The sequence below is a fragment of the Anabrus simplex genome, chromosome 1, assembly GCF_040414725.1.
Source record: "Anabrus simplex isolate iqAnaSimp1 chromosome 1, ASM4041472v1, whole genome shotgun sequence".
Lineage (NCBI taxonomy): Eukaryota > Metazoa > Arthropoda > Insecta > Orthoptera > Tettigoniidae > Anabrus > Anabrus simplex.
The window spans coordinates 1,058,192,422-1,058,336,600 of NC_090265.1; the positions used below are offsets into that span (position 1 = coordinate 1,058,192,422).

The following is a 144,179-nucleotide window of genomic DNA, read 5'->3' on the forward strand; positions in this document are numbered from 1 at the left end:
CAAAAGCTAAGTAAAACACATTTTTTCTCGAAACTGATTTTGAGTTCTTTTCACGAATTTTGAACCTACAGTTTATTTTGGTTTTCTTAGGGCAGTTTCTTTTTTTGTGTTACGATCAAAGTATTTATAACAATATACTCAAATATCAACAGTTCACACTTATCCCTGCACTGGTTTCTTTAAATATTGACGTACTGCCAATAATAATATAACCTGCACCAGTTTGAACGTCATTCCGGTTACGGTATCGGAATTTTCCATTACTTCTGAGGCACCTCGTACTTTGCTGTCACTTTCATTACTTTCAGGAATAACTTCCTCGTCGGAATTAACACAATAATCCCTGTCACCATCAGTACTGTCGCTAAGATCTTCGGAAATCAAGTGCTCGATTTCAGAATAGTCAACAAAGCGGGCTGCCATCTTCATTCTAAGAACATATGAAAATACTTTCACTTCTACAGCTAAATGAACTTCTCCATACTGTTGCTTGTTTTTCAAAGACTTTAAAAAGTGAAGATAAAAGTATCAGTATTTAACTGGTATCTATATTGGTGCCATCTTCCAGAAAGACGGTCCGCAGTTCTAGGGTTTAATGAAGCACTCTAATTGTGCTTCCTCTCTTCTCACTAGTCCAGGTAGGAGTCATGCTAGTTGGTTTGTTTACTGGCATTTTTCTGTTTCTGTTGACATCATCAGCTTTCATTGAACTGTTATTATTATTATTATTATTATTATTATTATTATTATTATTATTATTATTATTATTATTATTATTATTATTATTATTATTATTATTATGAAGTGATAATCTTAATGATGAAGTAAATGTTAATAATAGTCATCAAATCAGTTTTTAAATTACAATTTAAAATAAATATATATTAATACTAATAATTAAAAGAGTAATAATATGTCATTTGGTTTTAATTAAATTAAATATTTTTCAGATATAATCTTTTTCAGATATTTTCTAATTTTATTTATCTTGAATTAGTTTTGGCAGCCTGAAGTGGCTTCCACTATAACAAACTAGATGTATCTGTCAATATTCCATAAGTTGAATAATTATGGCAACATTGTCAGAGGCATTATACTCTTTTCTTTTAAGACTAATCCAAGTAAACCTTGCACTGCTGTCATACAAATAATAAACACTACATTTGCTTCTAAATCTGAAATATTTAACCCGTAGTTGTAAAAGAATGTGATACCTAGTTCTAGCAACAATTTTCTTACAGAATATATTGTAATTAAAAATATACAAAATATAAATAAAGGTACACATAATGTTTTCAGTCCTTTTATTTTTATTTCAATGATAGGATGCAAGATATCCACTAGCATAATGACTCCAAAGATGTTGTTGACAGTAATAGCAAGGGGCCAATGGGAAATCTCAAGCTTGGGGAAGAGTATGACCCAGAAATAAATAGCCAAAGAAAAGTTGAACACGTATGAAGCATAACCCCAAGTATTATATGTCTTTTCCAGTGACTCCTTGGCTTCTCTGTTGACAGAAACCACAGAATGAAATGTGATATATAAGGCACTCACAATTGGGATGCATGCTGTGATCAGGAATGGAAACTCTTGGTATTTCAATATAAAGTAAATATTTGCAGCCAATTGAGCTTGGATTATGCTTATCAGTAACAAATAGACTATATTCATGCGGGAGAGGTCTTCTTCTGTACTTTCAGTATTTGGCCTGGAACAAGAATAGGTATTTCTATTTAGTAACTTACATCAAGAACTGTCATTTTTAAAGATGAAAGGGCATGAAATCAAAAGCATAATGAAAAAAGTGTTACAAGAATGAAGGTTGTTTTAAAAATATACAGCAAAATTACAAGATTGAATTTCTCTTATGTAGAGGAGAAAGAAGTTTATATGGATGTGAAAATTCATAATTACTAAGGTATTAGACTCTTGAGTATCGTAAGCAGGAACATTATCTGCTAGAATGTAATCTGAGTTTCCTGCAATGATGCACTCTGTTGATTACCTCACAAGAAATGTTTGAAATTACAACTTTCTGTCCTACTGCACTCTCCTGCTCATCATCTTATTATGTTATGAGCACACGCTCAAAAGTGCCTGGTGTCATAAGTATTGTTTGACAAGCCTGTACAATTCTTCCACAAGGTATTGCTTCATCCTCCACAGCAGTCATGTATACCAACAGCTTTAAGTGCCACTGCGCAAAGAAGTTGAATGGGCTTAGATCAGGTGAGTATGGAGAGTAAGCAACATTGGTCCACATTTGTCCGGTCATCAGGATGATGTGCATTAAGGTGCTCACAGACATAAAGACAAAAATGTGCAAGGGACCCGTCATGAAGTACATCCTAACAAATGACATTCCGGTTTATGATACTTGCGAGTATGATATCTCAAAAATGACAAATTTCCAGATCAATTTTCATATAATCCTTTTGTCTGTTCCACATAATTATGAGGAATCCAACCCTGCCATGTATTTTCAAAACATCCTGTATATGAAAATATCAATAATAAAATAATAATTATCTTTTCTACAAACTAAAAGCACCATAATAGAAAGAAGAAAATTGGTAAGATGAGTATAACCTAGTAGAATACCTCTGTAAAGTAAGAACTTAAAAATGTAATTTCTACATTAATTCAACTTTAATCAATGTCTCTTTTAATTTTACTGTTTGCTTTACATTACACCAACACAGATAGGACTTATGGTGATGATGGGATAGAAGGAAAAGGCTAGGAGTAGGAAGGAAGTAGCCATGTTTTAATTAAGACACAGTTCTAGTATTTGCCTGGTGTGAAAATGAGAAAACATAGAAAACCACCTTCAGGGCACGAGAATGGAGTTTAAACCCAGTATCTCTCAAATGCATGCTCACATCTGCGTGCCCCTAACCTCACGGCAAACTTGCTTGGTAATCAATGTCATTTGAGAAGTATTGTTACAATTTTTTACAAGCAAACAAAAATACTGATTATAGCCAAACCAGGCAAGTAATCAAGAACTAGTAAAAGTGTAGTTGTTCTGCATTATATATTAGGGTGTCCCTTATTTTTCAAAGTTTTAATTTTGCAATGCATAGCTTATTGTTTTATTCATTTGGGCCTAAAATACCTAAAAACAATTTTTTTCCTTATTTGGAACAGTGCAACCCATGCCGACTCGCGCGCAAACATGTCCATACAAGTTGCGTCATAAGAGTGGCGCGCTCCCATTGTTATTGTCACTTAGTTTTCACTTATCGGGTAGCTAGCATGGATTGTTTTATATTTCAAAGATGTCAGTGGAACTAAGGAGCAATTAAAAAAGCATTTTCTTGGTTGGTGAAGTAAATCGCCAAATAACAGGCGCAAAATTACCATCTAATCGTCAAATTCTCGCAGTTCTATTTTTCAACATACGTGAGGTTAAGTTGACTGTTAGTGAAAGTGCAAATCTTGTCATTTGGGAGTGCAATATATTCTGGGAAAAGGCTAGAATACCTACCAGAGCTGTGCCTAATTGTGTTAAGAAGTTAGTGGATCTTTATCAGGTCTGGCGAGAACTGCAAAAAAGTAGCAAGAAGATTCAGGCACTGCGAAGAGAACTTTCAACTTGCATTAGATAATTTATTCAATATTGCACATGCTGATGCTCTTGAAAGAATAAAAATCGGGTGTTGACAAAAAGTTGGCTGATATTGAAGAAAGGGCCAGGCTGAGAAAACTCACAGAAGATAAAAAGAGACTAAAGCAAATGCCTTCCACGAGCTCATTGGAATATGCAACTTTTGATACACATGAAGATGTAGAAGAACAATCCACAAGCTCTGAAGAAAGCCTGGAAGAATCTCTGCCATCCACATCTCAATCTGTAAGTTCTTTAGCTACGTCGACAAGAAGAGGAAGAAAAGATTTTATCACATCTAAATTAGTTGCAACTTTAGACAGATGTCAACTAAGCATCAGAGATTCTGTTTATATAATTCAGTCTGCAGTAGAAGCACTTGGTCTTAGTTCTGACAATTACCCGATCAACAAATCTTCTATTCAATGCATTCGAACACAAATGAGAAAAGATAGAGCGAGATCCATTAAATCCGATTTTCAGAATAACGTGCCTGAAGTAGTTACTGTTCATTGGGATGGAAAATTGTTACCTGCTCTGTACGTAAGAAGTTCTAAAGAAGAACGCCTACCAATTATTATTTCATATGACGAGGAAGAACAACTTCTTGCTGTGCCGAAGTTAGACAACTCTTCCGGTAAAGAGCAAGCGAAAGCAGTATCAAATGCCCTTCATGACTGGAACCTGGATGATAAGGTACAAATAATGTGCTGTGATACAACAGCATCTAATACAGGACGCTTGAATGGAGCTTGTGTGCTTTTAGAGCAAACACTAGAAAGAGAGTTGTTACTCTTTCCTTGCAGCCATCATATTTACGAACTGGTGCTCAAAAGTGTGTTTGAATCAAAGATCCAACAAATCACTAGCAGTCCTGATATTCCACTGTTCAAAAAGTTTAGGGACAACTGGAAGAATATCAATCCTAGTGCCATCGAACCGTGCACTGATTTTGTCCAAAAACATCTCTGTGAGGCAAATATTATTGAATTGGTGATGTTTTTTTTTTTTTTTACAATGAGCTGGCAAAATCGACTGTACTAGTTGATCATCATGAGCTTATTGAGCTCGCTATTGTTTTTATGGGTGGAGACATTAAAAATAAAATAAAAATCAGACCTCCTGGTGCAATGCATCAAGCACGATGGATGGCAAGAGCTATTTACTCCTTAAAAATGTGTTTACTGAAGTTCCAGTTTAAAATGATCGCTATGGACAAACAAGCTTTACAAGATGTTTGTTTATTCATTGTGACAGTTTACGTGAAGCCCTGGCTTGGATGTAGTTTGGCGATAAAAGCGCCGAATCAAGATTTTTGTTTTTTTTAAACCTTAAAAGATTACGAGAAAGTTGACAAGTTGATTTCCAATGCGTCTTTAAACAAGTTCAGTCAACACTTGTGGTACATGTCAGAGGAAATAGCCATCCTTTCAATTTTTGATAATGAAGTTTATGAGCAGACTAAAGGAAACATTGTATAAAACTTACAAAAAGAAAGCTTTGGTGATTCCGGAAAGAGATATGTTCCATCGAAAGAAGAGATGTCTGGCTCTCTATATGGTACATAGTAGACTAGTAGTGTTTAATCTGGTATTTAATTTAGAACTTATTTGTTTTATTTATAGGCACTGCAAGTATTTTTTATCTTGTTTCAGGGAAATCTTTGAGTGATTTTGTTTCTGTCAAGAGTAAAGATTTATTTTCACGACTGAAACTTGACAGTGGTTTCCTTCAAGAAATTGTATCTTCATGGAAAGACAACATGGCATTTGTGGAAGCTAAAAAGAAGGTTTCTACCTTAAAAGCAGTTAATGACACAGCTGAAAGAGATGTTAAACTAATGACAGACTTTCATGGTTTGATTACTGCAGATGAAGAACAGAAGCAGTTCTTATTACATTGTGTGCAAGAACATAGAAAAATTTACCCAGACTGTAAAAAAGGGACTTTGAAGAGGAAATATCCAAATGAATAACTATAAAAATTGTATCTTTTTTGTTACTTACAAGAAGAGCATTATATAAATTTCTGTTTTCATTTATAATTTTCGAAAATAATTGTTTTGAGTGACCATCTACAACTACATTTAAGAGACCGTTTAAGCAGCTATTTTCTAAAACTTTTAGGCGCCGTCAGCATGGGTTAAAATTAATGTAAGAAGTTGAAATTCTGTACTTGGGTAACTAACAGACTAATACACACAATAACGGGGTATGCGTTTCAATAAATGAAAAAAAAAATTTTTGCCCTTTTAAGGGACACCCTATTATACATGCACCTAGGAACCATGGGAAATTATATCATTTCAAAATTGAATTTTAAGTAAATCATAAAAACACTTCAGACAAAATACATTTGAATCACACAGTATGGTAATAAAGAATTTTTACAATTACACTGAACTACTTAAATTATGAAACTTTATTGTAACTGCATGAAACTAATGATTTTACAAGAATTATTGTACATTTTAAGTAAAAACATGCATGGATTAATGCTATAGCAAGATCCGTACTGAACTCATTCAATGACTGCTGCTTTTCAGATCCTGAAGTGAAGGCGTGTATCAGAATAGATTGCTTAGGTTTTGAGTTGTAAAGTTCAATTTTCTTTACATGATTGCTGTAATGGATGTGCTGGTTTATTCTGTTTCTTTGTTGCTTGTCATCAATTGCAATATTTACTTCGCAGGTGGCACATCGAAGAATGATGCCATCAGTTTAGATAAATTGCAACTCAAGAACAGGAGCAGTTCTTATTACATTGTGTGCAAGAACATAGAAAAATTTACCCAGACTGATGCATTGTTGGATGCGCTTGAGAACAGTTGGCTGTTGAGAGCTCTTGCATTATTGTAGTGATAAAGTAGTGAAAACCTGTTGAAATAGCTTCATTTTGTGTATATCTCATTCATTTAGTGCTGTTTACATAGTGGTGTTTAGTGCTTGTTGGTAGAAATTGGGAGTAGTAATAATTATTTAAATTTTGTAACAAGTAATTCAGTTGGTCTTCAGTAAATTACGTTTTCTAGGTTAAGTAGGCTAGCTAGGTGCACCTTGTTTCGAATTTAGGTTTAGGTAATACTTTAGGTACCGGTAACAATATTAACTTGAAAAATATTTGTAAATACCGGTATCTGTAGGTTCGTTGGTTGTACTTACAAAGGCAGATTATCATAAGGAATAGTACCGTAACTTCTGCAGCAACTTCTCCGGTATTTCGTATAGATATACGTTCAAACTATTGCGAAGGTAATAATTTACTACATTAAAAAACACGATACGCCTGTAAACTTCCATTTAAAAAGAAGTTAAAGAGATTACACGGTAATAATTAACAGTCGTATTGTTATTGATTATTGTCGCTCCTCATATTCAAATATTGCATTGTTGGCTACAGTCGTGAACAAAGGGTGTAGTGTAGTCAAGTAAATATAAATAAAAATCAGCTGACCTTGTATTCCATTCATTTGTACTTCTGAGTAGGTAGTTAGTATCCGTAATTTATATTTCGCTCCCTCGATCTTTCAGTATTTATGAGCGGTTAGCCAATAATAATAAAGTTCATATATCCCAGTAATTGCAGTTCAAGTCCCTGGAGTAATAGTAGTAGTAGTTTTGACAGAAATATTTGAGAAATTATTGTAGACAACCTCGTATTTCTCAGTAGGCCTAATTAAGGACACTTTTTTTTTTCTCCGTCCCGTAGAGTAGGGAAAATAATAGTAATCCACCAGCTGTAATAATCACATAACCACATTTCAGTAGAATTGTAGTGAAGATAAGGTATAATATATTAGATAGTATCTTGCCAGTTATATTCGTGTTTTTCTTCGTGTACGGCAATCCTTTTGATACTTAAGCATTTAACCAAACGCAGTATAGTGTAGTGTAGATACATTGTAGTATAGATACAGTAGGGTACATTTTGATAGTGCCGTATCTTGCCTGCTATATTCGTGTGTATCTATTAGACCCTAATACTAATAATAATTTGTCTAAGCATTTAGCTTCATTGGTAATCTTTGAGTACAGTAGTTCTTGCAAATTTCATTTCTGTTGTGCTTAGTAGTGACATACGGTACGGTACCGGTATCGTAATTAGGATACGTCTGAAAGTAGTTTAAAAATTACTGTAGTGTACTGTACAGTAGTATACGAGTAATATCCTATTAGAATTTAGTGTGCTTATTTTATTATTGTAAAATATTTGTGTAGTACTGGTGTAGTAGAGGTATCCGTAGAAACTCTTACTAAAATATTGTTGAAATTAGGATAGGCTTAATTGCAGTTTGGAATTGTGTAGTTCTTGTGTATTACTTTCGATATTCAGTAATTAACAGCAGTTTTTATCCTGTTAGAGGTTGTAGGATAAAAAAAAAAATAGAGCACGACTAAGTAGTATTGTAGTGTAGTCGTATATTAATTAACTTATTGTTGTGTACTATCCCAGACAATATATCCCTCCGTTCATTTATTTTTTTGCAAATAAGTAACTTATTTTTTTAATTTATAATTTTCCCCCCGTTAAGAATGGCTAAGGAGCGCGAGTGTACTTATTGTGGGTGTGGTGAGGCATTGAGGGGTATGAGGGAGGAGCTGGAAAGTTTGAGGGAGATAATTAGGATTCTCACAGAAGACAGGAAGGAAGATAGGACTCCCTCAAACAATGTACAGGTTACAGTAGGTGTACAAGAGGGAGGGGAAGGAAAGGGAGGAGTTGTAGAAGACAGGTGGTCTAATGTTCTAAGGGGAAGGAGATTGCAGGCCAAGGGCTCTATTCAGGATCAGAATTCAGGACAGGTGTCTGTGCGAAATCGGTACGAGTCACTCCAGGTAGAACAACAGAGGGAAGATGAGGGGCAGGGAACTGTTGCTGAGATGCATGGAAGTAGGAGGAAGGGAAAAGGTAGGAAAGGGAAATGTAGAGTAGAGGATAGGAAAAGACAGGTGGAACAGGGTCATGGGAAGGAGAAAAGGGAGGAGGAAGTAGCTTCTGCAGCTATCAGGAAAGATAGGGCTGACCAGGAGGGGAGGGGATCAAATGAGGTGGGTAGGGTTGAGGCTCTGGTCATGGGGGATTCCATCGTTAGACACGTGGGGAAAGTGTGTGGAGGAAAGGGAACCAGGGTAGAATGTTATCCAGGAATTAGGTTGAGGCAGATGTTGAGGAAAGTAGAAGAGAGGGAGGAGAGAAAGGAGAAGGTGGTAGTGTTTCACGTTGGTACCAACGACGTAAGGCAAGCTGATATAAGTACCAACATAGTTGGAGATGTGTGGGATCTGGTAAATGCAGCACGGGTGAAGTTTAAGAAAGCGGAGATTGTTATTAGTGGAATACTGTGTAGGAGGGATACTGACTGGAGGGTGATTGGGGATTTAAATGAGACTATGGAGTGGGTATGTGGGAAACTGGGAGTGAAATTTCTAGATCCTAATGGGTGGGTAGGAGATAGGGATCTGCGCTCGGATGGCCTTCATTTAAACCGCAGTGGTACGTATAAGTTAGGAAATTTGTTTGGAAGGGTAATAGGGAGGTACATTCAGGGAAACGGGATGGCCTAGGGAGCGGTGATAAGGGAACAGGGAACTGGAAATCAAGTAGGGATGACATAAAATTGTTAGTGCTGAACTGTAGAAGTATTGTAAAGAAAGGAATAGAATTAAGTAATTTAATAGATATATATTTACCAGATATTGTAATAGGAGTTGAATCATGGCTGAGAAATGATATAATGGATCCAGAAATTTTCTCACGGCACTGGAGTGTGTATCGTAGAGATAGGATAGGAAAGGTGGGAGGGGGAGTTTTCATTCTGGTGAAAGAAGAATTTGTAAGCTACGAAAAAGTTAAAGATGAGACACATGAAATTCTAGGTTAAGGCTCATTTCTAAAGATAATAGGCAACTTGATATATTTGGAGTGTACAGATCGGGAAAGGGTAGCACTGATGCGGATTCGGAATTATTTGATAGGATAGTCAGCTATGTGGGAAACGACATGGAAAGAAATGTGATTGTAGCGGGAGATCTGAATTTGCCAGATGTCAATTGGGAAGGAAACGCGAACGACAGGAAGCATGACCAACAAATGGCAAATAAGTTAATATGGGAAGGACAGCTGATTCAGAAAGTAATGGAACCAACCAGAGGGAAAAATATCCTGGATGTGGTGCTGATAAAACCAGATGAGCTCTATAGGGAAACTGAAGTAATAGATGGTATTAGTGATCATGAAGCTGTTTTTGTGGTAGTTAAAAATAAATGCGATAGAAAGGAAGGTCTTAAAAGTAGGACTGTTAGGCAGTACCATATGGCTGATAAAGCAGGTATGAGGCAGTTTCTAAAAAGTAACTATGATCGGTGGAAAACAGTAAATAAAAATGTAAACAGACTCTGGGATGGGTTTAAAGAAATTGTTGAGGAATGCGAAAACAGGTTTGTACCTTTAAGGGTGGTAAGGAATGGTAAAGACCCACCTTATTATAATAGAGAAATAAAGAGACTAAGAAGGAGGTGCAGACTGGAAAGAAATAGAGTTAGAAATGGCTGTGGAAGTAAGGAGAAATTGAAGGAACTTACTAGAAAATTGAATCTAGCAAAGAAGGCAGCTAAGGATAACATGATGGCAAGCATAATTGGCAGTCATACAAATTTTAGTGAAAAATGGAAGGGTATTTATAGGTATTTTAAGGCAGAAACAGGTTCCAAGAAGGACAGTCCAGGAATAATTAATGAACAAGGGGAGTGTGTATGTGAGGATCTTCAAAAGGCAGAAGTATTCAGTCAGCAGTATGTAAAGATTGTTGGTTACAAGGATAATGTCGAGATAGAGGAAGAGACTAAGGCCAAAGAAGTAATAAAATTTACATATGATAACAATGACATTTACAAAGAGATACAAAAGTTGAAAACTAGAAAAGCGGCTGGAATTGATCAGATTTCTGGGGATATACTAAAGACAATGGGTTGGAATGTAGTACCATATCTGAAGTACTTATTTGATTATTGTTTGGTCGAAGGAGCTATACCAGATGAATGGAGAGTTGCTATAGTAGTCCCTGTGTATAAAGGAAAGGGTGATAGACATAAAGCTGAAAATTACAGGCCAGTAAGTTTGACATGCATTGTATGTAAGCTTTGGGAAGGCATTCTTTCTGATTATATTAGACATGTTTGTGAAATTAATAACTGGTTCGATAGAAGGCAATTCGGTTTTAGGAAAGGTTATTCCACTGAAGCTCAACTTGTAGGATTCCAGCAAGATATAGCAGATATCTTGGATTCTGGAGGTCAAATGGACTGTATCGCGATTGACATGTCTAAAGCATTTGATAGGGTGGATCATGGGAGACTACTGGCAAAAATGAGTGCAATTGGACTAGACAAAAGAGTGACTGAATGGGTTGCTATATTTCTAGAAAATAGATCTCAGAGAGTTAGAGTAGGTGAAGCTTTGTCTGACCCTGTAATAGTTGAGAGGGGAGTTCCTCAGGGCAGTGTTATCGGACCTTTATGTTTTCTTATATATATAAATGATATGAGTAAAGGAGTGGAATCGGAGGTAAGGCTTTTTGCGGATGATGTTATTCTCTATAGAGTGATAAATAAGTTACAAGATTGTGAGCAACTGCAACGTGACCTCGAAAATGTTGTGAGATGGACAGCAGGCAATGGTATGTTGATAAACGGGGCTAAAAGTCAGGTTGTGAGTTTCACAAATAGGAAAAGTCCTCTCAGTTTTAATTACTGCGTTGATGGGTTGAAAGTTCCTTTTGGGGATCATTGTAAGTATCTAGGTGTTAATATAAGGAAAGATCTTCACTGGGGTAATCACATAAATGGGATTGTAAATAAAGGGTACCGATCTCTACACATGGTTATGAGGGTGTTTAGGGGTTGTAGTAAGGATGTAAAGGAGAGTGCATATAAGTCTCTGGTAAGACCCCAACTAGAGTATGGTTTCAGTGTATGGGACCCTCACCAGGATTACCTGATTCAAGAACTGGAAAAAATCCAATGAAAAGCAGCTCGATTTGTTCTGGGTGATTTCCGACAAAAGAGTAGCGTTACAAAAATGTTGCAATGTTTGGGTTGGGAAGAATTGAGAGAAAGAAGAAGAGCTGCTCGACTAAGTGGTATGTTCCAAGCTGTCAGCGGAGAGATGGCGTGGAATGACATTAGTAGACGAATAGGTTTGAATGGCGTTTATAAAAGTAGGAAAGATCACAATATGAAGATAAAGTTGGAATTCAAGAGGACAAACTGGGGCAAATATTCATTTATAGGAAGGGGAGTTAGGAATTGGAATAACTTACCAAGGGAGATGTTCAATAAATTTCCAATTTCTTTGAAAGCATTTCGGAAAAGGCTAGGAAAGCAACAGATAGGGAATCTGCCACCTGGGCGACTGCCCTAAATGCAGATCAGTATTGATTGATTGATTGATTGATTGATTGATTGATTGATTGATTGATTGATTGATTGATTGATTGATTGATTGATTGATTGATTGATTGATTGATTGATTGATTGATTCTTCTGAAAGTGCATACAGCTTCTCCTCCTTAACCTTCAGCATGATTTTATGTTGCAAAAAAATATGTCCTGGTCTGAACTTGTAAAACACCAACATGGCCAACAAGAGAGAACATAGTCGATAGATGGAACCATTAAATTCATGCCAGTACTAACTGAACTTAGTTTAAATTGTTGCAGCATCATTGTTTAAATTTTAATTTGATTTCACAGCTGCAGGTTTGCCATTTTTGCTGGGATATGAATTAGTGGTGGTTTCAATAAATTATATTTGAAAATTTATTGACTGATCAAGAAGAGATAAGAATAAAATAAAAACACAGATAAAAATAGGTGGGAAAAGTTGCTGAAGCATGAAATAGAAGGGAAAAGAAGGCAAAATGTAGTAATCTCATAAAATGGTGCAAAAGATGCAACAAATTTTGACCAATCTGTATGAAAATAGCTATAGTTTTGGAAAGGTGATGTATCTTATAATCCTTAGACTAGTTATTGTAATCGTGTTGAGCATAATACAGCAAAGCTGTAAACAATGCTTGCCTTGGCTGTCTCTTGTAAAACTGGAACATGCTCCTCACAAAAGAGCTGCACCAAATTATTTTAAAATAATGACAGCAATAAAAATGTATGCCAAAATATAATATTTTATTTAGGAAAGATACTTTCTTGATGTGTAGTGTACCTAGATTGTATTGTATACAAAGTTTCCTGAACATGTAACTTTTGTCACACTTTTTATCGACAACAGTGTTTAATACCAATAAGATGTTTCAAACGAGCTCTCTTTGCGCAAAGTTAATAATAGGCTTATCAGTTGTGTGGTGTGATATTTTTCAAATTTTAATTGAAGAGTTTTAAATATAATTTTGTTTGTATAGTTTTTGTGCTGTAATCAAATAAATTATCATAACAGAGACTTTAGTATCGGTTACAGAGTATAGTTCTGTACTTACTAAAAAATGTAACTAATTAAAGGTAAGTACAAACATCTAAGTGGTGCTCAAAATAGAAAGATGAAGTGAGAGTTGAAAAGCAACAACCAAAAATTAGTGAAAATAAGTCATTATTTCAGTAAAACAGTTACAGATGACACTCTCTTTTGCAGTGTCACAGAGGAGTGGACTTATAAAGTGAAAAATTATATAGAAATGGATAGTCATAGTGACAGCAATTGTGAAAGTGAAAAAAGAAGATTGTGGCAAAATCCCCATAAATATAATTAAGCCTGTCAATATCGGGGAGTATCCAAACGATCGTAAAGATTATCCCTTTCAGACCGTGTACGCACAATTGTGCGGGTTCGTATTTTAGTTATCCCTGACCGTATTTGATGTTTTTTCGGCGCTAGACCAGACTACTGCAGGACATGTGGCGTGTATTTCAATTGCTTTTAGTATGCGCTTGAGCGCCAGGGCGAAGGAAGAAGAGTTTAAAAAGCACAGTTGATCGGCGAGATGGCAGGAGGCAGTAGAGCCAAAAGTAAGTATTTATTTATTGCGTTTATATTAATCTAGAAGCTTTACTGAATACCGGAATATGTTCAATGAAGTGTGTACATTGGTTAGTGAATGTAAATTTTGAAGATACATCATCGTATGTGATACAAGGAGGTTTTGAATTTTGATACGCACAATTGTGTGGGTTCTGTTTTTCGGATGTTAGTTTTTATTTTGTAAAATAAACTATCAATATGTGTATTGAGGAGCATTGTAGTCAGTTTTTGACATACAAAAAAAATTCACACCTCCAGTTTTCTTTCAGTTCTGAAAGAGTTATGAAACTAAACAGCTCTTTGCTAGACAAAATCTGTATCAGCCTGTGGGTCCTTACCCTAAAGACATTAAACAGGATAATAGCTAATTTTCCATTAAATATTTCAAAAAGTTTACATTGAGAGGGCAATGAATTTGGAGAGATTGGTTGTATTACCGAGATTGTTTCCCATCTCTGGTAATAAATTGCACTAGTATCTTGCCTTAGGAAAAGCCACATCGCTACTGTCGATCGTGCTCTATATGATGTCCCTTCATATGACTAGAGCTCTGCACCTCATTTTCTACTGAGGAAGACTTCTACAAAGCGCAGCTATGTCCATCTGTTCCCACTCTTCCTTACAGGTGTTTTACAAGTCTTCTGCAGTACAAGGATGCCTGTTTCCTAATACCCTATTCAGAAGTCCAAATGCACAAAAGTCCATAGGAGAAGCATCAGGTGATTTCACTGGAATGTCACTGAAGGCCATAGTGTGTTTTCCTATTTCTTGTTCCATTCACTCTAAGAATACAAGGGCTGAACTGAACATGTGATTTGATGCCTTGTCTTGATGCACCCATACTTTGTGCCTGTACCATACAGAGATAAATTGGAGTCAGAACTTTAGTTTCATAGTGAAAAATGAAAATCCACAGCCTGTTTCCAGTCATTTGACTGGGTGAGGAATGGAATGAATGAAGCCCCCTTCTAGCGGCGAGGATGGGAATTATGCCGGCTGCCGAGGCCTGTCGCACTCCTCTGGGGCAACGATTAATGAATGATTAATGAAATGAAATGGTATTGGAGAGTGTCGCTGGAATGAAAGATGACAGGGAGAACTGGAGTACCCGGAGAAAAACCTGTCCCACCTCTGCTTTGTCCAGCACAAATCTCACATGGAGTGACCGGGATTTGAACCATGGAACCCAGAGGTGAGAGGCCAGTGCGCTGCCACCTGAGCCACGGAGGCTCCTTAGTTTGATAGTATAAGGTATTAAATTTGGCCGTTTGAGAAACAATATATGTATATACACTGACTGACAGAGCAAATGCAACACCAAGAAGGAGTGGTTCGAAAGGGATGAAAGTTGGGGAAAAAACAGAGATGGCACGGACGAATAATTGATGTTTATTTCAAACCGATATGCAGGTTACACAATGCGCACGGCATCGACTCAGTAGGATGTAAGACCACCGCGAGCGGCGATGCACGCAGAAACACGTCGAGGTACAGAGTCAATAAGAGTGCGGATGGTGTCCTGAGGGATGGTTCTCCATTCTCTGTCAACCATTTGCCACAGTTGGTTGTCCGTACGAGGCTGGGGCAGAGTTTGCAAACGGCGTCCAATGAGATCCCACACGTGTTCGATTGGTGAGAGATCCGGAGAGTACGCTGGCCACGGAAGCATCTGTACACCTCGTAGAGCCTGTTGGGAGATGCGAGCAGTGTGTGGGCGGGCATTATCCTGCTGAAACAGAGCATTGGGCAGCCCCTGAAGGTACGGGAGTGCCACCGGCCGCAGCACATGCTGCACGTTGCGGTGGGCATTTAACGTGCCTTGAATACGCACTAGAGGTGACGTGGAATCATACGCAATAGCGCCCCAAACCATGATGCCGTGTTGTCTAGCGGTAGGGCGCTCCACAGTTACTGCCGGATTTGACCTTTCTCCACGCCGACGCCACACTCGTCTGCGGTGACTATCACTGACAGAACAGAAGCGTGACTCATCGGAGAACACGACGTTCCGCCATTCCCTCATCCAAGTCGCTCTAGCCCGGCACCATGCTAGGCGTGCACGTCTATGCTGTGGAGTCAATGGTAGTCTTCTGAGCGGAGCGGACGCCGGGAGTGCAGGCCTCCTTCAACCAATCGACGGGACGGGAAATTGTTCTGGTCGATATTGGAACAGCCAGGGTGTCTTGCACATGCTGAAGAATGGCGGTTGACGTGGCGTGCGGGGCTGCCACCGCTTGGCGGCGGATGCGCCGATCCTCGCGTGCTGACGTCACTCGGGCTGCGCCTGGACCCCTCGCACGTGCCACATGTCCCTGCGCCAACCATCTTCGCCACAGGCGCTGCACCGTGGACACATCCCTATGGGTATCGGCTGCGATTTGACGAAGCGACCAACCTGCCCTTCTCAGCCCGATCACCATACCCCTCGTAAAGTCGTCTGTCTGCTGGAAATGCCTCCATTGACGGCGGCCTGGCATTCTTAGCTATACACGTGTCCTATGGCACACGACAACACGTTCTACAATGACTGTCGGCTGAGAAATCACGGTACGAAGTGGGCCATTCGCCAACGCCGTGTCCCATTTATCGTTCGCTACGTGCGCAGCACAGCGGCGCATTTCACATCATGAGCATACCTCAGTGACGTCAGTCTACCCTGCAATTGGCATAAAGTTCTGACTACTCCTTCTTGGTGTTGAATTTGCTCTGTCAGTCAGTGTATATATATATATAATAACAATATCCAGCGATAACCGTAAATCCCCTGGAAAGAATTTCTGTACATACTGAGTACCATTTTTTATGACCTTCTTCACCTTTTGCCCGATAGTAAATCACATGGGGTTTGTTGCAGTCTCTTAGATAGACATACACTTTATCTAATGTGACCAAAATTTTCCATTGTTCTTGTGCCAGATGATTCTATAAAGTTATTTTCTGTTTGTGTACCATCCTGCTATGTGACAATCAACAGCTTGTGAACCCTGTTCTTTTTATGTTTCTCTACATTCATAACCTGGTTGATGATAGTGTTAACAGTTTTTAAAGAGGCTTAAGTTGAATTTCATAAAACAGCAGATTATAATTTTATATTTAGCTTGACTGTAATACATAGAACATGTCAACATAACATACTGTTCAACAACCAAGTAAAATTGAAAGAAGGCAGCTGCGACAAAGATATAATAATACAGGTGGCATGAAACATTTATTGCTGCAAGGTAGGGACAGGCAGCATGAAAATAACATGCTGCTGTTATCATCATGTTCTCGTAGGTTGCAAGAGGATTAGTTTTGAGACATTAAACTCTCAAAATATCCACTGATCATAATAACTGGTGGAGGTCCTTTAAGTTAAACTCTCCCCATATACAGTACAGTATATGATATAACTTTGACTTTTTGAGGAAATTTCATTGCTTTAATTCATTAAAAGTCATTAAATGTATTCAAGTTAACATCCGTGTGATTTATATAGCATTAAAACTTCCTTACTAGTCAAAATGACTGATATGGTCTTTCTAGTGGTAACGACATGGTTACGGACAACAGATGCATAACTGTGAGCAAAATGTCACAACTGCTGGGACTTCGGGAAACGCGTGTACAAAACACTGAAATAGCTTGGGCAGAAAAAGGTTTGCTCTGGGTGAGTCCTAAGGATATAGACAACTGCTCACAAAGAAACAAGAAAGACTGTGTACAGCAAACTCTTGGTGTGGTACGAAAATAATGATGACCTCCTTTCAAGAATTGTAACATTTAATGAAATATTGCTCTACCATTCTGAACTGAATACAAAGAGGTAATCAGTGGAGTTGAATCTTGCGAATTCACCCAAAACAAGAAATATGAAGTGGAGTCTTCAACAAAAAAAGTGACTTCCATATTCTGAGATCTGATCATGGCTCAAGGAAGGGTCTTGAACTACAATGCACATGTGGCTACCCTAAAGAAATTTCATGCTCATCTGTATCATATTTAACCACATCACATGAAATGAATTTCATTACGGTTCCGTATTATTATATAATTAAACTATGTTATATAACTTGAAAAAATTAGTATAATTTTCCACCTAGTCAATATATTTTTTTAACTTATTTAACCTCATCAATATTGGTAGAATAGTTTGCTGTTATATGACAATGCCCAACTGCACATCAGTCAGAAAACCAAGGACAAGGATGGATAACATTGCTACACCCACCTTACAACCCTGATTTGGCACTCTCTGATTACTATCATTGGTAAACTGAAGGATTTGCTTTGTAGAAAGAGGTTATGACACGGCAGTTTAGATATGCCAGGCTGGATTTTATCATGCAGGCATAAAGCGCTCACTTTGAGGTGGTGTATGACAGGTGAATTGGGCAAAGATTATATAGAGAAGTGACATTATGTGTCTAAAGGACATAGCAATATACTGTAAAAGTAACAAATAATTAGAATAAAAATTATCAATATAAATATAATGCATTAGTTTGGGCATGACCCTTGTAACATTAGTGACAGACTTTACATGATGGTGTAACCGTAAAACAGGGTTACAGATTCAATTCAGTATTTATTATTATTATTATTATTATTATTATTATTATTATTATTAAACCTATTCATTAGATTTTATATTCTGTTTTCTCATCATTTAGACTGTAATAATTAGGCATCATGCATATTATTGTATTTAATCATAGGTTAAGTGAAATTTGTTTGTAATTATTCTGTATTGTAGTAAGTGAGATTTGTTGGTTTCATATAGTCAGGCTGTGGCTTGTAACTCTGGCTAGATGAGCTGGCATGGTATTTTGCAATCGAGGCTATGTTTAACTGAGAATGTTATGTGCAAGTAGATTTCCCAGTGACGCATGGAACTAAGTCATCTGCAATCCGCTTGGGCACGCTTAGACAACACTTGACTGATGACATCAGTGCGTGGGCACGTGATTGCGACCAAGTGTCAGTATTCGCCAGCTACTGTATGTTGAAGTGGAAGGGATGAACAGAGAGTAGGGAGATGAGTCGTCATCGCAAGGTTATAAAAGTCGATGCAACGGTGGTGAGAGGTATTCAGATCATATCGTTCAGATCATATGTAACAGTCAGATGTATCAAATGGAAGAAGTGGTCTTAGAGTGATGGTCAGAGCTAAGAGTTGTGTTTTCAAGAGGTCTTGTAATAATCGAGGAGGTCTAGAAGTGGTGGTTGTATCCGAGCAGAGACGGGTACTATGCTGATAAAGAAACATCATCTTCTTGTGAGGATGGACTTCACAAGATGTTTCAATAATATTGTCAATTACTTATAATATATTGAGTGGACGTAATTACATTGGAGCTCCCTACACGCGTACATGGTATGTAGGCCAACTCCTTGTTATAGAAGAAGATAAGAGCAGACGGCTCCCGACTTCAGCTCATAGGTTTTCCCAAGAATTTCAAGTTCAACAGCGGTGTATGCAGACATCAGGTAATTAAAGCATCAGACATGTTATGCATTCATAACATGAAGAAGAATGTAATCAGCGGCGATATCACATCTCACTTCAAGTTCATGCCAATAGCTTTTTTTGTTTAGATTAAATTTTCCTTTTATTAGTACCGCAAATCTCACTATATACATTTTTTGTGAAATTAAAAGACATCAATGATTGTTCATTGTGATGTAAATTATAGTCATAAACTCAGTCTTAATTATAATAAGTGATTCCAGCTCCATGTACAATCCTCAATTGTGGAAATACAACGGTAATTTAATATTGTCCTGATCCATATCCCTGTATATTGCCAAATATGTGAGTTTATCACCTCACGCCTTGAGATAATTGATATAAGAGGTATGCTCTACCGAATTTTGTTGTTTTTCTTAAAAAAGCAACTGGCGCTCAAACAAATGTTATTTATATTGTGTGGAAGATATGAAGGTATAAGAGTAGTGGTTGGAGTAGCAACAATGGATAGCACATAAACATTTGAACCTTCTGTTAATATTTTTACTACTCTTCCTTTATATTTATTTGTTTCCTATTTTGTGACAGTGTTTATCTTTATAGATTGCTTTGAAGTTTGAGAATGAAGAAGTCTAGTAAACATTTACTTATTTGTAGCTGTTTTTATATGGAGGAAATATCAGTCATATCTATCCAAGTTTCTTTGAATTCAGTACAGTTATTCAGACTCTCAAGCAACATCCCAGCTAGAAATAGTTTAACATTAAAGTAGCATAACATGCAATATTCATTTGTTGTTTTACATTTAATTACCTTGTCTTTGATGATTCACTTTCACTTTCTACCCTTGTATATAAATGGGGCTCAACATGTATACTTCTAAACAGAAGAAAGAATGCAAGCCAGCGTGAGGGAGCATTGGGAAGACTGGATTCAGAACTTGTTCCTTTGTTTTCCCTTAACAAGAAAGCAAAATAAAAATCATTATGATATTAATATTATAGTAATTTGCAGAAATACTTTCACAAGGCAAGAATTCCAAAAAACATACATACATACATACATACATACATACACTGACTGACAGAGCAAATGCAACACCAAGAAGGAGTGGTTCGAAAGGGATGAAAGTTGGGGAAAAAACAGAGATGGCACGGACGAATAATTGATGTTTATTTCAAACCGATATGCAGGTTACACAATGCGCACGGCATCGACTCAGTAGGATGTAGGACCACCGCGAGCGGCGATGCACGCAGAAACACGTCGAGGTACAGAGTCAATAAGAGTGCGGATGGTGTCCTGAGGGATGGTTCTCCATTCTCTGTCAACCATTTGCCACAGTTGGTCGTCCGTACGAGGCTGGGGCAGAGTTTGCAAACGGCGTCCAATGAGATCCCACACGTGTTCGATTGGTGAGAGATCCGGAGAGTACGCTGGCCACGGAAGCATCTGTACACCTCGTAGAGCCTGTTGGGAGATGCGAGCAGTGTGTGGGCGGGCATTATCCTGCTGAAACAGAGCATTGGGCAGCCCCTGAAGGTACGGGAGTGCCACCGGCCGCAGCACATGCTGCACGTAGCGGTGGGCATTTAACGTGCCTTGAATACGCACTAGAGGTGACATGGAATCATACGCAATAGCGCCCCAAACCACGATGCCGCGTTGTCTAGCGGTAGGGCGCTCCACAGTTACTGCCGGATTTGACCTTTCTCCACGCCAACGCCACACTCATCTGCGGTGACTATCACTGACAGAACAGAAGCGTGACTCATCGGAGAACACGACGTTCCGCCATTCCCTCATCCAAGTCGCTCTAGCCCGGCACCATGCTAGGCGTGCACGTCTATGCTGTGGAGTCAATGGTAGTCTTTTGAGCGGAGCGGACGCCGGGAGTGCAGGCCTCCTTCAACCAATCGACGGGAAATTGTTCTGGTCGATAGTGGAACAGCCAGGGTGTCTTGCACATGCTGAAGAATGGCGGTTGACGTGGCGTGCGGGGCTGCCATCGCTTGGCGGCGGATGCGCCGATCCTCGCGTGCTGACATCACTCGGGCTGCGCCTGGACCCCTCGCACGTGCCACATGTCCCTGCGCCAACCATCTTCGCCACAGGCGCTGCACCGTGGACACATCCCTATGGGTATCGGCTGCGATTTGACGAAGCGACCAACCTGCCCTTCTCAGCCCGATCACCATACCCCTCGTAAAGTCGTCTGTCTGCTGGAAATGCCTCCGTTGATGGTGGCCTGGCATTCTTAGCTATACACGTGTCCTGTGGCACACGACAACACGTTCTACAATGACTGTCGGCTGAGAAATCACGGTACGAAGTGGGCCATTCGCCAATGCCGTGTCCCATTTATCGTTCGCTACGTGCGCAGCACAGCAGCACATTTCACATCATGAGCATACCTCAGTGACGTCAGTCTACCCTGCAATTGGTATAAAGTTCTGACCACTCCTTCTTGGTGTTGCATTTGCTCTGTCAGTCAGTGTATATACATGCCCTACTTGACTTATTTCCTTTGATTTCTAGATGGAATATAGGCCCTCAATGAAGTTTCTCCAGCTCGTTCTATCTACTGCCAATGCTTTCACCTCTCTACATGTCTTGTTGACTCCAGCTATCTGTCTGTCTATGGGTCTTTCCCAGGTAATCCTCAGTCTGCCGAGCCTGCAACTACCTTGTAGATTCCAGTTCAATGTCTGACTTGTGATACTTTCTTGTGGTGTTCTCAGGGTGTGGCTGATCTGCCTCCATTTCCTTCTCATTATCTGTTGCTGTATGGGACTTTGACTTGTGGTTTCCCAAAGGTCATTGTTTGAGATGGTCTTTGGCCACCATATTCTCATAATGTATCTCAAGTAACAATTTATAAAAGTCTGTAACCTTGTGGAAATGTCTTTGGTCACTTTTCAGGTCTCACTTCCACACAATAAAACAGATTTAACACTTGAGTTGAATATAATAAACTTCATTTTTATGCAAATGTGAGAGGATTTCCATATTGGTCGTAACTATGTAAAAGCTCATTTGACTTTGTTTATATGACTCACCACATCTACATCCTCCATCCCGGCAGACCATACTTCCTAAATAGCAAAATTCCCCTACCCTATCTATATCAATTCCATCTAGAGTCAATCTAGAATTGTTATAATGGTCTATATTTTAAGTCATTCAGTTTGATTGCCATGTCCCAAAAAAATTCTGCAAGAAGACAGAGATGATCTGCACAATCCAGTTTCTTCAACCGGTTATTTAATCCTCACTGAATGCCCTGCCAAATGGTATTGTTGGTGTGCCAGCCTCAGAAATCTGAATAAACAGACAAGTGGAATTTCCTGTTTGTTCATACGCTGTGTCTGATGGTGTTGTGAGCTATGCTCTGGCTGACTGCCACAGATGCTTGCTTGCTGCTGTGTAGCTGCTGTATTGTCTATATCAGCACGGAATGAAAATCATTAATTGATATTAAGACATTTTGACAATTGCTATATGTACTCTACACACTCGTAAACAAACAACTGCAGAACAATAACCAATGGTTTCAGAAATGCAGGGCTGATGGTTAGTTACTTAGGAAATACATCACTTACCAGTGCACTTACCAGAAACCACAAAGACTTGACATTTGTATGGTATTTTCAAAGTTCATTCATTCGGTACCTGTGGTACCATCATCAGTAACAGATGTGAGACAATTTTAAAGAATCAATTAATACAAATAAAAAGCCTTAAAATGACCTACATGTACAAAAACATTAAGTAGTCATGGTTTTGATCTGTATTGAATTGTGATCACAATAATCATTATTAAACTAATGTCGTAATGGTCCACCTTTTCAATACTATAATATGCAATTTTTGAATGACATTTATAAACTAGGGACTAGTTTCGGCCTTGGCTGGCCATCATCAGCCTTAATGTAATACATCTAATAACTAAAACAAATGTACAAACACACAATTGACATTAAAAAGCTGGGATGAACTATGTGTAAAATATGACAAAATTAAATTAGGCTCTAAATTCTTTGCATCATGTTAAAATGTTCCCATAGTGCTTGTTGTTAAAATCATGCTGAAATGCTGTTGGACATTGTCAGGGCGGTACACGAAGATATTGTTAAAACTGACACATTCTTAACTTGTGGCTGGTATAAATTTGCAATTCATTGCAATGTCCATGCAGTTAACCTGAATAAATGATAGATAAAAGTAATGAACTGAAGGAAAGAGCATGTTAGTCAAATGGCATAGGTTATATGAGACTTACTTCTCGTTGCAGCATGTGGTGCGTGGCCTATTGTTGTGTGCCTCATACTAACGGTTGTGAGATTCGAAGAAAAAGGAAGGGGCGGGACCAAGAGAGAGGGCGGGGCAAGGGGAGAGGGTGGGGCAAGCAAACGTCAAACCAACAAGTCATAATTCAGTTTTTCATACTATTCACAGCACCTTACCACAGCAGCTATTTGTTTTCCCACATCCTTCAGCCCCACCTTAATCCCCCCTTCTCCCCCACACACCCCCTCACCCCTTTCCTTTCTCCGACCCCTCCCCTTGCCCCACCCTCTCCCCTAGCCGCAGTCTCTCTCCTCGTCCCACCCCTTCCTTTTTCTATGAGTGTCTGTAAACCGAGAAAGACTATTTTACCAAGCGGGTATACAGCAGCTGAAAATGATGAGCAGGAATTTGATTGTACCATCTATCGCAGTGTGGTAGGAAGTTTGCTATATTTGTCAAGTAATACTAGACCTGACATTGTGTTTGTGATAAGTAAAGTTAGCCAAAATTGTCAAAAACCTAAGATTAGAGATTGGAAAGAGGTGAAGCATATCATGAGATATCTGTGTGGTACTATTTAAAGTTATGTTTTAGAAATTGTGAAGAGTCCGTACAAGTATTCTGTGATGCAGATTGGGGAGGAGATACTGAGTCAAGAAGATTAGTGAGTGGGTATGTAACCACAGTGGCAGGGGGAGCAGTGTCTTGGTATAGTAAGAAACAGAGTTGTATTGCTAGATCTACCATGGATGCTGAATACATGGCAATGGCAGAGGTATCTCGAGAAGTAACTTGGATGAAAGATTTGCTATCAGAGCTAGGTCTGGAATGGTTTATGGATACACCCTATAAAGTTTTTGCTGACAATGCAGCAGCAATTAAATTAAGCAAAAACAATAATGTGAGTGAAAGGTCAAAACATATTTACATCATGTATCATGTACCTAGAGAACTAATAGAAAAGGGATTCATTGAGTTTGTATGTGTAGCATCAGAGAGAAATGCTGCAGACTTGTTCACAAAGAATTTATCAATAAACACTTGGTCACAATCACTCACAGCTACAATATCATTTCTTCCCTCTAACTATACTACACATACATCATTCCTCCTGTTTTCAATAAACAGGGTTTCATCTCCATTCTTATATACAATCGCTGCTTTCTCACCTGGAAATCCTACTTTGAAACCTTTGCTGGTTAACTTACCAACGGATATTAAATTTGCACCCAAGTTTGGCACATACAACACGTCTGTAAATGTAATTGTCCATCCTGTTGACATTTTTACTTTCACCTCTAATATCCAGCTTACTGTTATCTCCTATTTCTACATTCCCAGTCATATTTGTTGACATGTCTATAAACATCTCCTCTGTTGGACACATATGATGGGATGCACGTGAATCAAACAGCCAATCTCTAATTTTCTCAGTTCATACAGAAACTTTCATGCTCATTGCTTTATCCACTACATGTATAATTTCCAAGCTTACCTCTTTTCCATTCGCATTCACTGATTTACTCTCCTGTGATGATTTGTCACTCTTTATTGTTTGACATACTTTAGAATAATGTCCCAACTTACCGCAATTGAAGCACTTTTGGGTACTGCGACAATATTTAGATACATGTCCCTGTTTACCACAATTGTAGCAACTACACTGTTTTCCTTGTCCCACATCTTCTTTCTTGATATGTCGTTTCTGTTACATAGTCATGGCTTCAGCTTCATCCTCCTCATGTTTTCCAGTGTTATAAGCCTTTCCTCCATTTTTCTGAAGTTTCTTTCTGCTTCCCACAGTGAGTAATCTTGCCTTCACCTTTGAGATTGTCAGTTTTGCCAAATCAGCTTCCAAGGAAGGTATAGAACCTGCATATTCCTCTGTAAGATTTCCGATGATCATTCCTGCCACTTGTTGATCTGTGAACTCGTATCTAGCTTTACTCGTTCTCCTCCACAGTTGATTTATTTTTGCAAAATATTCTTGTACATTCATATCCTTGGGCTTCACAAAATGAATTAACTGTTTCAAGGTCATAGCGCCATTCACTAGCCTTTTTCGCTGATTCAGTATCTGCAGTGTCATTTACAAAATTTTCTCCCACATATTTGAAAATAACCACTAATGCAATCACATTGTTTCATGCTCGTTGTCTCATTTCTGTCTGAGGCAATTGACAACCTGGCGTATCCTCATACCCTAACTGATTCCCACATATCTTTCAACATGTTTCACCTTCAATGCCCACGAAAAATAGTTCTCCACTGTAAGCTTAGCCACATTCCTATTCAGTGTTTCTTCTCCGGTCCACGAGGTCACCATTTTTTCCGTTAATAATGTCACAACTCGCTCGATCCGTTAATTCACGTTACTCCATTTTATCTTACATTTTCCGGAATGTACTGTGGCACTCTGGCGCTCTGAGCTCATAACCTGTTGATATCTCTTCATTTCAGCTCATAACACCAGTTCAGGCAAACAGATTTTATGACAAAAACACTAGCTTCATCACACACATCTTTTATTGCAAACTATTGCCAACAACAACAAATCACACAAATCTAGCAGTTCAAAGAATGAAAAAACATGGTAGACAAATTGACTCAATTTCTTCAAGGAATAATACATCTGAGTTACCAACACATAACCTTAATGTAGGTTTCTTACAACTAACACAAGATATATATGTATGACATTATTAATTTTTATGAGAAAATCACAGCATTCCAACAATTCTGACTGGAAGGTGATTGGGTATTTAAATGAGACTATGTAGTGGGTATGTGGGAAACATGAAGTGAGATTTCTATATCCTAATGGGTGGGTAGGAGATATGGATCTGCACTCAGATAGACTTCACTTAAACTGCAGTGGTGCATATAAGTTAGGAAATTTGTTTAAAAGGGCTATAGGGTGATTCAGGGAAACAGAGTGGCCTAGGGAGTGATGATAAAGGAACAGGGAACTGGAAGTCAAGTAGGGATGACATAAAAATGTTAGTGCTGAACTGTAGAAGCATTGTAAAGAAAGGAATAGAATTAATTTAATAGATATATACTTACCAGATATATACTTACCAGATATTGTAATAGGAGTTGAATCATGGCTGAGAAATGATACCATGGATGCAGAAATTTTCTCACGGAACTGGAGGGTGTATTGTAGAGATAGTATAGGAATGGTAGGAGGGGGAGTATTCATTCTCGTGAAAGAAGAATTTGTAAGCTACGAAAAAGTTAAAGATGACAAGCACGAAATTCTAGGGGTAAGGCTCATTTAGAAAGATAATAGGCAACTTGATGTCTTTGGAGTGTACAGACCAGGAAAGGGTAGCACAGATGCAGATTCAGAATTATTTGATAAGATAATCAGCTATGTGGGAAACGATAAGGAATGGAACGTGTGATCGTAGCGGGTGATCTCAATTTACCAAATGTCAATTGGGAAGGTAATGCAAACGACAGGAAGTATGACCAACAAATGGCAAATAAGTTAATATGGGAAGGGCACCTGATTCAGAAGGTGATGGAACCAACTAGAGGGAAGAATATTCTGGATGTGGTGCTGGTAAAACCAGATGAACTCTATAGAGAAACCAAAGTAATAGATGGTATTAGTGATCACGAAGCTGCTTTTGTGGTAATTAAAAATAAATGTGAAAGAAAGGAAGAGATTAAAATTAGGATTATTAGGCAGTACCATATGGCTGATAAAACAGGCATGAGGGAGCTTTAAATAAGTAACTATGATCGGTGGAAAACGGTAAATAAAAATGTAAACAGAACTGGGATGGATTTAAAGCGATTGCTGAGGAATGTGAAAAGAGGTTTGTACCTTTAAAGGTGGTAAGGAATGGTAAAGATCCACTATATTATAACAGAGAAGTAAAGAGACTAAGAAGGAGGTGCAGGTTGGAAAGAAATAGTTAGAAATGGCTGTGGAAGTAAGGAGAAATTTAAGGAACTTACTAGGAAATTAAATCTAGCAAAGAAGTCAGCTAAGGATAACATGATGGCAAGCACAATTGGCAGCCATACAAATTTTTTTAGTGAAAAATGGAAAAGTATGTATAGGTACTTTAAGGTAGAAACAGGTTCCAAGAAGGACATTCCAGAAATCATTAATGAACAAGGGGAGTGTGTATGCAAGGAAGTATTCAGTCAGCAGTATGTAAAGATTGTTGGTTACAAGGATAATGTCCAGACAGTGGAGATGACTAATACTAAAGAAGTATTAGAGTTTACCTATGACAACAATGACATTTACACAAAGGTACAAAAGTTGAAAACTAGAAAAACAGCTGGAATTGAAAAGGTTTTGGGGGATGTACTAAAGACAATGGGTTCGGATATAGTACAATATCTGAAGTATCTATTTGTTTATGAATGAAGAATTGCTATAGTTGCCCCTGTGTATAAAGGAAAGGGTACCGGGCGAGTTGGCCGTGCACGTAGAGGCGCGCGGCTGTGAGCTTGCATCCGGGAGATAGTAGGTTCGAATCCCACTATCGGCCGCCCTGAAGATGGTTTTCCGTGGTTTCCCATTTTCACACCAGGCAAATGCAGGGGTTGTACCTTAATTAAGGCCACGGCCTCTTCCTTCCAACTCCTAGGCCTTTCCTATCCCATCGTCGCCATAAGACCTATCTGTGTCGGTGCGACGTAAAGCCCCTAGCAAAAAAAAAGGAAAAGCTGATACACATAAAGCTGAAAATGACAGGCCAGTCAGTTTGACATGCATTGCATGTAAGCTTTGGGAAAGCATTCTTTCTGATTATACTACGACATGTTTGCGAAATTAATAACTGGTTTGACAGAAAGCAGTTTGGGTTTAGGGAAGGTTATTCCACTGAAGCTCAACTTGTAGGATTCCAGCAAGATATAGCAGATATCCTGCATTCAGGAGGTCAAATCGACTGTATTGTGATTGACTTATCTAAGGCATTTGATAGAGTAGATCATGGGAGACTACTGGCAAAAAAGAGTGCTATTGGACTAGAAAAGAACCGAGCTTGATAGCTGCAGTCGCTTAATTGCGGCCAGTATTCAGTATTCGCGAGATAGTGGGTTCGAAGGAACCCCACTGTCGGCAGTCCTGAGGACGGTTTTCTGTGGTTTCCCATATTCACACCAGGCAAATGCTGGGGTTGTACCTTAATTAAGGCCATGGCTGCTTCCTTCCCACTCCTAGGCCTTTCCTATCACATCGTCGCCATAAGACCTATCTGTGTCGGTGCGACGTAAACAATTAGCTGGACTAGAAAAAAGAGTGACTGAATGGGTGGCTGTATTTCTAGAAAATAGAACTCAGAGAATTAGAGTAGGTGAACCTTTATCTGACCCTGTAATAATTAAGAGGAGAACTCCTCAAGGTAGTATTATTGGACCTTTGTGGTTTCTTATACACTGACTGACAGAGCAAATGCAACACCAAGAAGGAGTGGTTCGAAAGGGATGAAAGTTGGGGAAAAAACAGAGACGGCACGGACGAATAATTGATGTTTATTTCAAACCGATATGCAGGTTACACAATGCGCATGGCATCGACTCAGTAGGATGTAGGACCACCGCGAGCGGCGATGCACGCAGAAACATGTCGAGGTACAGAGTCAATAAGAGTGCGGATGGTGTCCTGAGGGATGGTTCTCCATTCTCTGTCAACCATTTGCCACAGTTGGTCGTCCGTACGAGGCTGGGGCAGAGTTTGCAAATGGCGTCCAATGAGATCCCACACGTGTTCGATTGGTGAGAGATCCGGAGAGTACGCTGGCCACGGAAGCATCTGTACACCTCGTAGAGCCTGTTGGGAGATGCGAGCAGTGTGTGGGCGGGCATTATCCTGCTGAAACAGAGCATTGGGCAGCCCCTGAAGGTACAGGAGTGCCACCGGCCGCAGCACATGCTGCACGTAGCGGTGGGTATTTAACGTGCCTTGAATACGCACTAGAGGTGACGTGGAATCATACGCAATAGCGCCCCAAACCATGATGCCGCGTTGTCTAGCGGTAGGGCGCTCCACAGTTACTGCCGGATTTGACCTTTCTCCACGCCGACGCCACACTCGTCTGCGGTGACTATCACTAACAGAACAGAAGCGTGACTCATCGGAGAACACGACGTTCCGCCATTCCCTCATCCAAGTCGCTCTAGCCTGGCACCATGCCAGGCGTGCACGTCTATGCTGTGGAGTCAATGGGAGTCTTCTGAGCAGACGCCGGGAGTGCAGGCCTCCTTCAACCAATCGACGGGAAATTGTTCTGGTCGATATTGGAACAGCCAGGGTGTCTTGCACATGCTGAAGAATGGCGGTTGACGTGGCGTGCGGGGCTGCCACCGCTTGGCGGCGGATGCGCCGATCCTCGCGTGCTGACGTCACTCGGGCTGCGCCTGGACCCCTCGCACATGTCACATGTCCCTGCGCCAACCATCTTCGCCACAGGCGCTGCACCGTGGACACATCCCTATGGGTATCGGCTGCGATTTGACGAAGCGACCAACCTGCCCTTCTCAGCCCGATCACCATACCCCTCATAAAGTCGTCTGTCTGCTGGAAATGCCTCCGTTGACGGCGGCCTGGTATTCTTAGCTATACACGTGTCCTGTGGCACACAACAACACGTTCTACAATGACTGTCGGCTGAGAAATCACGGTACGAAGTGGGCCATTCGCCAACGCCGTGTCCCATTTATCGTTCGCTACGTGCGCAGCACTGCGGCGCATTTCACATCATGAGCATACCTCAGTGACGTCACTCTACCCTGCAATTGGCATAAAGTTCTGACCACTCCTTCTTGGTGTTGCATTTGCTCTGTCAGTCTGTGTATATATCAATGATATGTGTAAAGAAGTGGAATCAGAGATAAGGCTGCTTGCAGATGATGTTATTCTGTACAGAGTAATAAATAAGTTACAAGATTGTGAGCAACTACAAAATGATCTCGATAAATGTTGTGAGATGGACAGTAGGCAATGGTATGATGATAAACAGGGTTAAAAGTCAGGTTGTGAGTTTCACAAATAGGAAAAGTCCTCTCAGTTTTACTTACTGCGTTGATGGGGTGAAAGTTCCTTTTGGGGATCATTGTACGAACCTAGGAGGGTTAATATAAGGAAAGATCTTCATTGGGGTAATCACATAAATATGATTGATAATAAAGGGTTATGGTTATGAGGGTATTTAGGGGTTGTAGTAAGGATGTAAAGGAGAGGGCATATATGTCTCGGGTGAGACCCCACCTAGAGTATGGTTCCAGTGTGTGGGACCCTCACTACGATTACTTGATTCAAGAACTGGAAATAATCCAAAGAAAAGCAGCTCGATTTGTTCTGGGTGATTTCCGGCAAAATAGTAGAGTTTTAAAAGAAAAGTTGCAAAAATTGGGCAGGGAAGACTTGGAAGAAAGGAGACGAGCTGCTGTTCTAAGCTGTCGATGGAGAGATGGTGTGGAACGACATTAGTAGACGAATAAGTTTGAGTGGTGTCTTTAAAAGAAGGATAGATCACAATATGAAGATAAAGTTGGAATTCAAGAGGACAAATTGGGTCAAATGTTCATTTATAGGAAGGAGAGTTAATGAGTGGAACAACTTACCAAGGGATATGTTCAATAAATTTTCCAATTTCTTTGAAATCATTTAAGAAAAGGCTAGGAAAACAACAGATAGGGAATCTGCCACCTGGGCAACTGTCCTAAATGCAGATCAGTAGTGATTGATTGATTTTTCATCCAGTTTCAATTATTTCTTATGGGAAAATTTGCTTTGATATACGAATGCTTTGGATTACAAGTACATTCACAGAATGAACTATGTTCACAGTCCCAAGGGTTTATTGTATTCTTTCCTCAAACAGTACTTCAATCATCTCTTCCTTCTTTGTGAAGGAAAGGAATGTTTTCTACTCACCCTTCTCCAGAATATTCTTGAATTTGAGAAAGCCTTCCTTGCATGACCATTACCTTCACTATCTGACTTAAGAGTAAGTGATGGAAGAACTATGTGGACAGGTCTTCAAGAGCATGAGTCATCAGTAGGGGTGTACAAACTTTTCATAAAAGGCCAAACCTAAAGTTGTGGTGGCATACAGAGTTATGAAACCTTGATACCTCATCATAGGCAAGCTAAGGTGATATATTTTAAAATTCATTATTTCCTGTGCCTTGTAGTTGAAATTAACATATACTGTACTTTTATTTGGTAAGTGATTTTAACTTGATCAAGATATCAAGTAGGCTACCATATAAATAAAGGAATATGATTGGATTTGGCACTCATATGTTCCTTTTCATTACTTATATTGACCCAGTGGGTTCAATCTTTTCTTTTATAGTTATCCTGTGTTCCTTAGTTTTTACTACATGTATTCATCTTTAACCTCTTGACTCTTCTCTTTTCCCATGTTTCCTAGGCTTTGTGTTAACCTATACTTCTTGAATCAAGTCTGAAGATCTGTTGAGATGGCCATTACCTTCACTACCTTACTTAAGAGTAAGTGATGGAAAAACTATGTGGACAGGTCTCCAAGAGCATGAGTCATCAGTAGGGGTGTACCCGTCCTGACAAAGCTGGAAAGCGGAAACGAGCCCATCAGGCGGTGAGAAGAAATGGGTTTAGAGAACTGGATTTCATAAGATTATTCTTGATAATGATACCATATTAACCAACATAATAAATTATCTCTTTTTAATTCAGGAAAAATATCATTTCTATTAAAATTTTAATAAACCCTGATACACAAGGTGCAATATCAATCTACTTTTTTTAAAGTCCATTTTCAACCTTTTTGTTCCATTTTCTCTCACAATACTAATCAACTATAAATAAATTTTATTCTATTTTTATACTGAAACCAAAATATTAAAGTTATTTCAAATAACAACATCCTTCCTTACAATCAAAAATGTGTACTTTGTACAGACAGAATTGGCAAAGCTCCTTTTAGTAAACTTTCTAAATATATAGACTACAGGACCAGTGCTACTCTGCAGAATTCATTATAAATAGGTCAGATAACGTGTCTTGATATAAGATTGCTCCTTGTGCTGCCTGGATACTTTTATGAACGTTTTCTTTTAGAATTTGTATTACCTGTTAATTATGTGTCAAGTGAATTTTTGTAGATTTATTAATTGTGAAATTGATTGATATTTTACAAATTATTTTGTAGTTTCAGAGTTATTGTTGTGTGTTTATTTTAAATTTTTAGTTTTAGATTATTTTGTTTCACATGGAACATCCTTGTGGCAGCCCATACTGTGTGGGCATTAGTTAAAAAACTTGTGTCCTCATCCCAAGGCACACCCCCAATGGAGGTGAGCTGCATGTATCATTCCAACCACATACCAGTCCTCCTGCCATTCTTAATTTTCTGGCAGTACCGGAAATTGAACCCAGGCCCCCGAGGACGGCAGCTAATAACACTAACCGTTACTCTACGTAGGCGGACATGAGAAGTAGTTGATCCTTTCAAATAAATAATAATAATTAATTGTATTTACATATTGTGTCAAGGATATGAGGAACTGCCTGGCTGAGGTGGTAAAGGTGTGCTCAGTTCATCCGGAAGGACGTGGGTTTGATTCCCCATCAGGAAGTCGAAAAATTTAAGAAACAGGATTTCCATTTCCAGAGGTGCATATGGTCCTGAGGTTCACTCAACCTACATCAAAAATGAGTACCAGGTTACTTCCTGGAGACAAAGGTGGCCGGGCGTAGAGCTAACCACTCTATCCCATCAAGTTCCGAGGTTACCGATAGTGGAATCCTTTATCTTCCACCTCTCCAAGGGTCTTCATGACCTGTACGGAGAAAACTTTGCTTTGATTTTGCTACACAATTCCTACTGTCACTGAGACTGTCACCTATTAGCCTATCAAATGTAAAAACTGAATTCAATACTCATTTCAGTCATTTTGGACATTTTCTTTCTCACCCCTTCTGACACACATGCTGAAGGAGGCCAAACTTGAACTTTTACGGCATCCATACTGTAACAGTTCATCTCAGTGACCCTTAAAATTATGGACTCAACACTAACATTGGTTATTTTCGATGATTTTTACATGTCACTAACCCCCAACCATAGGGGTGCTAGGAGTGTCTTACCCACACAGTATTTTGCTGCATATAATAAGTCAGATGTGTACCAAGTTTGGTTGAGAACTTTGCTGGAACATACACACACATACATACATAATCTCGGTCATTTTGCACATTTTCAAGTTCCGAGGTTACGGATAGTGGAATCCTTTTTCTTCCACCACTCCAAGGGACTTCATGGACTGTATGGAGATGACTTTGCTTTGCTTTTGCTATGGATATTATTTACCTATACAATTCCTACTGTCACTGAGACTGTCACCTATTAGCCTAGCAAATACAAAAACTGTGAATTCAGTACTAATCTCAGTCATTTTGGACTTTTTCTTTCTCACCCCTTCTGACACACATGCTGATGGAGGCCAAACTTGAACTTATACAGCATCACACTGTAACAGTTCATCTCAGTGATCCTGAAAAGTATGGATTCAACACTAACACTGGTCATTTTTGATGATTTTTACATGTCACTAACCCCCAACCTTAGGGGTGCTAGGGGTGTCTTACCCACACAGTATTTTGCTGCATATAGTAAGTCATATGTGTACCAAGTTTGGTTGAGAAATTTTCTGGAACATACATACATACATACATACATACATACATACATACATACATACATACATACATACATACATACATACATAATCTTGGTCATTTTGCACATTTTCTTTTTCATCCCTGGCAAGACTGATAAGCAGAAATAATATTCATTTATATAGAAAAACTCAAATGAATGCAGCAAAAATCATAAAAAATCACTCAATTTGGTTCCTAGTCATATTAGTTTATATTTTTGTCACATTAATAAAACTGTATTTTCAATGAATATTTTACAGACATGTGATGTTTGTGTCTTTCACCTAACTCTTACCATTCCTTCATCATTGTCTTCTCTTTGTAGCTGGACATCTTTCACACATGATCTTGCCCAACCATTACAGATCATCAGAATCATAACCAGCAACATAAGGAGAAGGGATTGCTAGAACATCTAACTTCTTTCCATTGATTGGAACTCAATCCTGATGGGTAAGCTTTTATATGTGGTTAAGTTGGAACTACCCAGTTGTTAGCTGATTAACTGGTTGCATATGACATTAAACCATTCACAAACTCTACCAGTAATGTTACCTAGAAGACTGTTTTGGTATTTAAATTCTCTGTACCATCCCACAATTTCAAATCATAGAATAGCAGCTCTTGGCAAAGTGCATAGGTTCTATGTGTTCAATGTTAGAAGGAGGCATGTGCAGCACATACAGTAATAAATAAATTAACCATACTTTCAAGGCATACAAAATGGTTTTGTAGGATAATACACCTACATCATCTTTTTACTGTCATCGGCTGCTACTCGTTTCCGAGTATACGTTTTTTTCCTGCAAGTCATCTTAAAGTCTGTTGTCCGGCTCCATGGCTAAACAGTTAGCATGCTGGCCTTTGGTCACAGGGGTCCCGTGTTCGATTCCCAGCAGGCTCGGGAATTTTAACCATAATTGGTTAATTCCGCTGGCATGGGAGCTGGGTGTATGTGTCGTATTCATCATCATTTCATCCTCATCATGACACGCAGGTCACCTACGGGAGTCAAATCAAAAGACTTGCATCTGGCGAGCCGAACTTGTCCTCAGACACTCCCGGCACTAAAAGCCATATGCCATTTCATTTTTTTTTTTTTTAACGTCTGTTAGTTCTGTGGAAATGTCACTGATGACTGTTCAATCCAATCTTCGCATGAAATATACGGCCACACAGTTCACATCTAAAGGTGGGTTGAGGTCACGGTTGGATCTGACATTGTTTCAGCTTTTCATGGGTTTCATTTTCTTGTCTGCGACTTGCCTGCTCAAATAGTGAGACCCCTTCTGCTGTAGCTTCGCGCCAAAGAACATGGTTTTGTGCAGTTGTTGCCCAGCTGTTAGCATTTGTGTTGGTGCTATTCATAGTCTTCTTAAGCTGCTCTTTATAATGTTTCAAAGGAGCACCTTGAGGCCTTTTGCCATGACAGATATCACCATAGAGAAGTTGTTTAGGCAGTCTGCTATCATTCATACGCTGCATGTGACCAACCCATCTAAGTCAATGAGTGATGCTGAAGGCTTCTATGCTGTTCATATATGCCTTGTCAAGAACTGCCACATTGCTTATGTAGTCATCCCACTTGTTGTTCATGATGGATCTAAATTTCTGCTGATGGAAGCATTCTAGTTTTTTATATTGCAACGATAAAGTGTCCAGGTTTCACATCAATTCTGTAATGTTGTTGTGACTACAGCTCGGCACACCATTAGTTTTGTATATATTTTGAGATCCTTATTCAAGAAAACTTGGTAGGAGAGATGGCCGTAAGCTGCATGGGTAGAGTGATTCTATTTTCCACATCCTTTTCTGAGTTGCCGCATGTAGTTATAATACTACCAATGTAGGTGAATTGGTATACTGTAAGATGTAGAAAAATATAGATTAAGAATCCACAAATATCTCCATTTTGATAAAAGTGACACATATCCCCTTTTAAAAATGATTGACTCTAATTTACCACTTGCTCTGAACTCCGATTTCACCAAAAAAGATGGATACACATGACGCTCACTATTGCACTATCCAACCTTGAAAGGTACTTGGCAAGATTCTTCAGACCTTCCTCTTTTGAAGTTGGTTTTTATATTTTTGTTAGCTTTTATAGTTTTGAAATTATTAAAGGGAACCTGCTGTACACAATTTTGGGACACACAAATTTTTACCAAAGGACCTGGTACTGGAACAAAACAATAGACATATTCTGCATCAAAACTTCTCCTTAAGCAGTAAATAGGATTGCTCTATTTGTTCACCTCTCTTGTGCAGAGGTTAGTATATCTTGCTACTTATCATGAGATCTTGTGTCTATTTCCAGCAGAAATGGCTAGCTTTCAACTCTATTTATTTGGGATATTTTAAAAGTCAATATTTATTTCCCTGTACATTTAATCCTTAAAGGGCCCAAGGAGTGCAATTGTGCTCCTCCCAACTCTTGCTAAATTTGCCAAGAGCGTGATCATGCGCTTCTCGCTAGTGCATTATGATGAGTAACATTTCACTGATGTGAAGGAAAGCTAGTTGTTGTAGGATAATAAAGGCACAGAATTTTCATTATTGTCTGTAGCCTGTCACTACATTTTGTTGTTCGGGATTTATCAGTACTTGAACTTGGTGTTTTATGAAGTGTTGCTGGGTAGCTTGTGAAAATGGTAGCAAGACATGATGCTGATATGATGTGTTTGCAAAGGATGATGAGTTAGTGGAGTATTTTGATGTGTCACCCTTTAATAAGAATGATTCTGAGAATAATGACTCAGACAATAACTGTGATAGCAATAGTAGTGAGTTATGGCAGGAACCAGGCAAATAAATACTGCAATTATAACTGAGAGCTCAGAGGATTCCAAACTTACTGATGGAGCAAATGATGGTCCTGAGGATAAGAATAACAATTACGATGATGATGGTGATAGTGCTAATGCTCCCCAAACATCTGAATTTTGGGAGGTTTTCTTAGGAAGTGACAGTTGTTATCAACCTTCACCTACTTGGAAAATCCAGGTCCAAAGCATGTTCCATCCTGTAATGCAAAACCTATTTCATATTTTTATCTCTTCTTTACTCAGGCCATGTGTCAGCTAATGGTGACAGAAACTATTAGATATGCTACTCTAGTCTTGAGGTCAGAACAACAATTGAGCTACATTCTTGCACAAAGCAGTGGTAGTCTGTTACTGTACAGGGAATTAAATGTTTCATCGCTGTATTGTTAGAGATGGGATTTACACATATTGACAATATCTTCATACTAGAACAATGATGCTCGAATCATCCCATGGTTCTCAGAGATGTTCCCAAGGAACAGATTCCAGCTGATTCTGAAATTCTTTTACCTTGTAAATAATGATTCATTGTTTCCACCAAGCCATGAGAAATATGACCCATGTGCTTGCTTCAGTCCTCTTGTGGATCATACCAACAATTTGTTCAGACAACATTACACTTCCCATCAACACCTTAGCATAGACAAGTCACTTGTTGGAACAAAATATCATTCCTCTTTGTTGCAGTATCTTCCAAACAAAAAACATCACAAATGAGGGGTAAAATTCTGAATGCTGTATGACTCAATATTACATTATTGTTTGGGTTTCTCTTGCTACTGTGGAGCAAAGCCCAATGCCAATATAAAAAATATACAGAAACATGAAATGTTGTGAATAAATTACTGGCAAAAAGCAACTACTTGGGCTATCATGTGGTAATGGACAATTCCTTATTAAGATTAATCTGGCCCAGCATTTGTTTTCTAAGAACACATTCTTCACTGGTACTCTCTGGAAAAACAAGAAGGATATCCTTTCAGAACTGAAAGGTAAATTTGCTATTGGTGAGGCTATGTACTTCAGAAAGGGTGAGGTCCTGCTAGCTGGCTACCAGGAGAAAAAAATCTAAGAAACATACAATTTTTCTCTTGTCCATGCATCCATTGCTGAAAGCAAGACTACCACTAAACCGACGAAGAACAGACCCCCTAAGGTGGTAATGAAACCAAACATTATACATACATTCAATGAATTTATGGGTGGGGATGATGGTTTGGATATGATGTTACATACTTACCCAAATGAGCAATGGACTCTCAAGTTCTGGAATAAGGTTGTTTTTTCAATTATTCTTGCTAGAATGGTGCTGAATGCAAATACAGTAGAAGCTCGCTATAGCAAGTACGGCATATAGCGATAACTCTGTTATAACGACAGCCTTTTTCTGCTCCCTGAAAATTCCAATATTAAACTGTGTATTATCCTTCGGTTACAGCGAGAACTCTATCACTGATGCATCCATTATTACAAGAGATTAAGCGTGCATAATTTTTTCTATTATCAATATTTATGCACTCCAGCAATTATATTGAATGTGATCAATCATCATCAGTATAGATTTTTCGCTATGTGCACTAGCGAGCTCTCTCGTTGACATTCAAACTTGAAGGTGATAGCAGAGTTGATTAGTAATATTCATCAACTGGTATTCTATAAGCACAGTTCGAAATGAAAGAGAAAATATTTTCATTATAAATCGTAAATAACATGGTTAACACGATAAAAATAAAGGCTGAAGTAAACGATCACTTAATTTTAAAACTGTGCCGAAATTAAGCAAGAATATGATACACCTCAAAAGTAGCGGCAACTAAGGGGGGTGAGGGGGGGTGTTGCCCCCCCCCCCCCACTTTGTAGAGAAAACATTACATTTTTATTACATTTTAGCCAGTTGAAACTAGGAATTATAGGAATTATTGAAAAACAGTTTGTGCAAATTTTTAATTATTAACAAAATTATTATTGAAAATATGCACAAAATGTTGTTCATTGCGGCTAACCGATTTGTATAGCACCACAGCAAGTAGTAGAGACTTTGCAAATGTTATGAGGAAGGGTAACAAGGTCGTGGACACTGAGGTGTGATTCACCTGCTTGCCGCGTGCATTCGTCACTCTGGCAGTCTCTTTAATATTGTCTGTTAGTTTCTTAGAGTGTAGTCAAATACTAAATGATTTTTTTAAATTTTATAATCACGCTGTACTTCTATTTAATTGTAATATATGTGTAATATTGTGTCTTTGGTGAAAGTATAGTATTGAATCAAAATCTCAAAAAAACTATTATTGCCGCACTTAAGTTAGTAAACTGATAACCTTTACCTTTCTGTCAAAATTCGCTCAAAGACCATCAAAAACTTATCACTTTTGTAGCTTTATTGTTCAGATTTGATGTGTACCCCCACCCCCCGCCTGCCCGTTATATCCCTCAACCCGGCTACTTTCTGTTATCTGCAGATTTTTTTGCCCCCCCACTTCTAATCCCCAATCGCCGCTACTGCACCTCAAAATATGGCGCAGAGTGGACGACTGATTTCAGAGATTAGTTTATTCAGTAAAACCTCGTTAGGCATTTTTCCAGGGAACAAGAAAAGAAAATGTGTTAAACGAGAAGATGACCGAGCTCGATAGCTGCAGTCACTTAAGTGCGGCCAGTGTCCAGTATTCGGGAGATAGTAGGTTTGAACCCCACTGTCGGCAGCCCTGAAAATGGTTTTCCGTGGTTTCCCATTTTCACACCAGGCAAATGCTGGGGCTGTACCTTAATTAAGGCCACGGCCGCTTCCTTCCCACTCCTAGCCCTTCCCTGTCCCATCATCGCCATAAGACCTATCTGTGTCGGTGCGACGTAAAACAACTAGCAAAAAAAAAAAAAAAAAAAAGCAAACGAGAAGATGTACTATTGAAGACATGAATAAAAACTATCCAACATGAATATGTAAACACTTAATATGTTTTTCTGAAATGCGTGCATTTTACGTCAAGTATGAAAAAGACGAGAGAACAAATATGAAAACCTTTTCCAATTAAAAATAGTGAATTAAAAGGTGTGCAAAACACCTGAAAACAAATATAAAATCATTCACAGTGGGGCCCCACAAAAGTATCAGTGAATTATTGCAGATCACACTCTTTCTTAGAGAAAAAATGTACGCTGAAGCCTTATATTTCAGACCAGTCGGTTAAACATTGTTTTCTGGTCACACTACTACTACTAAAATCTTTTAATTCCTCCCCTGAAGGAGGAGGCGGGCCTCTTAGATGATGAAGCCATCTCTCAGGCCGGGAGATTTGTTACGGTGAAGCAGATGCTCGGAGAAGGTGAGGGGGTTGGCAGCCGTGGCCTATACTAGGAACTGTTCTGGCATTCGCCTTAGTGCAGGAGAATGGAAAACCACGGAAAACCATTCTCAGGACAGCCAACAGCTAGGACCAGCCATGAGGTCCAGCCCTGTCCCATCTCCCGAATGCAGAGGCGTACAGCCAGGGTAGAGCCGTGGCCACCCCTCCTCTGCTCGGTTGGTCAGTCAGAGTGCAGAGCTGTTGGAACACAGACCAGCCGTGGCCACTTATGGACCGAGACCCACTCTGCATCTGTCAACTTCTGGTCACACTTTTCGACCATGAATTATTTGGAGGTTAAATGACTTTGACCGTCATCTTAATCGATCGACTCAAGTTGAAACTAGAAGGTGCTGTTTCAACATGCGTGCCGCCATTGAAAGATGTGGATGTCTGTCCACTTCTTGGGTTTTGTCTTCATTAGTAAGTGATTTCACGACTTTTTCAGTATCTATAATGGAACTACCACAAGATAAATATGCACCATGCTAGTCAACTTCACATGATTATGTTCCTAATCCTTAACGTAGTCTATCACATGACAAATATTTGCTATCCTTCAATGTGTCACTCAACACAGAATACATTTTGAACTTCTGAATGGAATGCGAACTATGAGCACAAACAGACTTACTAACAGATTGTTCAGCAATATCAATGAAAACTGGAGAGCAAAACTGAACTTTCCTGAGGCTAATGGCTTGCTTCCCAAAGCTATAATTTACTCTCAAAAGTTCTGGAATTCAAGGCCATTTCCCTATTTTGCTTAACTTTCCCCAACCTGCCCCCTGTGGCAGGGGCTCTAATCTGTGTTGGAAATCACATTCCTTTCACAAGAGATGACAAAAAGCAATTTCAGGGCTGGAAAAAATGTGATCGTACTGGGTGATAATAATGAAAATTTGTGACGCATTAATGAGGTATTTTAAAATAGATTTAATATGACATGAATCAGGACTTTGAATTTATGGTGTACTAAATGAGAAATCATCTTAATGAGAAACATACTACGTGGCTTCACTGTATTTTCTCGCTTCTAGTTAAATTTCGGAAAAACTATTCCCGAGTAATTTATAGTGAAAAGATTATAATTATTCTACTGGTGCTTGAAATATTGTTTTCATGATACATATGAGGTGAAGTTAGGTTAGGTGACTCTGTTTGATTAAGAAAACTGTAACATTTGCCACCAAAGCCACTGGAGAGATACTACTCCAATTTTTCAGAATGAAATTGGACATAGACGTTCATATTGTCTCGGAATTAGATAACTTACGAGTAAGCCGTAGTTGCAAAAGCGCAAGTTTTGAACAAACGGATTGCCGTTATGTACCGATTTTAATGTGAGTGGGGGTTTTCCTGACTTTTACGAAAAATCAGATATAACGACAATCTGTTATAGCGAGTAAATTTTTCACCATTTTGAATTCTCTCTGTAATGGACTTCTACTGTATTATCTACAAGCAAAACTCTGCCACCAAGAGAATGACAAGGTTAAAATTTACATCTTCCATTATTTATGAATTCGAAAGTGAATGGATAACAGGAAAAAAAACTCTTATCTCCAGCATAACATCCAACAGATCCAAGTCCTCTCAAAGCGCTACTGGAAAAACTTCTGCAATATATCCTGAAATGATGTGTCACATGTAGCAATAAAGATGGGGGACCAGTAAAGAGATCCCATTTACAGTGCGCAAAGTGCAAATGAGGGCTCCAACCACTATGTTTGGGGGTCCACGAGTGTTAAAAGTGGTAGTCACTGAGGAAAAGGAAGTGCATTTTTTCTTGCAGATAGTCATCATCGTCATCATCATCGTTTCCCTTTATCCAGCTGTAGCCGGGTAGGGGCAAATATGGTTCCTCTCCACTTTCTTCAGTCCTTCCACCACTTCTCCTCCAACACTGTGTCCTAGTCCAGGTTTCCTTCTATGATACTGCATGGATTGTGTCCTTCCATCTCAATCATGGTCGTCCACAGCCTTTCCTTCCTTGCATTTGCATTTCCATCACCTTTCTTTGGCTTTCTTTTGTCACTCATTCTCTTTATATGCCCAAACCATCTTGGTTGGCTCTTCTATCATTCATTTTTTCCACTCCAATTTCTTCCTGGATTTTTTCATTCCTTATTTTGTCTCTTCTACTCTTCTGTATCATACTCCTCAAGATCTTCATTTCGGCTGCCTATATTCGACTCTCATCCTTCTTTGTCATTGTCTAAGTTTCTGCTCTGTAAGTTATTATGGCTGCCTGCTGTCATTTCTTGATGGATACAGTACTTTGCATCCATCTCTTGGCACAGGCCAGAGTAAAGTGTAGCTTCCACCGAAGTCCCAGTCAACATCCATGGCTGTGACAATATGGAAGCTGCTGGGGTATGGGTAGTGCTGAGTAATGACATTCAGAGCACGACTAGTGCATCTGAATGTTATGAAAGGTGCTGCTCATAAGGTCAGTTATGCTGCAATAGTACTTTCTGACCCACTGAGGAAAGTAATGGCAAACTACCTCACTCCTCATCTTGCCTAGTACGCCTCATTTTGGTGCTACCATTGGTTTTTGGAGTTTCCTTATAACCGCATAACCTTTGGTGGTGCTATTTGAGGATCCACCCAGCCTCTGGGCTGATGACCTAACAGACAGACAAGTTATTATGGGTACGTAATACATCTTGTACATAGTTTCCTTTGCTTCCACTGGCACATCTTTGTCCCATAACATGTTTCTTACCCTATGATAGAAACAACTTCCAGCTTGAATCCTCTTACTAATCTCAGCATCCAGTCGAGCATTTTCCATTAATTCACTCTCCAGGTCTTTGAACTTTTCCACTACTTCCAGGGCCTTGTCTGCAAGTCTAATCCGACCTTTCCCTTCTTTTTCCCCTCTAGTCATAACAAGAGTTTTACTCTTTACAACACTTATTTTCAATCCACATTCTTTGATCTTCCCATTCACCACATCCAACTGTTCTTGAACCTTCCTGTCATCTTCTCCCCAAATCACAATATCATCTGCAAATAACAACATATTCATCTCTTCTTCCATATGCTGCTTTTGCTGTTCTCATGATGTCATCCATTACTATTGTAAACATGATTGGTGATAGAACACTTTCCTGTCTCAGCTCACTAGTTATTTTGAACCTACTTGTCCTTGCATGCTACTACAACATTCCTTGTACATTGCCATGATCATTTTTATTAATCCCTGTCCAATTCCTTTTTGAACCAGACTGTCCCATATGCCTTTTCAATGTAAATGAATGTCATCACCATATCATTCCCATAGTCCCATTGCTTTTCCATTACCTGTCTCATAATGAAAATGGGCTCTATTGTTGACCTTCCACTTCTGAAACCAAACTGATTTTCCTGTATCTGATTCTCAACCCTCAACCTTATCCTACTTTCCAGTATCCTCTCCATTATCTTAGCAACATAGGATATTAGAGTAATTCCCCTGTAGTTCTTCAAAGAGGGGAATTCCTCAAGGCAGTATTATCAGACCTTTATGTTTTCTTATATATATAAATGATATGAGTAAAGGAGTGGAATCAGAGGTAAGGCTTTTTGCGGATGATGTTATTCTCTATAGAGTGATAAATAAGTTACAAGATTGTGAGCAACTGCAACATGACCTCGAAAATGTTGTGAGATGGACAGCAGGCAATGGTATGTTGATAAACGGGGTTAAAAGTCAGGTTGTGAGTTTCACAAATAGGAAAAGTCCTCTCAGTTTTAATTACTGCGTTGATGGGGTGAAAGTTCCTTTTGGGGATCATTGTAAGTATCTAGGTGTTAATATAAGGAAAGATCTTCATTGGGGTAATCACATAAATGGGATTGTAAATAAAGGGTACAGATCTCTGCACATGGTTATGAGGGTGTTTAGGGGTTGTAGTAAGGATGTAAAGGAGAGTGCATATAAGTCTCTGGTAAGACCCCAACTAGAGTATGGTTCCAATGTATGGGACCCTCACCAGGATTACCTGATTCAAGAACTGGAAAAAATCCAAAGAAAAGCAGCTTGATTTGTTCTGGGTGATTTCCAACAAAAGAGTAGCGTTACAAAAATGTTGCAATGTTTGGGTTGGGAAGAATTGAGAGAAAGAAGAAGAGCTGCTCGACTAAGTGGTATGTTACATGTAACTATATATCATAAGTCGTATGTTCCGAGCTGTCAGCGGAAAGATGGCGTGGAATGACATTAGTAGACGAATAAGTTTGAATGGAGTTTATAAAAGTAGGAAAGATCACAATATGAAGATAAAGTTGGAATTCAAGAGGACAAACTGGGGCAAATATTCATTTATAGGAAGGAGAGTTAGGGATTGGAATAACTTACCAAGGGAGATGTTTAATAAATTTCCAATTTCTTTGAAATCATTTAGGAAAAGGCTAGGAAAGCAACAGATAGGGAATCTGCCACCTGGGTGACTGCCCTAAATGCAGATCAGTATTGATTGATTGATTGATTGATTGATTGATTGATTGATTGAAAACTTTCTTATCACCTTTCTCTTAAATTGGGATGATTACCATATTCCTTTTTTCCAATCCTCAGGGACCTCATCATTTTCCCAGACAATCCTGAGAAACTGATATGTCCACTGCAGTCCTACAGCTCCAGCTGCCTTTATAATCTCCACTGAAATTTCATTTATTCCACCAGTTATTTTTTTTTTCATTCTTCATCTTTCTTACTGCCATTTCATTTTCATTCATTGTAATTTCTTCATCCATTTCTTGATCAACTAATTGCCTTTCCTGGTCATCCATTGAATGATTGTCATCAGTTCTTATGTTCAGCAACTTCTGAAAATACTCTCTCCATATAGAATATTTCTTATTTCTTCTGGCTTTGTTAATATTATGCCATCTTCATCCTTCTCAAATCTGGTGTTTACATGATCTTTCTTTTTGTTTCTTAAGATACCATACAGTAATTTCTTGCTGCCTTGCATATCATCTCTCAATTTCTCTGTGAATAAGGCCCAGCTTTTCCTCTTTTCTTCCTCCACTACTTTCTTGGCCAAATTCTTTGCCTCCACATATTTCCTTCTACTTTCTTCAGCCTTAGATGTTTTCCATGCTTTCCATGTCATTTTCTTTTCCTTCACTTTAATCTTTACCCTATCATTCCACCAGTGTGTCTCTTTGTATTTCACATTCCCTAACATTCTACCACATATCTTTTCTGCACATTCAACCAGTGCTTCCTTAAATCTTTTCCATTGATCTTCAACATTCCCCACCTCCGTCCTGGGTACCAAGGGTATTATTTCCCTTTGAAATTCTTCTTTTATGATTTTAACCTTCAACTTCCATACTTTAATCCTTTTCTCTCTTCTTAATGGGGGGTTCTTCAATCTTTCCCACTTTCAATTTTCCCCTCACAACTCTATGATCTCCACCAAAGGCTTCTTCAGGCATGGCTGTAACATCTAAAATGTTCTTCTGGTGTTCTTTCTCTTTGATTATATAATCAATTATGGTCTTTGTTCATCTGTCTCCCTAGCCATACCTTGTAATCTTCTGACTCTTCTTCTTCCTAAACCAGGTGTTTCCAACAATCATTTGGTTCCTCGTGCAAAAATCCACCAAAAACTTGCCCTCTGGGTTTTATAATTTCCATATCCAAAGGACCCTACAACATCTTCCTTTCCTTGTCTTTCCATTCCATTCCATTCCAACTTCCAACTCCCATCAACAGCACTTTCTTATCTTCTATCTGTCTCTCCACTTCCTCTAAGAAGTCCTCTAGATGTTCATCTATGCAACCTGTTTGTGAGGCATACAACTGAAATAGATCTTTCATGCCATCTTCAAAGTATTAACAAAAATTCAGTAAATACTAGGCAGAACATCGTGGGGTTTTCTTTGCATCTGACTATGAGTACACATCATAAGACATACTGCCACACCTTTCTTAGGAGAGTGCCAAAATATTTCAGGTAACATTTATAGGCCTGAACTTTAACCTCTTAACTGGGCATGACGTATATATTTGTACACCGAATGTTACAGGGTAATGGGAATGACGAATATATACGTACTCGTCTTTTACCGCGAGTATCTCCTGGGTATGATGAGTTACTTTGCCGCCTTGTGTATTATTGTCTAAATTGATGTTTTCTCCACACAATTGCAGCAAATAACACATGTCACACTCCTTGAAGCGTATTTGTTTTTATTTTACATCTGTGCGGTGCTACTTGTCTGCAGTAGACCAAATATGGCAGCATCTAGTTCAAAGCATAAGTTCGGAACGCTCGAAGAAGACGAGATTATTCAACACTTAGAGGATGATTGTGACGATTTCTCTTCTCAGAAATCTGAAGATGAGTGGTTCGATACAGAGGAAGGTGAGTCTGATAGTGAAAGTTGTTCCGTGAATGAGAATGATAAACAAGATGAACAACATGACGAATCGGATGAAGGCGAAGTGCAGTTCTAGTGAGGTAAATGACGTAACTGACAGTGAAGTTAATGTAAAATCTTTCACAATGTCACTAGCATGATGTGTAAGTCATAAATATTCCTTTATTTTATTTGTTTCAATTTAAGGTGATAACATATGAAAAAAACGCACAAATTTCAACTAGGTAAATGACCTTGCAGTTAACATAAATGGTTCAGAATGTCACATTCATGATATGATATTTATAAATACCCCTTGCTTTTATTTGTTTCAATTTTTGGCTGTGAATTATGGGTCAAACTATCAAATTCCAACCAGGTAAATGACCTTGCAGTTAATGTAAAAAGTTCTCTAACATTAACATTAATTAATTAAAACTCCTTTAATTTACTTTTTGTATCACAGATGAATGATAATGATATTACTAACTTTCCCGCCTATACTGCCGTGTAACAATAATCTGCTTTAAAAATGCACAGGGCAGGTTACACCATGCACATCAATAATACCCAGTTAAGTGGTTAAAAGTATGATCTGTTATATACTACTCATAATTTCCCACGAAAAATTTTTTTCTTCCTCAAATGAGACCTTAATTGGCATTATTCACTATCAATATAAATATAGCAAACCTTTCTGAACAATTTGGGATGAAGCTCAATTATCTGGATTTATAATTTGGAGACTATTATAGTTCATCTTATCCAGCCTTGCAATTTGATAGTAAAGCAGGTTGCATTCTTGGCATATCCACTGTAAATAGGCGTGGCACTAAGAGACTTAAGCAGTTAGACTCCATATTGGAACATAATGTGCAGCAGGTTTTATGTTTGAAATAGTACCTTGTTTCTCTGAAATATGAGTCATTTCCTGTGTTGAGTTCTGAGAAGGAGATAGAGAAAGAATGGTAATGTGAGTCATAGTGTGGTGTCTTCTTCTCATGAATCACTAGTAACAAGAGAACCCATATAATCCTACCCTAAGCATGACATTACTCTTGACAAGTGTGTCTGAATAATTAGAAGGTAGATTCAAATATTTAGTACACAAGGAAGTGAAGCAGAATTCCAAGTAATATATAACATTAACTGTTATTGTTTAATCATCAGTCCATAGACTGGTTTGATACAGCTCTCCATGCCACCCTCTCCTGTGCCAAACTTTTCATTTCTACATAACTACAACATCCTACATCTGCTCTAATCTGCTTGTCATATTCATATCTTGGTCTACCCCTACTATTCTTACAACCTACACTTCCCTCAAAAACCAACTGTACAAGTTCTAGATGTCTCCTCTCAGCAATTTGATTCAGTATCTCTTCATTCGTGATTCTATCTACCCATCTCACCTTCAGCATTCTTCTGTAACACCACATTTCAAAAGCTTCTATTCTCTTTCTTTCTGAGCTAGTTATCATCCATGTTTCACTTCCGTACAATGCCACGCTCCAGACAAAAGCCTTCAAAAACCTCTTTCTAATTCCTATATCAATGTTCGAGGTGAACAAATTTCTTTTCCTAAGAAAGGCCTTCCTTGCTTGTGCTAGTCTGCATTTTATGTCCTCCTTACTTCTACTATCATTAGTTATCTAACTACCCAAGTAAGAATATTCATCTACTTTCTTTAAGACTTCATTTCCTAATCTAATATTTCCTGCATCACCTGACTTTGTTCTACCGCACTCCATTACTTTTGTTTTGGACATATTTATTTTCATCTTGTTTTCCTTCTCCAAGACTCGACTCTGTTCATACCATTCAGCAATTTCACCAGATCGTTTGCAGAGTCAAATAATGTAACAATATCATCGGCAAATCTCAGGGTTTTGATTTCCTCTCCTTGGACTTTGATTCCCTTTCCACATTCTTCTTTGATTTCCTTTATCTCCTGTTCTATGTAAACATTGAAAAGGAGAGGGGACAAACTGCAGCCTTGCCTCACTCCTTTCTGGATTGCTGCCACTTTTTCAAAGCCCTCGGTTCTTATCACTGCAGACTGATTTTTGTATAGATTGCAGATAATTCTCCTTTCTCAGTATCTGATCCCGATTACCTTCAGAATCTCAAACAGCTTGGTTCAATTAACATTATCAAATGCCTTTTCTAGATCTACGAAAGCCATGTATGAGGGCTTGACTTTCTTAATTCGGTCCTCTAAGATTGGACATAAAGTCAGGATTGCTTCACCTGTTCCCACATTTCTTCTGAAGCCAAATTGATCTTCTCCCAACTCAGTTTCAACTTGTTTTTTCATTCTTCTGTAAATAATTCCTGTTAAAATTTTGTAGGCAGGAGATCCTAAACTAATGGTGTGGCAGTTTTCACACTTGTCAGCACCGGCTTTCTTGGGAATAGGTATAACAACATTTTGCCGAAAATTGGATGGCACTTCTCCTGTATCATACATCTTACACACTAAACAGAATAACCTCTCCATGATGGTTTCTCCTAAGACAGTCATTAATTCTGGGGGCATTTCATCAATTCCCAGTGCCTTGTTCCTACTTAGGACTCTCAAAGCTCTGTCGAATTCTGACCTCAAAATTGGCTCTCCCATGTCATCAGCATCAACAGCCTCTTCTTGTTCCAGAACCCTATCATCTACTTCTTTACCTTGATACAACTGTTGGATACGTTCCTACCATCTTTCTGACTTGTCTTCTTTGCCTGGAAGTGGTTTTCCATCTGAGCATTTAATATTCTTACACCTAGTTTTCCTTTCCCCAAAGGTTTCCTTGATTTTCCTGTATGCAGTATCTACCTTTCTTAGGACCATATAAAATTCAACATCCTTGCACTTCTCTTTCAGCCATTCTTCCTTAGCTGTCCTGCACTTTCTATCTACTTCACTCTTTATTCGCCTGTATTTTTTCCCGCCCTCCTCATTTTTTGCATTCTTGTACTTTTGTCATTCATCAATCATCTCTTGAGTTATCCATTGTTTCTTAGTTGATCTTTCATTTCTTCCTAACTTTTCTTCAACAGCCTTACTGATCTCATTCCTCAAGACTGTCCATTCTTCCTCTAATGTGTTTCCTTCAGCCTTTTCATTTAGTCCTTGTGTTACATGTTCCTTGAAACAATCCCTCAAACTCTTTTCTTTCAACATGCCTAGATCCCATCTCCTTGCATTCCTTTCTTGAATTTCTTCAATTTCAGAGGGCATTTCATGACCAACAGGTTGTGGTCAGAGTCCACATCTGCTCCTGGAAAAGTCTTGCAATCCAACACCTGGTTTCTGAATCTCTGCCTAGTCATAATGAAGTTTATTTGATACCTTCCAGTGTCTCCAGGTCTCATACACGTGTACAGCCATCATTTGCGGTGTTTGAACCAAGTGTTAGCAAGGACTAAATTATTATCGGTGTAGAATTCAACCAGCCAGCTTCCTCTTTCATTCCTTTGTCCCAATCCGAATTCTCCTACTATGTTACCTCTTCCTTTGACCTACCACTGCATTCCAGTCTCCCATCACAATTAGATTCTTGTCACCTTTTACATATTGTATCAAATCTTCTATCTCTTCGTATATTCTTTCGATTTCTTCATCATCCGCTGAACTAGTAGGCATATAGACCTGCACTATTGTGGTGGGCATTGGCTTGATGTCTATCTTGACAATAATAATCATTTCACTATGCTCCTCGTAGTAGCTTACCCACTGCCCTATTTTCTTATTCATTATAAAACCACCTCCTGCATTTCCCCTGTTTGATTTTGTGTTGATAATTCTGTAGTCGCCTGATCAAAAATCTTGCTCTCCCTGCCAATGTATTTCACTTATACCAACTACATCTAGCTTTAGTCTATCCATCTCCTTTTTCAGATTCTCTAACCTACCACAATGATTCAAACTTCTAACTTTCCACGCTCCAACTCGCAGAATACAAGTATCCATCTTCCTGATGATTGCCCCCTCTCGTATAGTCCCCACCCGGAGATCCGAATGGGGGACTATTTTACCTGCAAAATATTTTACCCGGGAGGAAGCCATCATCAGTAATCATTCATACAGAGAGAGCTGCATATCGTCGGGTGTTAGTTACGGCTGTAGTTTCCCATTGCTTTCATCCGTGTAGGAGTATCAACATAGCTAAGCCATTACAAGACCGTATCAGTCAATCATCTAGACTGTTGCCCTTGCAACTTCTGAAAAGGTGCTACCCCCCTTTCGATGAACTATTCGTTAGTCTGGTCTCTCAACAGATACCCATCCAATATGGTTGCACCTACGGCTCGGCTACCTGCTTCATTGGGACACGCAAGCCTCCCCACCGCAGCAAGGTCACATGGTTCACAGGGAAGGAACATTAACCATAAATAGTCATAGAGGTTGAATCCTAGGACATCAGGATTAATAGGAAAAATTTACTTAATAATTTGGTAGATGATTATTTAATATATTTACAGTATTATTCTTACAAGAAAAATCATTAGTCCCTCAATAATAGGATTGTTATTAGTCATCACCAGATCATGTAAAGATACTTCATGCTCCAGTGGCATTTCAATATAACTTCAACTTAGATTCTTTGTCCTCTTTCTGATGTCCTCACTGAGGCAGTTCTTCTCCTCAGGGTCGTGTATATAGCCTGTAACAAGCATTTAGTGTACATGTTATAACAGTCCATCTACAAAGGTTAATTTTTTAGTAGTGGCAACTACTTATTTTCTACACAAATAGCTTACAACAAGGTTCTAGGTTTCACAGGCCTTTGATGTGGCCACCAGCATTGTGTACAATGTGTTCTCAACAACGTGGAAGCCTATGAATACCATTAGCACTGCTTAACCTCTGAATCCTTGACTGCAGAATGTCTTCATCTGTTTGGAATTTAATCCCATGCAGTGGTTCCTTCATATTAGGGATTAGGTTGAAGTTGCAAGGACTTAAATCTGGAGAATATGGAGAATATGGTAGAGCACTTCCCAACTCCAGAGAATGAACAAATCAGACACTGCTCTTGCTGCATATGTCTCTGCATCGTCAAGCAGAATGATGGACATTTTGTTTTCTTTCCAATACTATTCACAGACTGTTTTACAGAAATGAACAGTAGTACTCTGCATTAACAGTCTGCCATGGAAGAACAGTATTTTTCATGATAACACCATCCCAATCATAGGTAAGAATCATAATAACTTTCACATTGCTGGGGATCTGCCAAACTATTGTTCTTTGTGGTGACCTGTAATGATGCCACTTGGTCGATTGGCGTTTTAGATTTAGTTCATAAGATCCAGCCCACATCTGATCACTGGTAATGATCCATCATAGCTATTTATGCATTTCTGTCAATGATCATTCATCGACACTGCACTCCTGGTGGCATATTCTAAAACCATGAAGTACACATCTAGTCCGACGAACCTGCACACTGTAATCCAGTACGACATCTTATCGACACTTAAAAAGGTGTATCAGACAGGTAGACTGAGTGGCTTCATGGGGTTTCAACCCCTGTTCTTGCATATTCATTTAATAGTGCAGTACAGCTGTTCATTCTTCTGATTTAAACTAAAAGTCTCCTCAGCCATTCCTACATACTCTTTGTTCTTTTGGAGTCAAGTCTAGAGCAGTCCAGCATTAGTTACTCCTGGATAACATGTATCCGTACTGTCAGTACACACCAGTCACCACTGCTACCGTTACGACAACCACCTCTACCATCACCAGCACCACTCAGCAAAGTCAATCTGCTGCTGAAGCCGCAGCAGTAGCCCATCACACAGCACTGATGTACACATTTATGAATCGTCCGAATTACCCCCATCATCTGTTCGTACAACCTGCACCACAGTAGGACCACAACATCCAGTATAAGCATACAGCGCCATGTGCCGCACATGGAAGTAAGCCTGCTCCTTGCCACGTCATGATGGAAAATCCACCTCCTAGCATCACTGCTCCCTCTCAACCAGACCTCGAAACTGTCGAACAATCAGTCTCTCCCAACACTATTCCAGATGCCAATTCCCTCCCTCTCCTACCAGTCAAACATCCTATCATTTCAACTCATACGCTCCAACTCCACCGCCAAGGGACCCACTCATTACTCCTTACCAGTCTTGTCCCTGAAAACCGCTCAGCCCAGAAAATCCTTTCTATTCTCCTTCACTCCAGTATACAGAAAGACGACATTGCCAACATCCATTCAATGGGACAAGGAATCATCATCAAAGTGAACAGTGAAGAAGCTGCAACTACAATATGCAACACTATCAGCCCCGCTCATTTCAGCTCATCTGTACCATTTCAGCAAGTCCCCCAGTCTGCCAGTACTTCACCATCACTTCACAACTCCCTCTTCAGCTGCATGATCAAGGGAGTTGACCCAGCCTTCACAGAATATGCTATAGTCAAAGAACTTCAAGATGACAGCATTTCAGTATGGAAGGCCATCCAAATTACAGTGAAGAAGCTGCAACTACAATATGCAACACTATCAGCACCGCTCATTTCAGCTCATCTGTACCATTTCAGCAAGTCCCCCAGTCTGTCAGTAGTTCACCATCACTTCACAACTCCCTCTTCAGCTGCATGATCAAGGGAGTTGACCCAGCCTTCACAGAATATGCTATAGTCAAAGAACTTCAAGATGACAGCATTTCAGTATGGAAGGCCATCCAAATTTACCACCAGACCGACCTACATGATTCACCTTCTTTTACTATCCACTAATGATTTTGGACAGACTGCTGGAACATGACGTCTACAGTTTTCGTCAACATCATCGGGTATAACCCTCATGTACTCCTCCCCCTCTAGCCACTAGTTGTGAGCGATGCTTACTATATAATGACCACTGCACAGCTCAATACTGTGCCAATAGACCCAACTGTGGCCACTGTAATCAGTCCCATTATACACCTATTTGCCCCAACAAATGAGCACCTCCGCAATGCCACAACTGTGGACTTGTTTACACAACTTATTCAAGACAGCTCCACCTGAAAACCGCCCAGATTTTATACCTCCTATCTGGACACTAGATATCTCCAACACCTCTGTCAGACTCCATCTACCCAGCACACAACCATACAAGACCTCATCTGGATTTTAACATTATCCTTGATGAACATCCTTCCATGTTCATCTGTACCATTCACCTGATGGTGAATTCGGCAAATAGCACCTACAAGAGTGGACATTTCACATCAAGATTAGTGAGTGGGATGTGAATAATTCACCAGAGTGCAAAACTATTGAAAATCTTTCCAAACCTAAAATTTCTTTTATATTATCCCGCCTCAAAGCAGCAGCCAATCAGGCATTCAATTTTCATTTTCAGGCCATTCACACAGGATTAAACACACATTTCCACTTTCATAATTTTGAAACCCAAGTATAATGCAGATCAGCCTACCTCACTCACAGACTTCAACTCTTCAGTGCGTGAGACAGTGCAACACTTTCGGCAAATAGCACCTACAAGAGTGGACATTTCACATCAAGATTAGTGAGTGGGATGTGAATAATTCACCAGAGTGCAAAACTATTGAAAATCTTTCCAAACCTAAAATTTCTTTTGTGTTAGTGTGGCATATGTATAGATCTGTGTGTATATACATTTGCATTCATCATTAACTCTCAAAACAAAAAATAAAACAGACCAATAATATGTTGTTGGTATATATATTTTTGAAAAAAGGTACATAATATTAAATTCTATGTATAAAACTAACCCCTATCATCCCTATTGTTACTGGAAGAAATAAATAAAATAAAACCGGAAACCCCTCCACCCAACAGGCACAATCCCCCTCCATCTCCTTCATTTGCCACTTCCTTTTACCCACCTCCCTTCTCCATCACATCTCCTTAACCCGCTCACATATCTTGGCCAGAGAAAGGGCATAACTCTCTAAGTGGCCCGCCCCACCCCTTCAGGGTGAGGAATGAAAACTTTTCATGATGATGATGATGCATTCCTCTTAGATCATGTGGAACCCATTTTGAGGTAGTTTTTTGCATCCCTAGTCTGTCTTTGAGGATGTGAAGCATACTTGAATGTGCCAGTTTGGGATCTTGGGCTAACTTATGAATTGTAGAGTTCTGATCCATCTGCACTAATGCAGACACAGTCTGCACAACTTCATCACTTACTGGCGTATGACCAGACCGAGGCCTGTCTGATACATTTTCATGTCATTCTCTGAAGACTCTTACCCACCTTGCCACTGTTCAGTAAGGTAATGCAGATGCACCAAAATCTCTATTGTTTTGATTATATGACATAAATGTAATATTCTATTTTTATCCAGCTCCTCTGCTGCTGCTGCTGCTTCAAAAACATTGCGACTGGATTCTGTGACCACACATTTGCAACTGCTCTGTTCCTGTAATCAGTGCACACATGCATGAAGGGAAAAGGGTGTGTTCATTTGCACAAAGGGAGGATAGACACTTAATATACCTGTGGTATAAACAATGCTGCCTAGCTCTGTTTCATAGCAGCACTACAGCATTTTTGCCACTATTAAAAAAAATCAACCTATATAGTAATCTAATGATACACCAGTGAAGACTCCTCACACTGAGAATATTTCCTCTATAAAAAAAAATAGAACTGCTTTCCAATCTCTGATAATTCCTTAATGTTACCTGATGTTACATTTATCATTAGGAATACTTAAAAGATAGAAATTCAGAAGCAAATCTTTGAACTAAAGAATTTGAAACTAACATGAAAGAACTGCCTTGAATAATAGGGAGATATGGATTCAGTCTGGAGTACTGGATGGATATACACTTCAACAGCAATTACAAAGTACAGTAAAGTTTTGATTATATGACATATATGGGACCTGAATGAGGTTGGATAACTGGTAAGACTGGATAATACAAAATAGTGAAAATGAGCAGGGTGATTGTTTGGAATGTAACATTTCATCTTTATGTAAGAAAACTACATTAATGCACAATAAACTAAATTGTGTTCTCAAGAGTAAATCCTGATGTACAATAGAATCTTCTTAATCCATCACTTTCGGGACTAAGGGCATGGTCAGATTACAAGAAAAGTCAGATTATCAGAGAAGCAATAGTATTAATTATACCTACTAACAAAAGTACAATAAAAAGAACATTGAATGCTGTAATAAATAGGCATATCTTAAACATTTAAGAATGAAAGAAGTTGGTGATGCACATCAGTCTGGCAAATGACATTCAATATTTTGCTGCTATAACCCTACATTTCCTTATCCACAAAATGTCCTTAGGCATGGAACAAGAATGCTGTTCAATTGTACAGAAGAGCTAAATAAAAAGCCTGCTTGGTATCTGTATGAGATACTTGACCAGGAGGAGTGTACATTTTATTATAATTTTTTTTTTTTCAATACTCTCAGCACTCTGGATAACAGTTGTAATGATCTAATTGTCACCTAATTCTTTTTCCTGTTGTGCAGACATCATTTTCAGAAAAACCTCATCAACATTGTTGGTTTAAACATCAACTTTCAAAATATGCAAATCTTGGGTGACTGCCTGTATATCTTCATCTTCATTTTGATAAATTTCGACTACCATCATTGTCCAAAGTTAACAACAGGACTTTTCATGTGCTGATGCTTTCATTTCTTTCCAAGACTCAGCAATTGTATGAACAGCATCCTTTATATGAAAAGATTTCATTGTCTGAAACAGGTTGCTGCCTTCTTCTCTAAAATAGATGCAACATATTTCCAGCAATGTCTCCTCTTTAGCCATTTAAATACCCCCTGATCCATAGGTTATATGAGAGAAGTGACTTTGGGTGGGAAAAAAAATCAAAAGGCACTACTTACAGTAAGTGTTTTGCTTTCAAATGTTGTTCAACTGCAAGCACAAACTGCTCAAAGAACCATGATTCAAAAAGGCCACTGTCCATCTAGGCTGGTTTTTTATGGTAATAATACACTGCAAAGGATGACACATTAATTTTCTTGAATGCCCTCTGTGTTTTTGATTTGCCAATTTCAACGAGCAGTAATTTATGACTACCATTAGCATTGCTGCAAGTAGTAAAAGACACTCTCTCCTTTGAAAGTTTTGTTCCTTTCACTGTGTCATTTCATGTGGCAAGAGTTCTTTGAGGAAGCATCTTATAGTTCAGGTCCAAATCATCAATGTTATACACTTGATCATATGTCATATACCTTAATAGATTTTTAAAAATTAAAAAAAATGCATTTGAAGTTACATCTTCAGTTGACAGCTTTTTTCCTGCAATCAGCACATTTCAAATTTCATTACTCTTTCTTTTCTTTCCAGTATGCAACCAGCCTTCACTCATAGTAAAATTATAATTTTCTTCTTCCAATATTTTTATTCAAAATAAGCACCTTTCCTCTGATAATGGAATCAGACAATGGAGTTCCTTTTCTTCTTTTCTGTGAAAACCACCCCCACAAAGCATGATCTAACAGTTCAGATTAAGGCTTTTTCAACATTAGATGATTTTTAAGTCTTTCCATCATTCTATGAGTTTCTAGTTCTTTCCTATTCTTTTTCCAGTATTTAATCATAGTAATGCCCACACCATCATTATGTGAAATTTTTTGTAGGCTTTCTCTAATCTTTCAAGAAATTTTAACTTCTCTTCTAAAGTTAGCATAATGTTTAACATGTTTTGGTTGGCACAATGTTATGAATATGCAAACTGAAAGCAAAGTTTTACTCTAAAACACAAAAATTATTCACATTGTTTATTGGTCAAGTATCACCAGCAAATTGAGTCAAAACTGTATTGTACGAAACAATTTAAGTGCCAACATACCTGCAACGCACAGTGCATGTCTCAACCTGTGTCATAACCAGATTATGTGGAGAATCAAACCATCAGAGGTCAGATTAACGGTGTGCTACTTTATTAACAACTTGACTAATTATGTCCACTTCAGGCTGATCAAAATCTGATAACTCCGAGCTCTCAAATTAATCTAGATATCTCCATTTCCTTGAATGTAATATCTGGGTAATGAAAATGGATATTTTGAATTTGGATTAACTCCCGAGATAGTGTTTCCTTTTACTCTATTTTGGTATACCATAGTCTTTCTCAAAACTTGTGCAATCACAACTTCATTGGTGTTTGTCACATTCCCTAATAAATCCTTCTGTATTTATCAGTTTTTGCTCTGATGATCCTCAGTCAATAAGAAATGGTGTTATTTTAAATTAGCTGTGATAAACCCCTTTCAACATGTAATAGAGAACTTAACATATCAGTATGTTAGTGAAATACTCAAAAGAAAACAAGTTATTTTACAGAATGAGATCCAGAAAAGATTTGTTTGGAAGTTTTGAGCAATTACCTGCAAAATCAAGCCAGTGTTGATACTGCTGTTGTCTTCGAAATATGTACATGTGGAGATCAATGTTATTTGAGGAAACAAAAGGTTCTAATTGTTTGTTCACGCCCTCCTCTTCTCCAATGGCAAAAATGTAGTGTCCTTCATCTCTTAATCTTTCTACTGTTCCTCTATACTTTTGATAATCAGAGATATAATCTGTGCCATTCCATAATAGAACTCCAAATATGAAACAATCACAATACTTAATGTTAACAGAAGGCAAGTATTATATTTCAGAAATAATAGACATTAAAAAAATGTACTAAGAACTCATTACAGGAGGCAGAGTAATTTTTTCTTTAAAACACAATAAGTTTCAAAATAAAACATGAATAAATAATTTGGAAAAGTGAACAAGTGCATTAAATTTGAAGTTTTAGCCAGTCACACTTTATTATTTTTATACATAACTGCCAAATATGACATAAATTTACATTAAGAAATTCATTAAGAGACACTAAAATATGGGAGAGTACACATCATATTCTCTTCCCTCCTTTATTCAACTTACATTCAGAGAAAATATAGAAAGAGGCTTTTGAAGATTCAGAAACAGCACTCAACACCTTCACCATCATCATCTCTGCGAATAAGGACAGCTCCGATCTACGATAACTCCCCGAAGACACTCTTCATCATTTTTGTTGCCAGCCGGGTGACTCCACATCTTTAATACAGCTCCCAGCCGGACCCAACAAAGCATATAGCTGCTTCCACGATTGGAAAGTCAGCTCCCCATTATCATGTCTGTGTACCATTTCGCCCTTACCATCACCACCACCACAACCACCACCACATCTGCACAACCCATCCTTTCGTTCCTTTCACTACTATATCTCTATCTCATCCTTCCCCAATTATGTCATCGTCCCTCCCTATCGCTGACACCCCTGACAGACCCAGTCTTCTGTACATACCCCCCGCTACCTTACACCTCAGCGACCTGAAGAAGAAGAAGAAGAAGCCTCTGCTACGCCTGCCACTACATCAGCAACCGCTGCACCATCACCGTCGACACCACCGCCACCAACAACAACAACATCTCAGGCCATGTACAGCTGTGTCATTCGCGGTGTGATCCCGCCATCTCTGACCGTGAAATACTCAGTGAACTCCATGCAGAAGGCGTTCCTGCCTGAAGAACATTCAGGATCCAGAACGTCTATGGTCCAACATACTTGGTCCACCTCCATCTACCTACAGAAGATGACATCCAGCGCCTCATCAGCACAGGAGCGTACATATACCGCCAGCTACATCAAGTGGAACCCTCTCGATCCCCTCTGCTACCTCTCCCTAGCCATCCCGTCAACAATACACGTCGTCGCCGCCCCCGGCCAGCCCCTCCTCCATACCAACATCGTCAACCCATCCGTTCACCACTTCCAACACTTGATATCATCAGACTCCTCACGATCTCCTTATGCAACATCAGCGCAACCCTCCACCTCCTCACTCTTCCTTCCAAAAAAGAGCACTTTAGTATAACTCTCCACTCCTTCCACACATCCCCCGTAATTTCCATCTCCGTTGCCAAGCCCTAATAAAGGATATCTTCCTTTTCCCATCTCCTTATTCTCACATTTCTCCCCAACCCCGTCATCTCTCCTGGCCAGAGAGAGGGCGTTACCCTCTAGATGGCCCGCCCCACCCCTTCAGGATGGGGAATGAAAGCATTAGAAGTAAGTATGATTCAGAAACAAGTTCAAAGATCAATGGTCTTATAATCACATAAATACAGTAGTCAAGAGGTATTATAGAGCTGCGGGCACTGAAATCTTGACTGACTATATATAGGTGAAGAAAGCAATGTTTATGGACCTTACAGTCATATCTGGTGTAGCTTTTGACAGTGATCTCAAAGTACTGTAGTGGTAGCAAAGCTGAAAGTAGATGGAATTGTACAAGAAAGCAAAGAAGAAGAGTGTGAAAAGTGAAAATTAAGCTCATACCAAAAGAGTTTGTGCAGGAATTATTACAACTAATTCCAGTAACAGAAACTAGAAAATTTTGAAGAAATTTAAGAGTGCATTTGTTAGTAATGCAGAAAGAGTACATGAATAACATTAGGGTAAGACATAAAGACATATTATGGTACAATAACAAAGTGAAAGACAAAGATCAGGAAATTAAGAACCTGTGTAGGAAATAGAAAATAACTAAGACTGAAGATAGTAGTAGGAAGTACTCTAAAACAAGAAGACTAGATAAGAAATAGGTTTCGGAAGAAAAGCTCAGAACTATTCACAGGAATTACGAAATTATTTCAGCAATGAATTTCCAATTTCTTTGAAATCATTTAAGAAAAGGCTAGGAAGACAACAGATAGGGAATCTGCCACCTGGGCGACTGCCCTAAATGCAGTAGTGACTGATTGATTGAACAATGATAGATGAGAAGTAGTAAAGGGAGAAAGAAGTGGAAAGGAATTTTATCTAACAACATTTGGATAATAAAAATAATAATAATAATAACACTGTCCTGTGATGGTTTCTTTACCGCCATCCTGTATTGCTTATTTTATTAATTCGATGTCCTTCAGTCATCGAGTAATCCTGTATTGTCATGCTCAGAGTGAAGAGCCGGCAACTATGTACAACATAGCTGGCAATGTACGGTTTTGGCTGATTGATGTCATTCTCTTATTGTGCTTCATCCACGACAGTCCGAGTTGTGTTTCGCTTGCTAGTGAAAACAGATTTTTTTCTTCATAAGCATTCTATATGTGAGTGACGTACTGTGTTAATATTTTTATTGAACTTACATCTATCAACATGCCATGGCGTAGTTGCAAAAAAAATCCAGATATATTCTGCTATGTATGTGGAAGTTTCGTACTGATGAGGCAGCGGCGCAATATAACCGAGTTTGTGAGAAAGGCCTACTATGCCTACTTTGGCTTGAAACTTGGAGACCAAGACAGCCGTGGGCACCACATAAGGCTTGTAGAACCTGTATAAAGCAGTTACGGTAATGGGTGAGCGGTAAGCAAACTGTGTTGCCATTCTGTATTCCAATGGTGTGGCGAGAACCCCAAGACCACAGTACTCACTGCTACTTCTGTTCTGTGAATGTGAAGGGATTTAACAGCAGCAACAAAGGTGACATTGTGTATCCAAGCAATATTCGATCTGCAATTTTACCCGTTCCTCATGGCCCTGATGCACCAGTACCACAGCGTCCAGAACATTTACAGGATTGTCCCTCTTCTCAATCTCATGCAGAAATGGCAGCCACTAACTCTGACAGTGATTTCTCCCCTGAATGTGTTGAAAAAGAACTGAAACTGTTTGAACAAAGTGCATTAAATGACTTCTTTCTAGTTCTTGGCCTTACAAAGAAATCTGCCAAGTTACTTGGATCTAGACTTCGTGAAAGGAACATGTTGGCACCAGGCACGACGTACTATTGGTACAGACATCACAAACAAGAATTTACACCCTTCTTTTCTGAAGAGGGAGCCTTGGTTTACTGCAACAACATTTCAGATGTTATCTTAAAACTAGGAGCACCAGACTATGACCCTATTGACTGGAGACGTTTCATCGATGCCTCCAAGCATAGTTTGAAGTGCATCCTTCTTCACAATGAAAACAAACTTGCATCCATTCCCATTGCACTTTCAGTTATTATGCGAGAAACATATGGAAATCTTGAAATGTTGTTGGGTAAACTGAAGTACCAGGAACACAAGTAGCAAGGCTGTGATGATTTCAAAGTGATAGGTATTCTGTTAGGTTTACAAGGAGGTTGCACAAAGCACCCCTGCTTTCTGTGTGAGTGGGACAGTCAAGCAAGGTTACATCACTGGACTCACAAAAATGGCCTGTAGGTCAAAAAACTTAAAACAAGAAAAGAGCAAAATACTATTACCTCCACTTCATATCAAACTAGGGCTTATGAAGCAATTTGTTAAGGCCCTAAACAATGAAGGTGAATGCTTTCAGTACCTGTGTCATCGATTTCCAGACATCAGTAATTCCAAAATCAAGGAGGGTATTTTCACAGGTCCAGATATCAGAAAACTTCTTTCTGATGCTAATTTTGAAGGTGTTATGTGCGCTGCAGGGCAATCGGCATGGACAGCATTTTGGAATGTGGTCAAAAACTTTCTTGGAAACAAAAAGGATTCAGACTACAAACAAATGGTGGATAGATTGCTTGTTTCTTTCCAAGATTTAGGCTGCAAAATGAGCTTGAAAGTGCACATGTTGCATTCACATCTGGACTATTTCCCTGAGAACCTAAGAATGCTGAGCAAAGAGCAAGGAGAAGATTTCATCAGGATCTACACAAAATGGAATGCAGATATCGAGGGAAATGGAACAAAAACATGCTGGCAGATTACTGCTGGTTACTAAAGAAAGAAGGTCCAACCACTCCTCACACACGAAAAGCAAGGCGAAGATGTTCCTTATACTAAGGTAGGACATTATAAAATTGAAACCATAGACTTTCCATTCTCAGTATGTTGTGAGGCTTAATGCATGGTAAATGTTGGTCCATTTGCCTGTGTTTCTCTACAGATCTGTTAACACAATACACTACATATTTTATATTATGTTCATAAGTATACCAGTGTAAGATAGGAGTGTTCATATGGGTGAAAATAATAAGAAGCGTTCTTTACATGTGATAACAGTAATCTTGCATGTGCGCGGGCTGCATATTTATCAAATTTTCATTTTGAATTTGAACAAAATCCTGATGTGATAGGGGAAAACTGACTTCAGTTCCGGAATCAGCATGCCCGAAATATAAAAGATCACTATGTAAACTTCATGCAATGATCGGAAAGTTTGAATTTGCAGGTCAGTGTAGTAATAATAATAATAATAATAATAATAATAATAATAATAATAATAATAATAATAATAATAATTTTTTACGAGGGACTGTGGAGAATCTTCAAAAGACACTTGTGAAGGGTCCGCACTCCACAAGTGCGTGGGATTCTTACCCACTAAAAACCACACACCCTTTTCCCACGATGTTTATCATCACCCCGGAACTGCTCTTGTATTACTTCAGGGTGATGTCGTGTTTACTTAGTCTTTCGGACTTCTTCTTTCCTTCATTTCTCCTAAACAAAAAATCATTCGTATGCTTCCAAATCCCTCTTTTTCTGATGAAGGACATCCTCCACATACACTGCCACACGTTCCCAGGATTCCTGGTTTTGTAGCATCACAGAAATAATATTATCTGGTGTCAGTTCTCCCAGTTCAGTTTCCACACATCTTCTCTTTATCATCCAATGGCCACACACAAAGAAGGTGTGAAGTACATCATCGATGTCGTCACAGTATATGCATGCTGCATCACTCACTCCGCCCACTCTATGCAGGAATTTCTGGAAATATCCATGTCCTGTTAGAATCTGTGTGAGGTAGTAGTTAACTTCACCATGAACACTTTCAACCCAGATATCCAAGCGTGGTATCAGTCGCTTGGTCCATTTACCCTGAGGGTCACTTTCCCATCTGAGTTGCCATCACCTCATCTGTTGACTGAAGGCATGCTTCTTTGCACATTTCTTTCCCAGCTCTCCTTGAGTAAGCCAGATTTCTTGTCGCTCCAATGCAAGTAGATCTATTGGGGCCATTGCTGCTACCATGAGGATGGCAGGTTCAGAAACGTGCGGTATGCACATGCAATACGTAAAGCTACTCTCCGTTATACAGAAGCTATCCTCCGATACCAAGCAAATCTCAAGGATTCAGCTCAGATTTCAGAGCCATACAGGAGCACTGACTGAACCATTGACACAAGAAGGCATCGTTTACTGGATTTCGGACCTTTAATATTTCCCATCAGTCTACTAATTGCAGTCATGTATTTTACTGCCTTATCTGTCATTCTCTGAATATGATTCCAGAATGTGAGCTTAGAGTCAAGTGTCACTCCTAGATATTTTGTGCTCGTAGACGTTTCAATCACTAACTCTCCGACAGTCATTGGCACAAGAGTCTCAATCCTTTTTCTCATCAGAAGAATTATCTCCATTTTGTGTTCTGCTAGTGTTAGCCTGTGACTCATCATCCATTTTTTAATGCACCGCATCACCTGGTTCAGTTTGATTTGAGCCATCTCAACATTACGAACCACTATCAAGGCAGCCACATCATTAGCATAGCCCACAAGCTTCGTATCCTCTTGCATCTCCAAACGTAACAAGCCATCATACATGATGTTCCAAAAATCTGGGCCAAGGATCGATCCCTGTGCTGCACCAGCCGTCAGTCGTTTTGTCCTTTGTCCATCTTCCGTATCATAAAGCAGAGTGCGATCCTTGAAGTAGTCTCTCATTATGCGCATAAGATATTCCAACATGTCGCTCCACCTTGCCGAATTGAAGGCATTCTTCACATCCAGGGTCACAAGAAGTGTCAATTTATGGGAATGATGATTGCCGATTGCCCGTCTGTGCTCTTTCTGCTGTATTCACACCTCCCACACTGCATCCAATCTTCAAGTGCCCTCTCCAAAATCCATGTTGGTGAACAGATTAAATCCCCTGATACTGAACTGCTGAGAGAATTCTGGGCTGCAGAAGTTTTCTCCAGGCCTTTTCCAGCTGTGTCCAACATACATAAAGGTCTATAACCACCAGGTTTTCCTTTGCTGATCAAAACCAATCAAACAATTTTCTATCGGGGACTAAAAACACCTGCTTGCAGGCAATGATTGTACATATTCAGCAACAGTTCTGGACAGAGTTCTGATATTATCCTTAGCATTTCTGCAGGTATACCATCTGGTCCTGGAGTCTTCTTGTTTCTAAGAGAGCTAATAGCTCTATTCAGCTCTTCTACTGTGAAGAGGAGTATATCATCCAATTCTTTTTGATCTCACAGTCAATCCTCTCTGGATGGTCGGGGGATAGTGTATCCATAATTTCATTAATGGTTTATGGATCCATGCTCAAGGTAGAAAATGTCCCGAGTTTCTTCATTACCGTGTCCGGGGAGCCATCTAGTGACGAATGAATGTATTATTTCCACTTCTGTTGGTAACGTCTAAATTCAAACCTCATTGTTTTAGAAGCCTTTCTTGTGGAGAGTCAAGATTTTCTTCTGATGACGCAGAGCAAAGTTCTCTGCGAAACTAAAGAATTTCACCTTATTTTATTGACATGGCATAAGACCAAAAGCCTATATCATGTCTATAAGTATGGGCCGTGAAAGCATCAATGGCAACATTAAAAACCTCTGTGGGGAGGATACTTGTAAGAAGGCCTCAAAATTCAGCAAATTAAGGAGGAAGAAGTCTATTCTTCTTTCTTCTTTATGCTTTTTGCTGAGATGCAGGGACCATAACATCATTCCCAACTGTGTGAAGCTGAAGCACATGTTATATACTTCGAAGGCCAGGAGAATATATCAACATGCTAGCAAGGCTTTTGTGATCGAGGGAGTGCATTACACTCGTAAGGAACTGGACCCAGTCTCCTGAGAGTTGTTTCGTTTACACCCGCTGTTAAGCAACACTCTCTCGTATGAATTGTGGTTGTCTTTCAATCACATTACTGCTATACAGGCTGAACGCAAATTCAACCAGGTGTCATTCAGACAGAAATCTAAGTTCCTCCAACTAGCTCAGAAACAGGTGGTCTCTCGCACGAATCCGGATGCTAGAAAAACTGTTGTCAATCTTTCCAAGAAATCGTTGGATGAGAACCAAACAACAGTTCTAGTTAGGGGTCTTAATTTTGCTGTCACTCTCTCTAAAATTCCCACTGAGGGGTTAATTACTTCCGTTGAGGCAGCTATCCACAAACTACCTACGGATGAGGCTGATGAGTCAAGACAAAAATGTGTGAGACCCAATTTAACAAGAGGCGAGAGGAGACCTCTAAAGGAACTTAGAGATGATTCCGAACTGACCATTCTCTCAGCTGATAAGGGTAATACAATGGTGGTTATGGACACTGGCAAATATAAGAATAAGATCTTGGCTATATTGTCAGAGCCTGTTTACAGAGTGAGCTCACGTGACCCTACCTCTCGTGTGTCCAACGCCACCATGAAGCTCTTAAGGCAACAATTCCAAAAGAGGAGGCTAAACATCTGTGTCCGGGGGATGCATTGCCACCTAGATTATATGGATTTCCTAAGATCCATAAAAAAGATGTTCCCCTCAGACCTATTTTTAGTGTGATAGATTCTCCTACATATGCTCTGGCTAAATACCTAAGAAAATCGCTTCAGCCACACTTAGGACGTACTGAATCATACATCAGGGACTCTCAGTATTTCGTCAACAAGCTGTCAACCATAACCCTTCAACCTAATGCACTTTTGGTGAGTTTTGATGTGGAGTCCTTGTTCACTAAAGTGCCGATTGACTCAGTCATGTCTCTCATTGAACACCTGTTCCCTAAGGACATTACTAAGCTATTTTACCACTGCATGACTTCCAGCTATTTCTTGTGGGGTGGAAATATTTACAAACAGACGGACGGAGTGGCTATGGGAAGTCCACTTTCACCCATAGTGGCTAATTTCTTTATGGAGCATTTTGAGGAGGAGGTTATTGCTTTGGCGCCCGTCAAACCTATGATATAGCGGAAGTATGTTGATGATACATTTGAGATCTGGACAGAAGGTCCTGAGAAACTTCATCTATTTCTAAACAACCTACATCAGCAACATCCTTCAATTAAATTCACTATGGAGATGGAGTTGGATGGATGCCTTCCTTTCTTGGATGTTCTAATAAGAAAGAAACCAGATGGCTCCTTAGGACATACTGTCTATTGTAAGCCTACCCATACAAATGGCTATCTTCATGCAGATTCTCACCACCATCCAGCACAAAAACAAGGCATTCTCACGACACTCACCAAGAGGGCAAGACGAATTTGTGAGTCATCAAATATCCAGGTGGAGATGTACACACTCAAAGTCACGTTCAAGGGTAATGGTTACAGCGATTTGCAGATTCATAGAGCCCTGCATCCCAGAGAAATAACCAAGCAAAGCTCAAAGAAGGAAGAAGTGAAGGAAACTGCCTACCTGCCTTACATTCATAACACCACAGATCAAATTGCCAAGGTCCTCCGCAAACACAGTATAAAAACCATGTTTGGCACCATCACTAAAATTGCTCACAGTTTGGATAAAACCAAGGACAAATTGTCCCCACTTTTACATCCTGGGGTATATGAAATTCCCTGTACTTGCTGTAAGGTATACATTGGCCAAACATGCCGGTCCATTGGTACTCCTATCGAGGAACATCTCAACTAGCCAGACAAATCAGCAATAGCTAAGCACGCTGTATCGTCGGATCATGATGTCATGTTCCAAGATGCTCGAGCTTCTACTCACACTAGACACTACAGGTCCAGGATTATACGAGAAGCTGTGGAAATACATAGAAATCCTAACAATTTCAACAGGGACACTGGCTTAAGCAGGGAGCTCAGTAAACACTAGCTCACTCTCAGGTGGGGAGCGATTTCTCTGATTGAAGAAAATATTTAATTACTTGATTAAAAACAATCTTAGACTAAAATGAACTATTGAAGGACCAAAAGAGAAATATTTACTTGAATATAATGTATTTAATTGTTGAAAAATTTGATTATTTTAATTTTTCAATACTTTGTGCAAAAACGTACTAAGTGCTTTCACACTGTGAAATCGAGATTGCTTCTTCCTAACAGCAAAGCTCTGGTTTTTGTTTATACAGTAACTTTCACCTGAATATTTTAGGCAGTTTACTATCAATCTCTGCCTGTAAATAAATGTTTCTGTATATGTAAATTGTAGATTTACAAAGTTTACATGTACTTGAAAGATATACAATGGAATAAATTAAAATACTCATGAAATTTTCTGTTATGTTGGTTAGCGCTTTCGAGGGATCAAGTTTATATAGCCTCCCTACAATTCATAAGTGACATAAACGGACTATATTACACTACAATACAGGTAATATTTACAGTTTTACAGTTTTCACAGTGTTATGTCTTTTACAGCTGTTCATTATGATACACACGGAAGCAGATCATGTTATATAACCTGTCTCGCCTTCGCATAATTTATATAATTCCATTCCGAAACGCGATCGTTTTCTTATTATGTAAACTTTCCACCCTAGCCACCCTTTCCATGGCAAGAGGTTCTCATCAACTGACATTTTGCCATCAGGGGTATAAGCTTCCAAAAAGTTTGCTAACAGGTGGTGAAATACTGGATTTATCTCGTATATTTTGGGAAGAAGTTGTGCATTATTCACCTCATTGTCAGAGATATGTAAAAAGCTGTGGAGGAAAATCTAATAATAATAATAATAATAATAATAATAATAATAATAATAATAATAATAATAATAATAATAATAATAATGTTATTGGCTTCACATCCCACTAACTACTTTTACGGTTTTCGGAGACACTGAGGTGCTGGAATTTAGTCCCGCAGGAGTTCTTTTGCATGCCAGTAAATCTACTGACAAGAGGCCGACGTATTTGAGCACCTGCAAATACCACCGGTCTGAGCCAGAATCCAACCTGCCAAGTTGGGGTCAGGAGGCCGGCCAGGCCACTCAATCTGGTGAGAAAAAAATCTCTTCTGTGTCATCAGCTCATAGAAAATAGGCATAGTGAACAAGCGATTGCGAGAAATAGTGTCCTAATTTAGGTTTCTGTACAATCCCCTGCGGCAACAGAATGGCCATAAGAAGCTTTATTTCGTCCTAATTTGCCCGTACATGGTCTTGATCTTCATTCCTTCCTTTCATCTTACTAAACTGGGTTTTATGTGCGTTTTCCTGCTCGGCATCTTTTGTCTGTTCAGCTATGTTTTGGCATATCTCGTCATTAAAAAGTTATTAAAATATTTTGCTCAGCTTTGTTTTCCCTAAAAACACTCTCTTTACATCATGGTGGAAATTTATCAAAGCAGGAATTTCTTTGTCCATTTTCAGTATAAGTTGACCAAGAACTTGCAATGGTTGGATTGTAATCAGTATTATCATCACAACTGTCACTGTCATGATCGCTGCTTGAACTGGAATCGAACACATGTTGTCTCTATTGCGACTGCTGAACATTCGCATCAGCTACGCCCAAACACTGTATATTCAAGCCTGTAGTACTTATTCCAGGTAATTTCCTGTCACTTACGAATTCCCCTTCGGCAGAACTTACTTCACTAATATCACAATTCTCGCCACTAAATTCCAACATTTCGTTTATCATGACCCGTAAATCATCTTCCTCCAACAGTGGGGGCCGGTAATTCGTTATAGATATTTTAGCGGAAAAATGTAAGAAAAAGGATCGAATAGAACCCTAGTCTCAGCAGTTTGGACAGAAATAATGAAATATGACTATTATGGATGCGTACGATAATAAAATGTTGTGTAACTCATGATAAACACACACCCAGTCGTGAAAGAAGGACTCAAGACTGGTGATAATAAATCAGGTCACAGTTCTAAAATGTCATCAGGGAAGTCTGTTCAGTGTCATAATCTCTAGAAATTCCATCTCCAGCAATATTATTACATCCAAGGGATGATTAGGCGATGAGCTAAAGCTTCAGCGTGGAGCTATTAGGCCTTAGGTCGTTCTTGCCCGGACTCAGCTGCGTTCTTTATGTTGCAACTCATGGATGACACATTGGTATTGGGAGAACATAGTTGAAAAAATTCACATCAGAGGGCAGACTCATCCAGAATACGCTGCTGAAAAGGAAATAAACCTCTGCAGGCAGGCAACTGAGCCGCGGATCTCGCCGCATCGCCCACCGAATGGGTTAAGTAATACCTGGTTGCCAGCCATTAAGGATTTACGTAGGTAGTTCCCTTCCCTGTCCCTTCACTATTGTTATTTCGTTTCGGTGTTTACCAAGTTCGTATGTTCCCCATCGCCAGATGTTTCATTCCAGGCTTGTGTCAATGTCATACCTTCATATGTGCATACACCTGTTTTGTTATGCAACCCTCTCAGACTGATTCTAATGGTTCCATCAGCTTCTGCTTCAAACGCTCGTGCTGTACCATATCTGGGGAGCCATTTGGTGATGAATGAATGTACCATTTCCACTTCTATTGGTTAACATCTAAATTCAAACCTCAATGTTTTAGAAGCCTTTCTCGTGGACAGTTGAGATTTTCTTCTCATGACGCAGAGCAAAGTTCTCTGTGAAACCTAAAGAATTTCACCTTACTTTCTTGACACAGCATAAGCCCAAAAGCCTATATCATGTCTATAAGTACGGGTCGTGAAAGCATCAATGGCAACATTTTCATTGTTGGTATAGGATTTATATCAGGGCATGAAATTCTGTCCATGTCAGGGGAGTGTCTGCATCTTAGAGGTGTCTGTAAGGAGAGGTTTCACCGTACTGTTTTAGTCCATGCATTTTACCTACAGTTTCTCCGACTCCATATTGGAGGAGTGAGCGCCCTGGACCACGTACCTGAAATGCTCCTTTAACACATAGGGAAGTGCAATTTTCTGGTGAATCATTAGTTATGAAAAATATACATATGTGTATTTGTAAAGGATATGTAATGTGATATTCAGCACGTATGCTCCTTTTCTTTTATAAGTTCTTACCCATTGTTTTGGTTTTTATCAGATAAAGCATGCACCACAAAAAAAAAGTGTTTTTAATGCTAGTTAATGATAAGAAGAAAATGGAAATAAACTTCATTTTCTTGGAAACTGAATTCAAATAACACATGGTAGGCTCAGATTTTTAAATAAGACTTATCATTTTGATAGTGTATTCAGTTTTATGGATCTCAGATGTACAATATGCTCTGGCTTGCTTCACATCGTTCTTCACTGCACAGCCCCTCTTAATAGATTACATGATAGTCAGCACCTTATATATTAACTGAAGGTACCAGCTATAAGGTTGCTAAATTTGAACTTTATCAATCAAGTAGCTTTTACTTGAAGGAAAGACAAGCAACAAACCAACATTCAGATTTATATTAGTCAAGGTAAGGATTTTTAAGTTACATATGGGCATCCATTTTCTTGTATACAAAATCATCAACTTTATGTTCTCTCATCCACCATACTCAACAGATAGAACTATGACATGGGATGGTTGTTAGTAAATAAGAAAAATTTGTAGTTAAAATCATTGCACTGTCATCTTTGGCAGTTGGATTATTGAAACTTGACACTCCCTTATCCATAATACACTCACCTATAATACAGCACTGCTTCTTATCCTTGTGGAGTGTACTGTGCACTAACTTCAAACCCATGGCTATATCTACATCTTTTGTCTCTCTTTCCTCAGCCTCCAGTTCTTGTACCAGGAGCTGCATTTGACATGCATCTGTCTCCTTCATAGGTATCATCACTTCATTTCCTGCATATGAGATCATACCTGCAGGGAAGTCCTGATTTAATCTAGAGAGGAAAATATACAAAGCTCAGTGTACGGTTGTGTAATTTGTTAGAAGCATTAAAAATAATACCAATATGTTAGTGTTATGAAACTTACGATATAGGGATCATTTTGATCTCATCTGATATTGCTTTCGTAAGTGTATGTCAATAGAGTTTTCATTAATACAATTCATAAATAATCCAGTACAAAAGGCAGACGTTCAGAGATATCCAGCAGAGTTCTCTCTCATATGTCAGAATAGCCTTGACAATGGTGGAAACATAGCTGAATGTGCAAGTTTAGGAACATGGAAATATACGCAGTATGCAGATATAACTCAAATATTTATTGGGGAGAGGACTTAGGAAACAAACTTGACTACTGACATTAGTCAGCAGATAATGGAGGAACAATATAAAAAGGAGGAACATCTTGAGATTGCCTGGGCATTGGTGAAAAGCATTCTGGCTATTCCGCTCAAGAATCTGAAAATGGAAATTCAGGGTGGTTTACGAAGATTGGAAGAAGTTCTCAATGCTGGAGCAACATGCAGGACATTCTGGAAGAGAGCTAGGGAAAAATCTACAACAGGAATCAACTGCTATAGAGATGGATGAATTGCCTTTGACACCATTAGTGACAAATGAAGAGGGGAAGGACAAGGAGAAATGGGTAAAGGTTCTGTCCAAGAAGGATAAGAAGAGGGAAGTGAAGAAAGATAAAGAAATTCAACCTATAATAGCTGGAGTTGATCCTGCAGAGTGGAAGTCACTGATAGTAGGGAAAACCAAGATAAAAATATTCATTTAAAATCAAGGGGTCATTCAGAAGCTGTTCTTATCAAGCCAACAAATGGCAAGACCTTTGCAAATGTTTTGAAGGGTATTCAGAGTAAAACAAAACTGGAAGACATTGGAGTGAGCTTTCATCTATTCGCAAAACACAAGCTGGGGCGATTCTTCTCAAGTTCAATAAAGCCACACAAAATAAGAACAGGAACAATTTTAATAAATCTCTGAGAGATGTCCTTGGATGAGATGGTGACATGAAGGCTTTTATTCCCTGTACTACCTAGGAAATTTGGGACATGGACAGTGTCACCACTGTTTTAGATGTAGAGGAAGCTGTAAGATGGAATCTTGGGAGTTTCAAAAGAGAACTGAAAGTCTCAATTACAAATCCAAGCAGCGGAGGGTAGAAACTTGCCATTATGGTATAGAGATAGAAGAAAAAGAGGCTCAGAAACTCTTGGAGATAGGTAAAATTGATACAGGACAGCTATATTATAGAATTCAAAAAAGGATTATGGTATGCCATTGCTTTCGATATCTATCATATGGGCAACATGCACAAAACTGCAAAGGTGCGGATAGAAGCGAGCTTTGTTTTAAGTGTGGAGAAGCTGGACACAGGACTGCAGGTTGCAAAGTAAAGCTGCAATGATAATTTGTTGAAGAAGCTAAACAAAATCATGTTTCTGGTTCAGGAGCATGCATAGTGTTTCATGAAGCTCTTGAAAAGGCTAAAATAAGTGGTGAATAATGCAGAGTATTCAGGCAAAGATACACAGGAGCTGAACTTCCAATGATCTTTTGATGCAGATGACCTGTGAGATAAAAGTGGATATTTTTCTCCTCAGTAAACAATATTGTCAAAAACTGACCCATTAAGACTAAAATAACAGCTCACCAAAGTGTATCTACCAATACAGACCCCAACAAATCCATCTCCGCATCCTTGATTTGTTACTTGAAATTTATCTAGATTTGGTATCCAAATAGCAGCTGTCCCAAGATTATCCATGAACCAAGACAGGGACCATCCAGTGACTGATTGAGGAATATACGGACAGTGATCCCCATAAAACTCATAACTCTACAGCTAAATATTGTATCGTGTAAACCAACAAAGTGGAATATATATAGTATGCACAAAGATTGTTGGTGTTTTTAAAGAATGAAATGAAGAGTATAACAGAACAATGTTATGTTTACAAGGGAAATGAAGCAGCTAAGAAATGTGTTAAACTCTACATGCAGCTCATTCAGAGAGCATGTGATTTGTGCATGATCCAAAATACACCATGAAACAGAAAACGTTCAGCATATTGGTGAACCAAAGAAATTGCTAAACTGAGAAGAAGTTATCTGCGACTTAGACAAGAGGGTACAGAGAGCGCAAGTTGGTCAAGAAGATACTTCACTCACAGCGAAGTTTAAGTCAGTGAAGAAAGAACTTAGATATGCAGTTAAAAGAAGTAAAGTTAACAAATGATGGAAAGTGGCTAAGGAAGTGGATGATGACCCATGGGAATTAGGTTACAAGATCATTGTGAAGAAACTTCAGAATTTCTCAAATCCAGTTATGAACTCACTAGTGAATACACTATTCCCAGATCATCCTGAGAGGATTGATGACATTGACAAAAAGGACATAGATGATATACCACTTTTTTCATTAGAAGAATTGGCAAGAGCAATTCCCTTCAAAATAAAAAGGCTCCATGACTAGATGGTATTCCAGCAGAGATACTAAAGATGGTAACAGAATTCTGTCCACAGCTGCTGCTGAAAATGTACAACTGCCTGATGTCGGTAGGGTTTGATGTTCACTCAACTAGTTGTAATAAGCAAAGGGAAATTTGGGGTCTATAGGCCTTTATGTACACTGAATTCTGCTGAACAAGGCTTAGAGAAACTTCTGCAGCCAAGAACACTCTCAGCAGTCCAATTAGCTGGGGATCTATCTGATCATCAACATGGTTTTCGAGGAGAGCATTCAACAATCAATGCAGTGCGAGAAGTGGTGAACACTGCGGAATGTGCTTAACTGAGTAAACATCATTCTCGAAAAGTGACACATCTTGCGACCTTGGATGTTAAGAACACTTTCAATTCGGCAAGGTGGAATGACATGTTGGACGCACTTCAAGAAACCTTCAAACTACCAGAGCATAATGAGAAACTATTTGATAGATCGTACTCTATCATATTATACAGAAGATGATCAGAGAACGAAAACAGCTCACAGCTGGTGTAGCAGAAGGGTCTATCCCTGGCCCAAATCTTTGGAACATCATGTTTGATGGCTTGTTGCAGCTGGAGATTGTAATGTTAGAGAAAAAGAATAATAATATGGAGATATCACGCAAACAGCTCAAGGAAGCATGTGAATATCCAGAGGTTCTGAGGTAAGTATATAAAAATGAGAATCTTAAACCAAGATTGGTAACAAGTATTTTCAACCAGCAAAATACAAATTACAAAAAGAAGGAGGACCGACAAGTTGCAAAGAGTGAATAACAACACGCTGATTTTAATGCTTTAAAAGGCGAGAGAACACTGACCATAAGGAGCCACAAGAAGTTAGATAACAAACCAGAATTAAACATCAAAAACACAATTTAAAACACCATTAATTTACGTTACCCACAGTTATGTTTTGTTCACATTTTTAAAATTATTATCCTGGCATGTTAGTCTTAAGAGATTATTAACATTCATATATTATATTATATATGGTTAGAAAGGTCACAAACCTTGACCTAAAGATTGTCTACAGGCTGAAGACGCCCAAATTATGGGTGAAACATGTACCTGATAAGTCTACATAAATTCATGTAGATTCAAACCACATTAAACGTGGAAAGTATTGAATAGCTGATTTTATTAAATTATCCTTGAGATTTTATGCCTAGCGTCATCTTCAGTACGGAACAATAATGAGAGTTGTTACTTGTAATATATATAACTTTTCTAAGAAATCAAGTTATTTACTGCACTCAGCGGAAAGTTATTGGCTGTATGGTCTGCCGCAATAACAAACTAAATTTAATCAGCAAGACACACTTAGATACTTGATTAGGAAAAATAGGTGATGCTAGGAGAACCTGTCACAGGTTTCCAAAATTCATGAGAGGTTTCATATTTTCCCTAACTCAGCTGCATCTGGATAACGGAGATGATGATGATGATGATGGTGATGATTGGCCCTTGCTAGTGAGATGTAGTGTTTACACTCCACTATGTCTTCTGGTATGGGCTAGAGCAATTTGTTACTTCCATTGACCTGTCTCAGTCTGATCCTTGGCTTTGACAATATGAAAGTGACCGAGGTATGAGCGATGCTAGTAATACCATGTTTTATGCAGCCAGTCCCTGCTATGAATGGTGTGAAAATATCACTCATAGGGTTGGATGGTGCATACATTTCAGTGGGCTTGGCAGGCTAATATGCAATAGCAACTTCTGGCTTGGTGAGGAAAGCATCAGGAAACTACCTCACTACTCATTTCCCTAGTACGTCTCTTCAGTGCTAGGCTATCTATGATTGCTTTTGGTGGAACTGCAGAGGATCAAACTAGCCTTTGGCTGAATACCCAACATACAGATGGTGATGATAGTGGATAAATTCTGATGTAAATTAATGTATTGCTATAGTAATACATTAAAAAATTATAATACACATTTGAGATTAGTCAAAACATTTCAGTTCTAAAGTACTAACCTCTAGTGCAGAGATACAAAAGAACAAACCAAACCATACCTGCTTCCAAGTGTCAGTTAGAGACTACTAAATGTAATGCAGAAAATGAAAAGGGACCATTTGTCGAAATTATTCTAGTTTCAATACTCAATGGATTATTTAAAATTGCAGTTACGGTGGTGAATTTCCAAATGAAAGAAAACAGAAAATTTTGTCATACTTACGGAACTGTAAGGATGAAGGCCTGTAAAAACTCTGAAGTAATCTGAAATTTATCTGCATTACCATTTACTAAAAATAAAATGCAGTCTGGTCTTTTCTTAGAAGAATATATTTTCTGAAGGGTTCCTTCAAAATGACTGATCAGCTTGTCTTCAGCTGTGCAAAAGGAAAAAGAGCATGTACTAATAAATATTTTGTACATATGATCAGCTATTTCACAGAATATCATATTTACACACAGTACACATCCCTATTTAGGACACCATTCTTTTTTTTCTCTGAAGGAAAGTATACATACAGTAATTTTAACAGAAAAATCCTAACTCCTTAGCTATAATTTAATTGTGATGATTGTTGGGCCTAACATCAAAGTTTTCAGCCCCTGCTATAATTAGAATCAATTCAGGAGTGATGGTAAATCTATCATCAAGATTTTTACTCAGTTCAATTGTTTGTCTTTGAATTTTGAATAATTTTTATTTTTGTCCTTAAAAATCATATTGCTTACATTGTATTTCATGGTGCTTTTCATTATACTACTCTGTACAAACAAACGTTGTTTCTGTAACATGAACATTATGAGTACCATGAGGCAATTACCTTGTTCATCAGCATATTACACAACTATCATCTGAAATGGTACTAGGTGTAATCCATTTTTCATTTTGTCACTTATAGTATCATTGCTTGTAATTGTAGACATTATGATACGTGTTTTGGGCTTTTGCTGTGTCAGAAAACAAGGTCGAATCCTTTACGTTTCGCAGAGAACTTTGCTCCATGTCTTCAGAAGAAAATCTTGTCTGTTCATGAGCAAGACTTTTCTAATAATTTGAATTTACAAATGCTTTATTATTGGTCTATAGAAAGTGGTACTTTTGTTCATCACTAGATGGCTCACTGGGCACAGAATGAACCATCTTATGATGAAGAGAGTACGAATTAGGAAAACACTGAAATGAATGAACAATAGTGAAAAAACAGGGAATAGAACTACCTAAGTAAATCCTTAATAGCTGGCAACCACATATTGGTATCCAGAGTCCCTGCTGAAATTGTTGTGTTTTTTTTTTTTTTTTTTTTTTTTTTTTTTTGCCAGTTGCTTTACGTCACACCGACACAGATAGATCTTATGGCGTCAATGGGACAGGAAAGGCCTAAGAATGGGAAGGAAGCGGCCGTGGCCTTAACTAAGGTACAGTCCCAGCATTGTTGTGATTTTTAGATATTTCTACAGCTTCCTGTATAATCCTAGAGTGTATAGTGTGGGTACGAGCTCGAACGTCTTGGAACATGACTTCATGACCCATTAATAGAGCGTCTTGAGGTATTGCTGACTCGTCTGGCTGGTTGAGATGGATATTTTGTTGGTGTTCCTTGATATGAGTATCAATGGACCAGCATGTTTGGCCAATATATACCTTTCTGCAAATACAAGGAATTTTGTATAACTCACAGTGTAATAGTGGGGACAATTTGTCCTTGCTTTTGCCTAAACTATAAGCAGTTTTTGTGATGGTGCCAAACACGGTTTTTATATTGTGCTTGCAGAGGACCTTGGCAATTAGATTTGTGGTATTGTGAATGAAAGGAAGGTAGATAGTTCTCTTTACTTATTCAATGAGTTCTGCTAAGTCGTTGCTCTGGGATGCAGAGCTTTATGAATCTGTACATCGTTGTAATCGTTATCCTTGATAGTGACTTTGAGTGTGTTCATCTCCTTGTAGATATTTGATGGCTCACAAATTTGTTTCGCCCTTGTGGTAAATGTCATGAGAATGCCCTATTTTTGTGCTGGATGGTGGTGAGAATCCGCATGGAGGTAGCGATTTGTGTGGATAGACTTACAATAAATTGTGTGTTCTAAGGATCCGTCCATTTTCTTTCTTACTAGAATATCCAAGAAAGGAAGCCATGATCTAGTAAGAAAGAAATTGAATGGCTAGATGGCCCATATAAAACAAAATCTTGGACTGGTATATTAGGAAAGGGTAAATTCTACAAGTACTCAAAGCATAATATGTAAGCGTTGTCATCTTTGTCTGCAGCCACAGCTTTCTTACTAGTATAGAGAACTCTTTGGTTCTTCTTTTTTGACCTATGAGTTCTGGCACCACAGCATGTTTAGCGTTATCATTTAAACTTTTATATTTCAACTTAGTCTTAAGGCTTTCACAGTTACTACATACCTAGAGTGAGGAAGTGTTTATATTCCGATAGTTCAGCAGAGTAGCCAACTTAACAACAGTGCAGAAAAAATTTTCTGACAGTTTTTGCACTGTATGCATAATTCGATCCTCAATTAAACAGCCTTGAAGATCCAACTCTTGACAGGTTTCTGCACTAAATCATGTGTCTATCTTCAAAGAATAATAACAATATGAAAATAACTTTTTTTTTTTTAGCACTTGACTTGAGCCAGTCTGTTTGCACTGCTGATAATTTGATTTTCAGTGCCTACACTGACATAAAATCTAGTAGCTGTCTTTGTGCCAGCACCACTATCTAAGGGTAGCATGTCTTCCTCTCACCCGGAGGTCCTGGGTTCAATTACTAGCTAGGTCAGAGATTTTTACCTGGACCTGAGGTTGGTTCGAGGTCCACTCAACTCACGTGATTATAATTGAGGAGCTGTCTGATGGTGAGATGGTAACCCCAGTCTAGAAAAACCAAGAATTACGGCTGAGAGGATTTGTTGTACTGATCATGCGTCACCTCATAATCTGCAGGTCTTTGTGCTGAGCAGTCGCTTGATAGGCCAAGGCCCATTAAGACTGCAGTGTTATGGGGTTTGGTTTATCTTTGTGTCATAGAGGTATTCTTCAACACCACTAAATTTGCACTATACTTCCTGGGGGTTGTATCCATTGAAGACAGATATTACACAAACATCAGATAAAATTAACCTGATATTAACCTACTACAACTTAGCTACAAGAAGCTTATACATTTCTTACTTAGCCATTCTGTAATTTGCTTTTATGTCACACTGACCCAAACAGATCTTATCGCGGAGATGGGATAGGAAAGGGCTGGCAGTGGAAAGAAAGCAGCTGTGGCCTTAAATAAGGTGTGAAAATGGGAAAACACAGAAAAGTATCTTCAGGGCTGTCGACAGTGCGGTTCAAACCCACTGTCTTCTGAATGCAAGCTCATAGCTGTGCGGCCCTAACCAGATGGCTAACTCACTAGATTCTTAGCCATTTGACAGTAAATATGTTTTCTCTTTGGAGTAGAGAGCAAGGACATGAGTAGTGTAGCAGGCTCATTGCTGTCTGAAAAAGTCATACTGAAGTGATTGTTCTATGGTATTTGTTGCCAGCTTTTGGTCTAAGTAATTAGCATTTTTATGCGTGCATATGAAAAGGGACCACATTTTGGGTATTGAGATAAAGGTACTGTCGTGTTCCATAATATGTAACTAATATCTTGTAATTAAATTGAATGCCTCTGAAAGAAATTAAAGCCTTAAATTAGCATGTGATGTTACAAAATAAGATTTCGTAACTGTTTAAAAATTTGGTTACTCATGACACAAATAACTACTAAACTATTTGAAAGTTATGCTGGCGTTTACATTTTCATATTCACTGGTATTCTGATGTAGATTTTTTAAAATGAATGTTACCAACAGATATTATTTACAGTCTAATTTTTCATGGAGATCTATCTATCAATGCTAAGTCTCTGACATTTTATGACTAGCGGAAGGTCACTGAAGATAACTAATTGCAACACTACTGCACTTCACAAAAATTATCACATACCCTAATGATCGTTAATTACAGCCAGCATAAGACAGGAATATCAGTTATTCACGCTGAAACCTGCATTTTGGACATATTATATGTCCCTTCACCATCTGGTCCCGATGCCCTAACTCTCCACAGTAGCAGTAGGTGGATCGAGACCTCTTCTTTGCGAAGAATTTTCTCGAAGTTGGTGGTTTTCTCTTCTGAGCCTTAAATGTTTTTTAGGTGTTACACTTTTTGAAGAAGATAATGATGGAGTAATTATTGGCAGAGGAGGAGAAACAGAAGTCGGCTCTGTAAGATTTTCACTTGAGGTGGTTAGTGGCAGCGTTGTTGGAGCAGGGAAAGATGTTGTAGCAGGACATAGTATATCTTTCTTATCTTCTGATACAAAGGGTCTAATTTTGTCATGGAAATTCATCTGTCTATCGATGCTAAGTCCTTGAGGTTTGATGACTTGTGGAAGGTCACTGAAGTCAGGCGGTGGATCTTCTGGGAGGATGGTGTAGGGTACTTATGGATTTCTTTGTCAACACTACACCAGGGTGCTCTTTCATATCCACAAAGTGATGTATCTAGGTTTTTTGTGGAATGTTTTTCATTCCAGCATGGAACTTGTTTTGCCAGTCATATGTAGGAATAGTTACATTTCCAGATTCTGTGCAAACAGTGACAGGAATAATAGAGCTAGAAACCCAACAACTTTTAGAGGCGACATTAATTACATCTTCAATAACTGCACTTTCATTTTTCTGATATCATCATCATCATCAATGTCCCACTTCAGTCGTCCAGGTGTGGTTAACAAGCCTCCTCCACTCTTTTCTGTCCTTCCACTTTTCTTGCTCCATTACTTCTGCCACATTCAAACCAGCTTCTCTAATGTCCATCTGATCCCTCCACCTTTCTCGGTCTTCCAAATGGTCTCTTTCCCTTAACTTCTCTTTCCAATTCCCTTCTTGCTACCCACTCTTTTCCCATTCTGTTTACATGTCCAAACCATCTCAGTCTTGCTTTCTGTATCTTCTGTACTAATGGTTCTATATTTAGCTCTTCTCTGATTTTGATATTTTGAATTCTATCTCTTCTTTGTCTTTTTAAACAATGTTCTTAAAAATTTCATTTCTACTGCTTGGATCTTACTATCTTGTCTCTTATTAGTTATCTGCATTTCTAGTCTGTATGTTACAATTGGTATGAAATACTGTTTATATAATATTAATTTCGTTCTCTTGGGTACTTTGTCATCCTGTAAAAGCTCTCTCATTTGATGATAAAATGTTGTACCTTTACTTATTCTGTTATTAATTTCAAGGTTGATTTCATTACTTCCATTAATAATGCTACTGAGATATGGAAACTGTTCTACATTCTCTAACCATTCTCCATCTATATTCACTTGGCTTCTCTTTTTCTCTTTTCCACAGTGCATGACTACAGTTTTCTTTTTACTAATTACCATTCTAAACTCCTTCATATTTTCATTACAAATGTCCAGTCTCCTTTGTACTTCCTTTTCTCCCTTACCCTGCAATTCCCTTTTCTGGAATGCTGTCTTGAAAGAACCAAAATACAAATCAGATTAAAATTTCGTGTGTCCCACTGGCAAAAATAAAATTTTGCAACTGTTATTTTCTTCTGTCATAACTCTCCACATGAGATAACTCATTAAGATGTTATTTTTATTTTGCCCAAGACAGTTATCAGCACAAAATTCTAAATGCTCCTCATCTAATGAAAATGTTTCCAAGAAGTGATGTACAAGGTATAAGACAGTATTTACTCCTTTACCTTCAAAACAAACTTCTGGAATAATGTACAAAACAAATTTGTTAATTGGTTGACATGCTACACCAAAGAGACTTTGTAGCCCATTAGAAAGAAAATGGGTCCAACTTGTTGTGGATCATTTGTAAGTGCACCTGTTTGGCAAAATCAAAACTATAATGCATTGTGCCTTTGTACGTGTTACAGCTATGTGGCCCAAGAGACAAAGGAGTTCCCAGTTGTCTAATCCCTTTTCTACAATTTTCTATGGTGTTTTTATAAGCAGTCCAGTCTGCTTGGATGTGATTAAGATGTTGTATAGTCTTCCCAATCAGATTTTATTTTTTTCCTTCTCATCCATAATTGACAGTTTCCCTATTACAGTTAAATTTTTTCTACAAGTCATTACAGACTATGAATCTCATTGTTGAATCTGTATTAACAGTTGAACTTCTTACAAAATTGTAAAAAAGCTATTTTAATCCTCCTAGACCAGGGATGGCGAACCTTTTCCAACTAGTGTGCCATTTTAGGTCTGGATTATTATTCTCAGCTGTTTACTGTGCCACTTGTTATTTTCGTTTGTAATGGATACAACCTCCGCCCCTACTAACCACCGCCACCACCAACTTCCATCCCTAATTCCAAATTGTGTTTCATAATATGATATTACATATATATATTGTAAAATACCAAATACATGTGATTGCATGCTTCATGATCGTATTTTGCGAAAAATACTTAGTAGCTTTGTCATTTATGTTAGGTTCATAACTTGTCTTCACAACGTTCACTGTAGAAAATATCTGCTTGCAGGCGTATGATGACCCAAACAAAGTAAGTAGCGCTGTAGCGAGTTTCTTTTGTGGGAGACTGTTCCACTGTTCAAGTATTAAGTTCTCCGGCTTCTGGGGAGAGTATTCACCATCCACAGCACATCCGATTTTCACTAATGCTTCGTCAAGTTGTACGAACTTTTTCACCCATACATGCTTTCTTAAAATTCAGTCAACTCCATTTCTAAACTGTCAATATCTAACCAGTCAAAAAAAAAACCCAACTCATTTGTGCAATATGAGGTTTTGAAATAAAGTGCGATACTTTCTCCATATCTCAATATTGGGATAATTTCTTGGCAACTATTTGTCTTACAAAATTCACAACAATAAACAGTTACTTACTAAGATAAACTACGCGATGCTGGCAACTACACACAAGCCAAACTTCATTAATTCACTTGATATGAGTGAGCGAATGGCTCATCGGCTGCATCTGACATTTATTTCACTTGACTTCCGGACCTGTGGGTGTTGTTGTGTTGCCATAATGCATGTTCGAATGGAACTAGAATTTAGATATTCGGTATTTATTTCTTAAACCTGAAACACTATGACTATACGATGGATGAGATATGTATAGTCTAGAGTACAAAACGTACATAAAAATGTTAAGATGGTCATGTGGTGTGCCACCGAAATTGTGTTCGCGTGTCACCTAATGACACGCGTGGCATAGGTTCGCCATCCCTGTCCTAGACGATAGTTTTTGTACAATTTTGTAAGAAGTTCTACAAGTCATACAAAGATCAGTCTTGGGTTTCTGAACTACTATGTTACTGTTAAATGTACACCAGAAGGAATACCAGGACAAGAGTGATACAGGAATTCTCTCTAATGATTTACAACTGTCAGAGTATAATGTATGAATGTACTTCTGAGACATGCTGGTTAGGAGAAGCATGAGATCACTTCTTCGTTTTGCAGGGATCTGGTCTGGCATGACAAGTGCATTTTGTTCACCAAAATTATTCATAAAGTTGACTGCATGTTTAAGATCATCAATGGGAATAGATTTTATCTGAGAAGTCTTTAATATGTTTCGGTGAATTTTAGACTGCACCACTTCTTTCTTGAATAATTGTTCCTTAAAATTTTTCAGCCTCTTAGAGTCACAAGCGAATACAAATTGAAAGAATGACTGACATGCCTCCTGCCCTCTGAAGTGATAAGTTGTGTAAGCTTCTTTCCTGTCATAAATTTTTCTTTTATAAGCTGTCGTCATTGGCTGGTTTCATACTAAAGCATCCATTGCACCCATCATTAAGATGTGTTGGTGACTGACATGTTCACCACAATTGTAATCCAGTTTCTAACAGTCTATTCTCCAAGAATGAATGAAGCTTTTGGGAAAACAACCAGTGCAATTTCTTGTACAGCCACAACCCTTGTTTACAAATTCTTTAACCTCCTCTGTATATTTGGAGGCTATTTGAACTTTTGGTACATCACGTAAAACACATGTACATGTCAGCAGAGTCCTCCTGCAACTCGTCTATTGTGGAAATTTCAAAAAGTTTACTTTCCTCAAAATCACTATCCTCACCAGAACTTTCACTTCAAACTCAAGGGGTGCACTGAAGTAGTCTGAAGTAGGTAACATTCATAGTTCCAGCAGCAAGTCACTGTCTGCATATTGTCTTAAAGCTTTTACAATAACATCTGCTGCACTGCTGCATCACTAGGCCCTGACATAGTAAGAATTATTACTCCTTATTTTGGAACCTAATCTATTTAAAACTTTTTAATAAAATATTCGAACTACATAAATAATAAGGAAAACATCACACTTCTCCACACTATGAAATACACTGAAAGACTGTATCGGTATTGGAAATGTTTGGAGTAGACAGGGTGTTTATGAAACCTATTACCTTTAAAAGTGCCCAGCTAGGGTTTATTTATCATAAGATCTTCTTATCTTGTGTTTGTGCAGCTGTGAGCGTGAGTGAGTAAGTGTGCAGAGCATCGCTTACGATGTGAAAAGTGGTCCCTTTTCTTAGTATTAAATAAACCTCATGTTTTAGCAGTGATTATTTTCAGAGGGCTTTTAAATTCATGCAATGAGTAGATGACGGTCTAAGCAAAACACTCACTTATTCCATAAGCTTCTGAGGGACATGAAGTTTCACTTTTTTCAATAACAATCCTCTTCCATCCTTTTCTATCTTGAGGCCGCTCTTCCCAGTTATCAAGTTATACATAGGCATCAAAAACGAAAATTTGACATTTTACTTTCTTGAGTGTCTTTTTTTATTATTACATAAATTGTTGACCGAGAAGTGGTCCCTTTTCTTATGCATGCACACATTTGTTGTTGTGTGTGCTGGATCACATTAAAGACAACACTAGGGAGTTTTATATAATCATATGGTCTCAGCTACTGTGAGCAAACATTCTTAATTTGACATCATCTGGCTGTTTGCTTGTCAATCTCAATGTTCTGTTTTAATCTAGGCCTATTAGGTGACAGAGTAAACCAAATCCCTCTTGGGCTAATGTTTAGTCTATGAAGTTACGAACCAAACCAAACTTCAGCACTGCGATGTGCATACGTCAAGTTACCTGATGCGGGCTCTGATTACTATTCAGTCAATAAACAAACAAGGCATAGAAACATGGGGTCTAAGAATAAGCAATGTGTAGTACACTGCTGCCAATCATTGGGTAAATTATAATAACAAACCTTGTTTTGTTTAAATTGCATGGGACTGTAAGTTATGTGTATCTCTTCCCACTGAAGGTATGCAATAATGCTGAGAGGCACCTTGAGAGCAGAGGGATACTGGAGATACATCATTCAAAAAATGTTAAAAATAAGATTACATGTAGTATATTTGACCAAAAGAAGATAATTTTATTCTCTCAACTGAATCAACTCAATGGATAATTCAAATACTTACCCAAACACTGTGGTGGGGTGCGCAGTCTGCGGTAGCCTACCACGTCTTCTGTACTGAGAGAACATCTCACCTCCTTGCTCCCAAACACTGAGAGTGGATATTCGCACACCAATGTGCACTGCACATCTTGAGAATATGGTACTGCAGAACAGTTGTGCCATGTCCCATTCAACACTTGGAGGTAACACTTTTTAGCATCTGAAATAGTAAACTATTAGTTACATCATGAACATCAATACATAAAATAAAACAAAGTCCTTGATCCTGTCTGTCTGTCTGTCTGTCTGTCTGTATGTCTGTCTGTCTGTCTGTCTGTCTGTCTGTTTGAGCTAATCTCAAGAACCACTGGATGGATTTTGATGTAATTTTCACATTCCGTAAAGCATTTCTTGAGAAAGGTCTATGCATAGAAATACAGTATTCATCTGTGGCCAAAAAAAAAAGCTGAGCAATAATGATTTAAGTGAAGCAAGTCAAAGAAAAAATGACCATCCATGCATCTTTTTTTAGCTTATGCTGGCTAAAGTGTTAAAGATATATCTATACTATGAGGGTAAGAATTGTTCAGCATAAACATTTCTACAAAAAAAGACCACGACAGCATATATCTATCTTTAATACATAGCCCACTGTAAGAGCTTTTTTGTTACAGTTTGGAGTAAAGAAACAATGTTGATTTTAGAAACAACTTTTTAAATTAATGAATTAATTCTAATCAAAATCAATTGTTTATTCACCTCAAGAAACTAATGTAGATTAAAATGTCATTTGCAGTATGTGATTTTCATCTATATTTTAGGAGACATAATTGTTTTAAATTTTTCATGCAATCTCCAGTCTGAAATAACAATAGATGTCCTGAATCCCTTGAGGTAGGAAGTCAAAATCTTTCAGGGAAGTTGCTCTTAGGCCCAAGGTGCCTGCTATAAAAGCTTTCTGAAAACTGAGGTAAACTTGAGATTTAATAGTAAATTATGGAAATATAAATAACCAGCTTCAAAGTGAGTGAGTAACAAGCGAGCGAGCAGGCGAACTTTTCACCAATGCCATCGCTGGCTTGGATCAGCCACATAGTAACAGCTAACAGTTGAGATGAGGCGAGAGAAGTGTAGATGTGTTGAAAGTTCAGCTGTTAATTTGATGCACCTCAGCTTTTTTATTCTGTCTGTGAACATTTGTTGCACAGGCTACAGTAAAATAATTAAAAGTTTTCCAGTGATTTTAGTTATATATGTTAACCCATCATGCCAAGGCAGAAAGCAAATATAAGTCATAGTACATCGGACTCTAATAGAACAATCAAACTGACCAACAAAGAGATTCTCGATTGTCTCAAGGCAGAGAAAGAATGGCTTCACAAAGAGTAAGAGAGTCACCATTTGATAATAATTGTGTGTGGCTATTTCTAGTCAGGTGTAGCCCTTGGAAGGCAGACCCTCCGATGAGGATGGGCGGCATCTGCCATGTGTAGGTAACTGCGTGTTATTGTGGTGGAGGATAGTGTTATGTGTGGTGTGTGAGTTTCAGGGATGTTGGGGACAGCATAAACACCCATCCCCTGAGCCATTGGAATTAACCAATGAAGGGTAAAATCCACGACCCAGCCGGGAATTGAACCCGGGACCCTCTGAGTCAAAGGCCAGTACGCTGACCATTCAGACAACGAGTGGGATATTGTAATAATCATCCGTCTTTAGATCGAAGGAGGCATAATTCAAAGAGCTGTCTTTCAGTTGATCGAAACAGACACAATTCTTAGAGAGAAAGAGAGTCCTCTGTTAAGCAAAACAATTGACAATATAGTGTCAGAGCCAAACATGTTAGTCTGAGAAAGGGAAGAAATATTCCTAGTTTGAGGTCTGATAAAAAATATTCCACTATGCATTATGAATCATCCATAAATTATGAAAATAATGCTTTAGTTTCCTCAGGTACCATGCCTGTAGTCTGTCAATGTTATCTATCTCTAAAATGATAAGATGAATCAAAAAGTATATATTGTTTCCAGGGAAAAGTTAAACCAAAAGGAATCTTTCCCCTCCCTGAACCATTGCAATTTGCTTCTTATAGATGACCATCCAAACCGTAAATGATTTAGGAATCACATATGTCATTATAATAATGCATTTCAAATGACCTCTTTAATGATTACACAAGTAATTGAACATGGCTTTATGCTAACATTTAACGTACAAGGACAAGTATACGGTACTATTTAGCTAGCAGTCCATATCATACTGATCACTAACAATCACAAATTCCTACAGATTTATTTCGATGCGAATTCTGAAACCCAACCTTCAACTCAATGTAACATCACTTGACAAGTTCTCAATAATTCCTCGATAAGGTTTTGCAGGAAAGTTACACAGCCATAATAATTACATTCAGTTTTTCAAAAATGTGACTGGCAGTGTCCTTCCAAATGTACTGGATTCTAATATTGTTAAAAATGCTGATAAAATGCCTATTGATTAACATTATGGCCAGTATAATGCCCCTACTATGAGTGAAGAAGCTGTTGTAATAGTGAGTAACAGTTTGACAGAAGGGAGAGAGGCTAGTACTACATAGAACTACATATTGTTTCCAGAGAAAAGTTAAACCAAAAGGAATCTTTCCTCCACCTGAACCATTGCAATTTGCTTTTTATAGATGACCATCCAAACAGTAAAGGATTTAGGAAGCACATATGTCATTATAATAATGCATTCAAATGACCTCTTTATTTATTACACTGTTACTGAATAATGACACATGCTCAATGATTTGAATGCAATGTACTTAGATGTGGAATGCTATTAAACCAGTATTTGGAAGATCAATATGCTAAAACAGAATCAGAGTGTTTAGTCTATATCCAAAATAATTAACAACACTATGAGTAAAAAATTACATCCATTTACAAGATGCTTTGCAGGAAAATTAACATACCGTATTGGAAACATCAGCCAGTTGGTCATATTGCCATCATCATTTACAAGAGGGCCAAGGTGTGTTCATGAAAGAATACAAGATGCAATGACTTAGGTTACAAAATATGGCAAACCTGATTTGAAGATCAATCAATCAATCAATCAATCAATCAATCAATCAATCAATCAATCAATCAATCAATCAATCAATCAATCAATCAATCAATACTGATGTGCATTTAGGTCAGTCGCTCAGGTGGCAAATTTCCTATCTGTTATTTTCCTAGCCTTTTCTTAAAAAATTGCAAAGAAATCGGATATTTATTTAACATCTCCCTTGGTAAGTTATTCCAGTCCATAACTCCCCTTCCTATAAAAAAATATTTGCCCCAATTTGTCCTCTTGAATTCCAACTTTATCTTCATATTGTGATCTTTCCTACTTTCAATGACACCAACTCAAACTTATTAGTCTACTGATGTCATTCCACACCATCTCTCCACTGACAGTTCAGAACATACCACTTAGTCGAGCAGCTCATCTCCTTTCTCCCAAGTCTTCCCAACCAAAACTTTGCAACATTATTGTAATGCTACTCTTTTGTCAAAAATAACCCAGAACAAATCAAGCAACTTTTCTTTGGATTGTTTTTCAGTTCTTGAATCAAGTAATCCTGGTGAGGGCCCCATACACTGGAACCATACTCTAGTTGGGATCTTACCAGAGACTTACATACCCTCTCCTTTACATCCTTACTACAACCCATAAATACCATTATAACCGTGTGCAGAGATATGTACCCTTTATTTACAAACCCATTTATGTGCTTACCCCAATGACGATCTTTTCATATATGAGTATTAACACCTAGGTACTTACAATGATCCCCAAAAGCAACTTTCACTCCATCAATGCAGTAATTAAGAATGAGAGGACTTTTCCTATTTGTGAAACTCACAACCCAACTTTTAACCCCGTTTATCATCATACCATTGCCTACTGTCCATTGCCCAAGGTCAATTTGCAGTTGATCACAATCCTGTAACATATTTATTACTCTATACAGAATAAAAACAACTGCAAAAAGCCTTCTCTCTGATTCCAGTTCTTTACTCATGTCATATACATATATATATACATGAGAAAACAAAAAGATCCAATAATACTGCCTTGAAGAATTCCCCTCTTAATTATTACAAGGTCAGATAAAGCTTCCCCTACTCTAATTCTCTGAGTTCTGTTTCCTAGAAATATATCCATATATTCAGTCACTCTTATGCCTAGTCCAATTGGACTCATTTTTGCCAGTAGTCTCCCATTATCTACCCTATGAAATGTTTTAGATAGGTCAATAGCAATACAGTCCATTTGGCCTCCTGAATCCAAGATATCTGCTATATCTTGCTGGAATCCTAGAGGTTGAGCTTCAGTGGAATAAGCTTCCCTAAATCCAAACTACCCTCTATCGAGTCGTTACCTTACTAGTGGTCAATAACTACACTGCATCTAATATCCTAGACATGGATCTCTTCAATTTATTCGGTTTTCAAATACATGACAACGTCAATGTAGTCTCCGCCTTACAACCTATCTCTGATGTCACCGATCTCCTAGAGCAATTTCCTGAAGTGTTCAATTCTACCTTACGCACAGCCAAAGACTACACAGCTCATATCCAACTGAAATCAGGAGCCAAGCCTCGCTTTTTCAAAGCACATCCAGTCCCACTTGCACTTCAAGATCAAGTTACTCAAGAATTACAGAGATGGATAGCAGACGGTATAGTAGTTCCCATCACTTCCAGTAAATGGGCTACTCCACTCATTGTATTTAACAAAGCTAATGGCAATATCCGCCTTTGTGGTGATTTTTGCTCTACAATCAACTCACAGATTGAAACCAATGTTTTTCCGATTCCCCGTCCTGAAGACTTATTTCGCCGTTTAGCCGGTGGACAGTTCTTCTCTAAAGTGGATCTCAAAGAAGCTTATCTACAGCTACTTTTAGACGAAAAATCCAAGCAGTGCCTCACACTGAATACCCCTCTTGGACTTCTACAGCTCCAGTGCCTACCTTTCGGTGTCTCTTCCTCCGCTGCGATTTTCCAGCGCTATTTAGCACAGCTTACCACCTCCATTCCTGGTTGTGCTAATTACCAGCAAAGATCATCAAGAACACCTGCATAATCTGCGCCTACTCCTCACCAAATTGAAAGAAAATGGCCTACGTGCTGATCTCGCTAAGTGCACATTCTTTCAACCTCAAGTTCACTACCTAGGTCACATGCTTGATAAGACTGGCATTCGACCTAGCAAACGGAACGTCTCTGCCATTGTCAACATGCCCGCACCACAGAACATCAAACAGCTCCAATCCTTCATAGGAAAAGCGAACTATTACAACAAGTTCATTCCACGCTTTGCTTCAGTAGCAGCTCCTCTGAATGCCTTACGCAAGAAAGGTGCTAAATTTCATTTGTCTCAGCAATGTCAATATGCCTGCCAGACTATCAACAAGGCTCTTGTCCATGCTGTCAAGCTTACTCGTTTTCAGCCCGGTAAGCTCCTCACTCTCGCCACGGACGCATCTGATTATGGACTCCGCACCGTTCTCTCCCAGAAGGATCATCACGGAGAAGAACGTCCTAGAGCCTTCGCTTCAAAGACACTCAACGCGCATCAACGTCACTACTCTCAGATAGAGAAAGAAGCTTTAGCTATTATATTTGGTATTCGCCGTTTCAATGAGTATCTCTATGGCAACCAATTCCTTATAATTACTGATCACAAGCCTCTTGTTCACTTATTCCATCCTGGTAATAAGATCCCTGACCATGCTCTAAGGAAACTTCAAAGATGGTCCATATTTCTTTCTGACTACTCCTATCAGATTGCCTATCGTAGCACATCCCAGCATTGTAATGCTGATGCTCTCTCTCACTTATCTGTAGGTCCTGATACTACTTTTGATTCTCAAGAATCTGAATGTCTTCAGTTAGACATAGAACTTGAAGACGCCATCTCCATTTTTCCCATTGACGCTACTTGCATCGCCAAAGCGACTGATAAGGATAGTACACTAGCTACAGTTCGTACTTATATCCGCAACGATTGGCCTCTTCAAACCAAGCTTCCTACCAGCCTTGCACCTTATCATCGTTTTCAGCATTGTCTCACGACTTGTGCCGGAGTTATCCTATTAGAAACAGGCACCCTATTCCGAGTGGTTATCCCACTTAGTCTATGCAAACAAGTTCTCGACTTGTTACATGAAGGTCATTGGGGAATATCACGCACCAAGCAACTCGTCCGTCAACACTGCTATTGGCCCGGTATTGACGCTGACATCGAGAAACTCATCCGCCACTGTGACCCTTGTCAGGTACATCAGAACGCACCGTCATCTGACCTCGCTCCATAGCCTCCTGCTACTTCTCCTTGGGAAAGAGTACACATAGACTTCGCTGGACCTTTTCTCAACTCTATGTGTCTCATAGTGATAGATTCTCTATCCAACTTTCCTTACGTCGTAGAAATGCATTCCACTACTACAGAAGCTACCATTCGCGTACTTCAGAAGATTTTCACTACTGAAGGTTTACCTCAAGTGCTCATTTCAGACAATGGACCCCAATTTACTGCCACTAACTTCCAGAACTTCTGTACTTATAATGGTATTCGGCATATTCTGGCTCCGTCTTTTCACCCTCAATCTAATGGTGAAGCTGAATGTTTTGTACAAACTTTCAAGAAAAGCATGAAGAAAGCTGAATCTTCAGGTTTAACTAAGGACCAAGTATTGTTACAACTCCTAGGAAGATATAGGACTATGCCTGATACTGACAACCTCACTCCAGCTCACAAGCTCCATGGACGCCCTCATCGAACTTTGCTTTCTTTGTTGCAGCCTCTTCCTGCCCAGCTGCAGCGCTCACAACCGAAGTTCAATGCCGCCAACAAAGTATATGTCCAGACTTTCAAGTCCAATCCTCCCTGGATACCTGGTATCATCTGCCGTACCTTGGGCCATCGTCTCTACGACATCCAGACCACCGAGGAACGCATCTGCCGCCACCAGGACCAGATACGCCTCCGCTATCGTCCATCTCCTTCTGTTGATTCCCTTGTAACACCTAAAACATCCATTGCAGACCAAGCTCTGGACCATTTAATCAACATGGGTTCTTTTCAGGATGATTCTACACTTCTTCGCCCAGACCAGGCTCCAGATAACACAACAGACACGGCTGACTCTCCAGCCCAGCATCGCTGCCATCGCCGCTTCGCGCCATATCGGCGTAATTAGGAGGGGAGGGTGTCGTGTGTGTCCTCCGCGCCTACAATCTCCGCAGCCCACCCGACACATGGATGTTTCCAGAGACCACGAGGCAGACTGCAGTGCACTGACTTGATCGTCGGTGATGTCAGCCAGCGCTATATAAGGAGCAATGTTTCTCACCTCTCCAGGACTCCAACAGTGTCCAACGACCAGACTACACCGCAAGTCAGACTCGGAGGTACCCTCTTAAAAATGTGTTCTGAATAGGTGGACTGATTCCTGGCCTGAGGTTTCACCTCTGGACATTGCCTCACTCATCCTGCATCCCGTAGCTACGTCGAGTACCCATCCAAGCATTCTGCTACTTACTCAAGTCCCCTACAGTGCTTCGACTCCAATCATAGCATTCTGCTTTATATGAACATTAAATGCAAGTTACTTGCAAGTTATACGCATCCTGTTAGCATTTTGCTCATACGAACTCTCTCAACAAGTTCCACTTGTTATTATACATGACTGATAGTTTTCGACTATCAAGAACATTCTCTCATTTGAACAGATTGTCTCATCAAGACAAGATTGAATGTATATAGGAATCTCAAATGTAAATATTATTCAGGCCCTCAGCCTACTACCTTATATTAACATTAAACGTGTGCAACTCAACAAGCTTCAAGAAAAGTTTCATTCTATTTCATGTATATATTGTATAAATGTATTGAAGCAATAAACATTTATGTTGTGCCTTGTATACCAAGTTCCTTGTATACAACAGTTATCGTAGGTAAATTTTAATACTTATTTAATATTAGTCACTTCCTCTATCTGGACATTAGCCTTGAAACCAACAATCCTTATATACAGTACTGCTGACTGAATACTTCTGCCTTTTGAAGATCTTTGCATTCACACTCCCCTTCTTCATTAATGATTCTTGGAATGTCCCTTCTTGGAACTTGTTTCTGTTTCTGCCTAAAAGTACCTATACATACCTTTCCATTTTTCATTAAAATTTGTATGACTGCTAATTATGCTTGCCATGCTAGCTGACTTCTTCGCTGGATTCAATTTTCTATTAAATTCCTTCAATTTCTCCTAACTTCCACATCCATTTCTAACTCTATTTCTTTCCAACCTGCACATCCTTCTTAGTCTCTTTACTCCTCTGTTATAATATAGTGAGTCTTTACCATTCCTTACCACCTTTAAAGGTACAAACCTGTTTTTGCATTCCTCAACAATTGCTTTGAAACCATCCCTGAGTCTGTTTACAGTTTTATTTACTGTTTTCCACCAGTCATTATTACTTTTTAAAAACTCCCTCATGCCTGTTTTATCAGCCATATGGTACTGCCTAATAGTCCTACTTTTAAGACCTTCCTTTCTATCACATTTATTTTCAACTACAACAAAAACAGATTCATGATCACTAATACCATCTATTACTTCAGTTTCTCTATAGAGCTCATCTGGTTTTACCAGCATTACGTCCAGGGTATTCTTCCCTCTAGTTGGTTCCCTCACTTTCTGTATCAGCTGTCCTTCCCATATTAATTTATTTGCCATTTGTTGGTCATGCTTCCTATCATTCGCATTACCTTCCCAATAGACATTTGGTAAATTGAGATAACCCGCCACAATCACGTTCCTTTCCATATCGCACCCACGTAGCTGATTATCTCATCAAATAATTCCGAATCAGCATCAGCGCTACCCTTTCCCAGTCTGTACACTAAAAATACATCAAGTTGTCTATTATCTTTAGAGAAGAGCCTTACACCTTGAATTTCATGTTTGTCAGCTTTAACTTTTTCATAGCTTACAAAATCTTCTTTCTCTAGGACGAATACTCCCCCTCCTGCCTGTTGTAAACAAGATAAGGTTTACAAGAACACAACTTATTTATTTGCTTCACACAGAATTCTACAGTATGTACAGGAATAAAACATAAAATTGTCTTGAAGCAAAGTAGATGATTAATCCTGAGAGAGTTTCTGTTTCTATACACTATGTACACTCTGTATGTATTTACACTCACTGCTATCTTGAAAAGATAGTTCTTGGGAAAGATATAGTTCGTGATAGTTGAAAACTATCGTTAGCACTAGCATAGATTAGCTAAGAGTGTTCCTTCTAACTTGAAGTGTCTGAGTTCATAAGCTTGTACTAAATGAAAGCTATGATCACAATTAGAGAATCTAATGTGTGTGTCAGAGCTTGAGTGAGCTTGGGGATGTGTGGCATACAACATCGGGGCTCGACATGGATGAAGGAACGGGAAAGTGGAGTAGTGACCTGAGGTGAAACCTCATACTACCAGAATTCCGTCCACCTGGTCGAGACACATTTTTAAGAGGAGTAGCCTCCGTGTTCGACGTTCAGTGTATTCTGGAGCAGGACACTGGGGAGAATCCTCATGAGTGACAGACAGGGAGCTCCTTATATACTGCACACGACGTAACAGACACGCGCACTGAAGACTGCGTGTTGAGTCTCGAATGATCCACGCTTGCGTGTGTGCGGCTGGCTGGCGCTGAGCGAAGAGAGTGGAGGACATACAACACCCTCCTCTCCTAAATACGCCGATACGGCGTGAAGCGGCGGCAGCGCTGGCAGCGGCTACGATGCTGGGCAGGAGCTTCTGACGTCTCTGTTGTGTTGTCCGGAGCTGTGACTGGGCGGAGTGGTGCTGCATCGTCCTGAAAGGAACCCATGGTTATTAAATGGTCTAAAGCTCGTTCAGCAATAGATTTATCTGGCTTAACAAGAGAATCAATAGCCGGATATGGACGGTAGCGCAGGCGTATCTGGTCCTGGTGGCGGCAAATGTGTTTCTCAGCAGTCCGAATCTCGTAGAGACGATGGCCCAAAGATCTGCGGATGACACCAAGTAACCAGAGCGGGTTTGACTTGAATGTCCTTATGTAGACCCTGTCGTTGTCAGTGAACTTTGTTGGCGAGGTCTTAGGCTGGGCCGGAAGAGGCTGCAACAGAGAAAGTAAAGTTCTGTGAGGTCGTCCATGGAGCTTTTGTCTGGGAGTGACCTTATCAGCGCCGGGCAGAGTTCTGTAGTTGCTTAAGAGTTGTAACAATGCCTGAAGAAACAGCTTTTTTCATACTTTTCTTAAAAGTTTGTACAAAGCGTTCAGCTTCACCATTAGATTGATGGTGAAAAGGCGGTGCTAGGATATGGCGAATGCCATTATATGTACAGAAGTTCTTAAAAGCAGTAGCTGTAAATTGCGGTCCATTGTCAGAAATTAGGACTTGAGGTAAGCCTTCAGTTGTAAATATTTTCTGCAGAGCACGAATGGTAGCTTCTGTAGTAGTAGTCGAATGCATATCCACTGCATAGGGAAAGTTCGATGGAGAATCTATGACGATGAGCCACATGGAATCGAGGAAGGGACCTGCGAAATTGATGTGAACTCATTCCCATGGAGAAGTAGCAGGAGGCCATGAAGCTAGATCATAAGACGGAGCGTTCTGATTAATTTGACGTTGTTCACAATGGCAGATGAGCTTTTCGATGGTGGCATCAATACCAGGCCAGTAGCAGTGTTGATGTGCCAGTTGCTTAGTGCGGGATATACCCCAATGACTTTGGTGTAACAAGTCGAGAACTTGTGTCTGTAGACTAGGTGGGATAACCACTCGGAAGGTGGTGCCGGTTTCGAGGAGTATAACTCTGGCACGAGTCGTAAGACGATGCTGAATACGATGATAAGGCGCAAGGTGGGCAGGAAGTTTGTTCTGAAGGGGCCAACCATTGCGGATGTAAGTACGTACCGTAGCAAGTGTACTGTCCTTATCCGTAGCTTTAGCAATGCAGGTAGCGTCAATAGGAGATGGTGGATACGGTGTCTTCGAGTTCTATGTCTAACTGAAGACATTCGGATTCTTGAGAATCGAAGGCGGTATCAGGACCGACTGGTAAGCGAGAGAGGGCATCAGCATTACAATGCTGGGATGTGGCACGATAGGCGATCTGATAGGAATAATCAGAAAGGAACATGGACCATCTTTGAAGCTTTCTGAGGGAATGCTCAGGGATCTTATTACCAGGATGGAATAAGTGTACTAGAGGCTTGTGATCAGTAATGATCAGGAAATGGTTGGCATATTCATTGAAATGGCGAATACCAAAGATGATTGCTAAAGCTTCTTTTTCTATCTGGGAGTACCAATGTTGATGCTTATTAAGTGTCTTCGAAGCAAAGGCAATGGGGCGTTCTTGTCCGTGACGATCCTTCTGGGAGAGAACGGCGCCGACGCCGTAATCTGATGCGTCAGTAGCTAGCGTGATGAGCTTGCCAGGCTGAAAATGAGTGAGTTGAACAGCTTGAACAAGGGCTTTGTTGATCGTTTGCCAGGCCTGTTGGCATTGCGGAGACCACTGAAATTTATCACCTTTTTTGCGTAAGGCGTTTAATGGAGCTGCAAGTGAAGCGAAGTGGGGAATGAACTTGTTATAGTAGTTCGCTTTGCCTAGGAAGGATTGGAGCTGCTTGATGTTCTGTGGTACAGGCATGTTTACAATCGCCGAGACATTCCGTTCACTAGGTTGAATGCCATTTTTATCGAGGATGTGTCCCAGGTAGTGAACTTGCGGCTGAAAGAAAGTGCATTTAGCGAGATTCGCTCGTAGGCCATTGTCTTTCAACTTCGTGAGAAGGAGGCGCAGATTATGGAGATGTTCTTGATGATCTGCGCCGGTCACAATAATATCATCAAGGTAGTTAGCACAACCGGGAATGGAGGCGGTGAGTTGAGCTAAATAGCGCTGAAAAATAGCCGCTGAGGAAGAGACGCCAAACGGGAGACGCTGGAGCTGGAGCAGTCCGATAGGAGTGTTGAGTGTGAGAAATTGCTTGGATTCTTCGTCTAAAAGTAGCTGTAGATAGGCCTCTTTAAGATCCACTCTAGAGAAGAATTGTCCACCAGCAAGACGACGGAATAAGTCCTCTGGACGGGGAATTGGAAATATATCTGTGTCGATTTGTGCGTTGATCGTAGATTGGAAATCACCACAAAGTCGTACATTGCCATCAGGTTTCTTGATTACAACTAGTGGAATGGTCCATTGACTGGAATTGACTGGTACCACTATTCCAGCTTCTACCCATCTTTCTAACCCCTTAGTGACCTGGTCTTGAAGTGCCAGGGGTACTGGACGTGCTTTGAAAAAGCGTGGCTTAGCTCCTGATTTCAGCTGTATGTGAGCTGTATAGTTTTTGGCGGTTCCAAGCGTAGAGTCAAAGACTTCAGGAAACTGCTCGAGGAGAGCCGTAATATCAGAAGTAGGTTGCAAAGTAGATACCACGTTGATATTGTCATGAATCTGGAAGCCGAATAAATTAAAGAGATCCATGCCCATAATGTTCGATGCGGTGTAGTTGTTGACTACGAGTAGTGGAATGACCTTCCGAATTCCTTTATAACTGGCGGGAAGCGTGATTTGGCCTTTAATGTCAATCTTCCGTTTGTTAAATGTAACAAGCTGGATGTCAGCTGGAGAGCATGAAGGTGAACCTAAGTCGTGATATGTAACCAGGTTAATGATAGAGACAGGTGATCCAGTGTCTAACTGAAAATCGACAGAGCAATCAGAGAATGATAGAGGAACAATGATCTTGTGAGAATGCTTGGTGGGAAGAATAAAATTTATCTGATCAACTTCCATGTCCTGTCGGGGCTGTATATGCTTCGTTTGCACTGCAGGAGTCTTAGCAGGGCGGAGCGAACTCTGACATACAGTCTTGATGTGTCCTACTTTATTACATCGTTCACAAGTGGCTTTGAAAAAACGACAGGCACGACGTTCATGATGTTTGAAACATCCTCTGCAGGAAGGCAGGAGTTGTGACTTACTCTTAGAAGTGGGCTTCCTTGGAGAAGAACAAGAGGGAACCGAGCGAGAATGCTTGGCAGAGAGCGACTTGGCTGCGCGGTTCAAGGTAGCAGAGGACTGGCGGGCTGGAGTAGATACTTGAGCGACTTCGTGTTTAGAAGCTATTTCTGCCGCAGTCTTGGTAGTAAGTTCGTATACCGTAGCAATACGCTGGACGTCTTCTAAAGAAGGGTTACTCTTCTTGACAGCGTCAAAACGAACTTTGTCCTCAGGAGTATGCAGAATTACCATATCCCGAATGAGGGAATCGGTATAGGGCGTACCACAACCGTCCTTGGAACATATAAACTGGCAGGGTTTAGCCAGACCTCGCAATTCCACTATCCATTCAGCATGAGTCTGATGCTGTTGCTTCCTGCTCTGAAAAAATTTGTAGCGAGCGGCCACTATGTGCGGGACTTTAGCATAGTGTTCAGTGATACGGGCCAAGAGCTGTGCGAATGGCACTTCAGAGAGTTGCTCCTCTGGACTTAATTTTTGTAGTAATTCGCACGTAGCATTGCCAACCGAACTGAGAAATAGTGCACGTTGGCGCTTGTCATCCGTGACGGAATGGCATACGAAATGTTGCTGTAGGCGGGCGAAATAGACTGACCATTCTTCCTTAGCCGGATCAAAAGCAGAGAACGGAGGAATTGCTGAGGGCTGTGTAGAAACAGAAAGAGTTTGCATAGCTGTGAGCAATGCCGCTTGTTGTTGCTGCATGAATTGCTGTTGTTGCTGCTGTAGAGCTTGCAATACGGCAGCTAGCTGCTCGGCTGTAGCCATGTTGAGATGCGTGAGAGAAAAGAACTTGTCTAGCAGCATGTACTAAGCTGGCTGTAGGCGAGACCTTCACCGGAACAGCTGGGAGTGTGTGAGAGAGCAAGCAAGCTGAAGCGTGCCGAACAGGTGGTGCGAGCGAGAGAGAGAGAGAGAGAGCCTTGGAATGTTGGCTGACTGTCCGTAGTTCGAAGGAGGCTAATAGTTGTACTGTATAAAAGGCTAACTGCTGGTAGAGGCCGTACAGGTTCCAATGTGGAGTGGTGATAGTTACGGAGTATAGTGTCACTGTGCCAATGAGTGGACGATATCCTGTAAGAGTTTGTTGCCCTGTCGCGAATGAGTTGACGACAGAATGTAATCAGTTTTGTACCTCGTTTCAAATGAGTGGGCAACACACTGACCACTGTTTGACTTCGTCGCCAATGTGTTGGTGGCAGATGGCACATAGTTTTTTTTTGTGTTCTTTTTTTTTACCTCGTTGCCAATTAGTTGTGTTGTAAAAAAGATAAGGTTTACAAAAACACAACTTATTTATTTGCTTCACACAGAATTCTACAGTATGTACAGGAATAAAACATAAAATTGTCTTGAAGCAAAGTAGATGATTAATCCTGAGAGAGTTTCTGTTTCTATACACTATGTACACTCTGTATGTATTTACACTCACTGCTATCTTGAAAAGATAGTTCTTGGGAAAGATATAGTTCTTGATAGTTGAAAACTATCGTTGGCACTAGCATAGATTAGCTAAGAGAGTTCCTTCTAACTTGAAGTGTCTGAGTTCATAAGCTTGTACTAAATGAAAGCTATGATCACAATTAGAGAATCTAATGTGTATGTCAGAGCTTGAGTGAGCTTGGGGATGTGTGGCATACAACATCGGGGCTCGACATGGATGAAGGAACGGGAAAGTGGAGTAGTGACCTGAGGTGAAACCTCATACTACCAGAATTCCGTCCACCTGGTCGAGACACATTTTTAAGAGGAGTAGCCTCCGTGTTCGACGTTCAGTGTATTCTGGAGCAGGACACTGGGGAGAATCCTCATGAGTGACAGACAGGGAGCTCCTTATATACTGCACACGACGTAACAGACACGCGCACTGAAGACTGCGCGTCGAGTCTCGAATGATCCACACTTGCGTGCGTGCGGCTGGCTGGCTAGCGCTGAGCGAAGAGAGCGGAGGACATACAACACTGCCATTTCTATACTATCTCTATGATACACACTCCAGTTCCATGCAAAAATTTCTGCATCCCTTATATCATTTCTCACCCATGATTCAACTCCTATTACAATATCTGGTAAGTATATATCTATTAAATTGCTTAATTCTATTCCTTTCTTTACAATACTTCTACAGTTGAGCAATAACATTTTTATGTCAACCCTACTTGACTTCCAGATCCCTGTACCCTTATCACCACTCCCTAGACCACCCCGTTTTCCTGAAAGTACCTCCCTATAACCCTCCCAAACAAATTTCCTAACATATACATACCAATGCGGTTTAAGTGAAGGTCATCTGAGCCCAGATACCTGCCTCCTACCCACCCATTAAGATCTAGAATTCTCACTCCCAGTTTCTCACACACCCACTTCATAGTCACATTTAAATCCCCAATCACCTTCCAGTCAGTATCCCTCCTACACAGTAGTCCACTGATAACAATCTCCACTTCCTTAAACTTCACCTGTGCTGCATTTACCAGATCCCGCACATCCCCCCAACTATGTTGCTACTGATACCTGCTTGCCTTATATTGTTGGTACCAATGTGAAACACTACCACCTTCTGCTTTCCCTCCTCCTTCTCTTCTACTTTCCTCGACATCTGCCTTAACCTTATTCCTGGATAACACTCTACCCTGGTTTCCTTTCCTCCACACACTTTCCCCGCATGTCTAACAATGGAACCCCCGCATGATCAGAGCCTCAACTCTACCCACCTCATTTGATCCCCTCCCCTCCTAGTCAGCCCTATCTTTCCTGATGGCTGCAGAAGCTACTTATTATTACATTTATTACATTTACCTGTAATTCTCACTGGACTGATATTAAAGAATATCTCCTCAAAAATACATTACCACAAAGCAGAGAATTTCATTTGAAAATTTGAAAATTAATGTTCATAATTAATAAAATGAAGGGAGATAGTACTGCATAGTCAAGACAACAACAAAAATTCTGGAAATTCACATCTCTTATGATAGTTTGCAATTTCCTTTAATATTATATTTGCACATTATTGCTACATGTATACTGTCAAATGAGAGAACTATAGATTGCCCCACATCCATCTTCTGTAATGGTTGCATAATAAGGTTTGACCAGACCAAGCAGACAGTGTAATTTTAGCAGAGGTACCAAATGATCAAAAAGTTCCATCATTACATGATATTGTATCAAAGTACATGATTCATGGCCCATGTGTCATGACAAATTCAACTTGCATGCTAGAAGAAGTTTGCACAACCTATCTGACAAGTTGCTTCATGGTTTACAGAAAGAGTGATATTTTCAGTGGTGCAAGGATGGGAAAGGGCTAGGAATGGGTAGATAGCCATGGCCTTAATTAAGGTACAGCTCCAGCATTTGCCTGGTGTGATAATGAGCAACTACGGAAAACCATCTTTAAGGCTGCCATTGGTGGGATTTGAACCCACCATCTCCTGAATGCAAGCTCACAGCTACCCGACCGTAACCGCACACCCAACTTGCTCAGTTTTCAAATGAATTCGGTTCCCAGTAAGAGTCTGCTTTGGCTTAACAATAAACAAAACACAGGGTCAGACACTTAGCTTGGCTGGAGTTCTCAGTTAAAAGTGCAAAACCAGGGTGTGTCAAGCTAGTCAAGAGATCATTTCAAATGGCTTCTCTCATTGCTGATAAGAAAACAATTAATTTAGATTGCAGTTATACTGAACTGAAATCTTCTCAATATAGAGATATTAACATAATAAGTACTGATTGATTTGAGTTTGTAAAATGTGCCACTTTTAAAATTATATTTGAGGTCACACGTGTGTAAGGGAGGGGGAGGGGGATATATGCTCTGCACAGTAAAATGGGGAAGGGAACTGTTTTCACACCCTGTGGCAGGCCTGGCTGTTTCTTTCTTACCACTTACTGATGTCAGAAAGGACACTGGTTTAGAGTGTTCTGATCGGTATCAGAGAGTGTGGGAATGATGTCAGAAAGAACTCTTGTCTGTGGTGTTCTGGCAAGTGTCATGGGGTGAGAGAACATTCCACTGTCATCTAAGAAAATGTGAATGCTGCTATGTCCTAATTTCTGCATGTAATTGGTCATTTACTTCGTTTATAGGGAGGGGAGTTAGGGATTGGAATAACTTACCAAGGGAGATGTTCAATAAATTTCCAATTTCTTTGCAATCATTTAAGAAAAGGCTAGGAAAACAACAGATAGGGAATCTGCCACCTGGGCAACTGTCCTAAATACAGATCAGTAGTGATTGATTGATGGTTCTGGAAGGGTAACGCGTGCAAACTGGGGGATTTATATCCTGAGACATAAAGTTAACATTGCACATTCTCCTCTTGGTCCTCTGTCAAGGCGGATGTGTCCGTTCCGATCTCTAGCACCACGGGGGAGTTCTGGCCTAAGTAACAGGATAATGTAAGTTCTTTAACATGTCTTACCTTGACTTTACTTTATCAGCCGCAAGAACTCTACAAGGCAGTTTTGCATCTTCAATGATTTAATTCACTTGAAATAGCGCTTTTCGGCACTATGATGCGGAGTTTGTTTTGGAAGCAGTAATCTTAATATATTACTTGTAAAGTAACTCATGTCCAGCCCTGCAGTGTAGGGGGCAATGCGTCGGCCTGTCACCCCGTTGCCCTGGGTTCAATTCCCAGCCAGGTCAGGGGTTTTTAATTGTAAATGATTAATATCCTTGGCCTGGGGACTGGATGTTTGTGTAGTCCTTAACATTCCTTTCCTCACATTCAACACTCTACACTTCCGCAATTCCACTTACACACAGGTTCCTATCATATGGTGAAAGTAGTGGCAAAAGATCTACAGAAGTTTATGCCACGAACAAATATAATTTTCTTATAAAAGAAAGAAACTTATGTCATTGTAAGTTTCTTTGTTTGCTTTTCCTGGTAGAATGGGACTAGACTGCATGAAGGAATCTTTAATTCCAAAATACTTAACACGTTCAGAAAGTAAATTCCATTTGGTGATAAAAACAAAACAAGTACAGATACAGACAAACTATTTATTGCAAAACAAACAACAATTCGTACACTATCTTTCCACATAGCTTCCACCATTTTGGAGGCATTTGTCAGAGCATGGCACAAGTTTTTGTTGCCGCCTTTGAGCTCGTCATCGTTGTTGAATGTTTGTCCACCCAGGAATGTTTTCAGGTGCAAAAAGAGATGGAAGTCATGAAGGGCAAGGTCAGGTCTGTACAGAGGCTGATCAAATTACCTCCAGTCAAAATACTGTAAGAGATGTCATGTCTTGTTCACAGTGAGAGGTCTGGTATTGTCGTGAATGAAAACAATACCATTTGTAAGCATTCTTCTGAATTGCACAATGCAGTTTCCTAAGCATCTCACAGTAAACATTTGCATTGATTGTTTCAACCTGTGGTAAAAAAATCCACCAGTAGAATGCTGTGTCAATCCCAAAAGACTGTGCACATGATTTTTCAAGGTCTCAAGATTTGCTAGTCTTTACTGGTGATGAAGTGTGCCTCCATTCCATTTATTGTCGTTTTGAATCAGGGGTTTTACACTCTCTTACTTAGAAAATCACCACCATCTTTGCTGTAATGTGTCAGAAAGTCAAGTGCACTGCCCTGACACTGTTGTTTGTGTTGCTTTGTAAGATTATTTTGCACCCAACAAGAACACAGTTTTGAAATTTTAGTTTTTCAGAAACAATTTCATGAAGAAGTGATCTTGAAATTAGCAGAAAGTACATAGAAAGATCAGATAGTGTAAACCTATAGCTTTCACTGATGCGTTCTTCTACTGCACGAACCAAGTTTTCATTAACTAACGATGGATACCTACTTTGTTTGTCATCATGCACTTGATCGCGTTCTTCATCGAACTGTCAGACCCATCTCCTTACCATGGAATCACTCATTGCATTCTTTTCCATACTGCTCACAAATCTGTTGATGAATGTCGACTGGTTTAGTGTTCTTTGCATTCAGAATTTGAATGATAGATCTAACCTCACACGTGGCGGGATTTTCAATCAACTTTGCCATTCAAACTAAGCAGTATAAAGCATAAACAACAGACTGCGTACTCAAAATGGCATCATCTTCTCCTTGACTCAGAACAACTATGGCACATGCGCTGAACAGCAATAGCAGCAATGCCAGGGCAACGGATAAAAAACGAAACTTACTTTCTGGATGTGCCATGTAGGTTTAGAGTTGGATATGCTGCTGCCTTATGGTACATGTTTTCAGAATCCCCTTGATGTTCATTTCAATTAATACTGTTTGTTAAATTATCTTCCTTTTTAAACGTTAATTTGTTGTGATTTAAAGTACCTTTCGGTGATAATATTTTAAGCCACATAGCAATTTGCATCAGCAGGGACATCACTCACATTCTGAAGGCAGGACTATGAGTCGTCATGTGCCTGGGAGCACAGCTGTCAGTTTGATTAGACTGATTTAGCAACCTCGAATGTCGGCAAGCATTCGGCGTCAAATATACCCCTTAATCTCTTTGGGCAATTTTTGAAAGTTATTACTAAGTGATCATTATGGAATTTCATGTTTAAGAAATGGTATTTTAAGTAACCTGATTGTTTTGCTCAAGAGTACGTCACCAATTTACATTCCAGACAGGGTTGTCCAGCACCTTCCACATGCTGTTGTCTGTCTGTTCATATTACCTTTAGTGATCCTTTTTTGGGAATTTTATCTATATTTTCTTTGTTTGTTTATTATTTTATAGTTTATTAAGGATATAATATTACCATGTGATACAGTAAAATATCAAAATACTGTATTTATAATACTGAAATTCAACAAGTTGATAATGAGGTCAGGCTTCATAGATTTCATTGTATAAGGTTTTGAATTTTATTGATGATCACAAACAAGGTCACTTCTAAAAATTTAAAAGGAAAATTGCACATGCTGTAGAGTATGCTAGCTGTTTTAAAGATGAAAGAAAAAGTTTAGAGTGACTTACTCTGAGCTTGTGTTGTAGATAAACTGTTGACACCACTTCTTCTAAAAGGAGAGTGAAGTAATTCTTTTGAAGGTGATGTGTTAACAGAACCTGCAAATATTAATTAGGTATCTTAGTAAATAGAAAATAAATTTTAATAATAATGTGTTTAAGAATAAATAAACAAACAAAAAGAACCAGATAGCTAACTGTACTTTCAAGTCAAAGAGATATCTTCCAACACTATTACAAAGTGAGTGAAATTAAATTATTTATTTGGAATTGTGGCAGTATTAAAACAACAGTGGGAATTGATTGAAATGTCTTAATTTATTGTTTTAAATATTTTGTTGTTGTATAAGATTTTATTTTGTTTGGACCTTTGGACTTGGAAGATTTCTGTTTTAGAAACTCTTTTTTTATGTATTGTATCAAAATTAATCATTTATCTGTATATTTCAATATTATTTTTTGTTGTGATCAAAATTTGTGAAATGGCGTGTACCTACAAGTGCGGTCCTGGAAACGCGTTTCCTGTTGTGTAAATGAAGACTTTTCTCGAACATTTTTCAGCAAGAACAAAGAGACTTTTGATTGGCGAAAATAAGAGTTAATGTAATTGGTGAATGTGAAAGTCAAGGGTGAATTCTGTATTCTGTTTGCTTCTCATTGGTGGTTCCACCATTTCCTATTTCTGGATCTTACCCTGCTCCTTCGGTGGGAGCGAGGTAGGATCTGGGTCTTTGATCATCTGACCATCTTAGTGAGCGGACGTGCTCCTCTTTTGGTCCTCTCATGGGAAATCTGGTCTCAGGGTAAGCACTGTTTCTAAGTTTATTTCAGTTTTCAGCTTCATCTGAATGTAATAATTTCTTTTTTCTTACACAGGAGTTTATCCTCAAGTTTATGTTCACCGCTAAATTTGTTGAAATGACTTAGCTTTTCAGCTAAGATATTGTACCTTTGTTTCGGAGGCAATACCCTTTTTCTTAACTTTGTAACTTATAACGTAATATCCCTCGGGTTCGCCTCTCCATATTTCTGTGTCGCCTTACATAAGTACTGAATATCTATGCACATTACCTGAAGTGTTTTAGGTAGTGATGCAAGTTTTCTGTACCTCTGTGTTTGGTCTTATTTCTACTTATGTGTAGATTGGGATTAACCTTGATTTTATCATCATGTATCATTGGATAATTTTCTTTCAATTCAAATTCTGTGATTAAATTTCTTTTAATGAACTGTGCATGTCTGCAGATACAGTTAACAACACCTAAATTTTCCTTTATAAAAGATCTTTCTATTTTGAATTTTTGATTTATTCCTTTCTGTTATGAGTTTTGATTTGTTTCTTTTTTCTTAAAATAATTGCATGTAATCCAAGGGCAATCACCCTCTGCGTTTTCTTTCTTTGCAAAAGGCTATGTTTCATTACCTCTCAGGGTTCCATGCCGCTTTCCACATCCATTCTGTTGTTGGCATGTTTTCTAACCCGCTGTTTATGTTTTGTGCTGCAACACTTTTGTGAACACTTTTTGTTTTACTATGTTTACATTTCATAACATTATTATTATTATTTTATTCGTGTAATCAAGCCATCGCGGCAACTGGGAGTGACTAAGGCAACAGCAGTGCGTGAGGGAAGGGAGCCTGCGGGAACTACCAGTTCTGGCTTCATCTCACAACACAGTTTACTTTGTATTTCAGTGTGTGCAAAGTGAAGTGAGAATAAATGTAAAATAATAATAAGCCTAATTGTTTTATTCTACATCAACTGTTTATTTACGATGCGTATATCCATATAGAATCTGCTTGTGCTGGTAGGAGATTGTATTAAGAGAAATTCCCAGGTGTTTGAGTTCCAAGTCGTGGGATGGTTCATAGATTAGTTAATAAATTTTGTGAAATGGGGAAATATTAATGATTAGAAGAGAAGGCAATGTACAGTGCTAGCAAAAGAAAACTTGCGAATGCCTGAAAAATTCGCCTAAGAAATTTTTTAGCCATCTTTCACAGCAAGGAGAATTTCTTACAGTTCTGTACAAAGGGCTTCAAAGCTACTGTAGAACAAGAATTTAAACCAGGTGATCCTGTATGTAGGATTAAATTTGGTGAATGGATTTTTAATAAAGCACAGGATGGAAAAATTGATCCCAATCTCATTGCATGCAGCCAAGTTTGATTACTAACTGTCAAGCCGTCCGGCCCCATGGTGTAGGGGGAAATGTGTCTACCTGTCACCCAGTGGTATCGACCTGACTACAAACTGTGGCATACCATAATGCACTTCTTATTAAATGTTCATAAAACCACTGAAAAGGCCAGGCAAAACAATATAACTATGACAGGCATATCAAAACGAGTTATCTGACCTATTTATAATGAATGCTGCAGAGCAGTAAGGGTCCTCGGTATAATAATTATTTGAATAATTTGTAGAATTCTCTAGTACACTATAATCCCTGGCAGATAAGATTTTACAGTTATGTAAGCTGTAATAAGTTGAACAACAATGCAGTATATTATATACAGTACAGCACTGTACATCAAACCAAGTCACATGGCAAATACAAGGAATTATTTTATTAAAGACAGTCACTTCATTGTCCTTTATCTTATGTTTGCCAGATTAATACCAATAGATCCTAAAAAAATAATTGCTCAAAATTAGCTGACCACCTGCTTCACAAATGAATGGTTGAATGGTATTGCAGTTTAAACCATAAAGCAGTGGAGTGCTATATGGTAGACGATCTAGGTTGAGACACCCACGCTCAGAAGACATAACTTCTTTAGACCAAAAAGGAAATCCATCTGAATTTGCCTTTGAAGGTATCTTCTCTCCTGTAGCTGCCCACAGCCAGGTGTTGTTCTGGAGATGCCCTCCAATCCACACATGCTTAATCTCTGAAACATTGAAAGTGAATAGAGTACTATGATAGTAATTCATGGGTGTGCATGAAGAAGGAGATACATCTCTTAATTCTCCCACCTAAATCAAAAATTAAAGTTCTTCAAATTATGAAAGATCAATAAATCACTATGTGAAGTTTATGATTGTAACTATCATATGATTGTATTCCAGTGTGCATTTTTTTAATTGTAGTTAGTTTGAAGTTCGTTTTTAAATAATTAACATTTCTGAAAAATGAGCAGCTGATAATAATTTATGACTTATTAGTTTTGGTAGAATATATTGGTGTATCTGACTTACCCACTTTTGATACCTAAATTATAAATGCAAAAGAATATGTTGAATGAGTTCCTTCTCCAAATAATAGTAATAATAATTCCTTGTAGCCTCTGGAGAGGCCTTGGTGCAGGTCTTTTGAGTAGACACCAATAGGTGACCTGTACTTCTACAAAGATGGAGCTCTATGTACAATGAAATTTAATGTTGAAGACAGCGCAAACACCCAGTCCTCGAGCCAGGGAAAATAATCAATGAAGTTTGAATTCCCCAACCTGGCCAGGAATCAAACCTGGGACCTCCTGGACCAGAGGCCAGTATGATGATTAGTTGGCCGTTGACCTGGATACATTCTTCACAAAGGAGAGGTAAAATATACAGTAATTTCATAGCCATTAATAAAACTAAATAACATTTCAATCAAAGCCTCCGTGGCTCAGACGGCAGCACATCGGCCTCTCACCGCTGGATACCGTGGTTCAAATCCCGGTCAATCCATGTGAGATTTGTGCTGGACAAAGCGGAGGCGGGACAGGTTTTTCTCCGGGTACTCCGGTTTTCCCTGTCATCTTTCATTCCAGCAACACTCTCCATTATCATTTCATAGCATTTATCAGTCATTAATAAATCACCTTGGAAGTGGCAACCCCATTGTAACAACAGCCTATATATGTTTCATTCACTACATCCCTGACCCAGTCAAAGACTGGAAAACAGGTTGTAGGTTTTCATTTTTCAACATTTCAATCAGATTATATTATTGTTTACTGTTATCAAAGAAGAAGCAAAACACAGGAGTTCTGAAATGTACACAGAAGAAAAGTGTTTTATTGATTATTAGAGAACAGATATCTTTTATACAGTATTTGTACAATGCTAAACATCTCATTTTAATCATTTTTTTCATATAATATATTATGCAATGTTCTAAGGGTTTATGCCTCTATCTTGAATGAATTAGCATAGATATCATGCTTGTCAATTTTAGTTTTCAATTAATTTTTAACTGACATTTGTTGTGGCCCATCATAGTTCTTTTCTAAGCAGTGGTCTTGCTTTTTCCTCCCTAACAATCAACAGTGGCATCCTCACTAATTATACCCTTGAATAGTATTTCAATTCATTTTTCTCAGAATAATTTATTTTTACCAGTTCATTTTATTCACTAGCAAGGCTTCCTTTTGTAGTGTAATTGAGGTTTTAAGCATCCTGCATAGTCAAAGAACTCTTCATAAATGAGTTCAGAACCCATCTTTTTGTTTCTTCCTGTATTGTCCAGTAAGTTGAGCCCAGTCAAATGGATGCCAAATAAGAATTGTAAATTTTGGCCTTTTCATTCAAGAATACTACAATCATTGTCACTTTCTGTACATGTATGTCCTGGTGGAAGAAATCTGTGGTCTCATCACCTTCAAATGTCGGGAGTTCTACAAGGCCACTGAACACATTGCCATAATATATTTTATTTTCTTTAGCTACTTGTTTTACAGAGCACTGAAACAGATAGGACTTTCAGCAGTGATGGATAGGACAGGGCTTAATTAAAGTACAGCCCCAGCATTTGCCTAGTGCAAAAAAGGGAAATCACAGATAACAATGTTCAGGGCTGCCAACAGTGGAGTTTGAACCCACGATCTCCCAAATGTAAGGTCACAGCTATGTGAAGCAAACCATAAAGTCAACTCACTGTAAAGGAACTGAATGGGTTAATTTAAGTAATGGAAAAGAAGAAACAACTGCAAATTATACAGTATATAGAAATATAAGACCATTGATAGGAATGTGTAATAGGAAAGGTCATGTGGGAAAAGAGATAAATAGAAAGAAAGCAATCTCCCTATGAAGCTGAGAAGCAAATATGCACTCATTGGGGGCTGAGAAGAAATGTATGCAGATACCTGTTCCCTTAACATGTTGAGTGCTGAGCCGATTGTAGCACACTATTCCACTGGTGCCAGGCATATTTTTGAATAGTATTCCGCTGGTGCCAAAGCAATTGTACATGGTGCAGGCTGTTTATATAATCTTGGAATGTATTTATATGATGTACTAAGTAAATTTTATCTCACCATACCAAGGTCATGTTGTGGCTTCTCCAACCACTACTCTTATACCTTCATATCTTCCACACAATATAAATAACATTTGTTTGAGCGCCAGTTGCTTTTTTACGAAAAACAACAAAATTCAGTAGAGCATACCTCTTATATCAATTTTCTCAAGGCGTGAGGTGATAAACTCACATATCTGGCAATATACAGGGATATGGATCAGGACAATATTAAATTACTGTTGCATTTCCACAATTGAGGATTGTACATGGAGCTGGAATCACTTATTATAACTAAAATAAAACTGAGTTTATGACTATAATTTACGTCACAATGAACAATCATTGAAGTCTTTTAATTTAACAAAAAAATATATATATAGTGAGATTTGCAGTACTAATAAAAGGAAAATTTAATCTAAACAAAAAAAGCTATTGGCATGAACTTGATGTGAGATGTGATATCGCCGCTGGTTACATTCTTCTTCATGTTATGAATGCATAACATGTCTGATGCTTTAATTACCTGATGTCTGCATACACCGCTGTTGAACTTGAAATTCTTGGGAAAACCTATGAGCTGAAGTCAGGAGCCGTCTGCTGTTATCTTCTTATATAACAAGGAGTTGGCCTACATACCATGTACGCGTGTAGGGAGCTCCAATGTAATAACGTCCACTCAATATATTATAAGTAATTGACAATATTATTGAAACATCTTGTGAAGTCCATCCTCACAAGAAGATGATGTTTCTTTATCAGCATAGTACCCGTCTCTGCTTGGATACAACCACCACTTGTAGACTTCCTCGATTATTACAAGACCTCTTGAAAACACAACTCTTAGCTCTGACCATCACTCTAAGACCACTTCTTCCATTTGATGCATCTGACTGTTACATATGATCTGAACGATATGATCTGAATACCTCTCACCCCCGTTGCATCGACTTTTATAACCTCGCGATGACGACTCATCTCCCTACTCTCTGTTCATCCCTTCCACTTCAACATACAGTAGCTGGTGAATACTGACACTTGGTCGCAATCACGTGCCCACGCACTGATGTCATTAGTCAAGTGTTGTCTAAGTGTGCCCAAGCGGATTGCAGATGACTAAGTTTCATGCGTCACCGGGAATTCTACTTGCACACAACATTCTCAGTTAAACATAGCCTCGATTGCAAAATACTATGCCAGCTCATCTAGCCAGAGTTACAAGCCATAGCATGACTATATGAAACCAACAAATCTCACTTACAGCAATACAGAATAATTACAAACAAATTTCACTTAACCTATGATTAAATACAATAATATGTGTGATGCCTAATTATTACAGTCTAAATGATGAGAAACAGAATATAAAATCTAATGAATCAGGTTAATAATAATAATAATAATAATAATAATAATAATAATAATAATAATAATAAATACTGAATGGAATCTGTAACCCTGTTGTACGGTTACAATGTGTGACGCCATATGGTATCACATCAGTTTTTATGAAAGATAAAATATAGCGTGACGCCATATGGTGTCACAGAATTTTTTGACATGGAATGTGCAATATGAATTTCAAATACAGGAGATTTATTTGCTAATTCATATTAATGTAATATTTATGAAAACCTAGTAAAATGCAAAACAAGTACTTACATTACATATTGTTGTGAACAGTTTTCTGATAACTCGAAACAATGAAAATATGAGTATCAGCACGATTGGCAGGCAGAGACACTCGCATTGCAACATAAGCATTAGACTTTAAACAACAATTAACCTTCAGTCACTCTTTGTTGTTGTGAAATGATTCAAAGCACTTCAGACAAAGGAAAGGTGTGTTTGGACAGGTTGTGCAGACAGTTGTCACCCTTTTTGCGGCAGAAGCAGCAGCCTTTCTGCCCTTGACCTTGCATAGTTGCTGATAGCAGCTTTGACACCGACCTCAAGCTTTCCTGCAATATTGAAAGGAAGAAATAAAAAATAATTTTATAATTTGTATTGACCTCCTTCGGAAGTGCAATAATGTTGAACTTGATAACACTTACCTGGTACTTTTCTGTCCTTCCGTGTTGTTGGCTTCCCCAAGGTAGTGGTTCACTCTCTTAGGTGTATGTCTAACAGGGTCGTTAGTTAGACAAAGTAGAGTGCTGAACACGTTCCTTCGAAACTCTGCAAGAGACATTTTCTGATGTCCAGTAACCCGCGTCTTATTGTACAGAAGCAGTGCATTTACAGCAGCAGTGCCAAAATGAATGTCATCTGCAAATTTGTGGTACCATCGGATGGTTTTCCTCATTGCAGTGTGATACAAAGAAAGTTTGTCTGCAATATCTTTCCTCCTTTCATTTTATTGTACGTTATTACCATTTTCGGTTTAACCACATCTTTGTGTTTCCTGTTCTTTTTGCCCGTAGCAATTACATTATTAGGACATTTGGTTGACATAATCAGCATGTCCCTCTGATCTCTCCACTTCATCACTGTCAATCCATTTCCATTCTCCATTGCAATGAGTTCTACCTTCTTAAGCTTTGCATTTACAACACCCTTTGGTAAACCTTTTCAATTTTTCCTAAGTGTGCCAATAAAATGTGTCTTACAATCCAGTAGCACCTCAGCTAACTCAATTGAAGAGTAATAATTGTCAGTGCAGAGAAAGCGACCACTGTCCAGATACGGGCCTATAAGTTGCATTACACTTGAGTAGCCATGCTCAGTGTATTCTGAGCATTCAAGGTACCTTTACCAGTGTATACTTTAGTTTTGTAGGTGTAGCCCATGTCATCGCACAGCTTAAATTGTTTAACACCGTATCTGTGTGCCTTACCAGGCATAAATTGCCGGAATGATAAACGACCCCTACACGGAATCATTGATTTATCAACTACGAGGTTTTTGCCTGGAGTTTTGACACTCTTGAAGTTCATATGCATTATATGAGGCGGTCCGTTCCAAAACTCATCTTATCCATTTTCAAAAAAATTAGTTAGAGGTAGCATTGCTTCTTGGTGATGTTTGTGATAGTTCAATCACAAAATTAAGCACCAAAACTCGCCTTTTCCCATAGAAATCTGTCACCAAACTTAGGCTATTGTTTCATAACTCACCTTATCCATGGCGCTTGTCGTTCCAAAACTTGCCTTATACAATCAACCAATAGGAAGGGATTATTTCAGCACGTGACTCACGCTACAAATTACTCGCGTTTTATGCCAGTCTTTCCACTCTTTGAGTTGTTTACTTAATGTAGAGTCTCCGTGGCTCAGGTGGCAACACACCAGGCTCTCACCACTGGATACCGTGGTTCAAATCCTGGTCACTCCATGTGAGATTTGTGCTGGACAAAGCAGAGCGAAACAGGATTTTCTCCAGGTACTCCAGTTTTCCCTGTCATCTTTAATTCCAGCAACACTCTCCACTATCATTTCATTTTATCTGTCAGTCTTTAATCATTGCCCCAGAGAAGTGCAACAGGCCTCGGCAGCTGGCACAATTCAAATCCTCGCCGCAAGTTCGGGACTTCATTCATCCCATCCCTGACCCGGTCATCGACTGGAAAATAGGTCGTAGGTTGTCATTACTTATTATAGGTAATTATATTTGTTAACACAGTGAAAATACAAGAAATTTGCTATTTAAATTATTTAGAACAATAATAGATACCCCCACCCTCAGTTATAACATTAATCTGTGAGTAAAGAAATGGCAAATCCCTATGGACACAATCTATCCCGTTGCTTACAAACCAGTGTTGTGTAAAAACAAAATTCTAATTTTACACCAGCAGGAAAGAAACATATAAAACTGTAAAAAGAATGGTCCAGAAGTCTTAGGAATTTGTCTCTTAGAATGGAAGAGCTCAACTAATTTGCAAACAAATTGTTTGTACATATTTGTCCATGCCATTTATGCAATACTGAAATGCTGCATTTGGCTGTATTCTGTTAGTTATGTGGTATTGTTTCTTAAGCTATGATATATTCAGGGGCAAGAGAAGCTTGGTATGAAATGTTTGGCAGAGTACAACTGTCGCATTATGTTTGATGATCAGCCAAAATCAAACAGAGTCTGAAGCAGTTGATTAGGCCTTTAGTTCAAAGTACTACAAGAAATTCAGTAAGAACAATGACAAAGAATTACTACACTGAATATCAAATCATTTATAGATAATGAATGGGACTTTCAAAACATACAGAATCAATAGATGAAACTACATGTCACATCCGGCCTATGGTCTTGTCTTGACATATTATAATTACTACCTACCATCCACATGATCAGCCATTCCATACATGATGAAGCGTGCATCTTCATAATTATTCAGTACAATAAGCCGGGAGTTATGATCCAAACAAAATGTGAAAGCAGCTCCCCAACTCTTCTTAATATTATACAAGGTCACATTTCTGTCAGCAAGTCGTATTTCCACTTCTTTAGAAGACTCATCTTCTATTTTCTGGGCTATTGAGAAATATGGTATATAATTAGCCATAAAGATTTATGCACTCAAATCTTCATATCAAGATGGAAATAAAATTTACAAATCATTATGAGAATGTTTTTCACTTACCACTGGTACTGGTAGTATGATGAAAATAATTATTGTTTTGTGGACCAGGAATCTGGACAGGCCCTGACCAATTCTATAACTCTAGTGTTAATCTGACCCACAAAATAAGTTTAGAGCTAACTTACAAAAAAAAACTTGTATCGGTCATTGCCAAAAGGTCCTTTGTCCACATTTTTTAAAAATTAGGTGACCTCAGACTCAACATCCTTACGTAGGCATACACAGTCTGTGCTAGATGGATTTCTCCAGCGTACATGTATAGCCATAAGAGCGTACTGAAGTTTTCATTCCTTAATAAGATGCCGTTACTCCAGGATAGAGGGCACTTTAGTATTGAACTTGTCTTTAAGTAGTGCTTTCAACTGGTGATAGAAATCTGTGCTAATAGATTCTGTTGGATGTGGATTGTGCTGTGAAGATATTATATTAGTGTTTCTAATATAAATTCTTATCAGTACACTAATTTATTCATCCATATTTGATAGGATGGAGACAGAATGTATTAAAACAAAAAATAAAGTAGTAATGTGGAGAGTTGAGAGCCGGCCTCTCATCGCTGGATTCCGTGGTTCAAATCCTGGTCACTCCATGTGAGATTTGTGCTGGACAAAGTGGAGGCAGGACAGGTTTTTCTCTGGGTACTCTGGTTTTCCCTGCCATCTTTCATTCCAGCAACACACTCCAATATCATTTCATTTTGTCTGTCAGTCATTAACCATTGCCCCAGAGAAGTGCAACAGGCTTTGGCAGCTGGCACAGTTCCTATCCTTGTTGCTAGATGGGGGCTTCATTCATTCCATTCCTGACCTGGTCAAATGACTGGAAACAGGCTGAGGACTTTCATTTCCAATGAGGTGGAGAGTTGGAAAAGAAATGTAATAAAGAAATCCAAAGTTAAGAGCTCTGAACATGTGTCATACTCTGGAAAGTTGATTGCAGGAAGAAAAACTGATGGAAAATTGCACTGCAGTTATGGTGACCACATGAAAATAAATAAAAAGAGGATGAAACTATTTAAAAAAGGAGGACAATGCTGGAAAAAAGAGGACACAAAAATCCTCCACTGAGATCCTGAATTTAGACATATATTATAATTTTCAAATACATAAACAACATTTATCCATTTACAGTAAATTTAGAGTAAATTCTTAGAAAATGTAAACAATGAAACTATTTTGCACTCCTTGCTGGTATTTTTCTGAAGATTACTGTATTTACACAAATAATCCCTGCACCACAATTTTAGGATCATTTTGGAAAAAATAAAATGAACTGAAATTCCTTCTATCGAAAGAGTAACATAGTAACATAAACAAACATTTCATATCACTCCATGAGGTCCACGTGTTCTTTACGCAAATATGAACATGTTAATTTATGGATATAGCTGCTTTGCCCGAGGTGATAAAAATACATTGTCACTGCTATAAAATGCCATGAAAATGAGCAAGTAGGCCTATTTACGTGACAGGTATTTCATTAATCTGAACTTGCAACAGGCTCAATTCCCTGTAGATTGGAAGATTCATTGTCTCTTGCACCACTAGAATCCTCTCCTAAATTACAAATACGTCACACCTCACATCTAAAGCACTTCTCACATGCAGTCTCTTTTTACTCGGATAGTAACACAACCGGCGGTGGATAATTCCTTTTGTGAAATGTAAACACTTGAAACAGACACACCGGCGAATTCGTATGTTAGTTTTGTGTTACAGTAAAACCACATTGTTATGTAATTTCGAATTAACCACCAACTTGTAATTCAGAAATGCCAACTCTTGCCGCGTCACAAAATATTCTGATACACATTACTGCATGCAATTAACATTGATTCACAGTTTAAACCTTTCAAATGCCATGGAAAAATTCTATTTATGAAATGTATCCAACAAAATGCATTTACATTATTCAAATAATACACTTCGATAACTCACTGGCAAACATAACCTCACGCAATGAAAGAAATAAAAAAGCATGATTCAAAGACGAGGACATATTGTGCTGGTTCCCATGTGCAAGTGTTTTATTTTTAGGTTTCTTGTACTGTTTGCATTTTTAGATGCCTTGTACTTGCACGGAAAGTGCCCGACACCCTTAAAACATCATGACGTTTCGAACTTTCCTATGACGAAGGGAGGAAGTATTTTGCTTCCATCTGCATTGTAATACTGTAGAGTGACCCCACGTCCTTTAAAACCATAAGTCTGTCTGGGCTCGACAGTAAAAATAAAATAATAAATAAATGCAGTTTCATCGGCATTGACAGTATTGTTCGGTAGTACGAATTGATTATAATAGGGAACATGCATGATCCGGGGTTTTAATTAAAAATATGCTAATCTGATTCAAAATTTCATGCAGAATTCAAAAATGTGATCAGAATGTACAAATAATAACTCCAAACGTGATAAAAATCTACGAAAATGTCACGTCACGCAAGCACGCGATCTCATTGGTCTGACGTCATCGTACAGGTTGACTGAATTAGCAGACGAAATAACACAGTGTGCTGTGAGAAGCAGGATACACTTCGCGTGTTTCTACTTTACGTTAGTGTCTAGTATGGTTAAATTCGAGGTCTATACATTGGATAATAATCTGAGTGGTATATTTTAGACTTAAAATGAATCCTGCGCAGACAGTGAGGCAGAAAACTTATAAATGGTGTAGAGTTCCGATGTGCAATAGCACATCGCATACCATACCAAACAAATTGTTTATAAATGTTCCAAAGACGCTAAAACTAGGAAGAAATGGATTTTGGCGAGCCGGAGAAATGCTGGTGATATATCGGAAAAGTTTACAGTTTATATATATATATTTTTTTTTAATATTTTAACGTAAGATGAATTTGTTTGAATTTTCAAATCACTTTTCCATGTCAGCTGTTCTAGTGGTAAAACTTTAAATTGTAATGTATAATGCTTTATTTAAATGCTTCAATTACGTCTTGGACACGAGGCTGACGTATTTGAGCACCTTCAACTACCACCGGACTGAACCAAGTTGGGGTCAGAAGGCCAGCACCTCAACAGTCTGAACCACTCAGCCCGACTTGTGAAGATATATTTATCTTTATCATGTTTAACTTTTTCCCTCCACAAAGATATTTAATTCTCTTTCATGGGCCCTGGAAGTGGGTAGGCCAGTTGTCCCAACCATAAATATATATTTTTTTGGGAATGATAGATATATAGTACTATAGTACTATAGTACTATGATCTTTCTTTCTTTCCTTCTTTCTTTCTTTCTTTCTTTCTTTCTTTCTTAATCAGTTTATCCTTCAGGGTTGGTTTTCTCTCGGACTCAGCGAGGGATTTCACCTCTACCACTTCAAGGGCAGTGTCCTGAAACGTTGAGACTTTGAGTATGGTGATGAAACTGGTGAGGAGGGCCATTACCTCGCCCAGGCGGCCTCACCTGTTATGCTCAACAGGGGCCTTGTTGGAGGATGGGAGGATCGGAAGGGATAGACAAGGAAGAGGGAAGGAAACGGCCGTGGCCTTAGGAAAATACGAAATACGAAAATACGAAAAACCACTTCGAGGATGGCTGAGGTGGGATTCGAAACCCTTCTACTCAGTTGACCTCCCGAGGCTGAGTAGACCCCGTTCCAGTCCTCGTACTATTTGTTTTCAACTTTCATGGCAGAGCCGGGAATCGAAACCGGGCCTCCGGGAGTGGCACACATTAACCACTACACCACAGAAGCGGACTAGTACTATAATGCTACCTATATGTTTATGTTAGTGCTGAAATCCGATTTCTTACTTTACTAATGCTGAAAGCCCGAAAATGTAATGTTATTCTTTAATAGGGGAATCAGTCTAGAAGGAAATGTTGAAAGTGATGTGATCTCTATCCAGGTTCGTTGTTATCCTAATACTATGGGTTACAGTACATTCCACGTATATAAAAGACGCCACTTACAAACTTGCTTGTTATCCGCGAATTTCGGCGGCCACAAAAGTCACATTTTTCAAGAATGATGACATCTACACAGGGTAGATTTTCTGACTGTGCTGTTTCGAACCTTTCTTCTGTCATTTCGAAGTTACTCGCGATCATGAATAATAAACAATCGGCTTTTAGCAACGGCTGATGCACAACGGCTGGTAGAGCTCCATGCGGTACTGGATCGTGACGTCACAGCGCGCCGCTTACGTCAGAGGCCGTTTCACTCGCCTTGCGGAAAGGCACTATTAAACATTTTTTTAATGGTAGAAAACAAGGCAACATACCACAATGTAATACGTTTACGTACTATTTCATTGGTGTACTTTTCAAAAAAAATATTTTTGAAAATTATGCATGTTCCCAATTATGAGCCTCACTTTTTCGCCTGCTGTCGGCATCGCCAGTCTTTGCAGATACTGCTTCTCCACACAATGCCTGCTACGTGATATTGTGGCGTTCCTTAAAACACCAAATACAAAAGAATATACGATTTCACTTGAACTTAGCAACTATGAAAGACACTATAGACACACTAAAGTGAGTGAAAGTGCGGAAAGCTACCCCTGTACTTTCCAGAAGATGCGTTTTATAGTGACATGGACAAATTTTGAATTTAAATTACTCTGTAAAATACTATTTTGTTAATGTAAAGTTAAAAGTCTGAATAGTTTTCCGTTTAAATATGACATATGGGGACAGTTTTATTCCATCTGCAGTTACACAAAGGATAACTGTACACCCAGCATCAAAAACTAGGTGAACCAGGAGTGTGTTGCCAACCTCGACGCAAATAAAACCCACGCCCCAATTTCGTGCCTCAATTTGTTTAAAAGTATGCGGGGATTATTCGCGTATATACGGTAAGTTTTCTTCAGGAGCTTTGGCTTGTCCAACATACACTTATCAAAAGATACACATGTAAATTCCTTTAGATTACACTGAACCATTAAGAGGATTTTCACAAATTCTACTTTGAAATGGTTCTTATTGTGCTGAGATCATGTTCGGCTCATCAGGTGCAGGTGTTTTGATTTGACTCCCGTAGGCAACCTGTGTGTCGTGATGAGGATGAAATGATGATGAAGACAACAAATACACCCAGCTCCCATGCCAGCGGAATTAACCAATAATGGTTAAAATTCCCGACCCTGCTGGAAATCGAACCCGGGCCCCTGTGACCAAAAGCCAGCATGCTATCCATTTAGCCGTGGAGCCGGACACTGGTAGAGATGATGTATGAGCATCCTCAGTAGTTCAGCCCTTTCCTACTCCCATTTGAAGCAGCATCACTAAACGGTAAACCCTATAATCACTCCTCCCTAAGTCAATTTAATGAATGTAATATTTATTGGTTCATCTCTAAATTTCAACCTCTAATGTTGGCAGTCTTAAATGCTTTTCTATCCATCACTAAGCAAAATCATTGTTGCCTATTCTTTGAAGAATTCCAACAGGAATTTTCTACTGCTCGAAAATTCTATTTATACAAAAAATCATTATAAGCATTTCGTAAATGTTTTCATAGCTACTATTCCTAATTTACTTAGACCTTAAAAGAGATATAATTATAACCTCTTTTATTTCCACTTATGAAATGGTAATGCCTACATCTTCCTTCACAGATTTACATACTCTGTATTTTCAGAACTTTTTTCATTTAATTTTTTATACTAGTATTTTTTCATTTGAAAATATATTTTTTGGTACCGGTAATGAAAGTTGATCTTATGTTCCTAAAAATATGAGTTTGTTTCTGCCAATACTAATAAGATCTAGTATATTAACAATTCAAAGTTTAAATTAGAAATATTTAATGCTTACATTGTTCACAAAGGAATCCTCTCTTGCGGTCACAACTCATCTCCACTAACACTGGATGGTCACATAAGTGTCTATCCAACAAAACACAGCCACTGTTATTACGACTAGAGTTGTACAGCCAAGGGGGGTAACCATCCTCTCCCATTACAGAGGGTAATACTTGCCCAGTAGTAACCCATCGCCACTGAGATTTATGATAATATCCACCAATCCAAATATTTTCCAGATCTAGGAACATGACAAGGATTTTAACTGGAAATTTAAGATTAAAGTTCGATTTTAAGTATTGGAAAGGAACAAAAAAAATGCCAAATCAAGTTGTGTACAGCAAGATAGGAATATAAAAAGGAATAGGCCTATATTACAGGATAAACATAACAACAGGTCAGTTTGAGAAGGGGGAATAATAGAAACAGGAGATAAGGACAAATATGAAAATACAAAAACAAAAGGACAATATATCTTCAAATAAATGGGCCCTCTCATTTCCAGTTCTGTCATCAATTAATTACAAATACATGTACCAGTACAGACAACAAATTGATATAGAACACCAGACAAAATTCACACATTTTTTATACACAGTATTTATACAAATTAGGCGAACATGTTTTGTAACATCTGGTATGTGAACGTTAATTTGGAAGATGGGGTTCCAATGATCATACAGCATACCTTGAGACCTTAGCTACTCAGGGTATGTCAAATCGAAGTTATACTCCATCTGTAGGCATAGCCATGTATTAAACTGTCAGGTGTCCCCACAAAACAAAGTGAATAGTGGTGCGTCTGTGTGTCGTTGTGAGGTACACAGACTACTGGGGTCATTTGAGCATGTTGTACATAAACCAGCACATCCCATGAGACATCTTAACAAGGTTGAAGTCACAAGGGCCATCATTTTAATCCAGGAAGGATGGACTTTTCGTCGTGTTGCTGTGGATTTCAATGTTTCGCCGTTAGTTATTCACCACTTGTGGAATTGCTATAATGAGATAGGCCAGTTCACAAGGAGGGTTGGACAAGGTTGTGGACGCATAACAACCCCACAGGATGACCGATATCTGACCATCTGTGCATTGCAGCATCATTCAGCAACTGCCAGACAACTGCAACAAGACCTCTGGAGGGTCACTAAAGTCACAGTGCCTGACCAGACAGTAAGGAACAGGTTAAGGGAAGTGTCCTTACAACCCAAACATCCTGTTTGAGTGCCCCGTTTAATGGAGCAACATCACGCAGCTCGCCTTCTGTTTGCCCGTATCCACGTCAACTGACAACTTCGCCAATGGAAATCTGTGTTATCCACAGACGAGTCCAGATTTCCCCTGACACAGCATAACATCCTTCGTTAATGAGATATAAGTATCCTCAAAAAAAAAATAACTCATTTTTCAAATCATGTCTCTCCCCCCTCTTAATTGGATTTTGTGTTAAACAAAATAATATGTACATCTTTATTTTTAAAGGAGATTCCAAAAAAAAATTTTCATGTCTGTAACATCTTTAGTTTTTGAGATATAAGTATCCTCATAAAAAGAATTCAACCCATTTTTTCAGACCTTTTACAATCCCACCCCTTAAGTGTACTTTTCCGAAACAAAAAATATGTGTTACTTTATTTTTAAAAGAGATGTAAAATACCAATTTTCACATCTGTAATATGTTTTGAGATATGCTCATTTTATAGTGCTTACATATGTTATTTTCTTTCTAGTTTATAATGGTAATTTTAAGATAAGATTCTGAATATTTTTCTCAGATGTACACTGTTAGTGAAGACTGCTTAAGTGTAAGAGAGGACCACAACTCCTAACTTCGCCACCACAAATAAAGGCAAATATAATATAATAATAACTTCCCCTTAAGTGGACTTTCAGAAAACTAATTATGCATGTTCCTTTAACTTTTACAGGAAACACTAAAAACTTAACATACCAGAAAAATAAAACAGTTCATTAATAACAGAATAAAATGCTTTGTTCTATAAGAACATCCCCAGAAACAAGCTTGTCAATGGCTGAGAGTAAATGAATGCAAAAGAACTTTGATTGACAAGAAGAAAACACTTGAAAAATACAATACCTTTGATGCAATGATTACATCATATCAAAAATTCTTCTCTCACATATGAATTTCATCCGTTCAGTAATTAGTTTATAGTTAACTTCGTAGATGCTTTCCTTACAATTTAATTCCACAGAAATATACAACCTGTGTCTGAATGGTGAATGGTCGCCTAGGTTGTACACCGTGCTAGTTCGGACGATGCGCTCGTGCATACGCATTGCGAGACATGACATCAAGTGCCCCTATCGGTCAACTCAACACAGTTAAATGGAGTTGAACACTGCAACACATCGCACGGAGTCAGTGTGAGGACTTGTGTCATTGCACAATGGAATGCAAAATGGAGCAACGCGTTAACATGAAGTTTTGCTTCCACCTAGGGAAAATGGCAACGGAAACATGCGCAATGTTAGTGCAAGTTTACCATACTCAAGCAGTGAGTAAAAAGTGTGTTTTTGACTGGTGTAAACGCTTTCAAGATGAAAAGGAAGGTGTTGAGGATGAGCCACATTCGGGTCGACGAACCACAAGTACATCTCCAGACAACATCAAACGAGTGCGACAGATGCTTGCGAATGATCAGCGACTGTCCTTACGAATGATAGCAGACAAAGTGGGTGTAGGCAAGGACAGTGTAAGGACCATTGTTCATGAACATTTGAAAGAGCAGAGGATTTGTGCCCAGTTTGTACCGCACAACCTGACAGATGAGCAGAAGCAAACTCGGATGGAAACGTCGGGAGATTTCATTGACGTTTGTGACCAAAATCCGGAGGTGTTGAAAACTATCATTACAGGAGATGAGTCGTGGTGCTACCAGTATGATCCGGAGACCAAGAGACAGTCAATGGCGTGGTGTTCAGAGTCTTCTCTGCCTCCCAAGAAAAGATGGCGCACAAAGTCCAAGATTAAGACAAGGCTGATCACCTTTTCTGACAGCAATGGTGTCATTCATCATGAATTTATATCCCAGGGTACACCTGTCAATGCAGAATTCTACGAGGGAGTTTTGAAATGGCTACTGCAATGCATCAGAAGGGTTCGGCCTGAACTGTACCAGAGTGGACAGTGGAAGCTCCTCCATGACAATGCGCGTCCGCACACTGTGATCCACGTGACCCAGTTTCTCGCCGAACGCCAGGTGACTGTCCGTCCACACCCTCCGTATTCTCTGGATTTGGTGCCGGCAGATTGTTTTTGTTCCCCCGTCTTAAATTAGCCCTGAAAGGCCACTGGTTCAACAGTGTAGCAGGTATCCAACAATGCGTGACAATGGTTCTCCGGGAGATTCCAAAAGAAGCGTTTGCTGCCAGCTTCCAGCAGCTTTACAGTCAATGTCAAAAGTGTGTTGTAGCTAACGGAGATTACTTTGAAGGCCAGTAAAAGAGTTTTTTGGGTAACTTACATTGTCTTTATTTTATGAGACCATTCACCAAACTTTTCAGACACAGGTTGTATTTTTTACAGACAATGCAGTGATCAGTTTTCACATATGAACAGTATTTTTAAATTCAACAAAGTCAAAAAAAGGAGGTAATCAGTCACTCTAAAGAAATATTATTTACAAGAGAAATCAAGCCTGAATCATGGCAAACCAACCAGGTCTGCTCTTGAGCATCAATAAACCAAGTTCATTGGCTATTTCAACATTGGGCACTGTGGCAATCCGCATCCCCTTTGCTCGACACAAGACAACAGCCTGCTGCCAATCAAAGTGGCCATGGAAAAGTGTGTATGACATCCTCTGTAAAACACCATGCTGCACTGGCAGTGATTTTCCCATGTCCACACCAACACCTGCAAAATAACAGAAGGTTTTACATTACTTGCATACAAGGTTGTAATTTTGTTGTTGTTGTTGTGATATCTGAAGCCATATCTTTTCATTTTCAACTCAATTTATTCAGTCTGCCAGAACTCATTTTGAATAAATACATTTATAAACTACTTTACAAAGAAAGCATATACGAGGGCCGTCCAATAAATAAATTTCCCTATATTATTTTTCTGCAACCTATATACAACATACAATACGTTCCTCCACCATGTATTAACTCAGTACCTCACTCAATAGTTGCCACCTACCTTCTGCGGAAAGTATGCCTAAGAAGGGTTGCACCCAGGCTATAAAGTAAAGTAAACTCGTGCCCTCATCCCAAGGTGGTGCAGCTCTTTACAGGCACACCCCCAATGGAGGTGAACTGCATGTACCATTTCAACCACATACCAGCCCTCCTGCCAGTTTTAAATTTCTGACTGTACCGGGAATCGAACCCGGGTCCTGAAGATGGCAACTAATAACAGTAGCCGTTAAGCTACAGAGGCAGACCACCCAGCCTATGATAAGCAATATTATTATATTCACTTCAAACAATCGCTGTTGCAGAGATCGAATCTCAGTGTAATAAAATTGAATCTCAATGTAATAAGTCAGCATTTGACATTGTTCCAATGTAAGGTACCCATATTATTAGATTTATGGACACATTGGAAAACCATTTCTAGAACAAACTTCTGGAACATTTACTATCATCATCATCATCATCATCCACTTAAAATATGCTCTCATTACATTTCAAATTGGAATGTGTGGCTTGGCTACAGTATGTTCCATAAAATGTAACATCTGGTATTACATCAAACAGTTTATGCTATCCAATAGGAATACAAATAGAACTTAATTCTTACTCTTTTCACAGATGAATGAATGCTGAAGATGACAATCCAAGTCCGTAAACAATGGAAAATCATGCCCTTTCCGGCTGAGAGCTAGACAGTCTTTGCCCAGACGTTTGTAATTACGGCTCCAGGGAGGGTAGCCATCTTCACCACATGTTCCCTCTAGTAAATCACCTGTGGGAGACCATATCCACTGGTGATGGCCATAGTGAGCTCCAATCCATAGATACTCCAACTCTATCCAAAATCAGAATATTTTAAGTGAGATGAGAAAATGTCAACTAAAAAGGTAACTGTAATTTACATATTAAACTTACCGTACTATTATTCTATTTTGTCAATAATGTATGGTGACTACTGTTAGCTAATGAGAAAATTGCTGTAGTTGTGAATGGTTTTAAGTAAGATTAAATCTAACTTTTCTTATCTTTCTTTGTACAAATATCATCTATGGAAATATATATGTAATGATTTCATGATATGTTCCATGTGATAACATCACAATCATTTGGATGAAGGAAGCAAGGAAAGCAGAGCTTTCAGTTAAACATGACTGTCGCTATAGTGATCATAGCCATAGAACCTCCAAGTTAATGTGGAATCCAAACCACTGGACATGACTTTTCATTAAAAAGAAGGCAGATGGACAAGAAGTTACTCATGAAACACCTGGCAGCAAACATTCACCAACAACCTGCAGCTTTACGGATTGTCACGGAGCGATGCAGAATTAAACCCAGAAGACAGACAGTGGAGGAGAGATTTAGTTGCCCAATGTGCTCAACAGACTAGGAGGAACTGAGACTGTATAAGAAACAACTACATAAAATTGTGATTAAAGTACATGAAGTTTTGATTTGATTACTTTAACTTCTGAACTAATAACTGATTAAAGTTTAATTCAAACAGCAGGCCAAAATGACTTTAAGTCAAATACTTTGAGAATGTGATTTGTTGAAAAGAATACCCCTTCACCATTTTATTCATCCACAATAAATCTTGGATTACTTGCATAAATAAACTGATAATGTCTATGTGAAACTATTTGGAATATACATATAAGATATTAACTATATACACACTGTTGAAAGATCCACATCAGTAAGTGTGAAATCACATTGTCTCATAGTTATGTTACCACAGATGATGCATGCTTCTACAGTGGCAGCAATGGCCAATGGAGGGATATACATAGTCATAGATCTGACTCACAGCCACAATAAATGGCAACAAAAGAGGGAGAAATGTACGAAGAATGTATTTAGGTTGCTCATGAATACTGAGAATTTTGTATATCGAACATATACTACCTGAGTATTACTGAGAGCTATTCAAATGATACTTCACTCCTCCTTCTCTTGTATTCCTTCTTCTTTGATCACCCTTATCCTGGGAACTCCTGAATGAAGTTAATGTGTTTATGTGTCTTCATTTGACCATCACTGCCATTCTAATATTGCAGTATTGCAGAAAGATAGTTTAACTTGTGTGGCATCATCCCATAAAGACACACACAAACTAATGATGAAACCTCACTCAATTTGTGATTATTCATAATGTGCTAAGTGAAGTGGACATTACTAAATCAATGACCACAACATGGTAAATGCCAGCACTGGAAACATAAGTGAATGTAGGCTATCTGAGAACCCTTACTATGGTCATAGTAACATGTCTCAGATCATTTTCCATATCATCATGGTCTGCACACTTTGAAAGTTTAATGGGGCAATGTTGGTCATCCATGAGTTCAGGGATGAACCAGTGCAGTGGTAATGCTAGACACTGATCTGTGTCAGTTTGCAGTTGTTACTGATCACGGATTTTGCAAAATGAACATATGTCTATAAATGAAGACTCCACTTGCAAAACTGCCTATCGGTACATCCTTAATAAACGATTTTGTACAAATCGCAGAAAACTAATAACTCCTTTCGTTTTGGTGGCAGTGACCAATACTTTTCAGTTTTATACCTGAGTGAACACACATTTAGTACAGTCATAAATATGAAAATCAAGGCTTGATATTTGCAAAGATATTAAAGATTTTTGGTTAGATGTAGAAAGTTTTGGAATTTTACACTGGAATGAGGGAATTTTGAAAATGACTTCATCATTTGGATTAAAGGAATATTATAATTATATACATCCCTTGGAATATGGAAAGGACATGGTAGTAACATTTCTAGATATTAAAAAGGCATATGACAGTGTCCCAAGGAATTTGGTATGGAAAACATTGACAGAGGCACAGATTGGGAATGAAACAGTACTGATGGTAATAGCATTTGTATCAAAATTATGAAAGCTGTGTTAGAACCAAAGTGGGTCAAACTGAATGGTTCAGAGTTGAGACAGGCTTAAGACAGGGAAGTGTATTGTCTCCCTTACTCTTCATTATCATCATGGATAGAATTTTACATAATATTAAGGAGAAGATGATGGGTGAGCAAGTAAAGTCTATGTTCTTTGCTGATGACTTTGTAGTTTGGGGAGATAATGAAGCAGAAGTACAGACACAAGTTGATTTATGGAATGAGGAGATAAGAAATTTTGGGATGAAGATTAGTACTGTGAAAAGCAAGACTTTGAACATGACGAGAGGTAACAGAAAACCCAGGGGAGTGATAAAAATAGGAAATGAACCTCTTGAAGTAGTGAAAATTTTTAAATATTTGGACAGCATGATCACAAGATGGAAATTTGGATGGAGAAATTGATTTAAGAATACAGCAGTCTGCAAGTTTCTACCAGCGTGTGAGAGAAATTGTATGGAACAAGGATGTGCCAATGAAGTGTGAGAAGATTTTATACTCGTCCCATTATAAACCTATACTGACCTATGCTGCAGCAGCCTGGACGTTGACTAAGTGGAACCAAAGTAAGATACAAGCAGCTGAAATGAGGTTCTTGAGGAGCATACAGGGGAAGACAAGACGAGATAGAATACCAAATGAGGAAATAAGGAGAAGCATGGAAGTATTTAAACTTCAAGAAGAGATTGATATAGCAAAAATGGTTTGAACACATGAGAAGAGAAGAGAGAGAATACCAAAGAGAACATTCATGGATACAGAGACTGGAAAGAGACCTAGGGGATAGCCTAGAATAAGATGGAGGAGCTCTGTTGTGGACTGTATTGCAAATAGAGGAGTCTATAGCAATATAGTTCTAGAAGAGGAATGGTGGAAAGATCGAGTAAGGTGGAGAGCTTTGGTACACTACCCTACCCAGAGAGAATCTGGAAAATGGAATGGATGAATAAGAAAAAGAAGAAGAAGAGACATCCCTGTAAGCAGATATCATAAATCATAGAAATATAACTGTCTAGAAAAATTGGCATATTTATCAGGGGCCCAGGGAAGAAACAAATGACAACTAAATTGTTTTTTTCTTCAAGAGTTTTTAAGGTCTTTATAAAATATTTTTGCTTTTTGCATATGCACCCTAAACTTTGTCATGGGTTCACATTTTTCATGAGGCACTTTACATGAGACAATTGGGTTGTTAAGTCTGATGCAGTCAGAGCAGACATCCGTTGCTGGAGATTTGAAGCCAGTATTAAAGGATGTAACAAACACCTTTCTAAAAATTTCTCATTTAACTGACAGATCCTTGTTTTCTGTACCAGTACAATAAGTTTCCCACAAATTTTTAATGCTACTGTTACTAGGAAGATATTGCTGTGCAGGCCTTTCTCTACCATAGTGCGAATCAACTCATTTTAGATTGGAAATGAAAGTAATAACTGACTCCTTATGCCTCTTGAAAACATTACTATGTTTATCACCACCTCTTTAGGGATGCTGCCTGTGTTCATAAATTTCCAGTTCAGATTCTGTATTCAAAATCTTGAGATTCCATGTATATTCAGAAAGGCAGTGCTACAGACTAAAGTCATACCTTAGCTTACGTTTTACAAAATAACCTATAGTAACTGAATTTCCTGGTTGAATGCCTTTGACAGAATGCCTTGCTGTAGGAATATTTTGAGATGTGTGCTTCAATATGAATTTATCTTGGTCTATTTTTGAATAGTTAGCATAAAAGGTTGCATGAAATTTTTGTATATCCTGTGTTGTCAAACCACCACAACCACAACAGTTTTTGATTACATCCTGGAAGATTAGTGAGAGAAGCAGGCCTATATCTGAAAAGAAATAGCCAGGTTGAGTGGCTCAGACGGTTAAGGCACTGGCCTTCTGACCCCAACATGGCAGGTTCGATCCTGGTTCAGTCCAGTGGTATTTGAAGGTGCTCAAATACATCAGCCTCTTGTTGGTATATTTACTGGCACGTAAAACAATTACTGCGGAACTAAATTCTGCCACCTTGGTGTCTCCAAAAACCATAAAAGTAGTTAGTAGGATGTAAAGTCAATAACATTATTATTATTATTATTATTATTATTATTATTATTATTATTATTATTATTATTATTATTATTATTATTGAAAAGAAACACATTTAAAGTAATTAATACTGAAATTATTTTGTATTATTTACACCAGCTATTCAATTACTCAAAATTGTTTAAATCATTAGGACTTAGACCCTCAGAATTAAAAATTATAGCTACCCTTACCTCTTTTATTTCTCTTTGTTTTTCCTCCATTTCGATGGATCATTCAGTTTATTTCGTCACCTACCAGGAGATGATAGCAATATAGCTTATACAGTGTTAGTAATTTTTTTTGAAAACATGAACTTAAATTGACCTTGTAGGAAAAATTAAAAGAAGGGTGTAGAGAGTTTTGGAACCCAAACAACAACTAGTAGTAATCTTGCTTATGGATTGAAGAAGTTATGAAAATAATTCATCTAGGAAAAGAGATAGCTTTGGAGCAGTGCACATGGTGGAAGGAGAAAGTTTTGAAAAATTACATCAACTTTGAAGCTAAGTTATGCAGGGAAAGATCAAGATTAGCCATGAAATGAGTACCTAACAGATATGTTAGAAGAGTTTGTTGAGAGACTAAAACTGCCATTACCTCATTTTTCTAAAAAGTGGAAGGAAGCAGTTTTGGAAATGGAGTCTTCAAATAGTATGCCATTTAATTTGTATCCCTATCCCTATGCCAAAATACTACTAACAGTACTACTATTATCGGCACACTTTATCTTGGTGCATTTACACCCTAGTGCTGAATCGGTCGACCTCGGCAATCTTCGAGATTCATACTGGCAACCTTTGAAACACAAACTATGAATCGCTTAAGCATCATTGTGTGACATCTGGCGTACACTTTACGTACTAGTACTGTTGTTGTTTACACAGCAAAGCCAATCTATAGAATTCATGCTAGGAACAAGATTTGCATCGAGAAATGTTATATAATGTGTATGTGACACAGTTATTGGCTTAAGATAATAACGGTTTAGAAACTTCATATCGATCAATCATATTCTCGATTCAATTCAGATTTCATTTTCATTCAGTTGGCAGTACTACCGGAACCGGGGCAGCTTCCTCCTTACTCCTCACCCCCGTACACAAATGCACCAAGATAAAGTGTGCCGATAATACTACTACTACTGGTGCTGCTGCTACTACTACTACTGACGTGCTGCTATTGAATGTCTAGTGTTGTTTGCTGCTCCATGTATTTGCTTAATTAAGTGGTGTTTTAAAGGCTATGTATGGATATATATATATTGCAATTATAAGTGGAAGTGCTGCCCTTCAGAATGTGGTACTATCTCTCTTTGAAGAGCTAAAGAGGCATCCCTTTTCTGTCAAGGTAAATAAGTCATTTATATTCCTTTAAATAATTTAAGGTTATGTTCTCAAAGATAAAAGACAGTAGAAGTATCGAGAACAGCAATGTCAAATCAAATACAGGTCAAATCCAAAGAGGTTGAAATAGATGTAGAAAACCAAAGAGGTTCTATGTCGGATGAGGAGCTGGACGTAACCATGGAACTGCAGAGTATGAAGACTTTTTTTTTTACTAGGGGCTTTACGTCGCACCGACACAGATAGGTCTTATGGCGACGATGGGATAGGAAAGGCCTAGGAGTTGGAAGGAAGCGGCCGTGGCCTTAATTAAGGTACAGCCCCAGCATTTGCCTGGTGTGAAAATGGGAAACCACGGAAAACCATCTTCGGGGCTGCCGATAGTGGGATTCGAAGCTACTATCTCCCGGATGCAAGCTCACAGCCGCGCGCCTCTACGCGCACGGCCAACTCGCCCGGTAGTATGAAGACTACAAACCAAAGAGTAGGATTAGAAGAGATGTGACTAGAAATTGAGAAGTTAGTCAAGTATAGTGAAGAATTATTAGCATTAGTTAAGATGACTCCTAATTACCAAAGCGGAGATGAAGAAAGGTATTAAAGAAATGGGACAAATGGCAGAAATCATTCGTAGTCGTTCGTGGGAATGGGAACAATTTGATATGAATGAAGATCCAAAGGTTAGGAGTGATTTGGAACAGAGCTCTACCTCTAGTAAGAAAATAACCCGTGATGTTGGGACACAGGTGCAATTCAGTGATAGAGTGCTAGATATAGAGCAGACCCTCTTGGAAGCTATGTGCTTTGAAGATTTTGTGAAGCTATTCGATAAGGAATGGCCTGACTGTGATCACAGTAACATGCACGTCATCTCTGGAAATATAGGGAAAATGACTGATTGGGATATATCAATGGTTGTAAATCCCAAACATCTTACAGAGGATGTTGGAATTATGACAAGCATGAAGAATATGCATTCAGAAATCTCTGACTTGCTGAACTCTAATCTGGAGGAAGGTAAGACGGAATTCCTGCGCACCGTTACGCAAACATACATGAGTCGAGGAGGAGAGCAGGAGAAGCTGTGATATGTGTATGTAATACCATATTAATTTAATCAAGATGGATTAAATGACCTGCAGAGCCTGTATTCATGTCTCACCCACTGGAGGGAGATAACTGAGACTCATGCAAGAAAGAAGGTGCTGATAACTATCCCGGATATCCTTGACCGGAATTATACAAGGAAAATCTTGGGATGGATGTTTCATAAGAATGATATCGAAATAGGGTGCTTGGAATTGGGTAAAACACAGGTAAAACAGGCTGTTTCTGTGGGGTTAACATCGAAAAATAATCCTTAAATGATAATACTCAGGAAACAGTTATGTGCAAAGCTGCGGCCAAAACATATGTCGAATTGCTTAAAACAGTAAAGGAAGGAGTAAACATCGAAAAAATTGGTGATAAAATAAAATGAATAAGAAAAATAGCAAAGGATGACCTTATACTTACTGTAGAAGGCAAAGGAAAAGCTGACGTATTACAATGTGAGATAACTAAAAATGTCAAGGAAATAGAGGTTTCAACAAAGAGGAAGGAGACAACAATTCTACAATTCTAGTGTATGGTATGGATCCAGATTTAAATGAAAATTATCTTAGAGCAGCACTCTCCTTAGAAGCTGCCATTGAAGAATCACAGATCAGTATTACGTCAGTAAGACTGGGGAGGTTTGGAAATCTGAATGCTACCATAATCTTGCCAACGGAACCATCGAAAATACTGTTAAAGAAAAATGTGGGATGGGCAACCTGTATGGTGAAGGGAAGAGTTAGAGTTGCAAGGTGTTTTAAATGTCTTGGGTTTGGACATAAAGCGCCACACTGTGACAGTAAGGATGACCTATCACGGAGCTGTTTAAATTGTGGACAAGAAGGCCATTGGGCAAAGGATTGCGGGAATGATTTGTTTTGCACCACGTGCTAAGTGGAGGGCCACTGCTCAGATCAAATGAAATGCCCTACTTACAAGAAGTTAATATTAGAGGCAAGGAAGTTGAATTTAGACGACCAATAATGGACATACTGCAGGCGAATCTCATGAGGAAACCCGACAGTCATGACATTATGTATGCGACAGCCTTGGAAAAGAAAGTAGACTTAGTGCTTTTTAGCGAGCCAAACAGAAGGCGAGTAGCTGAAGGAGGTTGGTTCATGGACAAAAGATGTGATATAGCTGCATATTTTTTAAATGATAAGTTGGAGGTGCTAAGCATAAGGACAGAAGAAGAAGATTTGTGTATTCAACTTCAGCAATGTCAGATTTATTGTTGTTATATCTCTCCTAACATCCCTTTTGATATTTTCAAAGCTGAGGTAAATGTAATAGTTCAGGACTGTATGGCATCAGGTATTGAATCTATCATTCTGGGAGACCTAAATGTCAAGTCCCCTCTGTAGGGGGCACCAACTGCAGATCGTAGGGGAGAATATTGGGCAGAATGGATAGCGACCCTAGACTTGGTGGTTCACAACACTGGAATCTTACCAACTTTTTCTAGAGGGGGCTCAGAGTCTTTCATAGACGTCACCTGCTCAACGCAGGGTATAGCATCATGCATTATTGACTAGGAGGTTATGGAAGATGAATCTCTCAGTGATCATCGTTTCATTTTCAAGTTAAGGGATCAAAGAAGCTTAATGATATCACAAAAACGGTGTGGAATTATAACTGGGAAACTTTTAAAATTGCAATTGAATGGATATCACAAACTGTAGATACAGTGCAACATACTCTAAAAGATGTAACTGCTGTTCTTAAAGATGCTTGTAGGACCAGCCGATTGAGGGGATCAACAAAATATAAAACACGTGTACCTTACTGGTGGAACAATGAAATAGACATGCAAAGAAAGACTGCAATCGCAAGAGACAAATTCTTACAAGATCTAGGAAAAACTCAGCCAGGTCAACTTAATACAATTAGAAGATGACTATAAGGCATCAAAGAGGCAACTAATGAAGCTACCGAGCTGCAGTTGCTTAAGTGCGACCAGTATCCAGTAATCGGGAGATAGTGGGTTCGAACCCCACTCTCGGCAGCCCTGAAGATGTTTTTCCATGGTTTCCCATTTTCAAACTAGGCAAATGCTGGGGCTGTACCTTAATTAAGGCCACGGCCGCTTCCTTCCCATTCCTAGGTCTTTCCAATCCCATCGTCCCCAAAGACCTATCTATGTTGGTGCGACATAAAGCAAATAGCAAAAAAAAAGAATTATGAATCTAATAAAGGATTCTAAGAGAAATCTCTGGCAAAAGCTATGCGAAGATCTGGACAGTGATATCTGGGGGTCGGGATATAAGATAGTGACTGGTCGATTAATAAACAAGGTACCAGTTCAGCTCCCAGCTGATAGAAGGAAAGCCATATCAATGGAGTTATTTCCTTATACTAATGACAGACTTGAAATGGAATCAGATTTTAGTGTTGCAGAACTGTTTACTGTAACTGAGTTACAAGAGGTAGCATGCAATATGAAGACTGGTAGGGTACCAGGTATAGATGGAATCCCACCAGAAGCCATCAAGTATGCAGCTGAGGTGGCACCTGGTTGGATCTTATCAGTCTTCAATGATTTACTAAAAAAAGCGTGAATTCCCCGATGAGTGGAAAGTAGCCAAGCTAGTGCTGTTATTGAAGGCAGGGAAACTATCATTAGATCCATCAGCGTACAGGCCACTTTGCTTGTATATTCAACTTCAGCAATGTCAGAATTATTGTTGTTATATCTCTCCTAACATCCCTTTTGATATTTTCAAAGCTGAGATAGATGTAATAGTTCAGGACTGTATGGCATCAGGTATTGAATCTATCATTCTGGGAGACCTAAATGTCAAATCGCCTCTGTGGGGGGCACCAACTGCAGATCGTAGGGGAGAATATTGGGTGGAATGGATAGCAACCCTTGAGCAAACTTTATGAAGGATTGATTAAAACAAGACTGGAGAAAGAATTTGAACAATAGGGAGGACTTTCTTTGAACCAGTTTGGATTTAGAAAGGGCAGAACCACAACCCAAGCTATTGAGAGGGTGATTCAAATACAGGCAGAAACAGTGAGAAATGGGCTGTTTTGATAATGCTAGATGTCAAAAATGCTTTTAACGCTGCTTCTTGGAGTATTATTTTGAGATAACTTCGTAGGAAGAACATTTCTCGGTATCTACAACAAATAATTGCTAAGTACTTCAAAGGACGAAGAATACGACTTGGTGATTTAGAAGACCTTAAAATGAGTGCTGGCGTTCCACAGGGATCTGTCCTAGGACCCTCCTTGTGGAACATTCTATATGATGGCGTCTTACGCCTGCAGCTGACAAAAGGGACAACATCTATCGGTTATGCAGATGACCTTGCAATAGTGGTAATAGTAGAGAATGTTAGAAGAACTGACCTTCCGAGTAAATGAATCACTGAGACAAGTTAACCTTTGGATGGTAAATCATAAATTGAGATTGGCTCCACATAAGACTGAGGCTGTAATTTTGAAAGGTTCCAGGAATTGGAAGAATGTCTGCTTCTTATTAAATGATACAGTGATTATCCCAGGGAAGTCTGTACGATACCTTGGGGTTCTTATTGACAGGAATTGCACATTTGGTGCACATGTGAAAGCAGTAACTCAAAAGGCAAAGAAGAAGGCATCGGCATTAACTAGACTTATGCCTATCATCGGGGGACCAAGAACAGTTAAGAGACAGATTATGTGCTCTGCAGTATATTCCATTTTACTTTATGCTGCACCTATCTGGCACAATGCACTCAGGAGGAAGATTCACCAAAGAGCTATGGAAAGAGTACAGAGGAAGATGCTTCTCAGAGTTATATGTGCATATCAAACTGTTTCAACAGCAGCTCTACAGGTTGTACCTGCGAGTATTCCCATTGACCTCCTCGTTGTAAAGAGAAAACTTTGGCATGAAAGGGGTGCAACTATATCTGCTGAAGAAAAGAAAGCCTTGAGGAACCAACTCTTACTAGACTGGCATGACCGATGGGATGGCACAACCGATGTTGACCAATGGACAAAAAAGCTAATACCCAACATAGGAGACTGGCTTAAATGTAGACATCGGCAGGTAGATTACTATCTGTCGCAGATCCTGACAGGACATGGAAGACTCAGCGTATACGCCATGAAGATGGGAAAGACGCAGGAAGATGGTTGTTGGTACTGTTCTGAAAGGGATACAGTAGAACACACATTTTTCTACTATGTTCGATGGGAAGAAGAATGAAGGAAAGCCTGCCAACAACTTGGCTGATGACTCACGCCAGGGAATCTGGTTCAGATTATGTTGGAGAGCCCACTTGCCTGGAACACAGTAAAAGCAATGGCGACAAGCATTATGGGGATGAAGGAGAAAGAAGAGAAAGGAAGAACTTAATAATATACAGTACATCGCTCTATTCTGATGACATGCCATCAAGCAGTTCCAGAATGGGCTGAGTGAAGAGGGCAGGGGTATTTAGTTGGTGAAAATCACTCTTCCACAGAGAGTGGTGTCTTTAAAAGATTTTCCACTGCCACAAGAAAAAAACTACTACTACTACTACTACTACCTCTCCTTGCCAAACTTGGAAAACCTACCAATACACGCCCAAATATTTTCGGCTGGGTGGCCCACACCTATAAACGCTAACTCAGTTAGCCCAATATAAACATAAATAGGCAGACGCCTAGTTGGCTGTCACTTCCACTCAACATGCCTTACTGCCTCATCCCTGGTGTGGAACTCTCAATACCAGAAGATCACATATATGAAGACCTCCGAGCAGCAGACATCCCAGTTATCAACGCCTTCAGATTACAGGACGGCCACACCGCAGCACTATCCACCCACGTATTGGTTCAACTAGAAGGAGAAGAAGCCCAATGCTGCCTGTTCACCACCGGAGCAAATATACATAACAGAACTTATGCAGTGGTGCCACCTCCTCCATTGTCCTCAACCAACTAAAAACCGACCCATTTCATGTTCCCATCCTCCGTGTGCCTCCATACCAAAAATCGCCCCAGCCAACACTACCTACCTTCGTAACAACAACTACCCTCACAACCATAACAACTTCAACATGTACCCCCTCTCCAGTCACTTTCACTACCATCACAACCTGTCACCCATCCCCTGTAATGTCATCACCCAGCCTGACGTCATCACCCCTCCCACCCCAGCAGACCCCTGACACCCCACCACCGCTATCCCTGCCGGACGCCGAAGTTCCACCAACATCAAACCAACAACAGTCGACGTCTCCAACCATCTACAGCTGTATTCTACGCGGGATACCTCCAGAAATCGCCGAGAGAGAAGTTACACAAGAACTACGGAAAGCTGGAGTCCCCGTAAATTGAGCCATATGAATTCATAACGCCCATGGACCCATGTTCATGATCCGACTACAGATGCCCAGAGAAGAAGACGTCCACCAACTCATCAATACCGGCGCCCAAATATATGGTCGCCACCATCGAGTAGAGCTCTCCCACTCCCTACAACCACCTGACTGCCAACCCTCAAACAATACACACCACCGCACCCGGCCAACCCCTCCCTGTGCTCTCCCATATCAGCAACAAATAATACGCCCTCTTCCAACCGTACCCATCTCCCCCCCCCACCAAACATACGACCTTTTTCTCCTCCTCATCTCCTCTCTCCATCACACCACTACCACTCTCCAGCTCCTAACCTTACATAGCTTCCGACCTACCTAATCATCTCATACTTATCATCGCAAAATGTACCACTTCATCCATCATTAAAAAGCTGAAATGTAAAACTGTAAAATATATGTATCTGTAACAATTATCAATAAAGACAAAAGAGCGGACTACACTTCCTTAGCCAAGAGGCCATATCTACAAATCTCCTGAACATAAATCCCCCCTTTTTAATGCAATATTGTAACCCATTCAAACAATGGTGAGTAACCTGCACTTTTCTTGTTCATTTCGTGCCAATTATGAAAGCCATTATTTCAGCACTGTAGTCACTCTTGTACCTTTGATGCTGGTTGACCAGTATGTGAGCATTACCTGAGGGTTTTCTGAGCCGTAAACAACTCATCAACACGCCGCTAAGTCCTGTGGACTCAGCAAAAGCAGCAACATTGGTGAAAGATGGCCGTAGCTACCACTATGTAGCAGAAGTTTGGAATACGTCTCCTACAAGTATTCATTGGGTTGAGAAATGTTTTCAGAATTATCATACCTACCATAGAAAACGTGGTTCAGCTGTCCTAGGTACACTTCTGCTTTGCAAGATTGCTTTTTGTGGCTACATGTGTAGAGGAACTAACATCTTACAGTGGTTAAGGCTCAGAGTAGTCTAATACAGGTCCATGATATACTTGTGAGTGAAAACAGTCAGAAGGAGGCTCCATTAGGCAAATTTAGCCTCTAGAAATCCAGCAAGAAGACCAGCACTTTCACCATAACACTGGATTGTTTTCATTTCCTGCAGGTGCATGAACAGTGGGAACACATACCCTTCAGTGACGAGTCCAGATTCAACTTGAGATCACCTGACAGAAGAGATAGGGTTTGGAGAAGGACAGGAGAAAGCTTTTTTTCCTGTATCTTTGCTGAGAATACACCGTTTGGACGAGGTCCCACGATGGTGTGAAGTGGTGTAACTTCCGTACTGATCTGTACAGCTCCCTCACAGCACACATGTATGTTGAAGAGAGTCTCATTAATTGTGTAATGACATTTGCATTTGATGAAAACTTCTTGCTTATGCATGATAATACAAGACTCCATACAGCTCTAGTGTCATGAAGTTCCTTCAGGTGGACTGGCCAGCCAGGAGTCCAGACATCAGCCCTAGTGAGCATGTGTGGGACGCACCGAGTTTTCAACAATCTGACTGAATTAAAGGTGACAGTGCAAGAAGAAGCAGAGAACATACCACAAGAGGACATCTAGGGGTTGATCAAGGGCATACCCAGAAGACTTGAGGCAGTAATTGCAGCCAGGGGTAGCAATACTTGCTATTAATCATGTAATTATCATCCAAAAAGTTTTGAGTACATTTCCTTAAACTTTCACCATTTAAATTAATAATTTTGTTAATGAGAATGCCTATTTTCATTTAAAAAACCGTATCTTCTTAAATCAAAATGTTTTGAGCATTGTTGTCTTTGTAATAGATATGGAAAAATTCTTTGATTCTGTAATGATATTTTGAAAGCAAAAATAAATGTTGTTACCTTAAACTGGAGTTATTTTTTTAATATCAAGTCTTACATTTTTTGGTGGGCATAATAATAATAATAATAATAATAATACAGAACTTCTTAATTCAAACTCTCTTTCTGACACTGTTTATAATGATATGATTTTACTTTTTACTATTTTGATCATTTTAGACACTATTTCAATCAAATAAAATAAATATGCTTGAGTAAAATTATCTCTTAAGTTACCTAAGTTAGAGTATGCCATTGACTGAGCAATAAATCTGGCCTTGTTGAGATCATCAATAATAGCTAGCCTTGCTTTGTAAGTTGGGCAAATCAATTTTCCTTCATGCCATGTGACTTTTTCAGAAAAGAAAATGAACTCTGAATCTTGGTATATGTAGGTTTCTGTCAGAGAAATAGAGTCTCCAGAATCATCATGTTCTTCTGAACCTATAAAAGAAAGACAGTTCTTAAGATATTTCCTTCTGTTATGGTGTGTATTTTCAGATAATGATGTTGTAGAAATATACTTCTGTGTGCAGTCCTAGAGTATTCCTATGTAAGAATTTAGGTCCATTGCAATTCCACGCTTGACCCAATTTATTTAATGTATGGCTATCATGAACCAATAACTAAACTAAACTAAGTTTATGTCCATTTAACAGTGCTCAGAAAGATCACAGGTAGACATATAATCTAGTATAACAGAAGACAACACTTAAGACATGATGTAAAGCATCAGGTACTTTAAATAAGTATGAGTGTGGACACTTCACTGAAGAAAATAATTTCTCCCTATGAAGTGAAAGCACATGAGAAATGAAATTCTATGCAGCAATTCACTCAGAAATGTTGAGTGTGATTGACAGTAATCTTATATAAATTGCACCAACTAGCATCTTTCCCCATGTTATTCTCTAGATCATCCCTTAGAAAACCTGATGAGTACAATCTCTTATCTCAGATAAGAATTAGATTTTGTCATTCATCTTTACCACCCACATCTTTCAAGTTACACCTCAATATGAAGAATGAAAATCTCACGATGTGGTCAATAAGGTCAGGTCAGGAACACCCTGCTACCATAGTATGTGACCATAGACTATACTACCTGCAACTGTCTGGTCGAGGGTTGAGTGGCCAGTACCAGACACTACAAACTAAGGGAGAACCAATGGCTAAAGATGGAGGAGTTCTCCCTTAGGAGGCTTGGTGAAGCCTTTGTGTAGGAAATGACACACAAATTCAACAAAAGGCTACTGCCTTGCAGGTGTGGCAGGGGACTGCCAAAGGCTAATGGAGATTACCTTGACTGAAAGTTCTCTATAGTGTTAGGCCTAGCAAGCCAGCTGAACAGAGCTGATGAGGGCATTGCTTTCAAAACCAAAACAAGCCTTGGATGTAAAAGTGTTAAAATTACCAGATATGACAACAACTCTTCATGCATCTCACAAACTTATGAAGGCCAACACCCCAAAGTTCAGTAGAGATACCTGAATGGAACAACATTACGCAGGAAGAAGCAGCTCAGAATTGGAACCTTCATCACCCTTACTTGTAAATGTGAAGAAATTGTAGGCCTCATGGACAGATGCACACTCATGATTTTAGGCTTGAGTAAGACGAAATGGAATGATTCAGTAAAGAAAACCTTATGAAATGGTTGTATATTGTACAGGAGTGGGAACCCTAACGAAGTCAGAAATGGAGTTCTCCACAAAGATTGGTGTATTTGTGGATATATGGTATATGAGTGACAGAATCAATCAAATGAAATTACGTGTTGGTTATGTATACCATGCCTTTCTCCAAGTATATGCCCCACAAACAGGCTGTCCTCCACGTGAAAAAGATCAGTTCCTTGTAAATATAGAAAACCAAATAAAGGAAGACAACATCGCAATCATGGGAGACCTGAATGCCCAAGTTGGAACAGATAGGTAAGGCCGTGAAGATATCATAGCCCCCATGGCTATGGTGGCAGAAACCAGAAGGAAGGAAACCTAATAGAGAGACAGTCATAAAATCACATGCTACAGTTGGAATGGGAAGCACAGGAAAGTAATAGACTATATAATAACTGATATATGTGCTAACCAGTTCATCACTGATGTTAAGGTTATTCCAAGTGAAAGCCTCAATAGTGACTACCAGCTTTTGGCACACACATTGGGAACATTCATATGTACAATGTCAAGTGCAAGAAAATGCTAAAGATAAAGACCTAGTTGCTAGAAGAAGATGGGAAGAAAGAAGAAAACCAAAGAAAGATCTCAACCAAATTACCAAAGAATGAGAAAAGAGGAGTAGAAGAAGAGTGGCTGTCATTCAAAAACACCCTGGTTTCAGAAACTGAATCACTATGTGGAAAGATAAGTGCAGTATTCAGGAAGAAGGAAACACCATGGTGGAATGAGAGGGTAAAAACTGCTGTCAAAGAAACAAATACAACAAAGAAGAGACTATATAAAACAAAACAGAAATTGGTCCATCAAGAAGTTGAAATTCTGTGCCTGGCACAGGAGTACCAGAATAAGAAAATATCTGTGAAGTGACTGATTGAAGAAGAAAAGGGGAAGTGTTGGGATGAGTTCACTACCAGACTAAATCAAGACTGTGAAAGTAATAGGCAGTTGCTTTTTAAAGTAGTCAAGAACAGAAAAAGTGAGCATGGCAACATCCTTGCACTGGAAACAAATGATGGGAACCTGGTGAAGACAGATCAAGACATCAGAGAAGAAATGAGGAACTACAGTACTTCAATACTTTATTAAATGCAGAAAGTCTCAGAAGTGACATCACTGATTATGAGCTGAAGTTCATGAGAAATGGTACCGGTAAGTCCCAGGGTTTGATGATCTCACTGCTGACATGACAAAGGCAGCTGGAGCACAAGGAATACAGTGGTTGTATAGTGTACTCTCTGTCATCTGGAAACGGAATAGAAAACCAGAGGACTAGATGAAAGGTAGCATTATCCCCCTGTATAAAAAGGGAAACACTACAAAATGTGGAAATTACAGGGTCATCACTCTACTTTCTCACCCACTTAAACTTCTGGAGAAGATAACTGAAAGAAGAACCAGGATATAGTAGAACCATTATTGGAGGAGAAGCAACATGGCTTTGGGAAGATCCAGAACACTACAGACCTCACATCTGCTGTCAGAATGCTAACAGAGAAGCACCGGGAATATGGAAAGAACTTAGTAATCAAGAAGGCCTATGACAGTGTGCCTAGGGAGATAATCTGGGAATGCCCAGAAGGTATAGGTGTGCCAAACTTCCTGATTGATAAAGATGCTCAATCAATCAATCAATCAATCAATCCTGATCTGCATTTAGGGCAGTCACCCAGGTGGCAGATTCCCTACCTGATGTTTTCCTAGCATTTTCTTAAATGACGTAAATGCTGTATCAAGAATGCTCTTGCTGTGTCTAAGCAGGGGATGGAGATCAGACTGATCTGAAACCAAAAGAGGAGGCCAGCAGGGAAGTGCCTTGTCACCACTACTGTTCATCATTGTCCTGAACTGGATCACAAAATCTATCAAAGAACATTGCAAAGAGCCTAACACTCCAATATTTACAATATTTTGACAGGAAAGGCACAGATACAAACATTTTTCTGGAGGGAACTCTGTTACAATCTGTTTCTATCTTGGAAGTATAATTTCAAAAATTAACACAATAAACCAATAAATACTTAATAGAACTCAGAAAGCTCCTACATTTTATTCTCTCTGCAGCCCTGTTAGCTAGAGTCACCAGTCAACTAGACTCTCAATTAGATGAATATCAGGCTGGCTTCTGGGTCAATAGATGTTACCCAGAGCAGATACAAAATCTCAAGACCATCCTCACCTATAAAAGTCAAAGGGGATTTCCCTGGGTAGTTGTCTTAGTAGATTTCCAGAAAGCATATGACTTGATGGACAGAGAGACCTATTTCTTCATCTTGCAGGAACTTGGCCACGATAAGAAGACTTTAAAATTAGTCCAGGACACCTTGAAGAACATTACTTCTAAGGTCAAGTTCAGAGGTGAACTCTCTGAGATCTTCCCCATCAGGACAGGAGTCAGACAGGGAGACGGACTCTCTTACATTCTCTTCAGCTGCATCCTGGAGAAGATCATAAGTGAATGGATGGTAATATTACCACCAGGAGCAGGACTGAATCCAGGGTACAAGAAAGACAAACTTAATGTTTCATATCTAGCCTTTGCCAATGACCTCACCATACCAACTAACAGTATAGAAGAGGCTACCAGTACCCACCACTTACAGAGCCTTCACATTATAGCGGTTAGGGCTGGCTTGAAGATCAACATTAGGAAGACTGAATTCATGACCAATATCAAGGAGGCCCGTTCCACCATACCACTAGAAGACACCACCATCAGAAAAATCCTGGCAGTCAAGTACATAGGAGAGTGCATCTCAGCAAACCTAGCCATAGACAC

General features: G+C 39.0%; 1 protein-coding gene across 1 annotated transcript; it reads right to left on the reverse strand.

Annotated features, from left to right (window-relative positions):
- Nucleotides 1-849: 849 nt before the first annotated feature.
- On the reverse strand, nt 850-121,218 carry LOC136857974 (uncharacterized). Its single transcript, XM_067137126.2, has 10 exons — nt 120,981-121,218; nt 114,896-115,090; nt 108,060-108,287; nt 105,402-105,491; nt 85,333-85,530; nt 76,077-76,230; nt 71,179-71,387; nt 57,962-58,177; nt 19,905-20,048; nt 850-1,711 (listed from the first exon to the last, which is right to left on the reverse strand). The coding sequence occupies exons 1-9, from the start codon at nt 121,216-121,218 to the stop codon at nt 19,933-19,935; spliced, it is 1,644 nt and encodes a 547-aa protein (XP_066993227.2). The 3' UTR covers nt 850-1,711; nt 19,905-19,932.
- Nucleotides 121,219-144,179: the final 22,961 nt, after the last annotated feature.

Bases quoted from the DNA above. Each gene is read 5' to 3' on its own strand.
- LOC136857974 (XM_067137126.2), bottom strand. From the start codon at position 121,218: ATGTTCCTAGATCTGGAAAATATTTGGATTGGTGGATATTATCATAAA. The intron at 76,231-85,332 runs GTAAGTATTTGA...CCTTTTGCACAG, and splicing joins CACCCCACCACAGTGTTTGG to CTGAAGACAAGCTGATCAGT. The intron at 20,049-57,961 runs GTAATTGCTCAA...TTTCTTGTTAAG, and splicing joins ACACTGGCTTGATTTTGCAG to GGAAAACAAAGGAACAAGTT.